The sequence below is a fragment of the Leptidea sinapis genome, chromosome 16, assembly GCF_905404315.1.
Source record: "Leptidea sinapis chromosome 16, ilLepSina1.1, whole genome shotgun sequence".
NCBI lineage: Eukaryota > Metazoa > Arthropoda > Insecta > Lepidoptera > Pieridae > Leptidea > Leptidea sinapis.
This window is the reverse complement of record NC_066280.1, coordinates 5,148,670-5,292,848: the sequence shown is the minus strand read 5'-3', so window position 1 is coordinate 5,292,848 and position 144,179 is coordinate 5,148,670. Positions and strand designations below refer to the sequence as shown.

The 144,179-nt window shown below is 35.6% G+C and overlaps 2 protein-coding genes across 5 annotated transcripts; one reads left to right on the top strand and one right to left on the bottom strand.

The window, feature by feature from the left end:
* Positions 1 to 69,870: 69,870 nt before the first annotated feature.
* LOC126968842 (uncharacterized) lies at positions 69,871 to 77,745 on the bottom strand. The gene is made up of 3 exons (XM_050813993.1): positions 77,498 to 77,745; positions 71,922 to 72,130; positions 69,871 to 70,171 (listed from the first exon to the last, which is right to left on the bottom strand). Exons 1-3 carry the CDS (start codon positions 77,593 to 77,595, stop codon positions 70,086 to 70,088), a joined length of 393 nt encoding a protein of 130 aa, XP_050669950.1. The 5' UTR covers positions 77,596 to 77,745; the 3' UTR covers positions 69,871 to 70,085.
* Positions 77,746 to 82,161: 4,416 nt separating this feature from the next.
* Positions 82,162 to 115,732, top strand: LOC126968791 (uncharacterized). 4 transcript variants are annotated; one of them, XM_050813893.1, is made up of 11 exons: positions 82,163 to 82,480; positions 87,660 to 87,781; positions 92,357 to 92,396; positions 92,531 to 94,619; positions 94,918 to 95,071; positions 95,670 to 95,760; positions 96,971 to 97,108; positions 105,639 to 105,853; positions 106,615 to 106,769; positions 107,530 to 107,749; positions 108,498 to 115,732. In XM_050813893.1, exons 1-11 carry the CDS (start codon positions 82,426 to 82,428, stop codon positions 108,828 to 108,830), a joined length of 3,612 nt encoding a protein of 1,203 aa, XP_050669850.1. In that variant the 5' UTR covers positions 82,163 to 82,425; the 3' UTR covers positions 108,831 to 115,732. The 4 variants fall into 4 exon arrangements, with proteins under 4 accessions (XP_050669851.1, XP_050669852.1, XP_050669850.1 ...); XM_050813892.1 differs by having other exon boundaries at positions 96,944 to 97,108; XM_050813894.1 differs by lacking the exons at positions 106,615 to 106,769; positions 107,530 to 107,749; positions 108,498 to 115,732 and having other exon boundaries at positions 82,162 to 82,480; positions 96,944 to 97,112; positions 105,639 to 105,846.
* The last annotated feature ends 28,447 nt before the right edge of the window (positions 115,733 to 144,179 follow it).

Genomic DNA, 144,179 nt, shown 5'->3' with positions numbered 1-144,179 from the left:
TATGACGAAGTGAACGATATTTTATCTGACATCGTGTACTGGTTTAGCGCTAATAACCTATTGTTAAATAGCAAGAAAACTAAATTCATTAAATTTACCGTACCAAATGTTAAAAATGTAAATGCAAATGTTTTGTTAAACGGAGAGATGATAGAACCGGTGGAATCTGCTATATTTCTTGGCATAACTCTAGATTCCAAATTACAATCGGGCCCCCATATTGAAGGATTGGCGAACAGACTTAGTTCTGCAGCATACGCGGTTAAAAAAATTAGACAATAAACTGACGGCGCGACAAGTATACTTTAGTTATTTCCATAGTATTATGTCCTATGGTATATTGCTATGGGGCAACGCTGCCGATATTAATACAATATTTGTGCTGCAGAAGAGGGCTATTCGCGCTATTTATAACCTAGGTCCTAGAGAATCATTGAGAGCAAAATTCAAAGAAGTTAACATCTTGACTGTTGCTTCTCAATATATTCTTGAGAATGTAATGTATGTTCATAGGCACATAAGTGAATTTGCCAGAAACTGTCATAACCATAATGTTAACACCAGGAACAGACATAAACTGATGATGCTTACTACTCGGCTAAGTCGAGTTAGTAAGTCTTTTGTGGGGCGATGTATATGTTTTTACAAGAAGATCCCAGAAAATGTTCAAAACAAAAGTATTACGTTATTCAAAAGTATTGCTATAAAACGTTTGTGTGGTAAAGGTTACTATAACATAAATGACTTTCTTAATGATACCACAGATTAGGAATGGAGCGACCGCCCTCAGGATATTAAATAATAAGTTTAATTGTACAATGTTACTTTGTAAATGTTACTTTAATTGTAAAACATATTTTTGATGAAAAAAAAAGCCCGCTGAGTTTGTTGCGCCCATTCTTCTCAGGCCTGAGGCATTCACTTTGGAATGGGTGGTAGTTTTTTTTTGACTTTCAATTAGTGATTTCACATCCTATTTTGAATAAAAATATTTGAATTTGAATTTGAATTTGAATTTGAATTTGAATTTGAATTTGAATTTGAATTTGAATTTGAATTTGAATTTGAATTTGAATTTGAATTTGAATTTGAATTTGAATTTGAATTTGAATTTGAATTTGAATTTGAATTTGAATTTGAATTTGAATTTGAATTTGAATTTGAATTTGAATTTGAATTTGAATTTGAATTTGAATTTGAATTTGAATTTGAATTTGAATTTGAATTTGAATTTGAATTTGAATTTGAATTTGAATTTGAATTTGAATTTGAATTTGAATTTGAATTTGAATTTGAATTTGAATTTGAATTTGAATTTGAATTTGAATTTGAATTTGAATTTGAATTTGAATTTGAATTTGAATTTGAATTTGAATTTGAATTTGAATTTGAATTTGAATTTGAATTTGAATTTGAATTTGAATTTGAATTTGAATTTGAATTTGAATTTGAATTTGAATTTGAATTTGAATTTGAATTTGAATTTGAATTTGAATTTGAATTTGAATTTGAATTTGAATTTGAATTTGAATTTGAATTTGAATTTGAATTTACTAACAGAGATCGTAAGAAACGCTACAACTGAGAGCGCCTTACATTACGGAAAGTAGAACAAAATGCATTTTATACAATATCATAAATGCACTCATTTACTTTATAGCTATAATGATCTCTACCCTTCTGTGTGGTAATCATAAATTGAAGACCATCTGGGATTATTTTAAAGTAAGTACAATATGTACTATAAGAAGGTAAGAAAGATATATGCATGAATGTAATATCTCCATGCACTGGACAAGACAGCTACTTAAACGTATTCACTTATGTTAGGTTTCTTAATGCTATTCGACCGACGGGACGATCTGGTCAGTATCGCCGGAGTAGGTTGGATGAAGGCAGCGCAGGAACGATCGTCATAGCCATCTTTGAGGGAGGCCTTTGACCAGTAGTGGACGTCTTCCGGTTGAAATGGAATGGATATTACTTAAATTAAATAACAATAGAATATTTAGCTATGATAGCAAACAACACTTATAGTATATCAGTTTATTAGTAATAATGAGCCTATTGTGTACAACTTTTAAAGATTTTTTTTTTAGATTTTTTTATTTTATATTAGAGGAATAAGCCGTGGGTTGACTTACCTAATGTAAAGCAACATAACAAGGTAGCCATGGACATGAGTAATGCCCAGAGGATTAGAGATGTGCTGCCTGCAATATAAAAATATGGGAGTGTGCTCGAGACTTGAGGGCCCCTTTCCCCAGCCGGTACATCGGTTCGGGAATACAGCCGAAAGGTAACTCTAAAATGTTGTTGTGGCACACAGTGAAATACGTGCTTTTGTCATGCCATACATCGACGTGATTCGAGTGTAAGAAGAAAAACTCCTTAGAGCAACCCCCGTGATGTATGACGTAGAAGATGGAGGCAGACCCCAGATCTGTAGACTACAATCTATACTTATATTACAAAGAGGAAAGATTTTATTGTTTGTTTGTTTACATTGAATAGGCTCCGAAACTACTGAACTGATTTGAAAAATTATTTCACTGATGTGAAGCACTAAGTAGTACACTATCCGCGAGTGACATAGGCTAATGTTATATATTTTGTAAAAAAAATTAAGGATCCAACAACCAAACTCCAATAATGTAACGCAAGGTTTAAAAAAAATCGCGTCCGTTGCGAAAAGTATTTATGAACGAATAAAATAATGTTCCTATTACGACTTTGCAGAACACATCAATGTTTACAAAAAGTGTGACGACAGCATATTATCTTATGTGCATATCAGATAAATAATAAAGATAATCGGACATAACTTGACCATCGATGATTCGAGACGCTCTCTGCTTGATGAGAAGTATATAACGAAATAAACCTGTAAGGGATAACTGTTTCGAGTGTTTTCAATTCATGCGAAAAATTCTTTTGCAATTGATGAACTATATTAGTCAAAAGAAGTAAGTACACGGCTTTACTTCACAACCCAATTCAACTTGTAATATCAAAGCGGTCATGATGTATTTTGAGGTTGACGTTATGTTTGACGATGTCAAGTAACATGAATTAACCGGAAAACTTAAATTAACTTTGATGCCAAAACTCGGTTACGGTGGTTTTAGTCCGTTACTAGTTTCGACATGCGCGTGAAATCTGTTTACATCCTGTACAAGATTTATAGTTGTTTATGCAACGTAAAATGTTATAAACGTGTTTTAGTTGAACGTCTTAATTATATTGAAAATATTTCATAAGATATGCGAGTAGGTTATAAGGTTGATTAAAAGTTTGTTTAAATAAAAGGTAAAAAATATTCAATGAAATAATAAAGTTTATATACAGTCTATATAATGTCTATATAAGATGTCTATAACTTTAAAATGACAGATTTTATAAATGTACATGTTACCCAGGCCCGTAATTTTTTTGTATTGTACCTATCTACTTTAATTTAAAAAAATGATGAAGTTCTCTGAGTTTTTTCCGACTTCAATTAATGATTTAATACTTTATTCCGAATAAAAATAGTTCAATTTAAATATTATTATTTCAATTGTAAAGTGTGATAATAAAGTGATCCATCGAAGTATTAATTTTATTCCTGTGTGTCATGAAAGTATATTGTCTGTTAGTTTCCCAATTCTTATTGTATTTAATCAATTGAGATAGAACCTTCTATATTACCAGTAAGCCTCCAGACATATTGTATGCAATCAGTCACTAATACAGGAGATGTGAAGACGCATCTGAATAGATCTATTGAATTCTATTCAGTACAGAATCGTCATATATTACTGACATGAAATATAATAATATAATACCAGATCTATACATATAAAGTTAATTTAATCAAAACAAATCTTATAACAATATTTACAATACTACGACTACATAAAATTAAAACTATCATTACGTGGAAGCGTACCAAGAATACTGGCAGCATTACCGCGTTGGATAGCAAGGCTGATCCGTTGACGGAAATAGCTGCCAGCGCTTGGGTTTCCAGTAGCCTTATTGAGGCGCGAAGATAGTATTTTGAACATTCTCCGCGCCTCTGGGCCCCACGGGCCAAGTGTCTCGACACCAAACGGCACAAAGATGTATGACTCACTGAGACCAACATATTTGCGACGCTTGCTGTCTTCGGCAGTCGAAGCAGCAGCCCCAGCACCAACTGACGTAACTTGGACATGAGAAGGAGCCAGAGTGTCGACGCAAGTAGCGTCCCACACCAGCGCCCTTCCCCGTGCCCAAGCCACCAGCGTCATTCCATCAGGACGCTTGCCATCGCGGCGGGTAATACCATTTGGCTCTAAAACAGCTGGTATATTAAGAGCGGCAAATGCCCTGCGGATGACTTCATTAATGCTGGCGTGACGACTGATACGGCCTGCCGATTTTAGGCAGGATAACCCGTGGCGTCCAAGAGCATCTACCTGAACGCCACATCTACATTGATGTGGTTCCTTCAGTTTTATACCTAGCCGGAGTGATACGCATATTGACAATGTCATATTGTCAAGTAGCGTTCCAATCGGCGCAGAAGGCAAGGCTTGTAACCAAAATCCCGACTCATTTTCTGTCACGGCCAAAAGACGAGCACGCTCTGTTATGTCAGTAGATGAGATCAAAAGATCATCAAAGGCTGACTTACAAAGAAGTGCGTCCCATGCTTTTTGACACTTTAAATCGTCTGGAAAATTTTGAATTTTTGCAATATTTAGCCAAGCATTGTTAGCTTCGTTCAAATACACAATCTCTGAGTTACCTGGTACATGATTTACAATTCTAGTAACCAAAGGCTGCGCACTATGAAGTGAAGATAGAAATGCTGGTAAGGCAACGCCCGAAACTTTGCGAGTACCCAAACCACCAAACCGTATCGGTAAAGAGGCTTGAGACCATGCACGATCTGTAAACGCGCAATTCAAAACGGTTTCTAAAATATTTTTAAGTGAAATATCAATCACATCAAGCAAATTTGGAAATTTCCATAACGGGCTAGACCTTAAGAGGTACGTAAATTTTGGAACAAATAAACAAGACCGAATAATAGTTAAGGCCATATGAGAATTAATTTTCAATAATCTGTCCGAAACGTTATTAAATTTTTTAATGTGATCGTTTAAGATCGTTGGAATTGAAACAGGAAATAATGGAGCTCCAAGAAGGTGAAGTGAATTCTTATCCAAAACTTTAATATTGGGGGCCAGAATATTAAATTTATTGGTAATATCAACCCGGTCTGAAATTTGGAAATTTTCGCCGATAAAAAGCTCGCATTTTGAAAAATTTAACTCAAGGCCGATTGAGCTAAAACTTTCTATTACAACTTTCAAATCATCTAAAACAGAGTCCACTTCACCACCCAAAGTACCATCATCCAAGTACCAAACATTAAATTTTGATTTTAGTTTCGTTATGGCGAAATGAATGGCAAGGCTAAATATTGCTGGACCAAGAGGGTCGCCTTGCTGACAGCCAACAGAAGACCAAATATTATGAGTTTTGAATAATAATTTTGATGGTTTACTATAACATTGCCAAATATAATGATAGATTAAAGGAATTGAATTTTTAACTTCTCCCAGCAGAGCTCCCCTATCAACAGAGTTAAAAGCATTTTTCACATCTAATTTTAAAAAGACATCATCAGAGTTCCTCTCCAAAAAATTTCGCGCAGCGTGGACTGCAGCTTCGCAACCACTTTTGCAGCCGAAACCCAACTGAGTTGGAATGAATTTAGTTGATAGGAAAGGAGAAATATGTTTACAACAAATTTTAGAAACAAGGCGTCGAAATGTGCAGCCCACGGCTATAGGACGAATACCACCATCTTTTTTCTTAAGAGCACATATATTCGCACCATATAAAATTTCGGTAATTTCGGTATTAACTTTTCCAGAAAGCATGAGATTTACTAAGAGAACAATGTCCTCAAGCAACGCTCTACCCGCATCCCCTGTGGAAGGACATACCAGATCTTTAAGATGCTGGGGTGTCAGTCCATCGGGGCCGCCGGCAGAACCAGTCTTAAAGGACATTATTGCTTTTAGTACATCACCATCATTAGCCCGTAGATGATAATCGGAAAAAGATGGTTCCGGAATATCACAATTAGCATCTGGTGATGGGTGTTTACTTTGTAAAGCCAAAAGTGTTTCATTTGAGTCGGGTGCCAGGATATCATTTGAAAAAAGTATAGATGCAGCACCTTTCACGTCACCGTCATTAACTTTCTGTTCTACTTTTCGAAAAATGTTGAATTTTGAATTTTGTTTACTATTTAAAATATTGCCAAAGATATTTGGGTCAGAACAATTTGATTTTATTTTCTGTGTGAGTGAACTGTGGTCATCTTTTTTTGCATGTAAAGTTGAATATGCGAACATGAACAAATGCTCCCAACTATCTTTTGAATTTTGGTTTACTGTAGATCGAATGACTTTGGAGAGTGCAGTTGCAACAGTAATGCGAGCCCCTTTTGGAATTCGCTTTACTACTGGAACCGAATTCTTTAATTTTCCTAATAATTATAATGGTCTATACATGTATATAAAATTTAAGTTTTAAATTCAAAAATAACATCTCTGACTTCAATAAACTTTATTTATATTTAGACATTATCATCACTCACATTATTTGAAATTACAATTAATAACAATTTTTACACTAAGTGAACATAGTTTTGTAAAGTTAGATGTTAATATAATATTGGTTAAAAAAAACTATTCGTCTATTATATTGTATAATAACGTGAGTGGGTTTCTAGAGTAATTGTAGAATATAATATATTGTTGTAGTATAACATGTCTTTCAAGACTGGCTTTAAAACAAGTAAAAGTAACATAGTATCTGTGTGCGAGTGAAGGTCCGCTGTGTACCTGAACATACATCTGTCATCTGTTATTCTTCTTTTGGCGCGTTAGGGTTTAACTATCAAAGTGAATTTTTGCAATGGGCGTGAACACCGTCACCCAAATTCGACACCCTGACGTTAGCCGGTCATATGATATATTATGGCATATTTCAGTTACCTCTTTTTTCATAGGAAGGACTTTATAATATATTTGAATTTTTATTTAATCGCACAAATAATAACATTTTTTTTTATGGAATAGGAGGACAAACGAGCGTACGGGTCACCTGATGTTAAGTGATCACCGCCGCCCACAATCTCTTGCAACACCAGAGGAATCACAGGAGCGTTGCCGGCCTTTAAGGAAGGTGTACGCGCTTTTTTTGAAGGTACCCATGTCGTATCGTCCCGGAAACACCGCACAAGGAAGCTCATTAAACAGCTCTTTGGAACACTCCCCGTGATAAATGCGGTAGAAGGCACACAATGAAGCGACGTCTCTACGCAACGTCAAGTGATCCAGCCGTTCACAGAGCACTGGGACCCCGACAATTCGAGCTGCTCTGCGTTGCACGCGGTCAAATGGATCGAGCTGATACTGGGGTGCGCCAGACCAGAGATGACAGCAAAACTCTATGTGTGGCCGGACCTGCGCTTTGTAGAGCGCTAATTAATTATTAACTAATAACATTTTTTCTGTTTGAATCCCTTAAGCGCCTGGACTGACTTCGGTGTTATTGTCGATTACGATTATTGTTATTTTTGGAATAGGTGTCCTCACGCCGCGACCCCGCTCTCGCCTTGTCACGTTGCGCGTGCGACACAAGCACATCTCACCTATAAATATGTATGTAGTTACAAACCTACCTTGGCTCAGCCAAGTTGGCTGACACCGACTCCAAAATCAAAAATAACATCGTAACTAGAATTAGATTAAATAATTACATAGTGAATCTGAAGTACACTAACTAATTTGTCTGAATATGTTTACAAATGATTTAGGTTTTCTTTAGTGTTAATTCCGCCAATATTTGTATTTAAAACAATTCGACACGTGTTTCGCCTCTACACGAGGCATCCTCAGGACGTGTTGTCTCGCCAAAATCTTTGAGTCTCGTGCCAGATTTTGGCGAGACAACACGTCCTGAGGATGCCTCGTGTAGAGGCGAAACACGTGTCGAATTGTTTTAAATACAAATATTGGCGGAATTAACACTAAAGAAAACCTAAATCATTTGTATAATTATGGAGTTCCGCAAAGTAACGCCTAATTCAATGAATATGTTTAGTCCTACAAAATTTTGCAATGCAGCAATAAACGTAAGTAAGCACATCGCAATTTGATTACAGACAGTTTGAAATTGCCACAGATCGTACCCTTACTGTAAGTCGTTAAGAAGTTCCATTGATTATCATATTCGACTACTACGACAATTACTTAACCATAACAACGAAACGGTAAAACGGTGACTCACATATCCGGATAGCATATAAAAGATTCGGTTGAGTTTCGTTAATTTACTCCTAAGGATTGAAGAGTTCCATTACTTTGTCATGAATTCCATAATCAAAATCTAACCAAAGTCTCACCAAACTACCCTTGAAGTACATCCTCTCCAATAAAAAAGAATTGAGTTATTCATCTATTATACTTAATGAAAATTTAAGAATTTTATGGTTATCTCATGTATGCCACACGGGAAGCACCAGATTTCAAACAAAAAAAGGAATCATCAAGATCGGTTCACCCAGTCGATAGTTCTGAGGTAACAGACATAAAAAAAGTCAAATTGAGAACCTCTTCCTTTATTGGTTAATAATCACTTAAGGAATCTACAAATACGGTATCTAATACAAATACTTGTATATACAAATTTTTTAATTTATTTTGGTACTTTAAGCTAACCTTAGTTCATTATCGTTGTTAATTACTTTCTACCCGAGCTTTGACAAGTAGGAAATGAGGTGTTAATGAATAAATGTTGCCACAGCAGACACCGGGAACGGTCGCTTAACTTATTACTACAGTAAAGAATCTTTGATGTTACAATAATTAACAGGCTGTTGATTTTACTTTTACTTTGTCGTTATATTTTAATTTTATGTGATCCGCTCTGAAAATAAAATTTGGTCTAATGATTGGGTTTAATTTATACATTACATCAATTATTGGAGGGAAAATTATAAATAGTCAGTACGATGTAATTTTTTGTAGGTTTTACTCTAGAGAGTTGCGTCTCCTCCTCGGGGGTTACAGAGGTCAATCCAAACTGTCAAACTGCCAAAGGTCAGTCTTCTCAGATTTTCAACCATGTTGCCCTCCTTCTACCTGTTATCTGTTTTTCTTGGATGTCTCCTTTTAAGAAGAGTTGCAGCATCTGGCACTTATTGTAACGTTTGATATAGCCGAAGTAATGCAGCTTCATTATCTGAAGCTCTCTAAGGACATTGAGTTTCTTCGACATCGACCGCATATACGCTTTCTTCATTAAAATTTCGATCTTCACTAAAACGGAAGGTCAGTAACATGGTGTGGGAGGTTATTATATATTTGTATACATTTCCCCGTGAATTAGTTGTTGGAATCGAAAGTCAATTGTAACACAAAATACGGTCTATGTGTTTTATTGATTGCGCATCATACGGCGGAGCTGCAATTCCGTGGGCTACTTTGATTGTAAGTAAAAAAGTTTGTCACAAAAGGTAATCTTGTACTCAGCAATGTAATATGAGCTGTAAGATATTGATAACTTTCTCTTCAGTCTGACAATGTTTGTCTGTACTTTTCAGCCAAAGGCTTATAAAACCGACAAAGAATATGATTATAGTAAGATAAATTGAAAAATTAAAAAGAAACATTAACATTTTGAAACTGATCTCTCATAATATCTATTGACTGATTTAAGACTAGGTACATTACTTGATTGATATTTAATATTATATTTATGATGTTTGGTAAACCCATATTATTATTTTTAATCATTTGTAAAAACCATAAAAGTTATCCAAATTTTGGAAATTTATATTGAAAATAGCTTTTTTAATAACCAGAGCAAAAGTTGTGCTTTCTTATATGTATTTTGTGTTTATTATAATATAAACTTTGGAATAGGTTCGATTACAAACTAGTAGCAAAACACATTATTGAGCTTAGCTAATAGTTTTTGGGAATATCAAACGTGACCCAACTGTCGGGACACAACTAGCGCAATATTGAGAGAAGCTGACATTTACGATTACGTCACAACACGATCGCGTCGTGTGAATCTAATTATGGGCAACGTTGCCGGGAAAATATTAGCCAGTTCGTTAAATCCTACACTTATGTTCAGGATTATCATAATTTATTATGATACTAAAAGTGGACAGTATATATACTCATACATGTTGTCAAAGATATTTCGTATGCAACATGCATGCCAATAACATTTTATGGAAGAAAAGTTAATAATATTAGGGTAATTAATAATAGGGTAATATTAAGTTGCCATATTCTTGTCATAAAAATGCTAAACAGTGGCTCTCTGGGAGTGACAACAGAATTGAAAAATGAATAATTATGTGTGATGTATGTAATTATGTTTTTAATTGTCAGAAAATATTTTAATATGGAGGAAATACTTATAAATGAATTATCAAGATCTATGTAGGTACATAAACAATTTATGTAGGTACATTTTTAAGTACAGCGGTGTAGGTAACGCTAATGGTGTTGCCAGTTCAACGGTTTTTTCCATCTCAAGAATGGCCAACAAGCCTAAAGAAGATTTCAATTCAAAACGATAGTCTCGGAAGACAATCTGAAAAGTGAATCACAGTGAAAATTAATCAAATGAAAACGTATCAACCAGTTGTGCATGGATATCCGCAATACCAAAGACATGCGGTGCCGGCGTTTGAGGTGTGGCTATGCTCTAAGCCCTAAAGGTCCTTAACCGTATCTGTTCGGGAATACAACAGCTGCGGATGACTCCACAAAGTGGTTGTGCGAGCCATAAGTTTGTCGTCTAATGCGCGGTGTTGGAATGCCAGATATCAACTTTATGATTATGCGTATTATTAATAATAATTAATTATGATATTAATACACAAATAAAATTTTAAAAACAACAAAATTTTATGAACGATGCGGGACTCGAACCCACGACCTCCGGCGTTCCGTGCCGGTGCTCTAACCAACTGTAATTTTCATAAAATTTTGATGTTTTTCAAATTTTATTTGTGTACTAATTCTAGAAGTGAGGGTTATCACTTTAAAAGCATAACAAATTGTTTATGATATTAATGTTACCAATACACAATGAATAATGTTTTCTATAACATATTAAAGAAGGTGCCAAGTAGCAATTTGAAGCCAATATTTCGTATAAGCATTACATAATATACTGAATGTCTATCTTACTATTTATTTACCTGGTTTGAAATATACATATAATGAAGCCGTTGTTGTTAAGTACTATTATTTTTTTTAAATTAATATCGCCAAGTTTAGCAAAAGAACATTATTCCAGTCTCTAATAAGCTTCAAATAAAATATACTGTTACCTACACAACTGAAAATGGCCAGTTAGAAACATTGCTAACGAAAACTTTTTTATAATTCAATTTTAGAACTCATTGGTAACCATAATGTAGTATATTGCACTCATTTGTCATTTGTTTTTGTGAATTGGCGGCAAATCTTAAACTCTTGTTTGACTCAAATACTGTATTTGACATCGTCACATGTGATGAAAGCTTGATATATTGCTACGAACCTACGAAGCTACGGACCCTCCGTGAGTGTCTCCTTTAGAGGATCGGCCAACTAAGGTAAAGAAAGGAAGAAGTCAAGGAAAAAAGACGATTGCCTCATTCTTTGGTCGGAAAGGTCATTTCGCGACAGTTGTGCTAGAAGATGGAAGGACAGTTACTGCAGACTGGTATGTCAATCGCTGTTTGCCTGTTGTCTTGAAAAAATTCGACATCAGCGCCCTCGAAGCAGGATTCTCCTTCATCCCGACAATGCTTCAGCGCACTCCTCAAAACGGACTGTTGAATATTTGGGCAGGTGTCGAGATAATGAGTCATCCGCCATACAGTCCTGACCTGGCGCCCTGTGACTTTTATTTATTCCCAAGAACTAAAGATAGCATTCGAGGTATTCGCTTTACGAGCCCTGAAGATGCGGTGAAAGCGTACGAAAATGCCATAGAAGAAACCCCTAAGGAAGAATGGGCAGTGCTTTCCTCAGTGGTTTCATCGAATGCGACGATGTGTAAAGAGGAACGGAGAATAACAATAAAAGTATTGGCAACTTTCTACATTAAGCCGTTTTTCATTTTCAAATCTTATTATTTCTGTTTGGAGGGAAAATTAAAATTGTACTGAGGGTTGAAGCAATACTATATAAATATAAAAAGATAAAATTTCTAGGACTAATATCGTACAATGTATTCAAAACTATATAAGCGCAGGCCGATAAAGAATAGAATAGTGGAATAGAATGAATATTATAATCAGGTTAAAACTAAAACTGCCTGGACAGCTAATTAAAAAATTTGGGCGCTTTTCTTAAATTTTATTTAACAATTTTAGGTGTGTAATAGAATCTAGTATATCAAAAACATTCTAACTTATGAAACAACAGAGATAAAAGCATGACGTCATAAAGAGAAACATTTCCTCCCCAATAACAGTATAATATACGTGGCACGTTAGTTAGGTGAGTGGCGTCGTAGAATTCTTGATGTAACTCTGCACCTAACACGAGTAACTACATACATTTAAGAAAGAGACTGTCCAATGCTACACAGACCCATGTATTTACGAACAAGACTTGTATATACTAATTAAATTTGTACCAAAATTTATAGACGATGTCTAATTCGAATTCGCGGCTCTCTTCGCCTCGCGACAACTTTGTATATTTATGCCCAGATGTGCTTAGAAAAATAACAAAATGTTAAATATAGAATTCCCTAAATCAAAACGTAACTTCATTATAATCGGAACTGAACTACAAGAATACGAAATTTAACTTATTGACATAAGTTGGCTTCGATCATATTCTCGTTTTGTTTAGATTTATTTAAATTACGTAACAAAATTATTTAGACAATTTCAAAGTGTTGAGTATTGCTCCATCTATGTATTACTGCTGTTTACGCTAGCTGAAATAAGCATTTGAAAACACACAAATGTAAGCTCTATCACGTTGAAATAACAACACAAATTGATTCAATCTTGTTAAACTAGGTGAATGTGAACGTAAAACTTGGTGTAATGTGACGTTGTGCAGTTGCAACAATATTCTTGTACATTTTTACTATTGGGAGAATATTTCTGGATTTATTCTTGTATTGCGAACCGTAAAAGCTTTCTGTGATTTTGTTTCACTTTGTTCAATAAGTTTAAAAGAAGAATGGTGCCTCATGAGCGCTATAATTATATTTTCACCTCTCCAGCACGAAAAAGGCGCTATTGCTACGTGATAACTTGCAGCAAAAACGCTTTTTGCTTCGAGCGTGAGACAAAGTGATTTAAATTTCGAACCCCACGTGACCATACAAAAAATTAAACAATGCGATCCGGTGCGTTCCGAAACTCATTTTAGCCTAGCGTATTATCTCATTGTCACAAACATACCTTAGTAGTGTACATCAGAATCACTCCCTACGCTCGTGATTCAACTCTAGACTACTTCGCCAATTCGTGATTTAAAGTCAGCACTCGCAGTAAAAATTAAATTTGTTCATTTGTTGAAGGAATAACTATTTTTCCCTTCTAATCAACATACTGTAGGAGGCGTAGTGGCTTGAAAATGAGATAAACAGAAGAGAACAGATGGGTCGGGGGACGCAAGGAAAATTTAAAGGCGCTTGATATTGTGTAGTGATCATCTTTGAGGACCTAGTGCTCTTTAATGAGTTAACTGAGAGATTTAAAAGAAATATATGCTAGGGTTATATTACGTAATCTCCAATCTGAACGAATAAAAATTTTGAACGAAAGATACCATGTAATAAAAACTATTGGAATGAAGCTGTCTTCAACTTTAAATATGCTACTGCTTCTAAACTAATGTTCATATTTTTATCGCTCTAACAAGAGAAAATACCTATTTCATTACTCTCACAAGCGAACGTTTTAGGAGTTAAAAAAACAAATAACATTGACATAAGGGGCCTTTATACTATACTCACTACAAACAGTAGTCCGCCGATCCGTGTGCGGGCGACGCGACGGGACTTTCACACAAATTAATTATATTTGTTTGCGCGTGAATCGAGATTGTTAGCTCCGTCCAAACGCTGAAGGTTGTTGGCGTGATCCTTAACACCTTAACAAAAACAACCAACTAAACCCGGCCACACCTGTAGCTTTTTTTAAGGGACTCTCTTGTAACCGAGAACATCCACCGGGACCCAGTTACTGATACTCTGCTGTCTATCCGTCTCTATGTCAAGGATCTGTAGTTATCTTATACAATACGATGTTTAGGAATTTTGACAACGTGTTTTACCGTTACAAAAACAAATAATGAAGATTTCAAAATGACTAGATATAAAAAAATAACGTAAGTTTATACGACTATAACGATTTTGTACGAGGATATGCGAGTTGAATTCACACACATCTCTTTTCTTACAGTCACCATCATCATCAACATCATTAGCATCAAACAACAAACAAACAATCAAACGACAAAGGCCCAAAGATCTCCACGCACAACCATCTTGCGTCAAGCCATTGGGGGAAAAAAGTGCCACAGTTATTTTGTCTGAGCTTAAATATCTAATTATACCAGTTTTCCTGGTTACTACCAGGAAATGTATGAACGACAATTTCTTGTAGGATAACGGCACCTACTGTCAGGCTACCTAATTATGAGGCGAAGCATTTCTATGAAACACCATAATTACATGCATGATTTATTGTTATACATTATAATTTTGGCTTTACACAAGTGCAATCAATATGTTCATTAAATTTCAGACCAACGGTATGACAGCACAAAAGCAAAATTATTTTTTATGTTTTGTTTACGGCATAATCTTTAATAAAATATGTGTAATACAATATTCGGCGGCTCGGTAATAATGTTACGGTATTGTATTAGAATTACTTTTCCGTTTTCCTCCATTGTCCGCAAACTTCACTTGACATTAATATTGATTTATTCACCCCACTGCTTGAGCTCTGATCCCATACCCTCTCATCAATCGTTATAATATTTTGTTCTGTTTATTTCCCCAGCGTTCTTTGTTATCATACGACATCGACCAAGTTTCAGACTGTTAATACTGCTTATATAATTTATCATGTTTTTCCTTAATGATAAGCGGAATTTGATCATGAATTTTGATCCCAATTTAATCGACAATTTATTCACTGACAAAAGAAAAAACATTTTACATTCTTCACTTCTTCAGTAATGACTCACAATGTCTACTTCTTTCTTTTACAAGTCGACTATAATAAGTCCGAGATAAGTGTTTCAATGGTTGTAAATACAGCCAACTAAGTAACTTACAGCTGGTTACCGTTCAAATGAGGAAGTCTTAGCATTAAAGCATTAAAACTACCACTACTCCTCGAAAAAACACAGAATTTAATAAAAAAATTAGAAACGCAAAATATTCCTTCACTTAATCTTCACTAAGTTAACCCTAAGCGTGACATTATACTTTTAAAAAATCAACTCTCAACTCAGCAGTAGGTAGGGATTCAAAAGTCTCCTAAAACACTTAAGGGCTACCGCAAAAGGGCTGACGCATCGTGAATTTGAACAGTTTTAATGAGGCAGTCGGAAAACTTTGTGTCATTAGTGCTATGTGAATCTACTGGCTTTACGGACTACTTTTAATTATAGGAACGAGTCTTAACTTTAATACTTACACGGTACTTTGAGTCGGCGATTATTTAACTTCGTTTATATTATGGATATTGTGGTTTTACCATGTTATTTAATGCATGGTACGTGATTAGGGCTGTGAGGTGAATACTTTGTTAGAGCTTACTACAAGACTCCTGGAGGCATTCAATCCGTTGACCACCTGTCGACATTGACTGGACATCGAATGACGTGGTGATGCGGGTGAGGTCAAGTGTGTGTAAGTGCACGCTTTACGTATGAAAACATAAAATAACCCTGCGCGCGTGAACCTCGAGGCAGTCATTTAAACTGTTATTAATCGCTCACCCCAAGACATGCTTCTTTTAATCCAGTCATGGCTACCTACCTTATATTGTCTGTTTATTTATTTTAAAATGTAAGTTTCCGGAAAAATAAAAAAGCATGAAAAATTATTAGATAACAAAGCAAAGCCTTGGTACCTAAGAAGGCATAGTAAGTAGGTTATTTTGTTTCTGTCTGTGTGCGATTTGTTCCAAGACGATATCATATAGAAAGCTTTCAAAAGAAACAGTAGCTGCTAACGCTCCGGTGACGGCTCCTGTGACGCTACTCTGGTGTTGCAAAATAACATAGAATGTGGTGACTACGTCATAATATAGTCGGCAGACATATTTGTTATGTTCTAAAAGCTATTTGAAATATATTTATTTTACGAATTTTTAAAGGAAAAAAAAATTAATTTTATTCATCTTCTTTCAAATACAATAAAAAAAGGCCTAAAGTAGCCATAAACCATGTGTGATAAATTTCGCATCAAATAGTGTTAGTTTCATGTCGATACGATTAGTGGTTTAGGCTTGAAAGAGCCTCAAACAAAGACCATTTTCATTACATCATATATCTCTATTATAATAGATTGATAATTATCAAAGATTGTACTTACGATTAAAACAATATTTGAAATTAATTGCGCAAGTATATCTACAAACTTCAACAATAAATCTTTTATACTTCGTAATCAGCGCGCACCAAATCTCAGCGAGCCGAGACAAAGAATCTGCATGTAAATATACAGCAATGTGGTGACAAGTTATAATTTGTTGAGAAACGTTGCAGGGGCTGCGAATGTCTGAGGAAATATCGCGTTTGACGCTTCCCTGTTCCTTTGTTAACATTCAGAAAGACTGACTTTACAGATCTTAAACAAGCTCTTCAGGTAAGGATGAAGTATTTGATACAAATCAAAGAATTTATTAGATAATATTTAAATGAAGATACCTTCAGTATTATAGAAAACAAAAAATGTGAGTAGCACCTTTGTACCTTCGGTTTCCCATGATTTGTAAATATTTATAACAAGTAACGGTTAATAATCAGTTAAGTAAATTACCTATTTTACAATAAAATTCGAATAAATGGTACGCTGAAGGACTTGTACTGCACAAAATATGCTAATCTTACAAGACAAGCAAAAATATGTAAAGAACACGATTACACTATGAACAGCGTTCTGATATTTGAAAACATACAAATATATCTATGTTTATTATAATTTTTGGGCCTTTTAAAAGTGTACTAACAATTTGCTGATTAAATCAGCATTCGAGCGTTGAATCCCGAACGTAGCGATATTTAATTAAAATAATGTTGCTCACCATCTATAGGTATAAGGAAATAAATGATTACAACTTATTTTGAATTGTGAATTTGATTTTGAATTGTTAATTCCATGAGATGAAACTGCCATGTTATGCTAGCATACATAATATATTGATGTTGTAGTTTTAGGCCGACACAATGTTCTCTGGAGTTTTATATTATTCAAACTCCAGAGAACAGTCATTAAGAAGTATAGAGATTGAAAGTATCCTTTATTTTTAAAACTTTTCATTACACATTTTTTTATAAAAGTGGGGGTAATAAACGTTATTCATTTCTGATCTTACACCTTTTTTTATATGTTAACAATGTTCTTTTTTTTTTAATAAATTGACCAGTAGTGCACATTTTGTGCATTATGTCTATTGATTTTACCACATTCAAGATGATTTACTTAAAAAATTTAACACTTATCAAGGACCAATAATGCTTTTGTAACTACGACTTTATACGGTTAACACGATCATCGGACAATACTCCCCCGATAGTGATAGAACTTGAACGCGAGTGGACCCACCAAAAGGTGAGAGACACAGTAGCGAGGTACGTGAAAGAATTCCATGTACAGCATCGGGGTCGAAAAATAATTAGAGTGCAGTGCTATTCGCCTAAAAGTCACCATGAACTCAAAAATGGCTTAGCAAAGGAAAAGGTGGCTTTCCACACATATACAAGGAAGGACGAAAAACTACCCAAAGCTGTAATTAAGGGTTTACCTAAGTACGTCCATACTACCATTCCTGAAGAACTGGCATCCCTCGGATTCTCTGGAGTCACCGTTACAGAAATCAAGACTGTGTTTCCCTCTGAGTGTCCCCCTCTTCTCGCTCAGCTGCAAGGTGGAACCAATGTGACCAAATTCAAGCAGATAAAATATTTATCTAATTGCGTTGTCACAGTTGAGCGCTACAAGCCGACTAAATTGACTGGAACCCAGTGTTTCAGATGTCAAGGTTTTGGTCACGCCTCGCGCAAATGCAATAGGCAACCACGTTGTGTAAAGTCTGCTCAACCACACCCAACTTGGGAATGTTCAAAAAAAGATAAAGAAACCCCTGCACGGTGCTGTAACTGCCAGCAGGATCATCCGGCGAATTATTCCAAATGTGAGAGAAGATTAAAATATGTCGACTGCATTGAGACTAAGCGTGAAACGACACGTAAAGCACTAGTGGGTGCAGCAACACGTGCTAAAATAGGTGCACGCTCATGGGCTCAAGTCACTAATTCTGATCCTCCTGGCATCCAGAAAGTTCCAAAAGTACAAATAGATATAACACCTATCCTGAATGCCACACGATCCGACTGTACGGCGGAATCACATGATGGTCTAAGTCTTAAACAACATGCACAGTCAACTCTAAACACTGGAGAAACACTTGGAAAACTACCTCAAGACAAGAATATCACAGAAATGCTGGAAATTCTAACCACCATACAAACAATTAAGCAAGAGTTTAGCAAATGCAATACTCTAATGGATAAAGTTATACTTATTTTAACTCACCTGGGTCGTTAGGTCTAGTTCCCATGAGCTTCGTGTATTATACTGGAACACGGATGGCGTCTTTAGAAGCAACAAGAACTCGCTGAACTCGCGGTGAGTGACCTTAATATAGATGTTATTGCTCTTTGTGAAACAAGGCTTACCAGCCGACTGACTTTTGGTATTCCTGGTTTTGCATGTTACCGTAGGGACAAGCATCACAATGGTATTGGCCAAGGGGTAGCCATACTAGTGCGTTCGGATCTTATTCACAACTTAATCCCGACTCCACCCACGAAACACTTAGAAGTCATTAGTATATCGCTATCTCTGTGTAATGAGAGTATAGTAATCAACTCAGTATACCAGTCTCCCAACCTACCTTTAATCACCAGTGACTTAGATAATGTATTTGCAGCTAGCCTTAAGGTACTTGCTATGGGTGATCTTAACTCTAAGCATCCCCTCTGGTCTCCTGGTCGCTGCAACTATCATGGCAAAAAAACTATATGAAAACATGCTGAACAGCGAGTACACTATACATGCCCCAGATAATCCTACATTAGTTCATTACTGCCCAAATCTAAGCCCCTCAATTCCCGACATTCTGTTATGTAAAAACTTTCACTCTCCCAGTAATATTAAAACTATCCCTGCATTTCTTCTAACCACTTTCCAGTTTTTATGAATTTCGAGACAAAACTTATGCGAAATCCGATCCAAAAATTCAATTATGCCAAAGCTGATTGGAAAAACTATCGCAGTTTCCTTAATAGTGCTACTCTACTAAATTCGAAAATCTATGACTGTCCTCAAGAAATTGATATTGCAATTACAAACTTTTAACACCTGCTTCTTGAAGCCAGAGATCGTTGCGTGCCTTTATCCATTCTAAAACCCTGGAACTGCTGTTCTCTGCCCAGGCATATTATGAGAAAAATCAAGATCAAAAACCGTTTGCGTAAATATGCCGCAAATGAAACTAATCCACTCGTTAAGAAGGTCTTATTTCACAAGATAAAAGAACTAAAGATCGTTATTGATCAACGCTGTGAAACTCAACAACGATAAAGTGTGGAACAGAATTGATAACCCAGGCAATGATCTCTGGCGTCTAGTCAAAAGCTTGCGCCCAACTTCATTTGAAATTCCCACTCTCAAGCTAGACGATGGATCATTAATAACTAACCAACAGTCTCAGTGTGACTTCTTAGCGAATGCTTTTCTTAACAATTTGCTACTTACTAATGACTGGCAAAGTGACGAACAATCTGCTATAGAACGATCTATAGCTTCTTTAAAAGACTGTGACTGCACAAATGAGTCCATTAGGCTGGTCCGCCCCTCTGAAATTAAGAAAAATATTTTAAAACTCAAACCACGAAAAGCTCCTGGTTGTGATGACATACCCAACATCCTGATCAAAAATATACCCCAAAAATGTATCGTCTTACTAACTAAAATATTTAACGCCTGCATCACCCAAACATATTTTCCACGTGCGTGGAAAGTGGCTAAGGTGATAGCAATTCATAAACCAGGTAAAAATCCAACTGATCCATCTAGCTACCGTCCAATTAGCTTATTACCATGTGTTGGTAAGCTATTTGAAAAAATTATATATCACCGCTTATTGCATGCTTCTGAGAAAAAGTTGATTAATGAACAATTTGGCTTCCAGCAAGGTCATTCTACTGTTCATCAGTTAGCAAGAGTCGCTGAAACCGTATCGCAGAATCTTAAGCTTAAGCAATCCACAGGAATGTTTCTATTGGATCTTGAGAAAGCATTCGATACGGTTTGGCACAAAGCTCTTTTGCATATATTAATCTCAATTGGTCTAGCTATCTCAATAGTTAAAATAATAAATTCGTATCTGGATAACAGGAGATTCAGTGTACACATAAAAAACTATACTTCTTAACCTAAACCTGTGCCTGCTGGTGTACCACAGGGGTCTATTTAAGGGCCATATTTGTTTTTGTTATATCTAAACGATATACCAGTTCAACCTCGACCCAAAATAGCTTGTTATGCCGACGATACGGCATGCTTCACATCCTCTTCTGACCTAGACCTCATTACTGGCCGACTGCAACTTGCACTTGACCGCTTCATGGATTATTTCCAGAAATGGAAGCTAAAAATTAATGCCTCCAAAACTGAGGCTATCATGTTTACAAGAAAACGATCCCCACTTACTAAAACACTAAAAATTGGCAATTTGTGCATCCCGTGGAGCCGCTCTGTTAAATACTTGGGATCAACACAAGACACCAAACTTAACTGGTCTGAAAATTTGACAAAACTTCGCCTCAAAGGTATCAAGGCGCTAACAGCACTATACCCTATTTTGAATAGACGCTCATGTCTTAGTAGCTCTACTACACTACGGTTATACAGCACCCTGGTCCGACCATGTATCACGTATGCCTGTCCAGTTTGGAAAAGAACCTGCAAAACCAACATGCGGAAACTTCAAGTAATTCAAAATAAAGCATTAAAATTTGCGTACAATACTCCCATTCGTACCAATCTTCACAAACTTCACCTTGAAATAGGTTTGCCCAAAATCGACGTTTACATATATAAATTATCAGAGAAATTTTACTCAAATAAAATCCCAAGTATAAATCCACTAATAAAAAATTTAAGGAAAATATAAATTAATTAATAATTATTAATTCATATTAATATTATAATTTAATTTAATATTTTTATTTAATAAATTAATATATAATATAATAATATTAAACTTATCGATACATTTTTAACCTCATCCCTATTTGTTAATTCGTGACAAACTGTTAACACGCAAAGCACATGGTATTCTCGCCCGTATTACTGGCCGTTTCGGGTCTTGGTTGCGTGAGCGCCAAACCATGAACAAACAAACGAGTTTGCTGTCTTGTTGCTATCTAAAGATTGCCTCGGCAATATTTAAAAACTTTGTAAAATATCAATTTTAAACGTGATATTAACTACGCATCACGTTTACGCGTACATAAAATTTATTTATTAATTATATTTCCCTATGTGTAAGTTTATATAATATTCTGAATTAAGTATCTGTATGTTAAAAGTTTTGAGATGGACTTTTGTTCGTAAAACATAATATGATCTTATGATGTTGTACCGCTAGGACTTAATATACACTGGCTTTTGTACATTTTATTTATATTGTTATGAAAATAAAGATATTTTAAAATTGAATTGAATTGAATTGATCATCGGAGGAGTTCCAACAATATTCGACGTAAAAAAAAATCAAATCTTTTAAAAGAGAAGAAAAAATTTCTGCTTAAAAATACTAAAATAACCCGATTTAAAGTTATTGTGAACTAAGTGAGTTTTATTTCGATTTAAAAAACTAACAGTGAACGAAGTCTCCATTGTTTTATATTAATATTTTCTTCTATATTTTTACTATATTATATCATAAAATTCGAATGTGTACCTTAAGACTCAAACTTATAATGTCGGAATTATCAAATACAATAACATTACCGAAATCCTTTACTTTAAACAGACTACATTCGAGCGAAATTGTTTCGTGGCTAGAGTTAACGAACGCGTGGAATTTTGATGAAGCTATACATTTGCAATTATTTTTAACGGTTTGTATAAGCGGCTGGGGTTAACGAGTCTGCATAGAAACCCTTGAAGTTAATTAGCTATTCCTGTGATGTTAGTAATTGCCGCAGTGTTGGGGAAATGCACATTTTTGGCTGTATATAATCTATATATAATATTTTGTTTATTTTTAATTATCACAGTATTTATGGCCAGACTAAGTATAATGTGTCTTGGAAGTTGTCTAAGAATGTTGACAAAATTTACTACAAAGGGGATTTTTGGGGCAAATGTTGATCTTGTCGTCTTTATATCTGGCAAAATGCGTTTTACTAGGTATACATGCCCGTTGGAATCAGGGATGTTTTTCGGGATGCTTCATTATAGTTTATCGTATCTTTATCAGAATAAATACGATGCTTTGTAATGCTTCAAACTTCAAATGAATTCTGTTTGTACATAATCCAATAATTCATAGTATTCATATTCAATACATTTTATTTTAAAACATTCTATAATAGTAAGGTTTTTAAAGTAATTCAACAAATAATAGACATTTATTCATTCTAAACGCAGTCATCTTGGTTCTAAAGCATTTCATTCTAGATCACCAGCAATTACTAGCTCGTGTTGAATGATTGGACGACGCAATTGTTGTATAAATCGAACCGAGCTCTCTCATTAACAATAAATACGGTTTATAGGAATGATGTAATAAGCTTCAATAATTAGAGCTATATTTTTTCTTTAATGGAATAGGAGGACAAACGAGCGTACGGATCACCTGGTGTTAAGTTATCACCGCCGCCCACAATCTCTTGCAACACAAGAGATTTGTCGGCCTTTAAGGATGGCGCTTTTTTTGAAGCTACCCATGTCGTATCGTCCCGGAAACACCGCACAAGGAAGTTCATTCCACAGCTATGCGGTACGAGGAAGAAAGCTCCTTGAAAACTGCACTGTGGAGGGCCGCCAGACAGATGATATCGTAACTTGTGGCGTGTCGTGCGAAGGTGAAATTCGGCGGCAGGAATCAGGTGAAATAGCTCTTCGGAAAAGTCCCCGTGACAAATGCGGTAGAAGGCACACAATGAAGCGACGTCTCTACGCAACGCCAAGTGATCCAGCCGCTCATAGAGCACTGGGTCCCCGACAATTTGAGCTGCTCTGCGTTGCATGCGGTCAAATGGATCGAGCTGATAGGGGGGTGCGCCCGATCAGAAATGACAGTAATATTTCATGTCTGGCCGGACCTGCGCTTTGTAGAGCGCTAGGATGCGGGCCGGCTTGAAGTATTGCCGTGCTCTATTAATAACGCCCAGCTTCTTCGAAGCCAATTTGGCTTTACCCCCCAGATGGCCACGGCACTGGCAATCGCTCGAGATTTCGAGTTGTCGAAGAGCGGTGATACGGCAAATGGGGTTTTTTTAGTGGTAAACGCGCAAACTTGAGTCTTCTGGGGGTTAAATTGGACAAGGTTTAATTAACCCCGCGACCTTCTCAACAGAGGAGTCGATAGAAGACACAAGTTTCTCCCGGCACTGGTCAACGATTTCCCGAGAGAGACCTGCATGGCCCGTGTATCCGGCATCATCAGTGCTGTCATCTGCATAGCAATGTATGTTGGAGGTGTCCAAGATATCATTGATATGCAGAAGAAACAGCGTGGGAGATAGCACACAGCCTTGAGGCACTCCAGCGTTCACGGGCTTCGGGTTCGAGCCATAACCGTCGACAACGACCTGTATGCTGTAACGACGGAAGTTTTGAGAGGAGCGCCTAGTGCCATACACGATCCAAGGCCTTCGCTATATCTAGGCTAACTGCCAGGCCTTCCCCCTTGCTTTCAGATGGTGCTTTAACTGACGCATCGAACCAGGGCTGTGATCTGCCACCAATCGGTACTACAGAGCTTGGTATAAAAATATCAATGCCCTGCAGTATCACATCGGCTACTGCAACGGCGCAGGCACTAGGATCATCCGAAAGGAAACAAACCTTGCCCTAAGGGTAGGATGCAATAAAGGAACGCATCCTATCCCAATCTGCTGACTCAAGTGCAAAACGCGGCGAGTCGCCGGTGGTCTGCGACGTTGGCGTCAGATAAGCACTACACTCCTGACCAGGCAATGGTCGGACGTTCCGAGAGGAGCGTCGGCGTTATTCGGCGTTGTGCCCGTTGAAATCACCCAAGACAGACTACGATTTCAGCGGAGGGGATCTGTGCAAGCACGTCGTCAATTGCCGCTTGAACGCAGCCCGTGAGATGATCGGCTTCTGCGTTACCACTATGGGACCTATAGACACACGCATAGATGCGGACGCGGTCCTCTAAATCTACGCGGAGCCAGAGAGAAGACAGGTCCCTACCATCAAAATTGCCGAGACGGCGACAGCAGATATCCTCCCTTACGTACACACATACCCCTTCATGAGGCAAAAAATTATGCTCAATTTTGTAGCCGGGGTACGTTAAATATGCCGTATCTCTAGGTCGAGATATCTGCGACTCCGTAAGGATACACAAGGCCGGCTGCGCCGTCTCAAGGTGGTGGTGGACGGCGTTTAAATTGGAGTGGATTCCTCTGATATTGCAAAAGTCCACGTTGAGCGTGGAGTGGGGTGCCGTGGTGTTACTGCCTCGTTTGTCCTCGGTCATGCGGGGTTCTGTGCCCTCCCCAGAATACGACGTGCAGCCCGAGCGAGAATGCTCGGGGAGGGATTCTCCGACTCTGGTAGAGCCGGTACCCTCCTGGGGTAAAATGGGGGGGATATGGCCTCCGGTCCTCGGCAATAACCTATGCGAAATGTAGCGGCACTAGGCCGCTACTTCACGCCGGTATTCTGTGCGAGTGTGGTAATTAACCCGGACGAGTCTGGCCCGGTTGTGCTGACGTCATAAGACGGAAGCGTGACTCTCCCACTTCTAAAAAGCCCTTAGTCACCTCTTACGACACCCATGGGCCTGGGACTCCCCAATTCTTTTTACGCCCCGGGGAAAGTACAGGGAAATGATGTCGCTACTGACATTAAATTAACAACAATAAATTCGTGTTTATTTGTTATCATAATATGTAATTTAGAATTTAGTAATTTCTTTGTGTAAAATATGTGGAGACCTTTTCGAGTTAAAGTTGTTACAATAATTAGTGTAAAAATGGAAGTTACATATGTGTCGTTTGTTCAATTTTAAAGATCCGGGTCAATAATGATGTGTCGTCAAAATTACCCGGGTCGCGCGACCCATTCGATCAATTGATTGGTTCAATTCCGGACAATGGTTCACGCCTCAGAACCAAAACCGTTGCCACTTGCCAGTTACCTACGTACAATGGTAGTATGTAATTTCTAAGTACCTACCGACTAAGTAACTAATAGCTACTAAATACTAAGTAGCGGATGACGATCCACGCATGCCTTCTTATGTTAATATTCTATATATTAACTGATACTAATAATAATTACTCTAATATCCAATAAATCTTTTCACGTCACCTATACATACATTTGGTTGTGTGAATTCAATGTTATAAAAGTGGCCGTCCATGAAAAGAAAAAAAACACAAACTGTTTAAGAAATATAATATGTAATAAATAAATTTACAATAGAAATGATGTAATAAAAGTTTTGTGTGCAAGAAAGATGCATGCTTTCGATCTACATCACGGGTACATCGACTGATGAGCCGGGTCGCGCGCCGGCTGCCGCGGCTCCATCGGTCAACTTGTGAGAAGGGGTGCGCAAACAGTGGCGGTTCAGTCGCGATGCTCGATCAAACGTTTGGTGATTGGCGGTTCATACGATCGAACTACTGCGAAAAAACGAATCACCATTGCCACGGCGACCCATTCGATCGCGCAGGTCTTGCGACCCGGGTCTTTTGATTCGATTATTCGCGAACGACGCATATTTAATGGGAATTGAGAAGCCAGTTATTAGTATATTGATCTTGATGCATAGGAAAATTCTGATATAATATCTAACCATCATCATATCTGCCGGAAGACTTCAACTGCTGGACAAAGATCTCCACAACGATCGACTCTGCACTGCCCTCATCCAACGTTTTCCGGCAATCTTGACCAGATATCATCGGTCGATCTTGTGGGCGGCTTACCAACACTACTACGTCTTCCGGTACGTGGTTGCCATTCGAGGACTTTACTGCCTCAACGGCCATCTGTCTATTTTTTTTCCCTCAGAATGCTGAACTAATGTGAGGATGGTAACATGGAATCTTCACTTATAGATTAGATTTTATAGTAAAATAAAGAAATAAAAAAAAATAAAGTAAAATAGAAATCCTTTTATTTCTTGTTCAGTCCTATTACAATTTTGTTTTCCAAATTTAAATGCGTTTTAAAAAAAGAAGGATAAGAATAAATAATATGGTTTAGTAGTAATTTTGTTATGAAGAACTCTCTAAATGAAAGGTTAAGGCCTCCTCCAGAGATGACCAGTATTCTCTATTCTCTGCCGCTCGCGGCAATTGTGTGCATTCGGCCAGCTACTTTTATGATGTCGTTTGCCCAGCGCGCGTGCGTTTGGTCTTCCTCTTTTTCTCTGTCCTAGTGCCCACATTGTTGTCTTTTTAGTCCAGCGATTATCGCTAAGTCTGGCAACATTTCCAGCCCATCTCAATTAAAGCTTGAGTGAACAGCTGAGAGCGTCAATGGCTCATGTATTTTGGCTCTAGCTCGTCATTGGCTCTCGTTTATTTTATTTCTTTATAAGTATCCTGAGCGGCACTGCATTGTAATGGACAGGGCGTATCACGTAATGAACGTCTTACTCCATTTGTCACTTTTTCTCGTCAAAAAAATTTTGGGCATAAGAATCTACACGATTTTGTTTCTTTGGATGAAAATGTTTTTGATATCTGGTTTAACATCAAATATGATAAAATTATGATTAGAAATATTATGAAAAATAATCTCATATTTATACATAAAACGATATGATTTTTACATAATATTGTATATGAACCTCATAAATTCAAATATGAAATATAAATTTAAATACAATCTTTTAGACTTATTTGCATAGCTTTCAAAACATCGCGAATACCGAAATTTGCATCGAAATGAGCGTAAAATGACCGCAACCCTCATTAGATAAAAGTCCTTTATACTTTTCTAAGCTTAAGTCTCCATTCTGTGTTGGTCGGCCATTTTGTGACAAGGAAAATTATATGAACATAATATTATTATATTACGTTGTTCATAAGTCAGAATTTTTATGATACCTTTTGCTTTGTTTACATTCCGTATGAATTTCACATTAAATTATTATAAAATTTAGTTTTCAATTTCGATTCAACCGTTTTTATTTCATTGAGTAACATACATCTAATATATAAAATTCTCGTGTCACGGTGTGCGGGACCGAACTCCTCCGAAACGGCTCGACTTATTCTCATGAAATTTGAGTGCATATTGGGTAGGTCTGAGAATCGGATAACCTCTATTTTTCATACCCCTAAATGTTAAGGGTGGTCACACGATTTTTTTTTTTAATTTTTTTGACATTTTTTTAAATTTGTTTGATTATGAGTCAGCATTAAAAAATACATACAACTTCAAATTTTCACCCATCTACGATCAACAGTTACTTTTGTATCGCGATTTTAATATCGGCAATACAACGTTTGCTGGGTCAGCGAGTAATATATAAAATTTAATATGAATCGTTCAGATTAAATTATTTCGTAGTAACGCTGCATCCAGTTGATTGTATGTTTATTTTAATGGAAAATATGGATGGTGTGCGACAACCTTTATTTTTAATGATTAAAATGTCGATGTACCTTCCCAGTACATAATTAGTTTACTCTTGCACTAATTTCATTATATTGTTTCTCACTTTTACTTTGATCTTCACCAATGATATTCCATAATCGTCAAATATAAGTCTAGGTTGTCTAAAACATAACTAAATAGGAAAAAAGATAAGCCGTCTGCTATTTAACCTAAATAATTTTTGGAACGAGTTTGCATGGACCTGTATGCAAAATATTAATTGCAATAAAAATGGCTTAACTTGGCCTATTTAATATTTATTTAGTTAGAATCAGCTAGCAGCCTTGTAAAAAAATAATGTGAATCGAGAGCAAACGCCAGCGCCGAAGTTTCCTCTTAAAAATTAGAAGCCATGTTTTTAATTTCCAAACGAATGAACACGTGGGCCACGTGGGGGCATCTAAACAATGACTACACACAGTCATTGCCGTCGCCTTGTTAGTTTTTCAAACAACCAATTCTAGTAGCACCTACCAAAAAATCAATTCGTACTATCAAATATGCTATCAAAGCAAGACCAAACTTTCTATATTGTGGTAACCCTTTTAAGATCTTTCCAACACATAAAGAATCTTTACTACGACCAATTCTCAAAACATTTTATAGACACAGTTGCATTACAGAATCAAACAATGACCTTAGGTAGTCTACTACTTTGATTATCTCCCAACCTTTTAGTGTGGAGGTGTCTGAAGAGATGATGGAGCCAGAACCCAACACCTCCGGAGCACAAGGATTGCCAACTTTGAAATCGATCTCCAGAGCTAGTCTACCGTTGACGAGTTAAGGCGTTATTCTCTCCACTTACTCTTTATTAATCATCGTGTCATTATTCAAAAAATATTCTTAGAAGCTTATCAAATTGATTATTTTTGTTTTCTAACATTTTTCTATTAATACTAATATTACAGTTGATTATTTAGATGTTGGTTTGTTTGGTAGGTGCTATGAAAGTTTGTTATAAAGGCAATCCCTTTTGCTCTTATTTCGTAGGATATATTAACGATGAGTAGTCTAAATAGACCTACATTTGCAAACTGGTTGGATACAGAAATATATAAAATTAATCTTTTTCAAGGAATTCGACTTAATTGAAAATGTGATGCAAGAATCCTTTATGAACTACTAGCGTTTACCCGCGACTTCATCTGCGCGGTATGAGTACTAACGTTGTGCAGCTTTTTATTTTTTTGGATACTTTGCAAATAATACACATACACTCAATTTGCGATAAAGCAGATATCCCTTCATTCTTACCAAGCCCTAGTCTATCTCTATTCTGAATTTCATCAAAATCGGTTCAGTGGTTTAGGCGTGAAAGCGTAACAAACAAATTTACATTCACATTTAAAATATTATTAGGGATAGTTACTGGATATACCCATGATCGCATCCATATGCGATCATGGGTATATCCAGTTTATCCAGGTATATCCACACCGCGATTTTTATATTTTATCATACATACGTACATTGGTTAATAAAATTATAACAAATAATTAATGCTGAGTATTAATACTCAGTATTAATTATTTATATATATTTATGAGTATTAAACTCTTAAGAGTTAAATTCGAGCAAGTGCAAAATAATCCAGATCTTTTGAAAATTATTTTAAGTGCTCTTGTAAGTTTGAATATGTTAATTAAATAACAGTGGCATATTTTTTGCTATAACACTAAAATAAAAATATTGTACAACGTTCTCAAAGTCCTTGTGTATCATTCGTGCAGAAGTTCATACCTACTGTTCTATTAGTGTGTCGTATATTAAAACTTCGTAACGTCCATTACATTAAGAACCCTACCCATTAGTGCCGCTTTTTGTAACTAACGCTTCGCTTACGTTGCTACAGCTTTTTTGCAGATGTGGAAATCTTTTGAAGAAAACGTACGATTGAGATTATTTGGAATACTAGAGAATTCGTAAGTATTTAATGTTTTGAGTTGATTTCTTACGATAAATCTCTTAAGTATTCATAATTCTTGCAGTAAACAGTGAATTTTCCATTGCTTTTCTCGGCTTAGTGGTATTAAGTTTTACTGCTTTGATTCAAATTTTAGTAGATTTCAGAGTGTCTTATAATACCATCCGGTTATTTATCCTAATCCGACATTCGGGAGCCGCGTTGGCGACTCAACCAATTGGGACAGACCATACGCCAATGCAAAATTATGCACAGATCGCCCTGCGTAGTCTGTGGTGCGTGATCCAAGCCATTCGGCATTGTGCCCGTTGAAATAACCCAAGACTACGATTTCAGCGGAGGGAATCTGTGCAAGCAAGTCGCCAATTGCCGCTTGAACGCAACCCATGAGATGATCGGTTTCTGCGTTACCACTATGGGACCTGTAGACACACGCATAGATGCGGACGCGGTCCTCTAAATCTACGCGGAGCCAGAGAGTAGAGTGGTCCCTACTCTCAAAATTGCCCAGACGGCGACAGCAGATATTCTCCCTGACGTACACACATACCCCGGCATGAGGCAAAAAATTGTGCGCAATTTTGTACCCGGGGTACGTTAAATATGACGTATCGCTAGGACGAGATATTTGCGTCTCCGTAAGGAAACACAAGGCCGGCTGCGCCGTCTCAAGTTGGTGGTGGTGGACGGCGTTTAACCAGAATACGAAGGGCAGCCCGAGCGAGAGTGCTCGGGGAGGGATTCTCCGGCTCTGGTTAGAGCCGGTAATTTGTAATTTCTTTTTCAAGACCGCTCTCATATTTTTTGGGGGGAGGGGGGGGGGGAAGAGATGTCCTCCGGTCCTCGACACTATATACTCGACCTATGCGAAACATAGCGGCACTAGGCCGCTACTTCACGCCGGTATTCTGTGCGAGTGTGGTAATTAACCCGGACGAGTCTGGCCCGATTATGCTGACATCGTAAGACGGCAGCGTGACTCTCCCACTTCTAAAAAGCCTTTAGTCGCCTCTTACGACACCCATGGGCCTAGGACTCCCCTATTCTTTTTTACGCCCCGGGGAAAGTACAGGGCAGACTTGGAATTATAAGGTGACTCCTAACTCAATTTTATGTGTATATTTTTTTTACTTAAAGGAGTGTATCCATTATATCAAGAAGGTTTCTGTTTATATATGATAAACAGAAACCTTCAACGTATATTTGATATCCTTAGATCACTTTGTGTCTACTGCAGTCTAGGCACATAAATATTGTGTCCAAATGCGCTCCAATGAGGTTGCAGTAAATTCCTTGCGGACACTGTCTTTCTTGCGGCAGTACATTTATTATTTATCAACTCAACCAAAGATATTTCTTGTTGTTTGGAAACAACAGTATTATAACAGTATTCATTCACATACATCAAGAATGAATTAAGAACACAAGGATGTCTCCTTGATCAGTTACCCTATGTATAACGATAATATCAGAATGTACCGTTCAGACGACCTGACAGCTCGATACTCTTGCCCAATTTTGAATTGTCAATGTGTGCGTTACCGAGTGGTAAGCTTTTTTTATGGAATAGGAGGACAAACGAGCGTACGTCTCACCTGGTGTTAAGTGATCCCCGCCGCCTACATACTCTTGCAACACCAGAGGAATCACAAGAGCTTTGTCGGCCCTTAAGGAAAGTGTACGCGCTTTTTTTGCAGGTATCCATGTCGTATCGTCCCGGAAACACTGCACAAGGAAGCTCATTCAGGAATCAGTTGATACAGCTCTTTGGAACACTCTTCGTGATAAGTGCGGTAGCAGGCACACAATGAAGCGACGTCTCTACGCACCGCCAAGTAATCCAGCCGCTCACAGAGCACTGGGTCCCGACAATTCGAGCTGCTCTGTGTTCCACGCGGTCAAATGGATCGAGCTGAAACTGGGGTGCGTCAGACCAGAGATGACAGCAATACTCAATGTGTGGCCGGACCTGCGCTTTGTAGTGCGGTAGAATGTGGGCCGGCTTGAAGTATTGCCGTGCTCTATAAATGACGCCCAGCTTCTTTGAAGCCAATTTGGCTTTGCCCTCCAGATGGCCATGGAATTGGCAATCGCTCGAGATTTCGAGACCCAGTATTCCGATATTAGGCGAGGCTTTTAAGGGAAGTGTTGTCGAAGAGCGGTGATACGACTAATGGGGTTTTTTAGTGGTAAACGCGCAAACTTGAGTCTTCTGGGGGTTAAATTGGACATTGTTCAATTTACCCCATTCCGCGACCTTCTCGAGAGAGGACTCGATAGAAGACACAAGTTTCTCCCGGCACTGGTCGACGATTTCTCGAGAGAGACCTGCATGGTCCATGTATACGGTATCACCAGTGCTGTCGTCTGCATAGCAATGTATGTTGCTGCTTATTTAATATTCAAACTATGGGGCTTATTCCAAGCGTGGCTGACAGTAACACTGAAAATGTTTAGAACTGGCCAGTTAGAAACATTGCTAATGATCCAAATGTATGTAGTTTTCCTTAGTGACACATGCCAGAGTTTCGCGAGTCAACATCTCCTGAGGATGCCTCATGCAGAGGCAAAACACGTGTCGAATTGTTTTAAGACAAATATTGTCGGAATTAACACTAAGGAAATCTCAAAACATTTGGGTAACTATGCATTTCCACAAAGTAACGCCTACTTCAATAAAACATTGCTAATGAAAACTTTTTTTGAATTTCAATTTTAGAACTCTTTGGTAACCTAATGTAGTATATTGCATTAATTTGTCACTTGTTTTTGTGAATCTGTTCGAATCGAGAAAATGTTCGTTCGATGATTACATGTGACTTTCGTTGTGGGCTTACTCAACAGAAAAGCTATGATAGGCTGCGATTTGCATTTCTTTATGAAGTGTAGCAATCTCAATGACGATCCGCGTGAGGGACGTCCTTTAACAGCGACTACTGACGATAACATCAGTGCTGTGCCACGCATGATAGAAGAAGATAAGAGAGTGACCTATCAGCAGATAAGGGCAAGCCTAGGCATTGGTATGAGTCAAGTTCAAAAAGTATTACAAGATCATTCAGGCACCAGGAAGCTTTGTACCAGATTGATTCCCCATCCTTTGACCGACGACCAGAAACACCTTCGCATGGACTGGTGTTGCCAAATGTTAGATAAGTTCAACGGCAGTGACTCAAATGCTGTATTTGACATCGTTACAGGTGATGAAAACTGGACATATTGCTACGAACCCGAAACCAATAGCTCAGTGGGTGTTTCCTTTCGAGGATTGGCCAACTAAGGTAAAGAAAGGAAGAAGTCAAGGAAAAATGATGATTGCCTCATTCTTTGGTCGGAAAGGTCATTTCGCGACAGTTGTGCTAGAAGATGGAAGGACAGTTACTGCAGACTGGTATGTCAATCGCTATTTGCCTGTTGTCTTGAAAAAAATTCGACAGCAGCACCCTCGAAGCAAGATCCTCCTTCACCACGACAATGCTTCAGCCCACTCCGCAAAACGAACTGTTGAATATTTAACTATGGCAGGTGTCGAGATAATGAGTCATCCGCCATACAGCCCTGTCCTAGTGCCCTGCGAATTTTATTTATTCCCAACAACTAAAGATAAAATTTGAGCTATTCGCTTTACAATCCATGAAGATGCGGTGAAAGCGTAGGAAAATGCCATAGAAGAGACCCCTAAGGAAGAATGAGCCCACTGCTTTTCTCAGTGGTTCCATCAAATGCGACGATGTGTAGAGAGGAACGGAGATCACTTCAAAAAACAATAAAAGTATTGGCAACTTCCTACATTAAGCCGTTTTTCATTATCTAAACATTTTTAGTGTTACCTAGGTAACACAGGTACTGTTTAAATTTACATTCCATTTTTAAACTGTTTTTTAAGTTTATATTGATCGATTGATTTTGGAAAATGAATAAATACTGTACTGTATACACCATTATACTACAAGTAGCACAAAGAAACAGTGGTAGTTAAAAGTACTTACAATATAAAGTAAAGGTTTAAATATTATATTTAAAGAGTACGTCTCATGACAATTTTAGACAGTTGTATTAAGGAGATGCTCATCTTTGGGCTTCATCAGAATACGATGGCACTACTTTCATTCCATTTTAATTTGGTTGGTTATAGTTGATTAAGATATCTATAGTCTATAGTCTTAAGTAAGTAAAGTCTGAGCAACGTCTAAATACGCTCTATAGATCTTATCCTAACTGTTGTTTCACCACACATGATATAGGTACTGTGATTTATTTAAAAAAAAATCGGTTACCATTTGTGGTCTGTTTCATAAGTTCAATTTCACCAACTAATACTTTTACTATACGTTTGCTTGTTTTTGTTGATGAAAAAATATGGAACGCTGTATGCAGGCCCATTAATATTGAGGTGTTCCCTCAAATCATCAAAAAATATGATTTCTACCAATACGGGAGTAACAAAATATAGTTGATAAATCAAACAACAACTAGTATATTTTGACAAAACTGTAAACATTTCCTGAGAACGAACGTCATGGAATACGATTTAAAAGTTTCAACGTAATACCCACTCCATGCAACATTAATAAAAAGTCAAAAGCGAATCAAAAAAGGCACTCGTTCTAAAAATGGAGCGAAAAAAGTGTTTCGGATTTAGAATTCCGCTCGTCTGTCAATTTATCCTATAGTTTGTAAATCATTCACGTATCCGAATGACTGCTGCGGCGGTACCAGATTAGATAGTAACCAGAGGATAAACTATTTACCCATTTTATTACATGTATTTAGGTATTAAAAATACATAAATAAATGTTTTATATTTCAATTAAAATACCAATTCTTATAGAAAAGAAAACTTGCTTATTACGCTGAACACTTTTATAACAGAGAATAGTTTTGTGTCGTAATAAAAATGATAATTGTTATAAATAAGTCCTACTTAGCTTGCTTTTAAGTTGATATAGAGAAAAATATATGAAATTTATATTCTATTTATGTCTAATATTAATTTTACGGGAAAGAATTGAGATTATAATATCGTATAATTGTTGAAAACAATTCAGAAAAAAAAAAATCAGAAGTCTATGCCTATGTTTTTAAAATACTTACCTTCCTATTGATGCGCTAAAAAACTAACTCTCTCTAATATAAGCATCGATAATGATATTGTGTGTTATAAAAATATAAACAAGTATGTCGCTGCGAGCTTCCGTTAAGAACTAACATTTAAGTTTAATATTATGTGTTACGATTTAATTTCAAATTATTTATAATCGCTCGTTTGCATTGAAAACCGTTATTTAACTAGGAGGCGATGGTTTTATGTATTGTTATCATAATCAGCGCCACCTATCGGAGGTTTCATGTACGTCAAATTAATTATAAAGCCATCTGTATGTGCAATTGCAGGCGTTGCTCCGTTAATTTTCCATGACTTGGCGTCCGGTGGTTGGGCAAGCGCTTTGGAAAGGTAGGGCTTTGATTCGGGGACTCACTTTGGCTCGAGGTTTTGGAGAGAAAACATTGTATGTAGAAGCTTTGTCGGTTTTAACTAAAAAGTGTAATTAATTTTGTGAACTTGCATTAAATTCACTATTTCAAATGATAATGTGATTATCTTGTTAAACTAGCTGTTCGATACTTTTAGTTTAAGCTTCTAAAATGATAATTTGTTTATCAGGTTAGTTTGCCTTTTATGAGTATTAATTTAAGCTCCTTAATTCAATTTCTATCCTAGATTAATCATTGCTTATTATTATTAGCTGAGTAAAAGTTAGTGCAGTACCCTTAGATCTCCGAAAAGTATATAATGTATTTTTAGCATCGACAACGGCATTTGTTTTACTGTTATTGTTCTTAATATTAACTCTGTATTAGTTTATCATAAAGGGAGTGTAACTCTGATTTTTTTTACTCTATAAAGTTTTCACACAAACTTCTATCTATGATTGTTAATTATCAAGATGAATTTCCACTCCACAACCAAAACCTAGATTAAGTACGTTTTTTATTTTTGTAATATTGTGACCGAATTTTATATTTGTGTGAAGAGTGTGATACGCACTTTATTAATTAGGTAAATAAATATAAAAACACACTTCATTATTTTATTTTATACTATATTTCTGAAGATTAACCAGCGTTGATAGAAATAATATAAAAATAGTTTCCCTGTTCAAAATTGTTATCTAAAACCATGTGTAAAAAGTATCCGCTGCCCTACTTTCCAAAAAAATATACTTTTCAAGATTTCCAATAAAAGCCCTCCTTTAATAAATTTGAAATCTAAAAATTTCCAATAAAGACGAAATATAGGAAGAAAGCTTGCAACCGTAGTTTCTTAAAGCAGATAAACTCCAATCTTTCAAAACTAATGTCGAGTTTAAGCTCGATAAATTACAAGTTTGTTACTTGATGCTTTAGGAAACACCTGGAGTGTTTCGACAGCATCAACGATAAAATGTGATTTTACAAAGTAATGCATCAAAGATAAATAATCATTAATTTTATAGGTTTGGAGAGGGGACTGCTAATGAACGCACCGTGCGATTTTGGTTTATACGCTTTCGTGATGGAAACTTTAATTTGAACAACGACCCACGTGGAAGTCCGCCCACACAAGTGAATAACAATGAATTGAAAGAGATGGTGGAAGCCGATCCGAGCCAAACTACTCAGGAATTAGTTGCATGGTTTAACATTACCTTACTAGAGATATGAAAAAATATAAAATAAAAAATATGAAAAATTACTGATCTGCACAAATAAACGCGTGTTAAAACTTGTGTTGCCTTCTTGAATCAATAAAGAAATGAAGGAATATTTGATCGAATTGTATCATACGATGAAAAGTGGATTCTTTACGATAACCGTAAGCAAAAAATGCAATGGTTGACCCCAAGTCAAATGCCGCAATAAAAAGGTTATTGTAACTGTTTTCGTGGTCGCAGCATGGCGTTATTCACTATAGGTTTTTCCGATCTGGCAAGCAATAACGGCAGATGTCTACTGTGCCGAACTCCGAACAATAATTGCAAAACTAGCAATGAAACAGCCGCGACTCATGAAACTGTGCATATCAGCACTCTCCGCCTCAAAATGTTCGCCTCAGGTCGGCTTGAGATCGGCGCTCGCGCAGCGTTCTCCCCGTGCGTATTATTTTAAGTGTAGTAATAAAATGCTTATAACTAGGGTGATTTGAAAGACTGTCACTGAAAGCTATTCAAACAAGCTATAAGACCATGTATAAATTATTCATATTGTGTTTTTATTTTATTTCACACAGACTTTTCTTTCGACAATAAGTGTAAGAATAGGTATATTTAGAATAAATGATGATTTTCAATGATTATTACTTGTTTTATTTACTAACTTTTATGTTTTTGTAATCAGCATTAAATGTTCTTTATAAAAGAAAACCAAAATATGCATGCCTTTGTAGTAATATTTAGATATATTCATTCAGAAACATACGCACGGAAATGATGATCAACAGAAATTGCTCGCATTACGAGCCGTTCTTCCAAAACGATTTTATGAATAGACATTTAGCTTCTCGACTTTTATTTATATTCCATCCGGTAGGAAATTTAATCTAGATTTTTTTTAATAATAATATAGTAGATCCGATTATTTATTAAATCCTATACTGTTTGAAGCAAAAAGTAGACTGGGGTAGAAAATTCATTATAAAATCCAAAGATTTTTATCCGGCACATTTTGTCATGATAATCTATGTTTTCTGATCATACACGACATCTATCAAAATTTCAATGAAATGATCTTTTCAACAATATATAAAATATGTACACCAAAAAACAAAAACTATTAAACAAAAAAGGTAAATGAAAGTGGCTTGCGTGGACGCAAAACCGTTACACACACATGCTTCCGTGTATTTACTCTAACCTCCCACTACTTGAGAATTCTGAATTTCTTTGCATAACCTACCTTGTGGTATATTGTGAAGCTTGTCTAACTCAGTGTATATTTAACGAAAAAAATATATCCGCGCGCCCCCGCGAGTAGACATTATACGTCTGCTTGCCACTCAACGTTAGTTTTTTATACAGACATAATATGTCTGCTTTCCACTGAATTAAAAAGCGAAATGGTAAGTACAGGTATTTAGTGAGTATTCCTGAGTATATCTATCTACAAATGAATATTATTTTTTTACTTTTTGGTTGAGTTCTCGTGATGGCGTGGGACGGGTCGTTCCCTTATGTAAGATATGGTCGAAGGAGGCGAAGTATGGCCCATGCGTCATACTCGTGATCGGGTGCTACTTGAACTGGCAGAATGATCCTGTTACCAGAATCTCTACTTCATGTTTTTAAAATAAGTTATTTACGGTGTGTGTGGATTTGTGTAGCATTTTTGTTGCATCACACTATTTTTCTAATACATTGTCACTGAATGAATGATATGAAGCTGTAAAATATGATTTAAAGAATAGCAATGAGTTTCTTGCCACTTCTTCTAATTAAAGTTCAACCCTTTCCGAAGTGGCCGTAAATACAAAAGTAAAAGAATTGGCATTCCTGAGTCTCCTTGACCTACATGAATAAAGTGATTTTACAATATTATAACAAGTTGTAACGCACATAATCATCTTCTCAGAAAATGGTCAAGTTACCAATGACGTTCTATACATACGTCATTGCAAGCAATGATAATCATTAAGTTAACACCAGAAACTTTAAATAACTTGTTCTGACTACTGCTCGGTCAAGTAAGTCATTTGTTATACTTTTACAATATGATCCAAGAAAATGTACCAAACAAATATGTTACGAAATTCAAAAGAATAGCTAAAAACCGTTTATGTGGTAAAGGAAACTATAACATATTAATGACTTTCTTGATCACATATAAATGACATCTCTCAGCAAAGTGTTTAACTTGAATTTACCTTATTTATTACTCAAGCATGCAAATGCATCATTAAAATACAAAATGGTAATGAGAAAATTTAATAAAATTTGAAAATACTAATTAACTCAAATACTTGTATAAACTGTATAAATTAATAATTTATATGAAACTTAATTAAACCTCATCGAAATTGCTTCTCTGCAGTTTGATCCATTTTAAAAGAAAACCAATAAAAAAGGTTATCGCTAATTTCCTCCCTTGGATTAAAATTCAAGTTCTTTTAATTAATAATTAATTAACTTGAAGCATTCAATCGTTGTTTTAAATTAATTGGACGATAATTAAAATCGTTTGTTCCATCGACAAAATTTATTCATGACACACTTTGCTGATAGGTAAATATTTTAAAATCATAAATCAGGTTTATATTTGCACGAAAAAGATTGTATGGCAATTGATGGACAGTCAGTGAATATAACAATGTCATAAATAATAACAGTTACTTATTAAATGTATGTTCAAGCTAATTTCGGACCAACTTCTTTATTATAACTGTAGGAAAATAACATTAAGTTGGATGACGTTTTAATTTAATCGATAGTACAACGATGCTTCGATTTATATACAAGCCAAATTTGTTTTTTATTGGAATGGAATGCAAACATACAAACGGGTCACCGTGGTTCCATAAAATATATATATTGCAATTTAAATGAGTGACTGAGTGTTAGCTTAGCATAATCTTTGATTTAATTTTTATAGTCATTTGACAGATGATATAGTACACTGTACAACAAGTGCGACAAGGTAATCGACAACGTCGCACGAGTTGCACATACTATTTTGTATTACAAATGTGACGATTTATGACATCAGTTTTTTTAGTTCACTTATAAACTTCTCTACGATTCTCTAAGGGTTGGACCCTTTATTGTATCGGTAGATATCGATAGTGCTATTATAAGCTTGCAGTTTTTTATATAATCGTTTCATTCTCTGGAGGGGCGAATTTAAACCTAGGTTCTATCTACTGTGTGATAGATAGATGGAGTTATGAATGGGTTGTCTAGGAATAATGTGAGGAACATATAGATTAATATTTGATAAAAGGTTTGGATATTTTAAATTTTCATAAATAATGTTATGACATCTATTATGTTTCATCGACTTTCGAGTGACTGGAGTTTAAAATGTTTGAGCCTTGCATCATAGGCATCACGATATAGACAACTCCGATCCTTAAAAGCCAAAAATCGAGTAAGGCAGCGTTGAATGCGTTCAAGTCTATTTATGTGCACCTTGTATTCGGTACCTTGTTTCATGTAACAGATGTGTATTCTAATTTACTGCGAATGAAAGCATTATAAAGGACAATTATTGACTTTGGATTAACAAAATCTTACAAGTCCGCTTCCACAATCCTAGGAGTTTCCATGACTTGGTAGCAATTTTATCGATATGTTCAACAAAGCTTAAGCTTTTGTCCAGTAGAGCTCCAAAATAATTCCCCAGTTGACAGCTTTCTAGTGGTAGGTATATTCGATATGCTGTATGTGAAGGGAATAATTTTTTTTCTTGTAAATTGTATTGATAATAATTTCTTTGCATTATGGTTCATTTTGTTTATGAGACACCATCTGTTTATAGAATCCAGATCGGACTGAAGAAGTGAAGCATCAGTAGGCGATTTAATTGTTCGATATATTTTTAAGTCGGCAGCAAATGTTAAGTGGTTACTATTCTTTATATAATCTGATAAATTGTTTATAAAAGCAAGAAATAAAATAAGAACTGGATGAGATCCCTGAGGAACGCCGGATTTTGGGGAAAAAGTTTCGGATGTAAACCGTAAAAGATATGAATCATGCTGTATCCAATAATATCAAAATCAATTGGACCTGTATTTCGCCTCTCCACGAGGTATTCTCAGCAGATGTTCTCCTCAACTTCCGCTGCTCAATATCTCCAAGGATTTCCGAAATTTTTTATATAAGAGAGACATCCGGAAAACCAAGGGTTAAGGGATGCGTTGCTGGCCTTTAAGTTGCGCATACACCCACGCCTAATATTGAGAGTCCCTAAGACGTATCGGTTCTGGAAAACTGCAGCCGGGTATTAATTCCATAAAAAAACTGTGCGAGGCAAGAAGTCTTTGGCAAAACGTGCGGGCGTAGGTACAGGTGGTGGTAAAATAACGACTTATGCAATTAATTTTTTACACATTTCAACATTATATCTGTTTCAGGTCTTGGCTGGTTTTTAACGGCAGTACAACACAAGTACTGTTGTATTTAATTACTTAAATATGCTTTAGTTAAATAACATCTCTGACTTTGTATTCGAGACCCATATAAAGGCGTATTGCAACATTTATTGTGAAAGTAAGAATTATATTTCTTTGTGAGCAATAAAAATTGTTTTATTGTGCCAATATCGGCCAGTTTATTTGTCGCCATATTTGCTGTTACGAGAATTTATGATGTTCTTATATAGATGTAATAATTGTTGATTTATTACAGGTTATGATTGAAATTGGTTAGTAACTTGGTAATTAATAACATTAATTTAAGTAATATAACGTTTAATAATATTTAGCGTCATATTTTAATTTACTTTAATGATTTCAATAAAAATTTGTAGTATATCTTAAGTTATCTTCTAATGCTATAAAATATATTGAACGATCAAAAATGACGATAAATAACATGACTGAAATGAGCTTACAATGTGAAATAATGATATCGAGTGTATCCTATAGATACCTACTGAAAATTATATATTTGTCGAGAAGGATTATGTTTACTGTATTGTTTTCGCCAAAAACAATTATTAATTTCAATATATTTTTCAAACCTATTTTCAATAATATACTTAGTCTGGCCATAAATTATAATATAATTAAAAATAAACAAAATATTACATTTGAATTTCAAATCTGTAATTATTTTTGTAATTATTCATTGAATCTTCTCATTTAGGCGCTAATATAATATTGTGCAATATTTTGCGATACTAAAATGTAGAGGGATGATAAAGAGAACCGAATAGCTGTGATTACACAAAGTAGGTGTGGAGCCAAATGCAATTTATAAAACTCTCTATGCGCTTGGTATTAATAAAATGTTTATGTACCGGGCTATTAACAATGGGAGCTCCTCTGTTTGTAACAGATAAAGATCTCGCCGTACACGTAGTGTTCTTACGAAAAAGGTGGTCAAAGCAGTAAGGGAAATAATTCGAAGAAATTCTGTCCGAAAGCAAAAGATTTTATCTCGGGAGATGAAAAAAGCACCTAGAACCATGTCGCGGATTTTAAAAGATGATTTAGGACTTGCAGCCTATAAGAGACGTACTGGTGATAATTTAAAAGAGAATAGGGTGGTAAAATAGAATCAACAACTGAAGCGGTACGCAAAGGGAGGTCACAGAAAAATTTTGTTGACGGCTGAGAAAATATTTACAATCGAGCAATATTTTAACTATCAAACTGACCATATTTATGCTCAACGCTTTAGGAGCAAAAAGGTGACGATTTTTGTGAACGTATATGAAATTTTCAAAAATGTATTGACAATGAATAGATTTTATTTCTTTAAATTTTTCTTTGAAATACTGTATATAACCAAGCTGATACGAGTATATATCACGAACAGCTCTCTTTTGCAGAGAAACACTACATCAATGTCAGCAGCATGACCCCACAGTGGAATACCGTACGGTACCGTATGGTGAAGATCGATTCACCGCTCAGTATCGAACGGTGCCAATAGGCACTTGATTTTACAAACACCCAGAGTTCGGAAGTGCCGTATTTAGCTTATTACGTGTACAAGATGGTCTATTGACCTATGCTATTATGATCGAGTGAATTCCGATACAGATTTCGATTCGTTATGATACAAGGATAAAAAGTAAAAAAACTAATGTATCCAACATTAAAAATTTATTTTCAGATGACACGAAATTTAGTCACGAACAAAATCAATGTGAACCGAAAAGGTTGATGGTATCAAAGGAACGCTTACAAAAGTATTTTTGCCGAATAAATTTGGAAACAGTGGGAATTGCAGTATTGTAGTGCAACGGGCGGGACAATGTTGGCACGTGATCGGCATAATTTATTGCTTCAACTATGAACTATTGTGGCTGCATGATCTGGCTCATACTTTTAAAGGTACATACATCATTGATTAATCCTCACGTCTGAAAGCTATTGAAATTTTACAGTTTTCAGCAATAATTAATTACGGATATTCGAAAATAGCGCCTTATCCAACATATATTATAAAAATCCAATTGTTAGATCCAGACACTTGCACGTGCAAACTAACAAACTCTTATTCTATTTAGTATTATTATTAATACTTAACTGAAATTAACAAAACATAAAGTTCATTTCATGATATAATTGTAATTCAATTGTGAATAAAACGATTCAATTATGGTATATATCAAAGTATTTTGATCTAAACGTTTAGTTTCATGAGTATATCATCTTAAACATAACACAGTCTACGCGAAATTGAAGAAACAATTTCTGGCGTAATATAATTTCTGAAGATTCTGATAATCAAAATCTTTCAGTTTTGCGCAAATTGTTTCATTAAATATCTTGTGGCTACAGAAATTAACAGTTTATTTAATTTGTTGAGCAATGTTCTGTGAGTTACACTTAGCTAAATGTTTCTGGTTTTTAGAGAGCAAAATAATGTGAGGTTATTTTTGTGTACACAAGACGTATTAGTATTTATACTATGTATATATAAACTCTATATTTCGAGCACCAAATTGACCACTGAAACGAATGTTGTTTTTATTTTCGCGGAGCCCTAATGACCTTTCACAAATAAAAATAGATTAACCTCGGTTACTCCTTGTAACATAATAATATATAGTATACCAATGAAAGACCCGTCAAATTCGATTCAGGCGTTTTGTAGATTACGTGGAAAAGACAGACAAAAGTCTGATTCATAGGTATTATGGATTAAGTCCCCAGTGTACATTCATAATAAGTACAAAGTAATAATCTATTATTAAAATATGACTCGTACCGACAAACAATTAAATTTTATTTAGTTGTTATAATTTTTACTTCATGTTTGATGTAAATTAATATTTTATTTTATCATCAACTGGTTATGTTATATGTAACATATAATCTCCAGGCATTGAAAACGGGACATGGTGACGTCATGTAAATAGTTCAAAAATAAACAATAAAAATTACTGACAACTCCCTAGGTGCCAAGTTAAATATAAAAATGGTTTCAGGTTGTCATTAGGAACTACCACCAGCTTCTGAACAAAGAATAGCCTGTATGTGCTGAGGAATTATAGGTCATCTAGGGTGAAGGGCTCCTTCATAGGGCTTGGTATTCAATTAAGAATAAAATACCAGACAGTATACTAGGACTCACTGAGCTCACTGACTCAATAAAAATAAATAATAAAATATTTTAAGCGATAATTGAGCTAAAAAAAACTTAGTACAAAATATAGTAAAACTTAAAATGAAAATGAAACTTAAACATAATAAAATAAAAGTAACTCTAACATCAGCCGCAAATAGGCACAAGCTCGGCATATGCTGACACACATCATGTATGTCCAGCGTCGATCTTCCGCTTGAACCATTCTGTGACCTTGTAGCTGTCCCAATACTTATTATATACACTATGATTTGTATAATTTTTTAAATTTGTTGTAAATACGTTTTGGTTTTGCGCCTTTCTCGGTGTAACCAGTATCTCTGTGACACAACGTCGTATCCGAAGGTAGCTCGCTCTGTGTTACTCAAGCGTCAACCAACTGTCACCTACACACTGTCAACTGTCAAAATAATTAAAGGATTTCTAGGGTCACATTACATCAGCAAACTAATATCTATGTTGCTCATAATAACAATTATTGTCAACTAATATATAAGTTATTCATATTATATAGTCCATTACCTTACATTACATTAAAAATACCTACGACATTATTTTACAGTTACAATCAAAAAGAAATTGATAATAAAAATACCAGCACCATACAAATAATACAAACTAGATAAATATAATATAATTAATATCAACTATGATTAGGAATAGCCGAAAATAGATAATTAGTTCGGTTGCTAATCGATTCACTTATTTATTTAAGAGGGAAGATAGTATAGTACTAAAGAGACAAGACCAATCTGAATCCAACCAATATTACATTCATAACTTGAGCATGTCTTGAGCCAAGTTACCGTGTGCTCTTTGCTCCTGTAAAAGAAATTGTCTTAATTTCGTTTTAAATAAGGATAGACTTTTTAATTTTCTAATAGGCGGCGGGATGTTATTCCAACACTCGGATGCCGAGTAATGAAAGCTCCCTCTAAATGACGCCGATCGGTGGTAATAATGGTAACATAAAGGTATTTTGGCTTGTCGAACATCAACACACCAAATAGGAGACAAGCTAAATGAAGTTTTCGCCGATGTTTCATTTTTAACATTGAATTCTCATTCAAGAAAGGGATTATATGGTCTATGGATTATATTGAAACAAATACGGGCACATGCATTCTGGACTCTCTGAATCAGTTTTTTAGTTACAGAAACTAAACGTGGGCCAAAGACAACATCTTCTTGGGATTCAATTCAGCTTTGAGAGAACTAGACTTTCTTTCTTTTTAAGACAATAGGGGACTCCTCTAGCAGTGTAAAAACACAATGTAATATAACAAGTACTAGAATAAGTAATAATTGTAAAATTGCAAACCTGATGCACCAAAACATGCAAGGATTATTAGGTAAAGAACTTGAACTGGAGTTATTTATAAATCATAAAGATATACATATTTTATGTTTAACAGAGCACTGGCTCAGAAAATATGAGCTCATCTTTAACTTCAGTGGTCATCAGGTGGCAAGTGCGTTTAGCAGAGAAAAAGCTACACGTGGCGGCTCTCTTATTCTTCTAAGTAAATTATTTAAATTCAAAGAACGAGAAGATATTGTGGGCCTCTCTGTTGAACGTACAATTGAAATAGCCTGTGCAGAGCTCGAGCGCGCCATTGTTGTTAGTATATACAGACCCCCAGATGCAGTATATGAATTATTTGAAAGTGTATTGGAGGAGGTTTTATTAAAATGATCTGAGATCTGAGAAGTATATCATGATATGTGGTGATTTTAATATTAATTTATTAGAAAAATCATCAACCAGTATTAGATTCAGATCTTTATTCAAATCATATGATTAGATTTTAGAGCTCCAAAATAATTCCCCAGTTGACAGCTTTCTAGTGGTAGGTATATTCGATATGCTGTATGTGAAGGGAATAATTTTTTTTCTTGTAAATTGTATTGATAATAATTTCTTTGCATTATGGTTCATTTTGTTTATGAGACACCATCTGTTTATAGAATCCAGATCGGACTGAAGAAGTGAAGCATCAGTAGGCGATTTAATTGTTCGATATATTTTTAAGTCGGCAGCAAATGTTAAGTGGTTACTATTCTTTATATAATCTGATAAATTGTTTATAAAAGCAAGAAATAAAATAAGAACTGGATGAGATCCCTGAGGAACGCCGGATTTTGGGGAAAAAGTTTCGGATGTAAACCGTAAAAGATATGAATCATGCTGTATCCAATAATATCAAAATCAATTGGACCTGTATTTCGCCTCTCCACGAGGTATTCTCAGCAAATGTTCTCCTCAACTTCCGCTGCTCAATATCTCCAAGGATTTCCGAAATTTTTTATATAAGAGAGACATCCGGAAAACCAAGGGTTAAGGGATGCGTTGCTGGCCTTTAAGTTGCGCATACACCCACGCCTAATATTGAGAGTCCCTAAGACGTATCGGTTCTGGAAAACTGCAGCCGGGTATTAATTCCATAAAAAAACTGTGCGAGGCAAGAAGTCTTTGGCAAAACGTGCGGGCGTAGGTACAGGTGGTGGTAAAATAACGACTTATGCAATTAATTTTTTACACATTTCAACATTATATCTGTTTCAGGTCTTGGCTGGTTTTTAACGGCAGTACAACACAAGTACTGTTGTATTTAATTACTTAAATATGCTTTAGTTAAATAACATCTCTGACTTTGTATTCGAGACCCATATAAAGGCGTATTGCAACATTTATTGTGAAAGTAAGAATTATATTTCTTTGTGAGCAATAAAAATTGTTTTATTGTGCCAATATCGGCCAGTTTATTTGTCGCCATATTTGCTGTTACGAGAATTTATGATGTTCTTATATAGATGTAATAATTGTTGATTTATTACAGGTTATGATTGAAATTGGTTAGTAACTTGGTAATTAATAACATTAATTTAAGTAATATAACGTTTAATAATATTTAGCGTCATATTTTAATTTACTTTAATGTTTTCAATAAAAATTTGTAGTATATCTTAAGTTATCTTCTAATGCTATAAAATATATTGAACGATCAAAAATGACGATAAATAACATGACTGAAATGAGCTTACAATGTGAAATAATGATATCGAGTGTATCCTATAGATACCTACTGAAAATTATATATTTGTCGAGAAGGATTATGTTTACTGTATTGTTTTCGCCAAAAACAATTATTAATTTCAATATATTTTTCAAACCTATTTTCAATAATATACTTAGTCTGGCCATAAATTATAATATAATTAAAAATAAACAAAATATTACATTTGAATTTCAAATCTGTAATTATTTTTGTAATTATTCATTGAATCTTCTCATTTAGGCGCTAATATAATATTGTGCAATATTTTGCGATACTAAAATGTAGAGGGATGATAAAGAGAACCGAATAGCTGTGATTACACAAAGTAGGTGTGGAGCCAAATGCAATTTATAAAACTCTCTATGCGCTTGGTATTAATAAAATGTTTATGTACCGGGCTATTAACAATGGGAGCTCCTCTGTTTGTAACAGATAAAGATCTCGCCGTACACGTAGTGTTCTTACGAAAAAGGTGGTCAAAGCAGTAAGGGAAATAATTCGAAGAAATTCTGTCCGAAAGCAAAAGATTTTATCTCGGGAGATGAAAAAAGCACCTAGAACCATGTCGCGGATTTTAAAAGATGATTTAGGACTTGCAGCCTATAAGAGACGTACTGGTGATAATTTAAAAGAGAATAGGGTGGTAAAATAGAATCAACAACTGAAGCGGTACGCAAAGGGAGGTCACAGAAAAATTTTGTTGACGGCTGAGAAAATATTTACAATCGAGCAATATTTTAACTATCAAACTGACCATATTTATGCTCAACGCTTTAGGAGCAAAAAGGTGACGATTTTTGTGAACGTATATGAAATTTTCAAAAATGTATTGACAATGAATAGATTTTATTTCTTTAAATTTTTCTTTGAAATACTGTATATAACCAAGCTGATACGAGTATATATCACGAACAGCTCTCTTTTGCAGAGAAACACTACATCAATGTCAGCAGCATGACCCCACAGTGGAATACCGTACGGTACCGTATGGTGAAGATCGATTCACCGCTCAGTATCGAACGGTGCCAATAGGCACTTGATTTTACAAACACCCAGAGTTCGGAAGTGCCGTATTTAGCTTATTACGTGTACAAGATGGTCTATTGACCTATGCTATTATGATCGAGTGAATTCCGATACAGATTTCGATTCGTTATGATACAAGGATAAAAAGTAAAAAAACTAATGTATCCAACATTAAAAATTTATTTTCAGATGACACGAAATTTAGTCACGAACAAAATCAATGTGAACCGAAAAGGTTGATGGTATCAAAGGAACGCTTACAAAAGTATTTTTGCCGAATAAATTTGGAAACAGTGGGAATTGCAGTATTGTAGTGCAACGGGCGGGACAATGTTGGCACGTGATCGGCATAATTTATTGCTTCAACTATGAACTATTGTGGCTGCATGATCTGGCTCATACTTTTAAAGGTACATACATCATTGATTAATCCTCACGTCTGAAAGCTATTGAAATTTTACAGTTTTCAGCAATAATTAATTACGGATATTCGAAAATAGCGCCTTATCCAACATATATTATAAAAATCCAATTGTTAGATCCAGACACTTGCACGTGCAAACTAACAAACTCTTATTCTATTTAGTATTATTATTAATACTTAACTGAAATTAACAAAACATAAAGTTCATTTCATGATATAATTGTAATTCAATTGTGAATAAAACGATTCAATTATGGTATATATCAAAGTATTTTGATCTAAACGTTTAGTTTCATGAGTATATCATCTTAAACATAACACAGTCTACGCGAAATTGAAGAAACAATTTCTGGCGTAATATAATTTCTGAAGATTCTGATAATCAAAATCTTTCAGTTTTGCGCAAATTGTTTCATTAAATATCTTGTGGCTACAGAAATTAACAGTTTATTTAATTTGTTGAGCAATGTTCTGTGAGTTACACTTAGCTAAATGTTTCTGGTTTTTAGAGAGCAAAATAATGTGAGGTTATTTTTGTGTACACAAGACGTATTAGTATTTATACTATGTATATATAAACTCTATATTTCGAGCACCAAATTGACCACTGAAACGAATGTTGTTTTTATTTTCGCGGAGCCCTAATGACCTTTCACAAATAAAAATAGATTAACCTCGGTTACTCCTTGTAACATAATAATATATAGTATACCAATGAAAGACCCGTCAAATTCGATTCAGGCGTTTTGTAGATTACGTGGAAAAGACAGACAAAAGTCTGATTCATAGGTATTATGGATTAAGTCCCCAGTGTACATTCATAATAAGTACAAAGTAATAATCTATTATTAAAATATGACTCGTACCGACAAACAATTAAATTTTATTTAGTTGTTATAATTTTTACTTCATGTTTGATGTAAATTAATATTTTATTTTATCATCAACTGGTTATGTTATATGTAACATATAATCTCCAGGCATTGAAAACGGGACATGGTGACGTCATGTAAATAGTTCAAAAATAAACAATAAAAATTACTGACAACTCCCTAGGTGCCAAGTTAAATATAAAAATGGTTTCAGGTAGTCATTAGGAACTACCACCAGCTTCTGAACAAAGAATAGCCTGTATGTGCTGAGGAATTATAGGTCATCTAGGGTGAAGGGCTCCTTCATAGGGCTTGGTATTCAATTAAGAATAAAATACCAGACAGTATACTAGGACTCACTGAGCTCACTGACTCAATAAAAATAAATAATAAAATATTTTAAGCGATAATTGAGCTAAAAAAAACTTAGTACAAAATATAGTAAAACTTAAAATGAAAATGAAACTTAAACATAATAAAATAAAAGTAACTCTAACATCAGCCGCAAATAGGCACAAGCTCGGCATATGCTGACACACATCATGTATGTCCAGCGTCGATCTTCCGCTTGAACCATTCTGTGACCTTGTAGCTGTCCCAATACTTATTATATACACTATGATTTGTATAATTTTTTAAATTTGTTGTAAATACGTTTTGGTTTTGCGCCTTTCTCGGTGTAACCAGTATCTCTGTGACACAACGTCGTATCCGAAGGTAGCTCGCTCTGTGTTACTCAAGCGTCAACCAACTGTCACCTACACACTGTCAACTGTCAAAATAATTAAAGGATTTCTAGGGTCACATTACATCAGCAAACTAATATCTATGTTGCTCATAATAACAATTATTGTCAACTAATATATAAGTTATTCATATTATATAGTCCATTACCTTACATTACATTAAAAATACCTACGACATTATTTTACAGTTACAATCAAAAAGAAATTGATAATAAAAATACCAGCACCATACAAATAATACAAACTAGATAAATATAATATAATTAATATCAACTATGATTAGGAATAGCCGAAAATAGATAATTAGTTCGGTTGCTAATCGATTCACTTATTTATTTAAGAGGGAAGATAGTATAGTACTAAAGAGACAAGACCAATCTGAATCCAACCAATATTACATTCATAACTTGAGCATGTCTTGAGCCAAGTTACCGTGTGCTCTTTGCTCCTGTAAAAGAAATTGTCTTAATTTCGTTTTAAATAAGGATAGACTTTTTAATTTTCTAATAGGCGGCGGGATGTTATTCCAACACTCGGATGCCGAGTAATGAAAGCTCCCTCTAAATGACGCCGATCGGTGGTAATAATGGTAACATAAAGGTATTTTGGCTTGTCGAACATCAACACACCAAATAGGAGACAAGCTAAATGAAGTTTTCGCCGATGTTTCATTTTTAACATTGAATTCTCATTCAAGAAAGGGATTATATGGTCTATGGATTATATTGAAACAAATACGGGCACATGCATTCTGGACTCTCTGAATCAGTTTTTTAGTTACAGAAACTAAACGTGGGCCAAAGACAACATCTTCTTGGGATTCAATTCAGCTTTGAGAGAACTAGACTTTCTTTCTTTTTAAGACAATAGGGGACTCCTCTAGCAGTGTAAAAACACAATGTAATATAACAAGTACTAGAATAAGTAATAATTGTAAAATTGCAAACCTGATGCACCAAAACATGCAAGGATTATTAGGTAAAGAACTTGAACTGGAGTTATTTATAAATCATAAAGATATACATATTTTATGTTTAACAGAGCACTGGCTCAGAAAATATGAGCTCATCTTTAACTTCAGTGGTCATCAGGTGGCAAGTGCGTTTAGCAGAGAAAAAGCTACACGTGGCGGCTCTCTTATTCTTCTAAGTAAATTATTTAAATTCAAAGAACGAGAAGATATTGTGGGCCTCTCTGTTGAACGTACAATTGAAATAGCCTGTGCAGAGCTCGAGCGCGCCATTGTTGTTAGTATATACAGACCCCCAGATGCAGTATATGAATTATTTGAAAGTGTATTGGAGGAGGTTTTATTAAAATGATCTGAGATCTGAGAAGTATATCATGATATGTGGTGATTTTAATATTAATTTATTAGAAAAATCATCAACCAGTATTAGATTCAGATCTTTATTCAAATCATATGATTTAACCAATATTTTCTTAGAGCCTACTAGAGAAACTAGCACCTCCAAAAGCTGTATTGATAACATATTTACCAATTATAAACCCATTTCTCAAGCAAAAATTAACAAACTGAGTTCAGACCACTTTGGTCAGTTAGCCTCTTTTAATATTGAGGTCAATAAATGTACTAAAATTAAAAAGTTTACGTTTGTTCCTGTGAATAATAGGCGAATGGAGAAATATAGAGGCAATGTGTCAGTTAAACTCTCAAATTTGGATTTATTCAAATATAATATTAATCCAAATGCAATGTATGATATGTTATTTAAAATAATTAAAACAGAGTTTGCTTCTATATTTACTTCTAAGACAGTCAAATCAGGTGGTCTCCTGTCATTTAATGATTGGGCAACAGCTGGCATTCATAGGAGCAGACAAAGGCTATATGAACTGTATAGTGAGAGATCATTGTATAATCATGATGCATCTTTTCTCGAGTATGTTAAAAAATACTCTAAATTATTTAAAAGTGTTTGTTCTATTACAAAGTCTATGCATATCAGACAAATAATTAAAAATGCACCAAATAAAATAAAGATGACTTGGAATGTTATTAACTGGGAATCTGGAAGATTGAAAAACCGCAACATTGAATATAATCTACCAATAAACAATACAATAATTCAATCTCAGCAGGGAGTTGCTACTGCTTTTGAGAATTTTTTTTCTGAGATTCCAGTTTCTATCACAAACACTCTTGTCTCCTCCACCAGTGTTGCTGAGTCACTTCTTCTGGAAAATGTTATAGGATGTCAACAAAGTTTCAATTTTAGTTTTGTTAGCCCTGGAGAAATAATTAAAACTTTTAAATCTCTAGACATGAAAAAAACTGCTGATATATGGGGCATTTCTGTTAAAATGATAAGTTCAATAATTGATGTCATAGCACCATATCTTGCAATAGTATTTAATAATTGTATTAATCGTGGCGTGTTTCCTGACCTTCTGAAACATAGTAAAATTACACCAATATTTAAGTCGGGATGCTCTTCTGACCCGAACAACTATCGTCCTGTGTCGGTTTTGCCGACCCTTACTAAAATTTTTGAAAAAATAATTTTAAGCCAAATGCTTACTTACTTTAACTCTCATAAGTTACTTCATTTGAAACAATTTGGCTTTACTAGGGGACGTTCAACAACGGATGCAAGTGTTGAGCTGATCAAGAACATTTTTGATGCCTGGGAGGAATCGCAGAATGCACTTGGCATCTTCTGTGAATTATCTAAGGCTTTTGATTGTGTTCAACATTCAACGCTGGTCAGGAAGCTATACCACTATGGCATAAAAGGAACTGCGCTCGATCTTCTGACTTCATATCTAAACAATAGAATTCAGAGGGTCGACGTGAATGGCAGGAGATCTCCTGGGACTCCTCTCAGTATGGGGGTACCGCAAGGGTCTATTCTTGGACCGTTCCTCTTCCTTATCTATATAAATGATATTCCTAATCTTATAGAGAAAAAACATAAGGTAGTATTGTTTGCGGACGACAAATTACAATGGGGCCCCCACATTGAAGGATTGGCGAACAGACTTAGTTCTGCAGCATACGCGGTTAAAAAAATTAGACAATTAACTGGCATAGATACGGCACGACTAGTATACTTTAGTTATTTCCATAGTATTATGTACTATGGTATATTGCTATGGGGCAACGCTGCCGATATTAATACAATATTTGTGCTGCAGAAGAGGGCTATTCGCTCTATTTATAACCTAGGTCCTAGGGAATCATTGAGAGCAAAATTCAAAGAAATTAACATCTTGACTGTTGCTTCTCAATATATTTTTGATAATGTAATGTATGTTCATAGGCTCATAAGTGAATTTGCCAGAAACTGTCATAACCATAATGTTAACACCAGGAAGAGACATAAACTGATGATGCCTTTTGTGGGGCTATGTATATGCTTTTACAACAAGATCCCAGAAAATGTTCAAAACAAAGGTGTTACGTTATTCAAAAGAATTGTTAAAAAACGTTTGTGTGGTAAAGGTTACTATAACATAAATGACTTTCTTAATGATACCACAGATTGGGAATCGAGCGACCGCCCTCAGGCTATTAAATAATAAGTTTAATTGTACAATGTTACTTTGTAAATGTTACTTTAATTGTAAAACATATTTTTGATGAAAAAAAAGCCCGCTGAGTTTGTTGCGCCCATTCTTCTCAGGGCTGAGGCATTCACTTTGGAATGGGTGGTAGTTTTTTTGACTTTCAATAAGTGATTTTTATTCAAAATAGGATGTGATCCTATTTTGAATAAAAATATTTGAATTTGAATTTGAACGAGATGGATATGCATCTCCTTCGACAGATAAGGTCTCATCCTGTATAATGTAATAAAATTAAGATTCTTTGACAAAGAAGGCTTACTATAGTAAAGTAGATTATATTGTAGTATATAATAATGCATTATTCTTGTCTGGTTCTGCAAAGACCATCTAAAATTCTAAGGAATTATATTAAGAAGATTAAGCAATTTTGTTAATATGTTTTAAATGATGGGCTGGGAGTTTTCTATCACTTCTTCTCCATGAAGAATGAAGTTAGTTGTATAAAGTTGTAGGGCAGAATTATTTTTAGCTATTTTCTCTTAAAGTATATGGCATACTTGAAGTCGGTTCTTTTTAGCATTTTTTCACTTTTTATTGGCTCATACGGCAATTGATTAAAAGAAAAGTCTAAGTCAAATAAACTAAGCGCTCTTGAAACGTCACTATGAATATTTCTTTTAAATTAAAAAAACAGTGCCATTTTTTATAAAACATTTAAATTTATTTATAGATAATGCCTGAACAGTGGCTGGGACTTTATTATTAGAAGTGTATACAATTACTCTTAAGGCTATTATGTATCTTATGAAGCCTACTTGAATTAGTTACAAGCAATCCCTTATTTATAGTGTTATAATAATCACTATTAAGGAATCCAATTAGTCGACAGACTGAAACGTGGGCACTTTCCGACTTCATTGATGGTTTAGTGGGGCTATAAGCTATGAAGGAGTGACTGAACCATACTTTTGTGTTAAAGGTATTAAATCATCGGCACAAGAATATCAAGATACCATTCTTGAGAAGGTAGTGAAGTCCCTTAACATCCCCATCGTCAATAACCAAGAATTGTCCTTCCAGCAAGACTCGCCGCCGTGTCATAAAGCTCGGTTCTACGCAGTCTTGGTTGGATGCGAACGTTTCGGACTTCGTCAGAACTGAAAACTGGCCGTCGTGTAGTCTCGATCTTAATCCGCTGGATTATGATATTATATGGTCAAGTCGCCTTGATAAGTTGGAGTCCCGTACGATCGGTAGTAAAGAATTTTACCATGGAAAGAGCGCGTGCTTCTATTGATAACTGGCCTCAACGTTTAAAGGACTGTATTGCAGCCAACAGAGACCACTTCGAATAAGCTGTTTTTATTTTAAATTGTTGTATAATATTTATGTATTAAACTAACTCACTGTAAATGTAATAAATGTTATTTGTTACACAATTATTTTTCTTTGTATCAGTATTTATGGCAAGACTAGCAATTAAATTTTTTTTAACAATTTATTTATCGCGTGCGCCAGTCATGAGCATGTCGGTGACGCGAACCCATAAGATTTTTCATTACTTAAATGTGCCAAACGCGGTTAAAGAAGGTTTCACTTCAAAATGGTACAGATAATGTAATAAATAAATATATAATAACAGAGTTTTGAAACTCTTGCACTAAATTCGTAGAGGCTTTTCCATCAAGAAACAATCGGGGGTAAAGTTTGAGTTATCTCGAATTAGCAGACGCTGTAAAGCGTGCCAAAGTTAATCCAATCCGCCAAGTTGACAACAAATAGAAAGATTAGAGAAGTCTTCAGTCGCGACAAATACATAGACAAACTTTGCAATACTCTAAATTAATATGATTCTTACCCAAAGTTATAATTGATTCTCACGTTTCCAAAATTACGACAAGTTCTCGTGTTAAAATATTTTTGGGGTTTCTCACCTTGATGCCTCAGTAACAGAACTAACAGATATTAATAAACCAAAAATGGCAAGGTTATGATATAATTTACTGAAGAAATATTGCTGAGGATAAAGTGTGATAGTGTATTTTTAGAGATACTTTACATAACATTTTAAAAAGTGTGTCATCACATACTATCACTTTTTGAAGTGATAACTTCTCATCGGAGGGTAAACTGCTTCGTAACGTAACGCGTTACGGCGCCAGTCTATCTGGCTTCCCTTTCCCTCACGCATACGACAGCGGTAGGCAGGCTCCTCCTCTCTCACTCTAACCTGAATTGATACTTTTATAGGATTAAATAATGATACTAATAATATACACACACACAATTCTAATGGACATATTCAAGAATTGTAACTGAGAATAAAATTATTTTTTATAATCAATAAAATATTTTATTTATAAATATCCTTTCCATACATTATCATCATAAAATTTAAGTAATAACCGAAGCTTTTCTCAAGTTAAACAATTTCAATATTAGTTTAAGTCATAACTTCTGTTGGGCGTTCCGAAACACACACGTTTTTGTTTTATAATCAGATTGATAAATAAAGCACTTAAAACAAGTATACAAGGACATAAAGTCACTCGCATGTTACAACTGCTTGGCACGCCTCTAAGAACATTACAATTTATGCTCCGCCTAACGATCTTCTTCTGATCTTATAGTACTAATTGTTTTCTTAATGTTTCTAAGATGTCTGCTCCGACGCCATAAAATTTTAATATTTTATGTTTTTTGCAACCTTCAGTAATAACATTCGTTTTAATAGGATTAAGACACATGTAATTGTAACTGTATTTTTTCATTAGGCTTTCGCGTATGTGAAGGTTATATTTTCCCCCTTCACGCAGTCCACCTGAAATGTGATCCTGTATAGGTGGCATGAAATGGCGGGTTAAATAAATAATAATACAAATTAAACTTTTGCACGAAAACCTCATTTTTAAAATTACATGCGTTTTAATTCTTTTTTCTTTATTGGTTTGAAGAAATTTCTAACGCTTGTTTCAACCAAAGAAAATTCTATACTTATTATACATTTAACTTTACTGGCTTTATTTTATTATTGTAATATCAGAGCTGTAAAGAAAATCTGACGCTGAAAATAAAACACTAAAAATTTCTAGAATAAAACAGAAATAATACTATGAACTAGTTATTAGTATGCAAAACGTTTTAGACATTCCCTAATTAGTATTGTCAGTAATGTAAAGAATACCGGATTATACACATTACTGGTTATATAATTATGAACTTAAAATATTACGTTTTTAAACTTCATAATAAGTATATCCCCTTTGTAATGCATCCATTACCCGAATAAATAATTTAAGTACGATGTAAAATATTATTTAATCTCTGGACGGTATAGCTGTCTTATCGAGGAGCGCACTCGCCGGGAAACATAACAGTAAAAACGTAATGGAGCGACGGAAACTTTCTCTAATTTTTAATGTAATTAAAACTGTTATTGCAACGGAGACCTTACTCATTCTATTACGGGTTATTGCATTAGCGGAGCAAATGGGGCCTTTGGGATTAATGTTCTGTGGCTTACGTGCTATGGATTGAACATTAAAGTATTTTAATTACTTCAAGGGTCATATACGCTGTGAGCACATCGTACCAATATGGGCCCAACTCTTGTCCAACTACATACCCAGCAATGTCATGTCTGACATGTAACTTGCCTGCCTTAAAAAATTTCGCTATTAAATAACTTTTTGCAGTTTGTCAACCATTGGTTGCTTTCCCAAGATTTACTGGTAGACCATGAAAATATAGGTGGATAATCACCATAAAAGATATAAGTATAGTATTATTGTTCTTTAATAGAAAAGTGGACATGCACCTTATTATTAATGAATACTGCTGTCCATACTCTCCAGAGGGATCACAGGAATGTTGCGGGTCTTTTAGGTACCCATGTCGATCACACTGGAAATAACGCCACCAATACACACATCATTAGCTGGTGGTGCTTATAATTTAGAGGGTTCCCTCAATTACTAGTACTAATTCCATCATCAGAAAAAGAATGTATAAGCCCAAATTCACGAGATTTTATTCCAAAATCTCACCGTGTTTTACCTAAATTCACTAAAAGAGGCACCTTGTGTGACTATCACACAGAAGGGTTAAGACTAGATTTATTAACAAAGCCCACAAAAATTTGAAGAGTTTCCTCATTCACTAGAACCGATACCATCATCAGAACAGAAAAAGAATTAACGAAATCAGTTCATTACTTATTTTATTCTGTGGTACCAAACATAAAACCACACAAATTGAGAAGCTTCTATTTTTTGTGTGAAGTTTTATATTATCTCAGGATCAACGAGAAGGGAATATTTTCCCAGCAACACATATAATTAGATTCAAGTGACGTGATGGTGTTGTGAAGATATATTATAAATATGTTTCACTGCACTTAATATTACGCTTGTTAGTTGCAAGTGTACGGTTTCAATTATGTATCGGTTTATATATTATATTATGGTTAAAAGTATATGTGACAAGAAAAAATGTTTGAGATGATATCATTCGCAAACATAATTTAAATCTAAGATTTGTAATTCAAACAAAACATATATAAAAAAAAATCGAGATTTACCCGTCATCAAATACTGATAAAACAGTTTTACAAACTTACAAAGTTTAATGAACGCAGATTCTCAGCGATTATACAAATTTAATTCACATGATCGATCTCATTAATTTATTCTTGACGCATTTGTGTCTGCTTTCACTTGTTTTGGGGAAAAAGAGATTTTCACGCGGCTAACCCATGACTATGACATTTATATATTCTCAAAGGGTAAACACATTCAATAAATCAAATCAAATTATTGACACATTTTTGGTAGTCTGTTTCATAGCTTTCCGACATGATTTTGTGTTGTAATTTTTGCCATTACAGATTTCAATGAGGATGTGAACCACTCCAAACGTCTGCGTCGCCCAGTCTTGAAGAAGCGGCATACTTGCCCTGTATATCAGGAGATGCTGTGGCCGAGGATGTTTCTTTTGTAAATACTTACGCTATGAGTCATCCCCAATCGATTTATGACTTTGTCAAACTGACGTTATGCTCCGTCAGTTTAAGTATTAAACAGAACTAGCGAAATATTATAAATCGACAATATTTAAGGTGTTAAGTGAATGTATTTTCATTATATAGTGAATTTTGCAACTAAATTGTCACCCTGTTTGTTTGTCGTCATATATTTTCAACAATCTATCCTTAAAGACTTCTTAAAATATTTTAACACATCAAATTTTGTTTTTACACGTCCAGCTTTAATCGTAAAAAGGCATAAAGGGCATTTATTTTCTCAAATTTGATTTCTTTAGAATTCTTTTTGATGTCACTTCTAAGCTTCTAGCACTACCACCGCTTCTGAAACAAATGACGTTCTGAGAGAGAAGAAGCGGCTGGGCAAAAGAAACTCTCCAAGCATTCTTTTTTGGCGTTCTTTTTATAAAATACACAATATTATACTTTCATTATTGTTATTGCTACAAAATAATCATAATCTAGTCCCAGACTGTCCGATCACTTAGATTTTCGGTTTGTGGAGTAGTAGGATTTACGACAGAGCCATTTTTTAGTAAAACGACTAAAATTAAAAATCTTGAAGAAGTTCCTATTTTGTTTGATTAACGCGAGTGCTCCCGAAATAGAATAAAAAACCCGTGTAACTGTATTTTAACAATTACACGCTCATTTTAATCCTTTAAAAAGTATATTATCTTGAAATATTTAATGATATTTTTTTGGAATGGTGACTAATGGAATTAACAATCATAAGAAGGCCAATAATCTACACGTAATATTACAACACATTGGCTAAACTACAAACAATCAACTTGTAAATATAGCCAACTAGTGCAACCAAATAGTTCATAGCTGATACAATAAATGTTGCGGATCACGTACCAACATTGTCCCGCCCGTTTCACTACAATACAATTGCCACTGTTTCTAAGTTTATTCGGCAGTACTACTGTCGTAAGCGTTCTTTGAATGTTAGCTTTTTCTGTGCTCATTATATGAAATCACGTTCGTTATATATTTCATATTGTGCTCTCAAAGCAGATTTATATACTCCATTGTTGAACATAGGCCTCTCTAAATAAAATAAAACTTAATATTTTTAAAGCTTATATATGTTATAACTATATACTTATACAAGGTTAAGAAGAAAATATTTATTATTTTCTTCTTTACAAATTTAAAGGGTACTTTATCCAGAAATTTTAACTTTTCCGGGGAAGCATTTTAATACAAAATTTTATGTGGTCGAAGCTGCAGACATAAACTATTATTTTATTAATTAAATATTTCACATACAATTAGTACTTAAGCCGCAACAAACATGTTAAAGCTCTGAATAAGCATTTTATAACTGCGTTCAGTTTGTGTTGAGGAAATGCGGATAATCTGCTAGGTGGGCACGAAGTGTTATAAACTAAATAGTTTTTTCTTTAGACTTTAATAACGTATATTAAAGGAGGAAATCGCAATATTCTTAGATTTAGATTTTTAGATTAGGGTCAAGTGTCTAAGAAAGAATAACTCAAAGTATCTTAGAAGGCTTAATTGAAATCTATCCGGTAGTTTTTATGTATGAAAACTTTGCTTTGTTTTCAATAAATATTTATAAAATATTAGAAATGAAATGTTTGAATTATATTTTTATATTCATATATTTTACATTTCTATCTGTACTGTACTCAGTACAAATACGAAACCGTGGGCTATTTAATATTATAATAATGTTTACTTTTAGATCAGATAAACACCGTATTGCAACATTTTCTATGGAAATAGGAATTATATTGTTTAATGAGAAATGAATAATGTTTTTAGAATTTCTTTTCTTCTTATATAGCTGTAACTTAAATAATTTATTAAATATCTACATAGAACCTCTTGCTGTTAGGCAACGCACGATAAGAGGCCAGGTTTATTGCATTAGTGTGCATGACAGCTACTTGCCACACTGGCAATTTGTGTGAGTAACTAACAATTTGTTTTAGTGCGCGTAACCCACGCAAATAGAGGTTTACAATTCGCTGCTATTTCTTCGACATGTTCACAACAGTAGCTATCACAGTCTATCCGCTGTAATTTTTGTACATATTTTATTTAAAGTTTGTGAGTTGCGTCCTGCTTTAGAACAACTACAAAGCTACGTAAGAAGTATGAGAAGTAAAAATCTAAATCTATCATTAATAAGTTAATACGTTTTTTTAAATTATGTATAAGTACTTCATTTGATTATACCATTTAAATATTTTTTGGCTTCATAATAATTGCATGCTGTATCTGCCTTAAAAAATAATACATTTAGAATTAACTTTAGATTAAATATTGTGTTGTTGCTTGAATTAATGTAATTATCAGTAGCGGATTGAATAAATTAAAAAAAAATAGCCCGTTAGTTCGGAGGTAGCATATTATCACACAGCCATGTCGTAAACTATCTAGGAATACTTGGCAATTGACCCAAAAGAGATGCGCTATTAGATATGACGGAATACAAAAAATATTAAATACTATGCATTTTCCTTTTTACAAATTCAATTTAATCGAAATGCGATCATTTTGAATATAATAGAAATGAACTAGGGAATATTGAAGTAAGTTTACCGAATAAAAACATAATATTGAGTGTCTAGAGTCTAGACACAATAACTTTATGAATAGATACTTACAACTTTCACAATGATTCACATTTCATGAAACACTTGTGATTATTTCGACTTTTTGTTATCACATTGTTACTGGAAGAGTAGAATATGAACCGCAGACACAAAAACATACGTCGTTCTGTATTGTGTTATGTAATAATTCACTCACAAATTATATTTTTAATTTGACATTTTAGATATAGTAATTATAAATGATCTTTCTACTATGTAGATTAAGATTTTTTTTTGTTGTTTTGTTCAGTTCTCGTAACAGACTTCGTCATGCTCGCTTAAAGGTCACTTATCGCTTGTGGTGGCGACATGGGACGGGTCGTCCCCTTCCCTAAAATATGGTCGAGGGAGGCGATGGCTGGCCCATGCGTCATGCTTGTGAACGGGCGCTACTTGCGGTGGCAGGGTGATCATGTTACGGGAAGCTCTGCTTCAGATTCTTAAAAGTTATTATACATTTTTTTTTATTATAATCATTTATAAAATGCTCACGAAATGCCTCTATTTGTTTTTGATGTGTGTGGATGAAGCAGCTACTGTACTCAATAAGTTTTGTGTTGTATTAATTAACATTTATTTTTTTGACTTACTCGTGTAAGGCATTGACTATTTGACGTTTAAGTATGTTTGTTGCATCACTTTACATATTATATTCTAATTGAAATGATTTGTAAAAAGATGAAAATGTAAATTTTTATATTAAAGAGTGGCAATGAGCTTCTTGCTACTTCTTCTCATTAGCTCAACCCTCTACGAAGTAACGGTAGATTTAATTTTTTTTTAACATTGATAAGTGTCATTTTCGTGACCTATATGAATAAAGTGATTTTGATTTGATTTACTATACAATAATTCAGTAATTCTATCAAAGTTACTGAATTGATTTGATTTAAATTTTGTATTAACAAGGGGGCACAACATATTATCGTCGTGGACAGCAGCTAGCTTTTAAATGTTTTCCGTATATTGGAACAACGGAACGTAAATTCATTTGTTGTAGTACAGACTCGTTTAAAATGAAACTCAATAATAGAAAATTATAGATAAATGAATATTAAGAATAATTTACCTGATACAAAAAAATTGGAGCATAAACGTTATATTCCATTGAAGATTTCATAAAAATTTTAGTAACATAATACTATTGCATGGTATTATTGATGATTATTTAACTTAAAACATATTATATGCAATTTAATGTATTACAATATGTCTGGGAGACACGATATATATAAGGAGACCAGTTGTTAGCGTAGGCGCGAGCGGCGACAGGTCCGTGTCCGCTTTCCCCTTCCTACTTCGTACGCCGTGATTAGCGTATTATCCTTTTGCGCATCCGCAGTGACCATATTTTGCGTAATTAAATACTGAACTTTTTGTTAATCTTGCTAAGTAGTCAGTTAATATTTATTTATTTGTTCATAATATAATATATTATGATCGTCAAATATCAGGTTTATGAGTATCGTTAGTATCTCATCAGTCATGTGCAAACCAAAGAAAATGATTGATTATTAAAAAAATCTAAATTTAGGAAATAATTTTAACTTTGAAACAAAACAAAAGTGAGTTTTTACATGATTTCTCATCAAGAAATAATCAAGGGCTAAGTTTGACTTATCATGAATCAACACGCTGCAAGGCATGCTAAACTCATTTTAATTCGATAAGTTGCCAACACAGTAGAAAGATTAAGAAATTCTTCAGTTTCAAGTATATGTTGGTCAACTTCACAATATTCAAAGTTACTATGTTTCGAGTCCAAAATTTCAATCGAGAAAAAGAAAATCAAAGTTCGAATCCAGTCTACAAATTTGGATATAGGTAGACGATGATAATAAAGAAACAATGGAAATATTAGCACTGCGTTATATCTAACTCTGTAATGAAGGAAGACTTAATATTTGTTTGTATATTTCTCACGGTACACGTGAACTGTGAACTTATTTCCAAATACTCCCAGACAGGCAGCAGTGTGCCGCTGGCTACATACAGAACGTTAAAAACGCCCAAATTCACAAAATCTAATCCAAAATGCCCCGCGGTGTGCTGTGAGCACGCCATTTTACTTTATCTGACTATCACACAGAAGCGTAAGGGCAAAGCATTAACTATAACGTTAATGAGTTTTGAAACTCTTTTTAATTTTTTGATTTATATCATCGAAGACATAAGAGTGTTTATATATTAGAGATGACTTGCAGAATTTCTTGTCAATTTAACCATTATAAACAATGTCCGCAAAAGTTATGAGAATATAAAGTTGTTTGACGACACAAAAGTGTATTAGAAATTTTCAATAAAGACATGTTCGGAGAGAAAAATAATACAGGAAAAAGAGTAAGAGAATTATCGGTCTTTAAGGACACGCTATCTTGAAGGTGCTATGTCATACTAACCTAACCGAAACACCATGGAAGCAAGTTCATTTCAAAGATTGATTGTAAGTGAATGATAGTTCCTTGACAATCAGATGATGAGGACCTGTGGTGAGAACGGTATAAAGTGTTTTCAATAAATTCACTAGTTCCATATTAGAGTTAAGCAAATGAATAAAAACAATAACCTGAATCTAAATAGAATAGAGCTTAGATCAGTGAATCCTTTAATTCATTCTATATTCTCAAACTTTTAGAATGTTATATTAATTAATATTATTATTAAATTTTTAGGCTTGTTAATAGGGGTTCGGCTTTTGTTTATTAGCTGGATTACTGTCTTTAAAGGCCTTTCAAGGCCTTTTACGTGAGATATTCCTAAACCACCGAGTCCTTTTCCTTTTGGTATTAGGACTTTAACGCACCACATATACATACCATTCAATTTGCATAAGTGAGAAAGCAAATGCTTCATTTGCTTCGTCAATCTTATAATGCATTAATTATAAATATATATTTTCACAATTATCTGAATAAAACATATAATTTCATGCACTGCTGTTAATTTAATAAAACAATCAATGATGACTTTGTAATTCTTTTGTAATAAGCTATGATCCATAAATGTATAATAATATGTATATTTAATGGCATTTAATCCGTGATGCAGGACCATAAGAAAGTAGATATAATTTCAATACCTTGGCTCTGTTATCACCAACAAAGGCAGCTGAAATTAGAAGACGCATTGGCATGGCTACGCAGCGGGCTGGCAAGGAATTAACACCTTCAAATTATGGTGTTGGCGCCGCCTGTTCAGCATTGCTTGGACTGCTCACCGCACAAATGTCTCTGTCTTAAAAGTGCTCAGCACAGTGCAGGCACATTGCTCGCAGAAGCGAAGATAGTCTGGAAAGACTGATTGTGACGAGAAAGATAGAGGGAAAAAGACCAAGAGGCCGAAGTCCGAAAAAATGGTCGGATATCCGATCATCTGGATATCCCTGTCAACATAGCACTGCACCAGATAACCGACCGTAACCGATGGAGGCGTGGTTTGACGGTCTACGGAGTCACGATCCTCAGCAGTGAGGGGACGACGAAGAAGAAGAATCCATGACAATAAAACATAAAAATGAGGGAAAAATTCAATTGTGATCGCAAACCTGAAAAATATTTCTACAAAGAAATACTTTTCTGTTTTTATTCCGCTTCGGTGTCATGACACTGAATTATCGATCTATTCCACTACCGTCTGCCAAGGATTTACATTTTTATTCCTAACTAGGAAAATAAGTATTTTACTTTAGGCACAACAACGTGTTTGATTCACAGAATTCAGAATGACCCAGATTCGATTTCGATTAAGCGGAAACAAGTACATTTTAAATATAGCGAATTGAAGGACACAAAATAAGAATTTTGAAAATTATTTCAAAAAGCAACTGATGTTGAAACTCTTATGTTTCTATTTAGTTGTAATTTTTGTACAATGTGAATTTAAGAATTCAGTTTTTGATCATTGAGCACATACATAATAATATTTTGTAATATGAAATCGTGGACATATTAAAATAAAATGATGTATAGAAATAAAGTCGTTCTTGGTGAAATTATATAATAAGTTATATGCCGCAATAACTCAACTGTATAACATATGATCTATAAATAATATTTGATTGAATTTTATTTGGAAAATTGTCCCCAATTTCTCACATTGTAATAAACAGGGTTTGGAATCCTATTTCACTTGAACGTGCCTGACGAATCGGACCCAATTCATATGAAAAAATATTCCCGAAACGCAAATAGGTACACATTTTTGAAAAATATCGTTTCGCATCTTGCAATGAATACCAAAGGTTTTGGTAAACGAAAAATGAACAATTTTAGCTTGAGACGTGACGAGAAATAACAATATCACGCCATATTTCGTAACAAAAAAGCTTTTGAATTTTTCAAAGTGAATCTTCAACATTGGCGCGTAAATGTAAGGTATTTGGAGTAAGCGATTTATAATATTTTAAATTCAGTCAACCGGAGGTTACGTTACGTTATACACGTAATAATACATACAGGTTACGTAATACGTGATGTTAGAAGTTGAAAAAAATCGATGAAGTTTGAGTGGCGAATTGAATTTATGGAAATCCTTCTTTACAATTTTTTTTGTAAATACTTGTCAGCATTTAAGAGTGAAAAATTAAAAAATCTTACAAAATAAATAATAATATTAAGCCAGTGGCCATTGAAACGAAAAGTATTAAAATAAAATGATGGGAAAAAACGGTTCCTACTTATATAAAATATTCTGTGGAAGACATACGGGTTAAAAAAATTGTTTTTTTTTATTGTAGCACTGGGCAGGACATACAATGAGGAACAACCAGGAAGCAACATACGGTGCAAGTGATACTCAAGACTGACCATAATCTGGAGAAGAAAAAAAAAATAAAGTTAGGTTAGGTTATACGAGACTTGTTGTTTGCAATAAATGCTTTGGTTATTCATTTATTAATTAAACGGCAATTACAATTCGAAGAAGCGAGAAATGTTAATAACACATTAATCACTTCCTTCGACCTTACACGCATTGTGGGTATCGAATATCCACAACAATTATTTTCCAATTCACTGTGTCTCTCTCACTGACTCCCTCCTCCTTAGATCTCCCCCTAGGCATACTCTTCAAAAATTCTGGATCTGACTCGGTATCTTTTCCGTTGCAGGATTAACCTTAAAAATGGTTACGTGGTATCAATAAAATTTATTCATTTAGATCAAAAATTACACCTATGAATATTGCATAGACTTAAGCATGACCACTTCAGAGAAGTTGAAACTTTAATAAGAAGAAGTGGCAAGAAACTCATTGCCATTCTCTTAAATCACTCAATCTGCTAGGTGGTTCAACACAACGAACTCTTTGACCTTTTTGAGTAAGTGTAAAATAGCAGTTAAATGATGAAACTCCTCAAAAGAGTTACGAGTTACCAACCATCAAACCAACAAGCGCAGATTTTGCGATGACAGGATTGTCCAGAGACCCCAAGCAACGCTCGTTCACAAGCATGATACGTAGATCAGCTATTGGTCTACGGCACTAAAACTACAACTATAAGCGAGCATGGTTAAGATAACCTTTATACAGATTTAGAAAAACTGATGTATAATATAAGCGAAAATAGAAAAATGTGTCGGCACAATGTATTCATTGTGTATTCACTTGTACATGAGATTTGTAAAGCAGAGCTACACGAATATTGATTTTGTTAATTGCAGGAAGTTATTGATGGCACCGGATGCTGTAAGTGCCTCAGGGGTGCGGATGTCACAATTTGCCGCTATTTTGTCTGGAGACACTTCACACAACATCAATGTAACTTAACCTCGATCGAGGAAGTGGCGAATAACACACTCCAAGCTATTTTATTTTTTCGTTTTATTTTGTTTGTTTTTTGAAGTAATATTGAGCTGGTCGCTGCCGTTGGATCTTTCAAGACATAACATTATTCTCGAAATTTTGTAATTAGAAGTCGGCTTTGAATCCATATTTATATTACGAGGAGTTATCAGATAAGGAAATTGTCGGCAACATGTTGATGTGTGGCATTAATCAGCACGTTTGCCAACAAACTATTTGCTCCACACAGACACTTTGTGGAATCAACTGGCGGCTACAGTATCACTATATGACTTAGAGTTCTTCAAGCTTCAATCATACCACCTTCCACCTTGGCCGATAACGCATCTGGTGTCCTCTGGTACATACCACAAGTATGGCATGCGGTTGATTTTTTAATACGTGAACCTCCTACCCGTTTATACAAAAACTAGCTGAATTCGTAGACGTTTTCCTGTTTAAAATAAAAAAACTTTTGCGGGTGGAATTTCGTAAAAAAAGGAATATTTCAAGTCTCTAGTCTAGTCGTGATGAGATATGTCACCTTAACTGTACTAACCACAGACTTGCAATATATTAGCGTATAGACAAACAAAGTGTGCGAGACAGAATAACATCTCTAACGGAGATACAGCAAGATAGAAAACGTAACCGAATCTATAGTAACTGTAACCGATTCTGACAATTCGTAAGCAGTCAGCCACGCTTCAAATCAGGTCGTTAGTATTTTGAATATTAAACTAGCTAACGCATACATTGACAAATCAAAATTGGTCACGCATTGTCGGGCTGTCAGGTGGTCTATACGATAGTTTAATTTTTTTTATGGTATTAATGAAAGAAATGGCAACAGAAACTTAAACAGTATGAGTTTAATTATTAGAGAAGTTTTATGAAACGTCTCACTCATTGAGTCTTCTGCAGGACACAGAGCTGTTGTCGAAATTCAGAGATTTGACATTAAAATTTTAATCTTAAATTTTTCCTTAACTAAGCTTTTATCATATAACTCTTTCTTTTTGCGTTTTTTAATTTTTAGAGAGATATCAATAATTTTAATTTCTACCAAAATTTATGGATGATGATGGTGCGATGGTTGGTTCAGTTGGTATAGGGTGCTGGGACTGGGTGGGTAACCCGAGACGTGCGGGTTGGAATCCTGCATCATCCATAAATTTTGGTAAAAATTAAACTTCTATCTCTTCCCGTTTTCAGTGACAAACAAACTTGCCCTACAGAATCTTAACAAGGGCAGCTAATGTTCTATGAGTCTTAGGACTCGTAGATAAACGACAAATAAGCAAAGATTAAGATAAAAAAAATACAAAAAAAACAACCGACTTCAAAAAAAGTATTCCAAAACAAAATAATACGAAGAATAAATTAAAAAAATTAATTGCTTCAATTCAATAATCATTATAATGTAGTTACAATTATTATTATTATTTTTGGTGTCCTCCCGCCGCAGCCCCGCTCTCGCCTCTCGCCTCCTCACGCCACGCGTGCGACTCAAGCACATCTCACCGATAACTATGTATGTAGTTACAAACCTACTTAGGCTGACACACAGTCGAAAGTTCTGAGGCAACAAACATAAAGATACACCGACGAATCGAGAACCTCCTCCTTTTCTTAAGTCGGTCAAAAATACAGTCAAATAGAGAACCTTTTTTGAAGTCAGTTAAAAATGTACAACCTCTACCGGACATACTTATTGTGAGTTATTTATGGTCAAAACTGTCGGTGGTGCATTAAGTAGAACTTTTGACTTGTGAGTCGACGACCCGTGGTGTGCCACGGGTCGCCTTCATATTATACATATTTGTGTTCTATTAGGTCGGCTATTAAGACTGTAGTATTGTGCATTCTCTGGTGTATCTACAAAGTATAGACCGCGGTGATATCATACCGTCAGGTGACCCGGGGTATACCCGTTGGTCCTCCTCTACCATAAAAATTTTCGGTAAAATAATTACAACACATGATTGTTTGATGATATTTTATTTTATTATTAGTAAAATCAACACATTAATAAGCAATTACGAATAGCAGAATCATTTAAAATAATAGAATAAAACAAGTATAATACAACAATCAATACAGACTATTTCCTATAGGAACTGGCAACATAATATTATAATGTTACGCCACGTATCGTTTACAATTTTACATAACATAGTTCGCATTAATATTTTCATGGCTACTTTAATACTTAATTATTATTATTAGTATAAAATTATTATTTTTTTAAAAATTCAGTATCACTACATTCTAAAACATTTTCAATAAAATATTTATAAAATTTTGCGGGTACATTAAAAAGCTTGATGAATTCAGTCGTAGCAGATTAGATTGACATTATCTGTGTAATACAAGAATATAATTGCTAGTAGATAATACTATTGCTATTATGAAGTAGTGGCAACATTTACCTACATAAATACTGCTACAAGCATGTAGTTGATATGTATCTAGTCTACAGCCTGTCTAGCCGAACAGTAACCTAGTATATTTAAAAAAAAAATTGAATTTAAAATAGTTTGAACCGCTTCGTGTACACAGTTATCGCGTCGCCGCCTCGTTTGCGCCTTGTATCTGTGCGTTCTTGGGATTTCTCTGAAACCACATTCACGATAAATGACAAAGAACGGGTTGTTTAAAGAAAAGCGAGTGCTGCCTTATTTGCACGTCCTCAGTATGTTCATACTTAATAATCAGTTAGTACAAGTAGATCGTAATGTAAGCTGATTTATTAATGTGTGTGTGTAATCCTACGCAGCTACAAACTGACTACGATTTAATATGACTTTATGGACTAAAGTAGCTATTTCTTTAAATGGTGTCAAACTTCTGTACTATTTACACTTTATACTGTGGTAGCAGGGCTATTGATTAAACTGTATCATGTCATATTACCAGTGGGAGGCACCTTTGGACAGGATGCCGGCTAGATTATGGATACCACAACGGCGCCTATTTCTGGCGGGAAGAAGAAATGTGTAAGCATTATTGTGTTACGGTCTAATGGGCGCCGTAGCTAGTGAAGTTACTGGGCAAATGAGACTTGACAACTTATGTCTCAAGGTGACGAGCGCAGTTGTAGTACCGCTCAGAATTTTTGGGAATTTCAATAATCCTGTGCGGCACTGCATTGTAATGGGCGTATTAATTACCAATAGCTGAACGTCCTGCTCGTCTCGTCCCTTATTTTCATTAAAAAAAATATTATCCTTCGCTATATTTTATTTTATCGAAGCCTTCAAGCTTAGAAAATACCTAAATTCATAGATCTTCTTGATAATTGTCTTGACAAAACATTGTTTACGGCTTTGTAAGAAATATTTACATGTTTTTTGTGTCGGTAAGTATGATTTAATTGGGCATGTTGTACACTGGATTCTATAATGCTCTTTGTGCGTGAAGCTGCAACCAATGCTAGTGTATGTCTCTAATTAAACTTCTGCGTAGATTACAATAGAATATCGATTTTCCAGTAATTTGTACATTGGAGTTACCTGCGTAATGTATTTGTACAGGACGTAAACTCACACTCAAATTTTGAGCGGGATTGGAATGTCCTGTGCTCTTTAAGGTTACTGCATAAGGCAATTTCAAAAACAATACACGTTTTAAATTAATGAGAAATAATAATTAATTAGATAAATTCAAAGTTTAAAAATGTTATGTGCTGCAATATGTTAAAATCTCTGTTCAAGATATTATTATGTTATCAAAACCATGCATAAACTTAAGTTTTTCGACTTTCGTAAAAGAGCATGATTTTTGCAATGTGGTACCTACATTAATAAAATCTACCATTAACGCAATCGTGTGTTCATACTACACAGCTTCAATTTATTTTTCTGATTATCCAACTAGCTGGAATTTATTTGTTATGATTACGATACATAGCACGCACAGCTAGCTTGCTATACACGTACAAAGGATTGCAGTGCGAAACAGAACACAAAATATTTATTATTACATAAGTTTGTTTGCTATGCCTTCCATGAAATTTTACAAGCATTTTTGGTAGGAAAGCACAAAGGCTATAATTATATCCCGAAATTTTTAAGATATTTCAAACAAAAGAAAATGTCAAGAATGGGAGAATTAGTGTCAGTGACCCTTAAAACGTTTATCTTAAAATAACACGGTGGCGCAACCAGTGTCGCCATCGTGGTGTCCGTAAACTACCAAACTAGACACACCAGAGTCATGACTCATGACGCATCCGAGCTGAACCAGGTGAGTAACTCTCTATTTGAGCTGTACCTATACATTTTGTTGGTAGCGGCGATTGGTTGCGCCACCGTAGTGTCCTGGTCAAAAATAGTAAATTATTAATAGGAGATTTAAATATTACCTAAACATTCATTCGCCGGCATATAATTTTGCATTTTATTAAAGATTCTTCTTTGTTTTTTATAATATCTGGCAATCCTTTTTGACCCATACACAATCGAAACTTCAAACATATTGAGTCGGCTCCTCAACGATTTCTTGGATAGTATAACGCCTTTCCATAGCCTAGAAACTTTACTCGCTTTGCGAAGAGAGGGCTCGTCTAAGTACCTGCAGATAAATTATTTTAGTTACATTTCATATTGGTAACTGTTGGTAATGATATTGGTGGTTGCATATTCCACATGAATTAATACCTACTCGCTAAATGGTTGAATATAAAATGTTTATTTATGTTTAAAATACGTATATTATATAGTCCTTTAAAACGACATCTTTAGACCAACATTATTGGTTATAATATTATAAGAATTCACGTTGTATACAGCATCTATCTATCTAAAAAAACAACGTTTAAAAAAACCTATAAAAGGTATAAAATAACTTTACTTATACAAAAAATTATATAATTAATACACCTCTTATGCAAACCTAAAACCTTCAATATTAATAAAATACTATTATTTGTATATGCTGCCTATTGATAGGGTTTAAGTCGGTGCCCAGCCCTAAACAAAGTAAACCATTATATTGTGTTAAACAGATTACTTACTGTACGTGGGTAAGACTGAAAATGTTTATTACTGGCCAGTTAGAACTATTGCTAATGAAAACTTTTTTTGAATTTCAATTTTAAGAACTCTTTGGTAAAGTAGTATATTGCATTAATTTGTCATTTGTTTTTGTGTATTGGCCGCAAATCTAAAACTCTTAGTTTAAAAAAAAATTGTAAAAATTTTCGGTCAATGATTTATTATCACTTTCGTGGTGGGCTTACTCAACCATTAAGCTATGATTAAGCTATTAAGCTATGAAGGCTGCGATTAGCATTTCTTAATGAAGCCCCATCTCGTGCCACTATTTACAATTGGTTTAACGAGTTTAAGCGTGGACATAGCAATCTCAATGATGATCCGCGTGAGGGACGTCCTTTAACAGCGATTCAGTAGTCGCTGTATAACATCAGTGCTGTGCGACGCATGATAGAGGAAGATAAGAGAGTGACCTATCAGCAGATACAGGCAAGCCAGGCATTGGTATGAAATAAGTTCAAAAAATATTACACTAACATTAAGCCGTCAGGAAGCTTTGTATGAGATGGATGCCTCATACTTTAACCGACGTCCAGAAACAACTTCGCATGGACTGGTGTCGCCAAATGTTAGATAGTTCAACGTTGGCGACTCGAATGCTGTATTTAAGATCGTCACAGGTGATGAAAAAGCTGAATATATTGCAACGAACCCGAAACCAAAAGACAATCAGCTCAGTGGGTGTTTCCTTTCGAGGATCGGCTAACTAAGGTAAAGAAAGGAAGAAGTCAAGGAAAAAGATGATCGCCTCATTCTTTGGTCGAAAAGGTCATTTCGCGACAGTTGTGCTAGAAGATGGAAGGACAGTTACTGCAGACTGGTATGTCAATCGCTGTTTGCCTGTTATCTTGGAAAAAATTCGACAGCTGCGCCCTCGAGGCAGGGTCCTCCTTCACCACGACAATGCTTCAGCGCACTCCGCAAAACGGACTGTTGAATATTTGACTATGGCAGTTGTCGAGATAATGAGTCATCCACCATACAGTCCTGACCTGGTGCCCTGCGACTTTTATTTATTCGCAAGGAACCGAGACTACTTCGAAAATCAATAAGAGTATTGGCAGCGTTCTGTATTAAGCCATTTTTCATTTTCTAAACATCAATGAGACCTGTCTTGGGTTGTCGTGTTTTTAGACGCAGCTGTCCCGCTCTAAGTCACGCGTGGCGAGTGTACGTACCTACAATTACATTTGGTTTGGCACCGACTTCAAACCTAACAATAGGTAGCGCATTCAAATAATAGTATTTTATTAATATGGCACCAAATTTTCTGCAACCATTCTGCATCAAACGAATATATCGGATTCGGAGTCGACGGAATTTTAAAAACAGATGGAACAAGGATTTAAAGTACATTTATGTGTTATAAAGTGGTGCAGTATCATATTATGGATCCTCGACCCAAGGATATTGGAGTATCGCTTTTCAAGTGTAAGTAAACCAATTACTTATATACTTAGAATAAGCGTTATTATTCTAGGCTATTATAAAAATACAATAAAATATTATTTATTTTACGGATGGCATTATACGCATACTGTAGTAGCACATTATACTAACTTTTTATTACAGAATGAAGAAAGTTACAGACAAAATATGTGCTTTTTAATTTTGCCTTTTGTGGGTTGGTAACTTGCGATGGTTTTTTTGAATTTACGATAATATTCACTTTTTTCACATTGGCATAACAGATAACTCAAGTCAAGTGATGGAGATTCTATTACTGAGTCTGTAAATAATTGAATTGGTAGTTGTTCGTATATTTCTGTGAACACGTGCACTAAAGTTTGTTTGATAAAATGTTTACATGCTGTACAATAATGTAAAAACTCAAAAATTAATTATTTATTTTATTTTACTGATTTATTTATTTAACAAATTACATATAAATATCATAATTATTCTTGTACATACATAGACTCATTCTAGTTATATTGTGTACAAAAGGGCGTCGAAATACATATTATTAAGGGAGAACAACCAAATTGGCCAGTACCAATTTGGTTGTTCTCCCATTGTTCATTTATGAATTTTATATAGATTATTATAGGATTTATTACAAATATAATGAAATAAAATGTCGAGGGAGTCTTAGCTAGTGGAGAAAGCCAAAGATATTATTTAACGTTATTGAATACTTTGGGAGAGAATCGAGTTACTATTAATCGATTTTGTCATTACAAATATAAATAAAATGGGAAAAATGTTTAATATAACCTCATGAACGTTAACCTAGTAGTTTTTTAGTATTCAGTTAACTAAAGTATCAGTTAATGTATTTAAAAATATATTTATTTTATTCTGATTATCGATTCGACGTCGCTGATAATTTAATCTCAATTCGATATCATCTGCCAACTGTCAATGTAACTTCTAACATAGTTTTTGGCTTTGACATAAGATTTTATTCACTTTTGACTTGCGAACGCTTGTTAAATGCATTGGTGTTTCTGATTTTTCTGCGATTAATAATGATAAGAGGAAATGTAGAACATAAGGGAATTAATTAATATTATAGTTAAAAAAATAATTACTGTTTCCTTTACATTATTTTTGTGATTTCTATTGATAAAAGATTCTGGCGAACTAAGAGCCTCCTCCTTTTTTTGAAGCTAGTTAAAAAAGGGTTTTGTTGATATTATTTCGGAAAACTTTCATAAGTATTTATGATTGCACTTAACCCTTCTCTTTCATTCCGTGGTCACCTTTCACTGGAAAGAACTGATGATACATACTGTGGAATACTACTCTTGGGTAGACTGTTCCAACATGCTTATTCAAAGAATATTGTGAATTCATCGCTTTAGACATCTATTTGATCTTAATTTTACAAATTCAATCAAATCAATTACAGAATAAAACTTATTTTGTAATTATTCATGAAATATAAAAAGCATTATATCTCATGAACCCCGCTGTCATCATCCACGTATCTGACAAACATTGACAATACATCAAGCACGTGTACCAATTACCGTAATCATGTCATTCTGAGAACCAATCACGTTATACACGTTGGACGCTCATGAGTCAAATGCGACACAGTAATTAACAAAGGACATCCAAATATCGACCTAGATTCAATACCAGAACATTCTTTTTTTATGCATTGATAATAATTGTATTGTGATTTAATTGTGTGAATTTTTAGCGCTAATACATATTACCAGTGGGAGGCTCCTTTGCACCGGATGCCGGCTAGATTATGGGTACCACAACGCGAATATTTCTGCCGTGAAGCAGTAATGTGTAAGCTAATGCTTATTGTAATGATATTTTATTTTATTATTAGTAAAATCAACACATTAATAAGCAAATAGCAGAAGCAGAACACAGTAATCTGTGTTTCGGTCTGAAGGGCGCCGTACCTAGTGAAATTACTCGGCAAATGAGACACTTAACATCTTATGTCTCAAGGTGACGAGCGCAGATGTAGTGCCGCTCAAAATTTTTGGGTTATTTTCAATAATCTTGAGCGGCGCTGCATTGTAAAGGGCAGGGTGTATCAATTACCATCAGCTGAACGGCATGCCCGTCTCGTCCCTTATTTTCATAAAAAAAAGTGTGTGCATGTAATCTTTACGCGCGATTGAAATAAAACTTATAATAAATAATCATCTTTAGGAATAATTAACAGACGCATTAATGTATTACATTAAATTTACTTTAAATAAAACTGTGTTACCAACTAAGCACTCACGTATTACTGAAGAGCTAAGAGCATTGTTAGATTTTTTGGTATTTTTTTTCTCGGAAAAGCTGACGATATAACTTCAACTTTTGAGTAAAGTTGGCATTTTCTCTGCTTAAAATAAAAAAATACCTTTATTAATATATACTTAATATAATTAAGTGTAATTTCATCAAGTGAGATTTTATATATATTACAAAGAATGATATAATGTTATATTTTGATTATTATTCAACAGAATATTAACACACTTTTTACGTCATTATCAGGTTCTTGATTTTCTCTTTTATTCTTATTTATTGATGAAATAGTAAAATGTTCCTGGGATTCAGCCATTTTATTTGACTGATTATTATTTTCATTACCTATATATTCTATTTATAATTCAGTTCATTGTCCATTCGCACATTTTAAAACTTTCACTCATTTATAAAATAATTGATAATAAGAAATTGAAGGTTATATTATTATTAGCACATATAAATATGATGATGTTATTGAATATTAACAAATATGGCTGTATGGGCCCGAACCCTTTGCCTATCCTAATAATGGAAACGAAAAACAAAAACCAAGAACAGATTAACGAATGTCAGAAAATTTCTTAAAAGTTATATATTATTTATTGCAATAGTAGTAATAAATAAACAATAAAAACACTTAAAGATTTAAAAAAAATATTAGGTACTGAGCAATTTGAAATATTTTTTAAAGCCGTTAAATTTATTTCAATTGACTTTTGTACTGAGCGTTACTTCCTTCAGAAAAACAATATGGGTTACCCCCAAGTCGCGCCTAAAGAAGTTTTACTTCAAAAAAGTATGAGCAGCCTGCTTCCATGTTTTATATGTTTTCACTGGCAAAAATAGATAAAAATATTTTATTTTGTTTTACCTTTTCCGTGGAAGTAATCGAAATTATTGTTAGTAGTATTTGTAGTAGGTACTTGGAAACACAATATTTGTATTGTGTACATAACGTCAACGTCCTAAGATATTCAAAGTTTCGTCAATTCTATGGTGTGCTAGGTACTCCAAACAAAAATTTCAAAATCGAATAGAAAGCATGCTTTTTATCAAGAGGTAGCAAAAACTTTAAATGTCGAAAAAACTTCTTATAAACCTCGCTTTAATAATAATACTTTTTTGCTTCCATTCTGTGGAGTAAGTATGTATTTAACAAATTTGTACTTACGAAAATATCTTCCAAGCCATCTCTAACGGTAATAACAAAATCGGATCGAATTTCCTCTGTGCAAATAATTTATTACCAAAAATAAAAATTTCACTCATTACATTATCATTTGACCTCAAATACTAATTCTGTAATGAGGGTATTGTTAAAAATTTAGAAAAACAAACGGTAAGTTTGACGACACACTGCACTCTGTGAGAAATATTTGGAACAAAAATAGTGCGAACTGACAATTCCGAGCTTCTGATGATAAAATCGTTCCTGTTAATCGCTAGGTGGCGCTTGAATGCAATATATGTTAACATTAACTTACTTTTAATACATTTTATATAAGCCTTTATATTTTCTGAATGATATTTATTTTATATTTTGTAATACATTTCCCAAATTCGATAAACATTATTTTGATATTAGTGACGCAGAGTACAGAATAAATACCAGTTATAGTCTAGTGGTGTTGTCACGGTAAATGTCACTAAAATTGCCAACACCAAAAATGTTACATCCATTTTTGGGACTATTTATATGGCCACAGAAAAGGTTAATCATTTTACACTTCCACCACACTTGGCGGGCCTAAATGTTCCGGTAGTTTTCGAAGTCCCTTAGCAACCTCCCATGCACCTTCTACACTAATCCGTACTTCATTCGGCAAACAGCAGTCAGCACTCACGCGGGGATGGCATTGATATTGACACATACGCGAGTGGGACTTACGTCATCAATTGGGACTCTTGTAAATGAAAATCTATTTTTTTTTATGGAATAGGAGGACAAACGAGCGTACTGGTCACCTGTTGTTAAGTGATCACCGCCGCCCACAGTCTCTTGCAACACCAGAGGAATCACAGGAGCGTTGCCGGGCTTTAAGGAAGGTGTACGCGCTTTTTTTTGAAGGTACCCATGTCGTATCGTCCCGGAAACACCGCAAAAGGAAGTTCATTCCACAGCTTTGTAGTACGTGGAAGAAAGCTCCTTATAAACAGCACTGTGGAGGACCGCCACACATCCAGATGGTGAGGATGATATCCTAACTTGTGGCGTGTCGTGCGAAGGTGGAATTCTGCGGCAGGAATTAGGTTAAACAGCTCTTCAGAACACTCCCCGTGATAAATGCGGTAGACAAGATAAGACACACAATGAAGCGACGTCTCTACGCAACGCCAAGTGATCCAGCCGTTCACAGAGCACTGGGTCCCCGACAATTCGAGCTGCTCTGCTTTGCACGCGGTCAAATGGATCGAGCTGATACTGGGGTGCGCCAGACCAGAGATGACAGTAATACTCCATGTGAGGCCGGACCTGCGCTTTGTACAGCGCTAGAATGTGGGTCGGCTTGAAGTATTGCAATGCTCTATTAATGACGCCCAGTTTCTTTGAAGCCAATTTGGCTTTGCCCTACAGATGGCTACGGAATTGGCAATAGCTCGAGATTTCGAGACCCAGTATTCCGATACTAGGCGAGGCTTTTAGGGACGTGTTGTCGAAGAGCGGTGATAATTTGGGGGTGGGGATTTTTTTGTGGTAAACGCGCAAACTTGAGTTTTCTGGGGGTTAAATTGGACAAGGTTCAATTTACCCCATTCCGCGACCTTCTCAAGAGAGGACTCGATAGAAGACACAAGTTTCTCCCGGCACTGGTCGACGATTTCCCGAGAGAGACCTGCATGGCCCGTGTATACGGCATCACCAGTGCTGTCGTCTGCATAGCAATGAATGTCGGAGGTGTCCAACATATCATTGATATGCAGAAGAAACAGCGTAGGAGATAGCACACAGCCTTGGGGCACTCCAGCATTCACGGGCTTCGGGTTCGAGCAACGTCGGTCGACAACGACCTGTATGCTGCGCCCAGTGAGGAAGCTGGAGGTCCACTTGCACAAGCTCTCGGGAAGCCCAAATGATGGAACTTTTGAGAGGAGCGCCTTGTGCCATACACGATCAAAGGCCTTCGCCATATCCAGGCTAACTGCCAGGCCTTCCCATTTGTTTTCAATAGCCGCAGCCCATCTATGTTTTAGGTATACCAGAAGATCACCTGCCGACCGACCATGGCGAAGGCCGTATTGTCGGTCGTTGATCAACTGGTGACCCTCTAGGTATACCAAGAGCCGACGGCTAATTATGCTCTAAATGATTTTGGAGAACAGGGAGATAATAGCAATAGGCCTGTTATTTGCCGGATCCGAATTGTCTCCTTTTTTCGGATCTGATGGACAAGGGCTCACTTCCATGAGTCAGGGACTACGCCTTTTGAATAAGAGTGCCGGAATAAACACGTTAGCACCGGCGTCAACTCACGGGCACACGTTCTAAGCACGATTGGAGAAATGCCATCCGGCACGCTTGACTTCCTAACGTCCAACGTTTTCTGTCTGAACTGCACTTCAGTTATAGAGCTCTGACACCGCGGTATGGTCGGCGGTATTTTTCCGTTATCGTCAAGAGTCGAGTTGGAGGTGAAAAGAGCGCACAGGAGATTTGCTTTCTCTTTTGCCGTATGGGCCAGGGTGTCATTCCTCATGTGCAACGGCGGCATGGACGGCTGGGTGAAGTTACCAAGAGCAGCTTTCGACAACGACCAGAACTTGCGTGTACCGGTCAGGTAACTGGAAAGCTGCTCGCCGGTTTTGACGACGTGTTTTAAAAAATCTGGAAGCACGGTTGTATATGCTCTTAAGAACTATGCAGTTCGGATCCTTTGTGCCCAGCGCCGCAACCCAAGTTCGAGACGCCTGGTTTTTGCTGTGATCTGCCACCGATCGGTACTACAGAGCTTGGTATAAAAATATCCTTGCCCTGCAGTATCACATCGGCTACTGCAACGGCGCAGGCAGGATCATCCGAAGGGAAACAAACCGTGCCCCAAGGGTAGGATGCAAAAAAGGAACGCAACCTATCCCAATCTGCTGACTTGTAGTGCCAAATGCGGCGGGTCGCTGGTGGTCTGCAACGTGGGCTTCGGATAGGCACTACACTCCTGACCAGGCAATTGTTGGACGTTCCGAGAGGGGCGTCGACAAAGACCTGGTAACCATCGGGATGTGTAGTCAGCAGTAGATCTAATAAGGACGGCATGTGGCTATCCACATCAGGGAGCCGCGTTGGTGAATTGGGACAGACCATACGCTAATGCAAAATTATGCACAGATCGCCCTGCGTAGTCTGTGGTACGTGATCCAAGCCATTCGGTATTGTGCCCGTTGAAATCACCCAAGACTACGATTTCAGTGGAGGGGATCTGTGCAAGCACGTCGTCAATTGCCGCTTGAACGCAGCCCATGAGATGAGAGCCATGAGAAACACAAGGCCGGCTACGGCACGAAGCCGGACGGAGACGGCGACGTCTCAAGGTGGTGGTTGACGGCGTTTAAGTTGGAGTGAATTCCCCTGATATTGCAAAAGTCCACGTTGAGTGTGGAGCGGGGTGCCGTGGTGTTACTGCCTCGTTTGTCCTTGGTCATGCGCGGTACTGTGCCCTCCCCAGAATACGAAGGGCAGCCCGAGCTAGAGTACTCGGGGAGGGATTCTCCGACTCTGGTAGAGCTGGTACTCTTCTGGGGTACTATCTCTTTAGGGACCGCTTTCATAATCTTTGTTGGGGAAGGGGGGGGATGGCCTCCAGTCCTCGTCACTTAACCTATACGAAACATAGCGGCACTAGGCCGCTACTTCACGCCGGTATTATGTGCCAGTGTGGTAATTAACCCGGACGAGTCTGGCCCGATTGTGCTGACGTCAAAAGACGGCAGCGTGACTCCTACTTCTAAAAAGCCCTTAGTCGCCTCTTACGACACCCATGGGCCTGGGAGTCCCCTATTCTTTTTATGCCCCGGGGAAAGTACCTATTAAAAGAAAATCGTTCTTGATGATATCAAATCATAAAACGTTGATATTAAATTATGTTAATTGAAATCTATAAGCAAATTAAATTTGATGAAGAATATAATATTGGAATATTATTAGCTAATAATATTGCAATAATTAATTATATAAGCTCATCAATTGAATCACGATAACAATTTCTCTTCTTGCTCTACAAAAACATATAAAAGCAATTATAGCAGAAATATTTTTTTTTAGTCCATAATATATCCTAATAATATTACTCCAAATGGCGTTTCAAGCCGGCTTACTGTCACAAAACATATTCAAGACAGGGTTACAATATTATTATGACAAAAATATTACTAATGCACTAATGCAGGTGTGGATAGGTCGTGGGCGATTCACAATGACTCATAAAGATCAATTTCAGTCGTCATCGAAGATTTCCGTATATTCTGGATGCGGTTTTAGTGTTGCAAATCCAAACGTTAGTCATAAGTCAATGGCAATCCCGTAACGATGCCTCTGCTGTCAATTTTCTGTAATATTTATTAGTAATTTTGCCAGAGAAAATAGTGACAGATAAATTCTTATTTTAGAAGCAGTTTTAAATTCAAGCAATTTAACTTTTGTGACGTTATTATTTTTTCTCGAAGATTACAATATTTTATATCTTCAGTTATTCATTCACACTCTCGACATTATTTTATTATAATTGCAATTCAACAATACGGCTAACAAACTGGTACTATATTACTGATAGCTCTATCGTTAAAACTCAAATACGGGGAAATAATCTCGCCCATCTGACAAGTGGCAACATTAAACACCGACGTCCGACCACCGTATCGTACCGTACGGCGTACAATTTGCAAATCAACAAGCGGTGAAACATATTTTGTGTATTTGTACAATTACTTTTTCTACAACACTCTTTCCAGGCTTCTACTACTATTCTTAACTAATTAGAACCTAGAACTTTATATTAATATAAACATTACGTATATGATAGCTAATACTAAAGAAAAGTGCTGTGCAATAGAAATGTTCCAGTGTTAAACCGCGCCAGTTCTGTTTTTTCTCACATTTTTTAGCACAAAATGGAGGAATCGTTTGATAAATCAAATGTAGAGACCACCTCAGTTTGTGTGAAAGGTAATTATATCATATTTATTACTATATTCCGCTATTAAAGAGATGTGCTTGAAAAAGCCTTAAGAATACAATGCGGCCAAATTAAGATGTTTTTTTAGATTATCGCGAAAGTAGCTAATCGAAACGTTATTTCAACTGCAACTTATTCGATATTTTAATCATTTTTATAATTTCTTTACCATTATGTGCTATTATGATTGGCGTACATCATTCATTATAAATGCATCATAATTAGATAAAACACATATTGGTCAATCTATGTTTCAACTTGGCCGTGTAACCAGGATTATTTAGAAACCGAATCTTTGCAGCTATCAGTTTCTCTCGTAACATAAAAGCTACTTCAGCATCAAATGTAGTCTTGCGCAAAATAAGTAGGAGCTTTAGTTTCAGCTTAGTTACAATGTTATTATACAGTTAACATTTTGGAGGTTATACTAAGATTATGACAGTGGTGGCCTGTTGCTATCTTCATGTAACACAAAAATCAATAACATGTAAAATGCATCAGCTCTGTAGGTACAATATTTCAATATCATGTAAAATACATCAGCTATGTAGGTACATAATTCCCATGAAAACAATTGCTTTGCATAATATGACATTCTGCTGTATATCTTAAGTGTCTGTGTAAACATCTTTTGCGTCTTATTTGTGAACTTTTGCCTCATACTTTTCTGGAAAAAAGTAATTATACTTCCTATACAGTAGCACCTTGATAAGTCCCAAACTCGAATAAATTTGTGTTCCCTTACCTTCAGACCAAAATAAACCTCTTCATCTCGAACACTGCAATGTTTGATTAAACAAGCTATACAACTCGGTTAATTAAAATCTTTTAATTGTCTATGTAGCTCGTAGAAAAAATACCATGAAGAGCAACAATATATTGACAATGTACATCATTCATTCTTAGAAATCAATGTTAAAATAGGACACAATAAACCAAATCTGTGAAATTATCACTGACATAAAGACATGATTTATATTTTGTTCCCCTCTCCAACTCAAAATTATTGGAATAAATTTTTACCTCTACAAGTCCATCATTTACAGACAAAATTTGATGAAGTGGGAAAACCTTATAACTCAAATTTGTTGGTCTCCCTTCTATTTTAAATTTAAGAGGCTCTTCTGTAATTATCTATTAACTGTTGCATATTTTTGTAGTAATTGAATATGATCTCTATTTTTATAAAACATTTTGTTTATCTATTAAAATTTATACATGTAGCAGAATAGTGTTTTAAAAAATAATAATACAATCTCATTCAGACCAGTTTCCCTGTTATTTATTACTTGATAAGAATATAGTGCAGGTTCATTGAATTATTATAATCATGACAAATAAATATATTAATAGCAATACTAATGTTATTATTAGCAATATATATAAAACAGTTGTTAACTTGATTCAGTGTATGTTTAGTGGACAATATTTTCAAAAGTATCACAAACTTAAGTAAAGTACTGAAATAATTTTTTTTTGTACATCAATAAAACATAATATGCCATTACAACAAACATTACTGTTATACTATACTGCAGGACCTCTATCCTCGGAACATCTCTGTAATTTGAACACCCTATTCACTAAATACATGCCTTGAATGGGCAGATTAAGTAGACATTCTTGTGCCAGAAATAAAGCTTTTATGGATTTGGATTTGTGGATTGCAAGACAACAATTTTTATTTATCAATAACATCAAACAAAATACCTGACTAAAATATTGGATTTCTCTAAAAAAGTTTCATAAATGTTACATTTATATTTCCTACTGCTTGTTTTATTTCATAACAATGCCCTGTAGCTTCTCTGTACTATTATACGAACACTAGGAATTCAGGGGGGATTAATAAATTTTCAGTTTGGATTAGAGGTCCAGGTCTTACATTTTTTATTTGACTTATGAGATATCATGATTTTTATATTTCATGAAGGCCACTTTCTTTACACTGTTTTGTGGATGTCCATGGGCTGTTGCCTCACCACTCCCCATCCTGCCAGCCTCTTGCCTGTTTGCCCCCACTTAAATAGAAAACATTCTCTGACTGATACTAAACTCAAACAATACAGAACTCTTTTAATACCAATACATTCTCCCTATAATATTGTGCTTAAGTTATCTAGTGCTTGTGATATTTTAGTCATTTGATTTCTATCTTGTGCACCAAAATACATAGGGTCAATGATAATCTTTTTTGAAAGAAAGGTAAATTATTAAATGGTACATACAAGGAATTGGGATATATATACTGGTAGCATGGAATATCCTAAAAATTCCTAAAATTAAATAAACATCTTAAAAATGTCATGAGGATAGATAGTGGCAAAAACCCCTTGTTGAACTCGCGATAAGGTGGTGCTGTTTGTATATTGGGATTGGAAGCGCATTTTTCAGTATCAGCTTTTACCGACTGACAGCTGAACTCGATTTGCATCTCTACTGCGAACAGCTGATGAGATTTAAACAAGAAGTTGATAGAAAGTGAAAATTAATACATAGAAAGGGTTTGGTCTATCGTGAATTCAAATTATTTGGCAGGGTCAGGTGAACATAGAAAGAGGACAAAGTTTAATACCAATTATGATTTCTTCATGTAAAGGTTGACTCTTAAGGCCATCCCTGCAACTTCTCGCTAATTCCATACCTAAGCACTCTTCTAGCTCAAAGAGTTATGTGATAAAAGTTAATTAAATAAATTTTTAAACCGGAATTACTTTTGAACTAATAGACCGAATTTCCACGCAGTTTTTCGTCGATCGGTAAAGCTGTTCAAAAACTATTCCAATAAAACCACATTTGGAAAAAAATTTTTTGGTAGTTGTTTTGAGTTTTTTCAAATGGCAACACACACAATAAAAGAACTCAGACCTTGCATTTCATCAGATATTAAATTTCGGAGTAATTTGCAAAAATCATTCTGAAAATCATGTCTGATAAAAGTTTAATAAAATATTATTTTATATGGCTATTTTTATTTTCTTTCGTCAACGATAACTCACGAACGAATCAACCGATTTTGACCAGCATGGTGGCGAGCCGTTCGATACATACGCACTTACAGACGTACGGATACCATCGCGGGAATAGTCAGGGAAGCTTCTTAGGACCTTAAAACGTCGAGAGATCTGATCAAAACTCAATTTTCGAAAAACGGGGTAAAATCAATAACTTCGCGATTTTTTTGAAAATTTTCAATTTTATTCTTAGTTGGACATTTAATATTTTTAGTGGAATGCTAATGGTATATATAGGTAATACATAAATGAAGAGGCTAAACAGATACTTTGTTGTGTATGTTTAGCCTCCATAACCATTTGTAACACCTATTTGTTTACAATATTTGATGCAAATAAAGAATATATATGCATGAATTTAAAAAATACTTAAATTTGATTTTTTACATCCTAATAATTATCAAACACATCAAATAATAGATAAAACATTCTTATTCAATTAAAAAATAAAATATTCTTTCGCGGCAATATCTTTCGGCTATTCAAACGCGCCATTTTGCGCGGGGTTTCTGTGACCTCGGAGTCTATCCCAACAATCTATATTGTACTGTTCAGGGAGACTGCAGACCCCCTGAAAACGCTTACTTTTACGCAAACATCTAATTTCAAACCGTTACAATTACACGCGTTGTAATCCTTCAAGTGTTTTATTTAAATGTGTAACACTCGCGTTAATCAAAGAAAGTACTAAGCGATTGACATACCAGTCTGCAGTAACTGTCCTTCCATCTTCAAGCACAAATGTCGCGAAATGACCTTTCCGACCAAAGAATGAGGCAATCCTCTTTTTTTCCTTGACTTCTTCCTTTCTTTACCTTAGTTGACCGATCCTCGAAAGGAAACACCCACTGACCTGATTGTCTTTTGGTTTCGGGTTCGGGTTTATATCCAGCTTTCATCACCTGTGACGATGTCAAATACAGCATTTGAGTCACCGCCGCTGAACTTATCTAACATATGGCGACACCAGTCCATGCGAAGATGTTTCTGGTCGTCGGTTAAAGTGTGGGGAATCCATCTGGTACAAAGCTGACGCCTAAATGTTCGTGTAATATTTTTTAACTTGACTCATAATAATAATAATAATATTGACGCACTTTTTACACAAATTATCTTGCCCCAAGTTAAGCATATATAAGAAAATTTATTGAATTAGGCGTTACTTTGCGGAAATCCATAATTATCATTTGTATAAGCATATATAGCCTGTGTTATGGGTTACAAGACAATGATATCTTTAATACAATATACTTACTTTAACATACATAAATACATTTAAACATCCATGACTCTGAAACAAACATCCATATTCATCATATAATTGCTTGCACCTACCGGGATTCGAACCCGGGACCTCTAGCTTAGTAGGTAGGATCGCTAACCACTCGGCTATACAGGTCGTCATACTCATAGTCATACCAATGCCTAGGCTTGCCCATATCTGCTGATAGGTCACTCTCTTATCTTCCTGTATCAGGCGTCGCACAGCACTGATGTTATACAGCGACTACTGAATCGCTGTTAAAGGACGTCCCTCACGCGGATCATTATTGAGATTGCCACCTCCACGCTTAAACTCGTTACTTAAACCAATTGTAAATAGTGGCACGAGATGGGGCTTCATTAATTAAGAAATGCTAATCGCAGCCTATCATAGCTTTGTTGTTGCGTAAGCCCACAACGAAAGTCATAATAAATCATTGACCGAAAATTTTCACGTGTAACACGAGTTGATTTGCCGCCAATTCACAAAAACAAATGACAAATTAATGCAATATATACCTATTACATTAGGTTACCAAAGAGTTCTAAAATTTAAATTCAAAAAAGTTTTCATTAGCAATGTTTCTAACTGGCCAGTTCGAAACATTTTCAGTATTACCCACGTAACAGAGAAAAACAATTGATATGATAATTCCAATTAAATTATATTTACAATTGTGTTTCGATGTTTTATATTTCGCGCGTATTAATTGCACTTTTGTATATTTAAAATTTATTATTCAGCACAAATTTAATAAAAAAACTATTTAAGATAAAATAAATAATAATTTAAGATTAGAAAAAATAATATTTAAACTTAATATAAGTTACATGTATATACCCTATTATGTTATCTAATACCCTATTTTAATGTTGCTAATATTATTTTCAGATGACACGGCTCATACACTGATTACACCAGTTGAACTGGTTGATACATCTCAAAATTTATTTTCGGAGAGTCCTGTTTATGATCCTGATGAAGATTTAGAAACTATCAAAAATGATTTCGAGGTATATTGTTGGCCACTATATATTTACTTACATAATTTCGAACATTGTATTGCTGTCATTTCTGCCCTGTTGCACCCCAGTATCAGCTGAAACCATTTGAACTTGTGCAACACAGAGCTGCTTGAATTGTCGGGAACCCAGTGGTCAGTGAATGGTTAGATCACTTGTCATTGCATAGAGATTTTGCTTCATTTTTTGTCATGTACCACATTCATCACAGGGAGAATTCCACCTTCGGCACAAATAATTATATCATCCCCACCATCTGGATGAGTAGCGATACTTGTGCGGTGTTACGACGCGACATGGGTAAATTCAGAAAAGCGCGTAAACCTTTCTAAAACTCCGGCAACGCTCCTGTGATTCCTCGTGTTGCAAGAGAATACGAGCGGCAGTGATCACTTAACATCAGGTGACCTGTACGCTCATTTGTGCTCATCCTCCATAAAAGAAGAACATTATTTACCCATCTAACATTATATTCATAGATATATTTCAGAAGATGTAGCCTTCACTTGATTGTATATCATATATTCACTTGATTGTATGTCATACACCTTGCCCATTATAATGTAGTGATTCCACTATGATTCCTGATGGAACGCAAAATACTGCTCTGAGACATGATGTGTTGAATCTCATTAGTCCTGTATTTCACTAGCTACAGCACCCGTCAAACTGAAAAACAATATCTACTTCTTTTTATATCTTGAAAGTGGGAGAGTCACGCTACCGTCTTTTGACGTCAGCACAATCGGGCCAGACTCGTCCGGGTTACTTACCACACTCGCACAGAATACCGGCGCGAAGTAGCGGCCTAGTGCCGCTTTTCGCATAGGTTAGTGTCGAGGACCGGAGGCCATTTATATAAGTTTTGTTTATTTTTTTTATCCTATCCAGTACTACGAGCTGTTGCTTAATAGCAACAGCTTTGCTTGTTGCTTTAATAAGCAAAGAATTACGTTTTAGACTTCGCTGTTTTATACAAAATGGCATATTTTACAGAAATCACAATAAAGCTTAATGCCTTGTGTGCTTAACAAATAACAGAGTACTAAACGGTGGTCTCATGCGGCAGCAAGCAGGAGGTTAATCCAGCCATATGACTTGGCTGTGTTTTGAGTGATTTTTAAACAACAAAATAAATAAAAAACATACGAGCAAAAATCTTTTGCTGTTTTCATATTTTTAGGTTTCCGTACCTCAAAAATAAAAAACGGAACCCTCTGTTGTCATATAGGATCTCTCTGTTCTCCCTACACCTTTCTGTTTGTCAAGGCTTTATCTCGAGAACGTGTGGAGGTATCGAGTTTAAATTAAAACAATTTACTCAAGTGTAAAACAATAACTCAACTGAGCAAGGTGTAGCGCGAGACAGAAACATTAGCAATCGAACTAAAATACTCCTGGTTTGCACACATGTTTTCCCAAAAGCTCTATACGGCGCAGGATATGGACATGGACTTTCAAGGCCGCAGATAAACAGAATCAACGCCTGTCAACACGGTCTGCTTACAGCGCATAAAGCAATACTTTGGCCATGTTGCACACAGAGAAGCCACCTTGAGCATTTGATGGTGACGGGGAAAATAGAGGGTAAAAGGCCGAAACCGATGGCGACAGCTCGGAGACCAAATGAATTTGTATCACGATCCTCAGCAGTGAGGGGGTGACTACGAAGAAGAGACTCAAGTCTACAGACTCATGAAGCTGTAAAAAACTCAAACTTTTAGGTTAACTTAAAAAAAGGTACGGCCGTTTATGCCGCAAAAACGTATATTTCGGCACTCCTAAGGGAATCAAAATTTATAGCTTATTTTCTGTTGACCAACAATAGAAACAGCTCGCAATATCAATGTTGCGTTTGGAGAGGGGACTGCTAATGAACGCACCGTGCGATTTTGGTTCAAACGCTTTCGTGATGGAAACTTTAATTTGAAGAACGAACCACGTGGAAGACCGGTAAATAACAATGAATTGAAAGAGATGGTGGAAGCCGATCCGAGACAAACTACCCAGGAATTAGCTGCATGGTTTAACATTACCTTACCAAAGATAGTTACTCATTTGCGTCAAATCAATAAAATAAAAAAATTTTAAAAATTGTTGCCTCTTGATTTGACTGATCTGCAGAAAGAAACGCGTGTTAAAACTTGTGTTGCCTTCTTGAATCGATAAAGAAATGAAGGAGTAATTGATCGAATTGTGACATGCGATGAAAAGTGGATTCTTTACGATAACAGTAAGCGAAGATGCAATGGCTGAACCCCAGGTCAAACGCCGCAACAGTATCCTAAAGCAAAGCTTACCAATACAAAGGTAATGGTAACTGTTTGGTGGTCTCAGCATGGTGTCATTCACTATAGATGTGGTCAAGCAATAATAGCAGATGTCTACTGATAGAAAAAATAGCATTGAAACAGCCCTGACTCCATAAATCGATTGTCACCATTATTGCTCCATAATAACGCGAGACCTCCTATAGCACGAGAAACCGTTTTAACTTTACAGGAGCTGCAATTAGAAACCATTCGTTTATTTATTTTCATAACGGAGTACCGTATGCGCCAGAACTTGCCCTAACGGACTACAATGTTTTTCGTGATTAGGACAATTTTCTACGTGATAAAAAGATTTCTTCTCAGGAGGCAGTACAAAATGCTTTCACAGTTTGCCTAATATAGATCACCATAGTTCCATCGCAAAGTCATAAATGACCTTCCTATTAGATGGCAGGAATGTATAGATAATAATGGTAATTATTTTGATAAAAAAAATATGTTAAATTAAAAAATAAAACAATTTCAATTTTTCAGTACAAATAGGCAATTTAATACTTTAGCCCCTAATATATATTTGAAATGCGTCAAAGAAAACTTGAGTCTTCTGGGGCTTAAATTGGACAAGGTTCTTTTCACCCCATTCCGCGATCTCTCAAGAGAGGACTCGATAGAAGATACAAGTTTCTTCCGGCACTGGTCGAAAATTACCCCAGAGAGACCTGCATGGCCCGTATGGCATAGAGGCGTCCAACATACCATTGATATGCTGAAGAAACAGGAGACAGAGGTTATGCAGGACATAGCGTACTGCAAGCAATAACCATCGACGAATTGTATGCTCCTGCTATGCTAACCGAGTGAGGAAGCTTGTGGTCCATTTGCATAAACTCTCTGGAATTTCAAATGATGGAAATTTTGAGAGAAACGCCTTGGGCAATGCACGTTCAAACGCCTTCGCTATATCCAGGCTAACTGCCAGGCCTTCCCCCTTGCTTTCGATAGCCGAGCCCATCTATTTGTTAGTTATACCAGAAGATCGATCACAGGATTACATCTTTTACAATCCATGTGTTTCAGAAGAGTCGATCCAACCTCTTGTGCACCACGTCCAGCCTGACCCATGTATAACAGTAGCTTTGGTTATATTTATATATAGCACTGTGCACACTCAAGTTATAAAGCCAGATTAGTTTTCTTTTGAAACAAATGTCATATTTTACAAAAGACATTCGATGTTTAGTTAGGTTCATATCTATTTTTAATTGAAGCCTTGCTCTTTCAGCCTGATGAAGAAGTTTGATGGGTTTTTCTCTTATGGAGTTAATGTCCCCACTGCTTCTTACTGCATTTATTATATCGATTCGAAATGTATGGCAGACGTAAGCATGTATCTTTTCTTAGTGTTTTAACTTTGATGTTTCTGTAAATCAAATTCTTGAAACAACTGCAGCTTACAGAGTTCGAAGTAGTTTTACTTTATATTGATCATGTAAGAATAATAATAGTAAGTAATTTAGAACTACTAAACATTCATAAAGATCGTGTTATAAAATAAATAATATTTCACAAAACAGCCAAGATGGTATGATTAATAATAAATGGATCACCATTTTCATTTCATCAGAAAAAAGCCAACTACAATTAATAATAAATATCAATTTGACAGAAAACAGCCATCACAGACTGGCTGCTTCTTGCGTAACTTGAATACGGCTCCCCCCTAATATTTTGGAATTTGTATAACACAGCCAGACAGGCTGTCTTCTGTAATACAAATGTTTTAACAAGTGTCAAAATTGGCTGCATTTTACACCAAGCTGACTGTTTTTTACAAAATGCATTTTTGTAAATGGTTGGATTTGACGTCTTATTATCTCTGACATTAACAAAGATAACGACAGGGCAGTTTAATGTGTAAATGGCTTTTATAAGTCATTTTTAAAAAAAAAATGTGTAATGGCTATTTTCTGCATAACTAGGTCCAATTTAATATTAAATTGTAAACGCTTTTATAAATGATATAGGAATATGATATTATTGTTATAACTGTTTACTCTTTGAGTGCGTAAAGTCAATTATTAATGTGTATAATATTTTAATTACATATATTTTGATATTATTATATCCACACTTAATATGTCCCAACATTATCTTTTCTTTTATGTGCATACCTATAAATGCTGCTGTTGTCCCATTAGGTTCTACACACCCTCGTCTGTCCCCAAGCTGGCTTTATGATAAAAAGTTAATGAATAAGTATAAAATAAGAAATAACTTTTCATTTTTTTTACAGATAAGAGATGCTAGTGTACAGCCAAACACCGAAGCAAAACGTAAGTACAAGAATTACAATTATATTAATATATTATGAGTGACTATAATATTATATTAACCAAATAACCCAAAGAGCATTAATGCTATTTTTGTTTCGCTATTTATTTACTGATTTTAAATGCCTTCCTTATAGCTGAACATGGCACAGTCCATTCGAAGAGGAAGCTAACCGAAGAAATTTCAGATGACGGCGCCAAAGTCTTGAAACTAGATATAACTGAAGAGAAATCGGGAGGAACCCTAGGATGGAATGATTCGCAAAGCCTAGATGATGAAGTTTCTAGTATAACCAGTGTAGCTAAGCGAAAACTCGAAGATGAGTTGCCGTCTACATCTCGAGTACGCACACCCGTTAGATCAAGTCCACGTAAAATTACAAAACGCAGCAACAGTGTTGAAACAACAATTACTCCTAAGAGACCTCGAACACCAAAACCGCGTTCAGCTAGTGTAGACATTAGTAAAAATCGAAAGACACCAAAAAAGAGTCAGTTAAAGGCTTTAAAGGAAATCAGTGAGGTAGAAACCATTAATTCGTGCAATTTAAGTCAGGTTATTCCAGAAACTATAACAGAAGAAACTCAATTGGAGGAGCTCAATGATTCGCAAAATATGCGCTTAGTTCTGTCGCCCAGCCCGGATAAATTAAGTAAAGTCACTGACTGTAATAGTGAGCCTGTAGTGGAGAACGAAAAAAACGTAATCCTTGAAACTGATGTAAATGAAAAACCTAACAATGAAACTCAATACAATTCTGATCTTCATATCCTTTCAAAGTCCTTAACAAGAGATTTCGAAGGTCAGACTACAGATCAAGACAGTACACGCAGTGTTAGTTCAATGGGCTTAGATAGTCCTGAACAAGCGCCGATAAGTATGGCTTCGAAATTAATCTCAAAGCTGTCAAACGGCAACTCTTCAACACCTACTGAAATATCGACCCATCAGAATGTTTCAGCAGAAAATATTACCCCAGATATTGCTAAAATGAATGGTCATAAAGGCCAGCGAGGTAAAAATGAATCATATAGAGTAAGCAATAATACAACCCCGTCTACAATATCACCATTGCAGAATGGCCATAGCTTACCTATAAACACTCCTCAAATTCCAGTTTTTGACATCCACATAACTCACAACGAGGAAAATGAATTTCTCTCATTGTACGTAGTTAGAACCGACAACGACATAGGCATGGATATGTGCAAAGAATATCAAAGAATATCTAAACGATTCACTACAGATCCATACTTAGGTGACGTTTCTCTAGGTAACTCTCCTTCGAGTGTAACAAGTGGGGGCTTGATCAACCTTCCCAATAGGACGTCATTTGCATCAACTGTCAGCTCTAGTTCTTCGTCAAGTAATAGGACCAGTGATGGTGCATTTGTCGTACCTCAACCTCCACGTAAATCAATATCTAATCCATCAACATCTGTCAAGGGATATGAGACTTTAATGAAAAAGCTGCAAGAAATATTTTCTCATATAAGAGATGTGTCGGCTGAGGATATCAATCGTTCGATGAATGAGGATAAGATATCTATCGGCATTCAGACTTCAGAAATGAGCAACGGGAGCGCTAGTCCTGCAGAAGTAAGCAAATGTGATAAAGCAACCCCCAAGAGTTCATTGAAAAAATCGAGGGTGCGAGGGCGCCGACCAATGGCCGGCAAAACAAAAAGAGCACTTTTGCCCACGCAACACGAAGAAGCGGAGTTTGCTCAAAATTCGCCCAATGTGGTTTCTACTAATGGTGACAGTGAGAAGATTTCTCCTGTAAAATCACCCAAAGATTCTAAAGACGACAAACCTTTATCGTCTTTAGTGGGTACACCTAAATCTATCAGTAAATTGAAGCAAAAGCGGCGACCTACATCGCCCCGACCTGCAACTCCTGTTGAAAAAGTTACTGTAAAACAAGAATATTCAGGATTTCCTCCAGATACCGTTGTGTTGGCTAAATGGGTAGACAAGCGATATTATTCTGGCAAAGTTTTGGAAATGAGTGAACCTAATAAATATCTAATAAAGTTCGACGATGGGCAAAGTAAAGTTTTGCTGGATGATTTCATTATATTTGGTGATATGAAAAAATTGCCACTACAAGGGCAGTCGGTGTATGCTCTGGTTGATGAGGAACAGAATTACGAGCCTGGGCTAGTTCTCGGTGTAGAAGAAAATAATAGTGGAACAGTTACTTATAGATGCACAACCGATGGGTAAGTGTTGCATTCGTTATTTTAATTTAATTGACTTGTCTGCGCTGGACTAACTTTTAATCATCTTTTTGTCCTTCTTAATGATACGAGAACAACTGAAATAATAAATCTGTGGAGTCAACTGTTTAACCTGATGCAGCAGATTCTAATAATGTTAAGACTAAATAGGAATATAGGAATATTGAATTTTTTGATTAATTTTAATATATGGATAAAAATAACTGTCTCAAATTATCTAGTGCGGCTAAAACATTAAACTAACTCAATGTTTTTGTAAGAGGTATAATTATTATTAAAGCGATACAATAGTAATGGTGACAGCGAGCGAGTTGTATCAGACGGAAGACCAAGCTCGCTCTATGAAGGAGTCTGCCAGACCGGGATCGCCGTCGACGCCCTCCACTCCTCGACGAAGACACAACCGTGAGCTGGATCTTGATAACATAATACAGGTAAATATTATACAGTGTCACTGTCATTGCTTGTGGTGGTGTCATGGGGCGGGTTCTTCCCCTTTATTGGAACCTGTAATTGGGAACTCTGCTTTTGTTATTAAATCTAAAGTTATTGTTAATATACATTTAACGTTTCTAAAATGTTTGTATTAATTTACCTTAATTTATGTGTATGTAAATTGATGCACCTACTGTACTCGATCACTTTTATTGCTCCTTCTTATTATACTCAAGTTAAAACGTTTGAGTATTTGAAATACTTTTCAAAATAATTTGCAAAAAAAAATAATGCTCGGAGAGTTTCTTGCGCCGTTTTTTCTTTCTCAGAGCGCCATTTGTTTCCGAAGCGGTGGTAGTGTCTAGTATAATAGAAATGCCATCAAAAAGAATACTAAACGAAACAATTTTGAGAAAATAAATGCCTTTTATGCCTAATGTAATTAATTAATTACACAATAAAATTAGGAGTTAATAAGATTTTAGAGAGATTTACTAGGAGATAGTAATAAGTAACAAAGATGCAAAATTAAAAATTCGTATATTTATAATATAATATCAGAATAGTCTGTGTTTTTATCGGCAACTAACTTTGCAGGGCCCGCGCAGTGCTCGAACTCGAGACAAAGGCAACTCCAGTGCAAGGAAACGCGTTGCATCTCCAAAGAGTCCGAAAGCTTCCACATCAGGTATGTTCAACTAACAATTAAAAAAATAACGCTCCAATATAACAAAACTCCAATGTAAGAAAAAAACAAAGTATTTACGGTTCATTACACCAAACACACCGGAGGTACAAACCAACGTACTTATAACTGACCCGAAATTGGAACTTGTGGACACTACGGTCTTCTTGGGTATCACGTTAGATAAATAGATAAGCTTCAGTGGGGTCCACATATTGCCCATCTACCAGATAGACTCAGCTCTGCGGCATATGCAGTTAGAAAGATTAGAGAGTACACGAATGTTGTGACCGCTAGATTAGTGTAGGTACTTCAGTTATTTTCACAGCATCATGACGTACGGTATTTGACTATGGGGTCATGCTGCTAACATTGATATAGTGTTTGCTCTGCAAAAGAGAGCTGTTCGTGCTATATATCAGCTTGGTTACAGCGTGTACTTTTACCTTAAATTTTTACCGCCAACTTTCCTGTTTATTTATCTGGTGTGAGATAGTACGGGCAGCAGATCACTTACCATCAGGCGACCCGTAAGGCTCGTTTGTCTTTCCATCCAAAAAACTTGAATTATTTAGCAAGCATAACATTTAAAGCGTTTTATATATTTTTATAATGGCTAATAAAGGCTCTCATAATACGTTTTTTTTTATTTACGGTATGTGTTGATTGATGCATCTACTGTACTCAATAACTCTTGTGTTATTATTTTTTGTTTTTAATTTTTTTTTGATCGATTCACTTGTTAAATGCATTGCGTATTTAACGTTTGAGTGTTTTGTTGTATCACTTTATATACTTGTATATATTGTATTTAAAATGATTTGTGAAACATGAAACTGTGGCAATGACTTTTTTGACATTTCTTCTTATTAAAGCTCAACCTTTTCCGAAGTGGTGGTAGTTACCACTAAAAAAAAAGTAAAAAATGTTTTGACATTCATAAGTTTATTCATCTCGGCAATGACCCTTGACCTAGGTGAATAAAATGATTTTGAATTGATTTTCCGCAATCAGCCCTTGTCCAGTAGTTCCTGGCATAGGTTCAATTAATAAGATTAAAATCATATTGTTGTCCCGTCATTAAATAATTGTACCTTTTGTTTTGACCATAAATTATACTTTGATTTTCAATTGAAATTAATTATATAAAGTGTACATTAGGTGCTTAATCTTACAAAATTCACAGGTGTTAAATCTAAAAATACCTCAATAGTTGCCCGCAAGCGCTTAGGCAGTGAAAGTAGCGAAATGAGCGAAAGCAGCAACTCTGCGCCTCCCGTGCGTCTCGAGGAAGTGGCCGGTGTTGAGCCTGAAGTGCAGAAAACACCGCGGAAGATTGATGGCGTCAAAGGTAGGTAAGAGGTCTAGGGTCTTAATAAAGATGGTGGTGGGCTATATTTCACCGGGACAACACGGGTGACGCAACCAAACTAGACACCATACAGACACCAGAGTCGCCACACCACACTGAGACCGGTATCAAAATGTACATCGAAGAGATAGCACATCTGCTGTATGTAAGTGGGAAAAAACTAAATAAAAAGCAATGGTGGGCTTATCATTAGCCTTAGCATTTCATTTTTAAATCTCTATTGGAATAATCTGACGAGGAATTATGGTAAATTGATAGCCTACTTTGAATTTCGATAATAAACCTTTCTGTATCGAAATTATCCATCGTATGCAATTAACAAACAAAACATAACAGTGCACACGTGTTGCATGATATGAGGTAGGAGCTGCGAGTGACCAATAGCGGGCGAGTGAGAGAGACACTATTCGGCTTTATAGTAATTAGTGGTAGCGCTACCAGCGTGGCGGCGACACCAGAAACATTCTGTGCACGCTTCCCATTCTAATACTTTCTATTCAAACGGACGGAGTATCCGCAAAAGGTACATTGTGGTATGTATAAGTTATCGTGAAATGAAATGATTTATTTGTATGAATCGTGGTAACATAGTTGTTAACAATTAATTGGTGTACAGCACAATTCGCCAATATATCGGCATACAAATATTTGATTGTCAATATTGTAATTATATAAAAATATAAAAATAAATATAAAATAAACATTAGTTTGTAGGTACCTCTCAAAAAATTACATTTAAATACTATTATTTTTGGCTAAAGAATTATTTTAAACTATAAAAGCATTTATCTATAAGCCATAATTTTAATTTTTATACATTAATGTTTTAGGCATCTCTCTAATATTCTTTGGAAGCTGGTTAAAGACCCTAATACACATAACATTTGCGTTATTTTGATGAAGCGCTGTTTTACAGTATGGCATCAGAAGGCGAGTTGGATCTCTTAATCCTAATATGGAATAGTCCTTTGCTGGTTTAAAAAGTTCACCATGTTTTTAATGAACATACAAATTTCTAATATATATAGATCAGTAAGCGTTAACAGACGGTGCTTTTTGAATAATGGTATACACGATTCTAGAGGACTGAGATTGCATAAAGCTCTTATACATTTTTTTTGTGCCAGAAAAACATTTGAAATATTAGTGGAGTTTCCCCATAGTATTAACCCGTACCGTAAAACTGACGCAATATAACCGTGGTATGCAGTAAGTGCAGCATTAAAGGATACAGTTTGTCTAAGCCTTCTTAAAGCGAAATCGAACTTATTTATTTTGCCTGCCACTGTATCACATTGAGCTTTCCAGTTACAATTGCAATCTAATATAAGGCCTAAAAATTTTATTGTGTTTGTTTCTTTAATCGTTTGTTCACTGTGTGTTATATTTAGAGATTTATGTATTGTTTTATAATTAGACAAGAGGCTAACGAGCTTAGATATACACATACAGTTTGAACACATTTTAAGACATTTTGTTTAAATCACTCTCATTGGATATTATGATTATTGGTGATGTATCGTTTTTACGTATATGGATTTTTCCATACTTCACCCACACATAGCTGTAGTTTTTATCTTAAGCACTTGTCTTAGCTTTAGTAGCAACTTCTTTGAGTCTGCAGTCAAGTGGTCATTTACAAATATACGCTTCTGTGAATCAGAAAAACCAATGTCAGCTGCAGTCAAAGACTTGTATCCTCTTGCTGCCGCAACAAAGTCTTCCTTTACATATCTATTCAAGAAACTCACTATTATTATGGATATGTCATCTGCAAATAATACACAGTTATAGTCAACCAGATCGGGTAAATCATTCAAATAAATTAAAAACAGTAAGGGTCCCATCAGACTTCCTTGAGGAACTCCAAATTTACTAATTAAATAGGGTGACTTGTATGTAGACATCTCCAGTTTCTCATTTATTTTATTTATTTCTACAATTTGTTGTCTATTGACTAAATAACTTTCAATCCATTTTAGAGCAGGGCCTCTTATTTTATTTATTTTATTTTATTGTAATTGGAAAACTTACAGCTAAATACAATAATAGTTAGGAAAATATTTACATAAAAGGCTATTTACAAGTTTTCGCAGATATTTACTAGCTAATTACATAATAAATAGTTACTAGATTAATATTAATAAATCGAGGATAAGAAAATCTGATCTAGCGACATGGTAAGAAAGATTCTTTAGTTTTTTTAAGAATGCTATCTATTATACATAAAAAAATAATACATAAACGGACGTGCATCTACATGCACGTGTTGAATAAAGGCTGACATTTATTGAATACTATTTTGCTTACTCTTCAGTCTACACTATATTATACTTAATAGTAAATTTATATAAATTCTAATTTAACTTATTATGTTATATAAATTTAGGCGTTATTGTAGATATTATTCGAAAAACTTTTTGCTGAGCTGGTGTTTTAATTTCGTTACCGTTGTATTAAATAAATCTATATGTATGCTACAGTCTCTAACAATGTCATTCGATTCGGAACATGGAGAGAGAAATATACTATTATTGATTGAATTTATTTTGTATTTATATTGATTATTCCAATTATGATTACAATTTTTAGTCAAATCAATAAAGGAATTATTAAATGTTTTTGTAATGTCTAATAGATTTGTTATATCAACGTCGTTATAATGAATTAGGTCAATACAATATTTAGCTATCATATCATTGTGACTACCTTTTTTCTTTATTATATCCCATGTAAGCTTTAACTTTATTTTTTGAGTTTTGTATATATTGATTATTTAGGTGTCTCTTAGAGCAGTCAATACAAGACCGTAATATATTGCTATATTTTTTAACTTTATCTTACTTTCACGAGACTTTGATTTGTGGTGATTAAATCTCAACTGTCTTTTCTTAATACAAGCTACCTTAATACCTTTTGATATCCATTTATTATTGCCAACATAATTGAACATTTTCTTATTATATATGGGAAAGCAAAGATCGTATAACAGGCAGAAGAAATCATGAAAATTTTTGAAGGCTGTATTGGCATTTGACTCATTTATTACATCGATCCAATTTAGAGATTGTAAGTACATATTAAATTTATGTATATTCTCTTGACAATAATCCCTAATTTTTAAAGACAAATTTTTTGGTTTATTTATAAATATTTTCGGTAAATTTACTAGATGGCACGATTCATGATCCAATAGAAAAAGTTTAATTACTTTGCCTTCTGCTGTAGGAATATTTGTCGCTATTATAGGCATGCTTGTTGTCGAGTTGGTTCTGTTATATTTATATTAATATTGAAATTACTTAATAGATTTTGAAATAATTTTGATATCTGATTTTCTTTTAATATATCAATGTTAAAGTCTCCGGCTAATATAGTAAAATTTTTGAAAAACTTGATTGAACAGCTACAAATGCATTTTTGTAAATTAATGAACAAAAATCAGTTTGGTTTCACTAGGGGCTTATCAACAATTAATGCGGGTACTAGACTCATTGAGCACATCTTTGACGCCTGGGAAGAGTCACAGGATGCATTGGGCATATTTTGTGATTTGTCAAAAGCATTTGACTGCGTCCACCATGAAACTTTACTCCTAAAACTAAAGCATTATGGAGTGAAAAATAGAGCCCTAAATCTGTTAAAATCATATTTAAGCGAAAGAGTTCAGATAGTCGATGTAAATGGCAAACGGTCTTCGGGTAAACCTGTGGGAATAGGTGTTCCACAGGGTTCTATTCTCGGTCCTTTCTTGTTTCTTATATATATTAACGATCTACCGTTTGTGGTAGATGATAGCCATGAGATTGTATTGTTTGCTGATGATACTTCACTTATTTTTAAAGTGAAGCGACGTGCGGTAATTGATGACGAGGTAAGCAATGCACTCTCAAAGATAGTGCGTTGGTTTGAGACGAATAATCTGCACTTAAACACTAAAAAAACAAAGTGTTTACGGTTCATTACACCAAACACAGCGGAGGTACAAACCAACGTACTTATAAATGACCAGAGATTGGAACTTGTGGACACTACGGTCTTCTTGGGTATCACGTTAGATAAAAAGCTTCAGTGGGGTCCACATATTACCCATCTAGCAGATAGACTCACCTCTGCGGCATATGCAGTTAGAAAGATTAGAGAGTACACGAATGTTGCGACCGCTAGATTAGTGTACTTTAGTTATTTTCACAGCATCATGACGTACGGTATATTACTATGGGGTCATGCTGCTGACATTGATATAGTGTTTGCACTGCAAAAGAGAGCTGTTCGTGCTATATATCAGCTTGGTTATAGACAGTGTCTCAAAGAAAAATTTAAAGAAATAAATATTATGACTGTTTATTGTCAGTACATTTATGAAAATTTAATATATGTTCACAAAAATCGTCACCTTTTTGCTCTTAATAGTGATTTTCATTATTATAACACTAGAAATAAGGGATTGCTTGTAACTAATTCTAGTAGGCTTCATAAGATACATAATAGCTTTAAGGGTAAATGTATACACTTCTACAATAAAGTCCCAGCCACTGTTCAGGCATTATCTATAAATAAATTTAAATGTTTTATAAAAAAATGGCTCTGTCGTAAATCCTATTACTCCACTGCTGAATATCTAAATGATCGGACAGCCTGGGACTAGATTGTGATTACTTTATAGCGACTGTACAATATTGCATATTTTTATTGAAAAGAGCGCAAAAAAAAAAGAATGCTGGGAGAGTTTCTTGCGCCGCTTCTTCTCTCTCAGAGCGCCATTTGTTTCCGAAGCGGTAGTAGTATCTAGTAGTATAAGAAATGACATCAAAAAGAATTCTAAAGGAATCAATTTTGAGAAAATAAATGCCTTTTATGCCTTTTAATATAATATTTTTATTATTTATGGTTAATTTATGGAGAAGTAGTTCTAATTTTTCAAAAAATAATGTAATATTTGAGTTTGGTGTCCTATATACAAACAATGTAGCAATTTATCTTTCTTACTTCAACAGCACAACATTCAAATATTTTTTCGGTTGAATATTCAGTACACTGATCGAGAATCTTATAATCTACGTCTTTCGTTCAATCTACAAAACGTCGAAACGACATCATAATTTTGCAGTATGAGATTAGATTCTTCTCCCGTTTGTATAAAAGTTTCAATAAGACAAATGATACTTATATCTACTTCTATTTCAGACAACGCTAGCTCAATCCATTCTAGCTTATTTAAAACACCAGCAATGTTTTGGTGCAAGAGATACTTTTCCTTACATGGTTTATGGTCGAAAAAAATTAGCTTGTGTATTATTTTCTAGATTAATTATTTGAGTCGCTTTATTACAATAGTTTTTAACTGACAGTATCGTTTTATCAACTTGTGTAGACATTTCTTACAAAACAACAAAATAATGATTTGTTAATTGTTATGATTCATTTTTAAATGCAAATTTATTTATGATTATGTTTATCTAAGATGATAATTAATGTCGGACTGCTAGCAGCGCCCCAATTTAAACGCCAAATACTTGACGCGGTGTAGCAGTTAAAATTTGTGAGCATAGATGGCGTTTAAGTATATTGGTGACTTCTAGGGTGTTAGTATAGCTGGCGTTAAAACTATTGACCGATTTCTAAGTTGTTCACTTAAATTACGATTGAAAGTGACGTTCTGGGGCTGTAACCTTTAGTCTTCTAGAGCAAAATATTGATCTTTGTTCTTGTTGATCCAGTTCTTTAAATATCCACATTGATCATATATTTCTGATCATCAAGCTATTGAGATCACCATATTGTTAGTTTTTCATTGTCATCCAATCATCCTTCACTTTTCGCCCACATTTAACCATATAGTGTTTGAAAATAATTAAAGTAATGTTGCTATCAATTGAGAAACTTATTAATCATTATTATAATATAATCATTATATAATCATAATAATTATTAATCATTGGCATCGAGAACCCTGCTTTGTTGCTATATTTAAGTTTCTTTAAGAGTAATTTACTTAATTAATACTTTAAGGCGAGGTTTTCCCAACTCTTTAGGTAAAAATTGCGCGAACGTTAGATTCGATAGGTACGCATGGACACGGGCGTCGGGCATGGCTGAGAACGAACCGAGCGATGCGAGTCAACGACCGCCGACCCAGAAGGACCGCGTAATATTTTTTAAAACTTACAGTTGTGCTAGAGTACGAAATTACTGTGATAATATTTTTTATGCATTTTTGAAGTAAATCTTTATTATCGACGTATGAGAGAAATGTTATATTCCGCTCATAATTATGATTTCAGCAATATAGATATCGTGTCCGAGGTTCTCGAGGGTGCAGAGAACGATTTTGGGATCATTTTTGAAATCCAAGATGGCCGCCGCGCAAAATTATGATTTCAACAAAATGGGTATCGGATCCGAGGTTATCGAGGGTGCAGAGAACGATTTTGGGATCATTTTTGAAATCCAAGATGGCCGCCGCGAAAAATTATGATTTCAGCAATATGGGTATCGTATCCGAGGTTATCGAGGGTGCAGAGAACGATTGTGTGATCATTTTTGAAATCCAAGATGGCCGCCGCACTTAATTATGATTTCAGCAATATGGATATCGTGTCCGAGGTTCTCGAGGGTGCAGAGAACGATTCTGTGATCATTTTTGAATTTCAAGATGGCCGCCGCTCATAATTATGATTTCAGCAATATGGATATCGTGTCCAAGGTTCTCGAGAGTGCAGAGAACGATTTTGTGATCATTTTTGAAATCCAACATGGCTGCCGCACAAAATTATGATTTCAGCAATATGGATATCGTGTCCGAGGTTCTCGAGGGTGCAGATAACGATTTTGTGATTATTTTTGAAATCCAAGATGGCCGCCGCACAAAATTATGATTTCAGCTATATGGATATCGCGTCCGAGGTTCTCGAGGGTGCAGAGAACGATTGTGTGATCATTTTTGAAATCCAAGATGGCCGCCGCACTTAATTATGATTTCAGCGATATGGATATCGTGTCCGAGGTTCTCGAGGGTGCAGAGAACGATTCTGTGATCATTTTTGAATTCAAAGATGGCCGCCGCTCATAATTATGATTTCAGCAATTTGGATATCGTGTCCGAGGTTCTCGAGGGTGCAGAGAACGATTTTGGGATCATTTTTGAAATCCAAGATGGCCGCCGCACAAAATTATGATTTCAGCAATATGGATATCGTGTCCGAGGTTCTCGAGGGTGCAGGTAACGATTTTGTGATTATTTTTGAAATCCAAGATGGCTGCCGCACAAAATTATGATTTCAGCAATATGGATATCGTGTCCGAGGTTCTCGAGGGTGCAGAGAACGATTTTGGGATCATTTTTGAAATCCAGTAGTACCTTCCTTGACAGTGGTCACGGCCTACGGCTGGCATGAGTGAGCATGCAACCAAGGCGTCGCGTTTGGTTTATTACGAAAAAAATTAATATAAAATAATTCACAAAGCGTATTGATAAATCCCACGATGAAAACTTATAAATACTTATAAACTATCGAATAAAATAAGTTTTGTGTTTATAGCTATCATTGTTTTATGTTAATATAAACAATTCAAATAAAAAAGACTAATTTTATAGAAATGAAGATAAACATGTCAAAAAATTGGAACCGTAGTATTTGTAGAAGTATTTTAAGTAGATTTTTAAAAATGTTACTTTTTAGGACTATAGCGCTTTAATAGTTTATTCGATTGTTTAAAATGTTCGCACACGAATTTTGTTTATGTACAGTGTCCGTGTGTGTGTGTGGATTGATGTATCTACTGTACTCAATAATTATTCTTGTGGGTTTTTTCATAATATATTTACATCATTATTTTTTTTTACTCGAGTAAATCGAGACATTGTGTATTTTTGTTGGTTTGCATAGATTCAAATTAAAATAATTGTGGGTGGATGAAGGTGCATTTTTTTTACCTACAAATTAATGTAATTCAAAAGTTATATATTAAGTAAGCTATGCTACTGCCTACTCTAATGTCTACTCGTCACTAGGGTGGATAAGCCACGCTCACGTTTACCTTTGTAATTCTTATCTTGTTTCGAACTTGTGTTGTTGTATGATCAGAAATACTTCAGAGTGTGTGGCAATCCAGTTGTATTTGATCTGCTGTTCAATTAGTGCCTTATTAGAGTGTTGTTATTTTCTGGTATCTTGTTGTAAAACCATATTCATCGCCGCCACAAAAGACTTACTAACTCGACTTAGCCGATTAGTAGGCATTATAAGTTTATGTCTGCTCCTGGTGTTAACATTTTCTTTGAATATGACAGTTTCTAGCACATTCACTTATGTGCCTATGAACATACATTACATTATCAAGATTATTTTGAGAAGACAGTCAGTAATATGTAGGTACGACGAAGACAGTGGTTTCAAAATACTTGGAATTATGTTTAGATAACTGACAGATATTACTGATATTTTATCTTATGGCTTAAAAATAATTCTGATTATAGTAGTTTAAAAGTACGCTATTTTCTTCACAGCCGGACCACTTCAACTCAAAGGTGCAGCCAAACAGAACATTGGCAAGAAAAACTCTAAGCTTACGAAATTCGAGAACGATGAACACACTGTATCTATGCTGGGACCAATACCATCACCTGGCAGTACTCTGTTCGCTGGACTTCACTTCCTCCTGACATGCACGGATCAACCACGGCCTAAACGAGCTGGTGGTCCCGAAAAGGAATCAGATAAGGTAGGACTAGATCAATCCCCATAGTATATGATTAATTATTAAAAGAAATTCTTCCCCCTAATTGTGCCATACCTTCACTCTGTGAATGATTCAGAAACGGCTGGTAACGTGACTACTGTGCCACTAGAATCATAAAAAACATGGAAGTCGGCCATGTCAACTGAATTAAATAGTGACGTTATGCCTTAAATATTATTACGGTATCGCTTGAAGATTTGTTTGTTATATATGTTGTAGGTATATTGGTCTAAGCCGTGATATTCTAATTTCACTAGTGATATTATTGTAAACTTGGAACAAGGCTCATATTAGCACTAGGTGCAAGTTGTTTTATAACGTAAATTTAAGGACTAGCGATAGGAACTAACATAGATTTAAGTGAATATTGTAACTAACAAATTATTATAAGTTTTTTTTGTCAAATATTGTATTAACGTGTTTTTATTTTATATGGGTGGTATGAAATAAATGATTTTATTTTTTATTATTATTATTATAATTAAAAGGTAGATTGTTAATCGACTTCATTCATTCTTATGATTAAATGACCTGGTTTTAGTGTTTATTGTAATTTCTCTAGTGTAGAATAGAATAGTAGAATAATAGATCAAACTGAACACAGTCTGTAAAAATATATTAAAATCAGAAAAAAATTGAGTTCTGTTATGTGACACGAATTTGTTATATATAAAGAATTAACTTTCAATATTAATTGATATAGATTAAACCATTTTAAAAGTTAGTTGTTTTATGATGGTCAGGGTCATGACACGCGGCATTACTCGTCGGAAGAGGATGGGGAGACCACGTCGTCAATGATCGGAACCGACACTGAAGATCTGGAGTTCTGCAACCGGCCGTTCAATAAGGAACGCCTGAGGGAGCAACTGGAAGCGGGGGGAGCTACCGTTTATAGGTAAATTTTACTTCAAATATTTTTATTCAAAATAGGATTTAAAATTACCCATTGAACCTCAAAAACTACCAGCCAATCGAAAATGAATGTCTCAGGTCGGAGAAGAACGGATGCAACAAACTTAGTGGGCTTCTTTTTCATACTTCGCCACAATATAATCAAATTATTATGACATAATCCTGTAGAATGTAGATGGAGCCATAACCTGAGGGTTGAACAACACATCGCTCGAACGGTTGGCTCAGTTAGTAAGAGTGCTCGGATGGTACCCGAGAGGCGTGGGTTCGAGTGCCGCCTCGTTTGCACAATTTTGGTATAAATTAAGTTGTATTATTAATCCCAGACGTGAGGGATATCACTTAAAAATAAACTGATTATTCAAATCTGTGCAACTTGTATTCTAATGCGATTTACAATACTAACAACATAACTCGAATGCCGAATTCCACCACCGGACATTACGTCAAAATACCAAGTACCAATCGCATCACGTTGATGTCTGGCATTACACAACCGCGCGTTTTGTAAGATTTTTCTTGCCTGGAACGGTCTCTTTCTAGAATCAATTACCGGCTCCTGTCTTCCCGAACAGATACGACTTAGGGACCTTCAAGAAAAAAACATACATTCACCTTTAAGGCCGGCAACGCATCTCTTGACACCTGATGTTGCGATGTCCATGGGCGGTTGTCTCACCTCTCCCCATCCCGTGAGTCTCTTGCCCGTTGCCCCCTCTTGTATATTGCTGTGTACATTGCAGCTACTTCGACGACGTGCCCAAGAACAAGTACTCGGTGTGCAAGCTGATAGCCCCGCGGCCATGTCTCACCATGAAGTACATCCTGTGCCTGGCCGCCGACATTCGCGCCGTGTCGCACGCCTGGCCCATCGTGAGCTGCATCCGAGCTGAGCTGCAGGACCTGGACGCCTTCGTGCTGCCGACCGGATTCTCCATACAGAAGAATGCCTATGTCAACTGGGTGAGACAACTGAAAGAAATATTTATTCATGATTGGTATCAAGTTTTTTTTATGAAAAGAAGGGACGAGACGAGCGGGACGTTCAGCTGATGGTAATTAATACACCCTGCCCATTACAATGTAGTGCCGCTCAGGATTCTTAAAAAATCCACATAAATTGTGAGCGGCACAACAATTGCGCTCGTCACCTTGAGGCATAAGATGTTAAGTCTAATTTGCCCAGTAATTTCATTAGCTACGGCGCCCTTCAGACCGAAACACAGTAATGTTTACACATTACTGCTTCACGGCAGAAATAGGCGCCATTGTGGTACCCATAAACTAGCCGGCATCCTGTGCAAAAGAGCCACCAACTGGTAAGTTTCACATTATGAGTATTGCTCTCACGTCTGGTCTTAGGACTCCAGTATTAGTCAGCTCGGACCATTTGACCGCGTTTAAATCAGAGCTGCTTGAATTGTCGGGAATCTAGTGCTCTGTGCGAAAAACTGGATTGCTTGGTGTAATGTAGAGATGTCGCTTCATACTGTACCGCAATTAACAACTTGGTTATTCCAAAATTATATTTATTTAATAGTTATTTTTTTATTTACATTCCACCATAAAAAATATTATTTCTATTTATACTGGATGACTCCATCATCTGTCAGGTCAACTATCTAATAATTGCAAGCTCTCATACTTCTTAACTGACAAGCCTATGTTGAATTCGTATTTCACTTCAAAATTTAATTTATAAAAATTACAGGTTCCACCATTTGGTAAAAGAAACACAACATTTTTCAAAGACAAAGTGATCCTAATCTGTGGGGATCAGGACACATTTGTCAAATTTTGGGATAGAGTGTGCACTTTGGCTGGGGCAACAACCCGAGTTGTAAATGAAGAGGATCTCAACATGTCCGGGGCATATGCTCTGGTGACTGACTGGGATTGCCCCCATGAGGTCCAGAACAAAGCGAACCAGGATAATATACCACTGGTGTCTACTACATGGGTTAAACAGTGTCTCATCGAAGGCAAGGTCCTTCCTCCAACCAGCCATGACCGATTCTCGTTTTTGTATACAGAGACGGAATGATCGTGGGACTTTAAGAAAGTGCTCATTATGCGTGACAAGTGACACTTGAGCACAGTGCAGTGACGCGATTAGTAGTGAGTGGTTTCTAAAATCAAATAAGTGACTAGTTACATGAAAAGTGACTTCAAATAAGTGTATAGTTATTAGGAGACCTACTTCAAATAAGTATAGCTACTAGAATTATTTCTAATAAGTACTTAGTTACTACTATATTGACTGCAACAAAGTGGTTAGTAACTAGGTAAATGACTTCAATCTAATGTTTAGTAAAGAAGTTAAAATAAATAAGTGTGTAGTCACATAAAATCTGACTTCATGTATAAGTGTTTAGAAACTATTAATGAAATTTTAACAGTTTTTAATGAAGTTTTGTAAAAAGTTATATAATACTTTCTTATTTATTTCCAATTTACTAATAAGCTGGGTAAATAGAAGATAGGAGATATAAATTTATCTGATATTTAGTTATAATGGCCCGATTTAGAATTATGTATCCATTGTTTAAAATATAGGTATGTGTTGGTTCTTCGAAGCAAAAATAAATAAAAAATCTTAACATAACCGATCAATATTAAGTCGTTTCTCTTGACTGTTTAATTAAAGTTAAAATATAATAAATTAAGTATAATGTTTGTGGATTACTTATAAATTGTGGTGTCTATTAAAATGTTAATGTAATTTATAAGTGATTCTTATTGTGTTTTATGACTGTTTTCTATTTGTCGTAGATGAACCTTTTAAATATCTTTAATGTCTAATGATACAGTAAAAAATACATGATCAATGTGTGAATGTTGAGTGGCATTACAGAGTTAACATTTAGATTATAATGAATAGATAAAATATCAGTCACACAAAATACATTTGAATAGTGTATTATTTTTTAAATTAAATCTTTTATTTTTCTAATTCATTTCGGGCTTAAGCAGATATGAGGTCATTTTTATATTCTTTTTATCTTGTATTTATATTAATACAATAAAATATATGATGGCTGTTAATGGCCTAGATTTCAGCTTTCCACAATTATCGCTTTGGATTTTGCATTTAATCTGACCACTCTCAAAATATATAACAAACATGCAAAAATACAACACAATAAGACCAAATAAGTAACTATGACTTTTAAAAAATGCACTTTTAGTTAGCAATACCGAACAGCTCCCTAACCCATACCCACTGTCAGTTAAAATTTATAATAAGTTATCAGAACACTTAAAATCCGAAACAAATATTAAAAAAGTCATATGGTCTATGAAAAAGGTACTTTTGGAAAAAGTTAGTATTTTATAAAAATATTTGAATGCCTTAGGTTCATGTGATAATTATTTAGTACTACTTAGTCGCATGTAAAGCAATTTAAATAAATAAAAATACGTGCTGCCGTGTTATCTTTGGACGACCATGTAGCGCTTTTCGACTTCAATGCAGCTTTCGTTATACCTTCTTATATTTATATTTTTGTTGTTATTTAAATAACTCATACCAAAGAGTATATTTGTAGTTTGCAGTACATACCCAAGTGAATTTCATATAATAGTAGTATGACCTAACTGATAAGCTTAGGATTTAAAAGAATAAGAATGCTTGAATATATTTACTGCATAGTTCGAGAATGTCGAACAATTCGAGTATATGATCCACTTTCAAAGGCCTTATATATTAGTCTTTGATCATTTATGCGCCTAGATCATAAACTGAGTATATTATAGCGTAATAGACAAACACTCTCCTCATTACGGCGAAACTAAATTTAAAATGTTCAAGTTTTACAGATTTGTTAGTGAAGTGTGTAATATTTTGCTTTTAGACAATCCCTATGACAAATATTGATGAGTGTTTACTGTGTATGTAAAATGTGAAACAAAATATTACGAAAATAAGTAACACGAAAGCATTTAAGAAGAATCAGTATTTACCTGTGAAATGTTTATTTATTTGGATTTTTGCTGTATTATCAACACTCACACAGTCTAACACGGAACTGACACCATTATATTTTATAATTATTATCCTTTAAAACACAGAATAATTACGATAAAAACACTAAAATTAAAATGCGGTCCAATTTGACAGGAGACTAATGGACTCTAAATTGTTTCAGAACGGTTTCACGGTCCATCTATTCCGTATCTTTCTCACACCTAGGTTAAGTCAGGTTAGTTAGCTGTAAGGAAAGTTATCTCACTCTCACACAGGGTTCGTCTATTTCGCTAGTATGCTATTATGGTCTAGATAGACTGCGACAGCTGTGAAAACATAAAAAAAAATCTCTATTTTTTATACCTACCATTAATCTTTTTGCTTATAATCTCTTTTTGACCCAAGTGGGAAATTAAAGCCTTCTTTAATATTTTTCAGAGCGCTTGGTGTGTTGTAAGTCTAAAACTTGTTTGTCTGTTGTTTACTATGACGTCACGTATCATGGGTTATTTAAATATTATTATAAATATTTAGGGTGTGTTCCGATATGCACTGCGACCACTGCACAGTGCTATCACTGTAGAAAAATTCGTTCCGTTATGGACTGCCAGTATACTACCGCAGTACATTAGGGAAATATATGACATCATAAATCGCCGCCATATTGTACTGTGAGCCCTGGCGTTTTCGAGGTAAGGTACTCGCAGTACTTTGATCACGTGATCAGTTAAAACCACTCGAGTGCCTAAAGTTTTATAAATAATACCTACAGTTTAATTCCAAATATTTTTAATTTGACACAACTCCAACAACAGTTTTTTTTAAATAGTAATCAGTATAACTGGCTATAAAGGAACGGCTTCACAGTATACTAAATTGACGTCACACTGTACAGTGGTCGGAGTGCATATCGGAACATACCCTTAAACTGCAAAGCTATTTTATGGCGTTTTATCTGTATTTTCATAGTGATGTAAATTGTCAAAAATGTTAGTATAGGTTTGCATAATGTTCCTTAATGGTGGTGTATAGTCTGGTCTGATCTATTTGTTAAGTATTTCTACTTATATTATTATATCGGGATAAACACATACACATAGTCATGGAAAAGTATTCAGTACTTCCAAGTTGAAACCTGAAGTGTCACTTAACAAACAGGCTCGTTTATATAGTACTGGCAACATAGACTGTGACGCATTTTTTTCGAATCCCGCTTGTATTCAGTGTTAACCGGCTGATTAGAGATTTCGTTTTTTTCCTAATATTTTGTACTTGGCTTGTTTTGTTAAAGATATAGTATCGTACCATGATTAAAATTAATTCATAAAAGGGAAGAAACCTTGACATATTGACGTCTTGACAAATCACATTTGCATGATGATTTGATCGGTGATTTTTAAGTGTATACTTGATCACTATGATCTCAGTAAGATGGCCGCCCATCCCTCACACATCTTGCGGTGATTAAAGTTATTCTATCATTGTGCATTATTTTCATACTACATTTTTTTTATTTGAGAACGAATTTTGAGGATGTTTTAATTGCTACGAATTTAATGTGATTTATAAGGAACGATTGTATAAGTATTATGATGTATGTATGATTGTATAAGGCAATTAGGCATTGGCTACCTTAATAAGAAGCTAAATTAATATATACAACTATTGTTAAAGTTAACTTAGTTCCGTAATTCTATAACTTAATTTCTGTTGAACACCCACCTTGTACCCAGTACCTTGCACGTCCCTGGCTACACCAATGTTCTCGAGGCGACGTACGCGGCTGTAGTCAGGGCATTATGATGGTGCTTCATATGAAATTTTCAATTTCATGCTGTTTTCCAACACAAAACTAAACAACATCACCATATAGCGACAACAGTTACATATTTATAACCACCTAAAACCAGGCGACGGTGTTGCTGGATAGGGTACCAAAATATAATGAATGATGAATATAAATATATTTATTCTTATTAAGAAGGTACAATTATTGTTACATCCGCATAAAAACTCTTTGTTAGTATTAAAAAAATAACATTCATTTTACTTTTTTTTAAATGACAATAAGGCACGAGACGAGCAGGACGTTCAGCTGATGGTAATTGATACGCCCTGCCCATTTCAATACCCCGCCGCTCAGAATCCTTAGAAAATCCAAAAGTTCTAAGCGGCACTACAAGTGCGCTCGTCTTGAGACATACGATGTTAAGTCCCACTTGCCCAGTTGGTCAATTTCACTAGCTACGGCGTTCTTCAGACCGAAATACAGTAAGTAATGCTTACACATTACTGCTTCACGGCAAGCAAGGCCCATAATCTAGCCGGCATCCTGCGCAGAGGAAATTCCCACTGGTCAAAAAAGCGCGTACCTTCCTTAAAAGCCGGCAACGCTCTTGTGATTCCTCTGGTGTTGCAAGAGAATGTGGGCGGCGGTGATCACTTAACACCAGGTGACCCGTACGCTCGTTTGTCCTGCTATTCCATAAAAAAACTTGTGTTGATGTTTCAAACTAAACTTGATATCATTTACCTACCACTTATTAAACCCGTTACCTATTGATGTTTATCTATTTTTACATTCAAATTTAAATATTCTTTTATATAATTTACAGCATTTTTACTGTCTTTTTTTTTACTTTTAAATTTATTATAAATTTGCGGTTTATTCATTACAATCAATAATTAGTATATATAAATATAGTTTTCTCTTATTAGCACGCGTGTTTGTCTTGGATTTTGTTGTAAAAAGCGATTCCTCATATGAGCGAGTGTTATGTAATTAATGCTATATAATTCCAGTGAGCATGCCATAGTTATGTAATTTCATTAAATAATACATTCCAAACTGGAAACTGAATACATGTTTATGTTTTTGAACTGATTGTATACTTCATATATAAGGAACAACATACATTCATAAGGATAAGAAATAACTACTTAATTATTGCAATAAACTTATCTCAACGACTATTTCTACATATTATACATGATTCAAATAACATATGATAATTATCTTACATAATAATTACGTCTCTGTGACTGTGACAGCTGTGAAAACGATGAAAAAAATTAAGTTTAGAATTAACCTCTATTTTGAGAAATGCACTAACAGTAACACAAAGTGTCATACAAATCAGGAGTGTAAGACGTAGCTTGTCACGCACACTAAAGTATTAAACCTGACCGGTTTTTATTTGTTTTCTAACAGGAAGAGACTATGATGTATAGATTATCTAAGATAGTTATCATTTACAGATGTATTTCACACCGATTATTTCACAGAACTGTAATATAATAGAATTTCATAATTAAACACACCTTCTCATTGTATGTATGTTTATTATAAACAACAGTAATTAATAATTGTTATCCTTGTATTATCCATCATAGGTTTCTATAAAATGTATACATACATACTTAAAATGAGATCATTATTGAATTACTTAACTGTAACTTCTGTATGTCTTTAATATACCTAATTCCCGAAGAAGTTGAATATATATAATTTTTGTGGCATAGTTGCAAACATTTCGCAGCAGATGATAGATTTCACTACCTATTTATGTTAACGGCGCTCTGTGAACGGCTAGATCACTTGGCGTTGCGTAGAGACGTCGCTTCATTGTGTCTTCTACCGCATTTATCACGGGGAGTGTTCCGAAGAGCTGTTCAACCTGATTCCTGCCGCCGAATTTCACCTTCGCACGACACGCCTCAAGTTAGGATATCATCCTCACCATCTGGATGTGTGGCGGTCCTTCACAGTGCGGTTTTCAAGGAGCTTTCTTCCTCGCACTACAAAGCTGTGGAATGAGTTTCCTTGTGCGGTGTTTCAGGGACGATACGACATGGGTACCTTCAAGAAAAGCGCGTACACCTTTCTTAAAGGCCGGCAACGCTCCTGTGATTCCTCTGGTGTTGCAAGAGAGTGTGGGCGGCGGTGATCACTTAACACCAGGTGACCCGTACGCTCGTTTGTCCTCCTATTCCATAAAAAAAAATGTTATGGTAATTTTATTTAATTTCGATTTTTGTATAAAGTTTTGGAGACCTTTTTTAAATTGTGATTATCTAATATAAGTAATAGGTACATTTTCAGTATTTATTCTAAATACATTTAGATTTAGTTATTATAAATAAATATGGTAATTAATAAATATAGTGATCTGAATTTATATTAAATAATGAGTGTGGTTTAAATTAAGAAGCTTTTTATGTCCTATTAGGAATAAGTTTCTGTCATTGTAAATTCGTCACTTGATCTTTGTGGCGGTTGTACACTGGTGGCTCTACATTGTGATTGAACTGTCATGCAATGTAAGGAGTTAAGTGGCAGCTAAATACCGCAATAAATTCTTGGAATTATGTTTCCTCAATACTTTAGTATAAAGAAATTTGTTTCCTACTTTAATTCGATGCAGTAGACAGAGCTGTCAATGATATCAGTAATCAGAACTCAAGTACTAATAATTCAGTCTATATTGACCTGATTGTTTTAGAGCTTCACAATTCTGGTTAAAATTCATCAAATTATCAAACAGTTATAAAATATCACTTCAGTTATGGTGTGGTACAATTATTTATCTATTTAAGATAGGATTGTACCACATACCAAGGAATATTAAATGTTTGTTAAGTTGGCAATGTATAAAATATACTATGGAATAATTATTATAGAAACCAAAAACTTCAGCAGTAATTATAAGGAAAGTAATTTAAATAATTTTGTGGTGAAAAAATTTAGATTAATCATTGTAACAAAATTATGATATTAATTTTCTACTCTATTGTAAATATGTATGTGTGATGTATCAGTGTGCGCCGAGCTTTAGTATGTTCGTGTTTTGATGGAATTTACAATTTTTGTTGCATTTCGAGTTAATTTGTGGGATAGTTTGTTGTACTTGGTGTGTTTGTTGTGACGATAACTGGTAGACATTGTATGTAATATATAAAATATAATAAAACTTATGATATGTTGTGGGTTTTACTTCAAATTTATTTTTATGAATATAATATTACTAGGTATTATATAAGATGGTTTCAGTGTGTCCATGAAAATAATGAAGCTGTAATTATTCATTTAAAAGAGTGCCAATGAGTTTCTAGCCAGTAGTATTGGTAAATGGTAAATGTGTAACTTTGACTTTAATAATGTAATTTTTTGATTAACGACCGTTACGGATCACCTGATGTTTATTAAGTGATCACCGCCGTCCACATACTCCTGCAACACCAGAGGATAGAGGAGCGTTGCCGGCCTTTTATAATAATAATAATAATTCCTTTATTTCAGGCTACATGGCCCATAAAATAAATACCTTATAGTCTAACATAGATATGATATATAACTTAAATCTATGTCACATTTTCGCGGCGATGTGAGGCGCGGGTTCGGTAGCTTCCGGCGGTCGGAGACGTCCGCGATACTTGCGGAACACGAACCCCCTTCGGAAGGTTGATATAAGTTCTGTCGGGACGCGAACAACAAAAGAGTTGAAGTCTACTGCGTGACGCGTCACCAACTTTTCGGCCCCCAACCGGAACCTTGTCTTCTCCACTAAGTACTGAACAATGTCGGAGGCCTTGGTTGTGTGGTGAAAGCGAGAGACGTAGATATACGTCGCTGGGATTACGGGACGCAGGAGCTGGTTCTGTCCTATTGGTGCTGTGCCACATTGGTTATGACTAGGAGGTCTCCTCGTCTTCCGCTCCACCTTAATGAAGCCATCCTTGTCGGTCAGACCCTTCGACACAGCTCTACAAGCGGGTTCGTTGCGGGCGTGCCCGCTTCCACTTTCTGGATTGCTGGCGGATGGCAGCAGCATAGTCACGTTGAGGTGTTGACGTAACGACAGCAGGCGACACCTCCGAGAGGGGAGGAGGTGAGGGACGGGCGGCAAGTACATTACCGCTTACACGTACGGGCGCAGCGGCCGGTGTCGAATTTCGCTGATTCAATACTCGCTGGCGAAGCAATGCAAGCCCCACGTCATGTGTTGATGTTATTGGCCTCTATTGACCTACTTATAATAGTATTGTTGCGCAAAGTCGCAACTTCAGCTTGCAGATCCCTGATGGTGTTCTGAGATGCCTCTAATTTCAACACTACTTCTGCCAGGCCCCTTTTGGGATGTCCTTCAGCAACCTGGTGACGTCGACATGGTCGAAGGTGATGGGCGGTAACTTGTTCAAGTTCCTTGCCACGAAAGTTGTCAGGATCAGTCACCTTCAGGAGATTTATCATGTCTTGAAGACCTCTCTCCCCTTTCATCCCTCCTGCGGGACGGCATCTGGTCGGTTTTCATCAGTTCATCATTCGTACAGGAGCGTCTTGGCGTTGATGATCTCCTCACTCTTGAAATTTGATGCACAGATCTGGATGATGCTGATCTCGTCCATAGTATCAATTGCGTGCTGAAGGAATGCCAGCAATTCATTGGCTATGAATTTTTCGGAACTCATAGTCAAAATAGCGTGCAGCGGCGGTTGCCGCGCAGATCGCGAATATAAATTATATTCGTAAGTTCAGTGAGCATGTACGTTACCGAGCGCGCTCGGAACTGATTTAGAAAACAAGCGCTATTTATGAAGTTACCCTTGTTGTATCGTCCTTGAAAAAATTTCTTTGGGAACCGCATTGTAGAGGAACGCCAGACATTCAAATGGTGAGGATGATATCGTTGTGTGTGGCGTGTCGTGCGAACATGGCAAGGTACGAATCTGATCTATCGAACTTTTGCGGCGCTTGGCACAAAGGATCCGCACTGCAAAGTTGTAAAGAGGAAATACCATGTCTCTAGATTCTTTAAGCGGCAAATCTACCGTGCGAGATCTAAGTACGTCGACAAAGTTGGCGATCAGCTTTCAAGCGACTTAGCCGACTTCAATCAACCGTCAGGTACAGCAAAAGAGAAAGCCTGTTTTCTGAGCACTCTTTTAGCATCTAACTTGACTTAACGACGATGAAAAGACCGCCAGCCATCCCGCGGTGTCTGAGCTTTATGTCGGAAGTACGACATACATAATGCCTATTAGGTAACTAAATCGTTATGAATTAATTAGGTACTTAGAAATTAATGAGTAACAACTAACCCCAAATGAATTTAAAATAAAGGCATATTAATATTATTATAAAATTTGTTGCTCAAGAATATTTTTGGAAGTCGTTTCGCCCTGTACTTTCCCCGGGGCGAAAGACCATAGATCCCCTCCGCTGAAATCGTAGTTTTGGGTGATTTCAACGGGCACAATGCCGAATGGCTTGGATCACGTACCGTACAGGGCGATCTGTGCATAATTTTGCATTGGCGTATGGTCTGTCCCAATTGGTTGAGTCGCCAACGTGGCTCCCAGATGTGGATAGCCACATGCCGTCCTTATTAGATCTTCTGCTGACTACACATCCCGATGGTTACCAGGTCTTTGTCGACGCCCCTCTGGGAACGTCCGACCATTGCCTGGTCAGGAGTGTAGTGCCTATCTGACGCCAACGTCGCAGACCACCAGCGACCCGCCGCGTTTGGCACTACAAGTCAGCAGATTGGGATAGGATGCGTTCCTTTTTTGCATCCTACCCTTGGGTCAAGGTTTGGTTCCCTTCGGATGATCCTAGTGCCTGCGCCGTTGCAGTAGCCGATGTGATACTGCAGGGCATGGATATTTTTATACCGAGCTCCGTAGTACCGATCGGTGGCAGATCACAGCCCTGGTTCGATGCGTCAGTTAAAGCAGCATCTGACTGCAAAAAACAGGCGTATCGAACTTGGGTTGTGGCGCTGGGCACAAAGGATCCGAACTGCAAAGTTCTTAAGAGGAAATATAACCGTGCCTCCAGATTTTTTAAGCGGCAAATCGTGCGAAGTTTAAGCACGTCGTCAAAATCGGCAAGCAACTTTCCAGTTACCCGACCGGAACACGCAAGTTCTGGTCGTTGTCGAAAGCTGCTCTTGGTAACTTCAACCAGCCGTCTATGCCGCCGTTGCACATGAGGAATGACACCCTGGCCCATATGGCAAAAGAGAAAGCCGAGCTCCTGTGCGCTCTTTTCGCCTCCAACTCGACTCTTGACGACAACGGAAAAACACCGCCGACCATCCCGCAGTGTGAGAGCTCTATGCCTGAAGTACAGTTCAGACAGAAAACTGTTAGGCGAGCTCTGTTTTCGTTGGACGTCAGGAAGTCGAGCGGGCCGGATGGCATTTCTACAATTGTGCTTAGAACGTGTGCCCCTAAGTTGACGCCGGTGCTAACGTGTTTATTCCAAAGGCGTAGTCCCTGACTCATGGAAGTCAGCCCTTGTCCATCCGATCCAAAATAAAAGGAGACAGTTCGGATCCGGCGAACTACAGGCCTATTGCTATCACCTCCCTGCTCTCCAAAATCGTGGAGAGCATAATTAGCCGCCAGCTCTTAGTATACCTAGAGGGTCACCAGTTGATCAACGACCGACAGTACGGCTTCCGCCATGGACGGTCGGCAGGTGATGTTCTGGTATACCTAACACATAGATGGGCGGCGGCTATTGAAAGCAAGGGGGAAGGCCTGGCAGTTAGCCTGGATATAGCGAAGGCCTTTGATCGTGTATGGCACAAGGCGCTCCTCTCAAAACTTCCATCATTTGGGCTTCCCGAGAGCTTGTGCAAGTGGACCTCCAGCTTCCTCACTGGGCGTAGCATACAGGTCGTTGTCGACGGATATTGCTCGAACCCGAAGCCCGTGAATGCTGGAGTGCCCCAAGGCTGTGTGCTATCTCCTACGCTGTTTCTTCTGCATATCAATGATATGTTGGACACCTCCAACATACATTGCTATGCAGACGACAGCAATGGTGATGCCACGGGCCATGCAGGTCTCTCTCGGAAAATCGTCTACCAGTGCCGGGAGAAACTAGTGTCTTCTATAGAGTCCTCTCTCGAGAAGGTCGCGGAGTGGGGTAAATTGAACCTTGTCCAATTTAACCCCCAGAAGACTCAAGTTTGCGCGTTTACCACTAAAAAAACCCCATTTGTCGTATCACCGCTCTTCGAGAACACTTCTCTTAAAGCCGCGCCTAGTATCGGAATACTGGGTCTCGAAATCTCGAGCGATTGCCAATTCCATGGCCATCTAGAGGGCAAAGGCAAATTGGCTTCGAGGAAGCTGGACGTCATCAATAGAGCACGGCAATACTTCAAGCCGGCCCACATTCTAGCGCTCTACAAAGCGCAGGTCCGGCCACACATGGAGTATTGCTGTCATCTCTGGTCTGGCGCACCCCAGTATCTGCTCGATCCATTTGACTGTGTGCAACGTAGAGCAGCTCGAATTGTCGGGGACTCAGTGCTCTGTGAACGGCAGGATCTCTTGGTGTTGCGTAGAGACGTCGCTTCATTGTGAGTCTTGTACCGCATTTATCACGGGGAGTGTTCCGAAGAGCTATTAAACCTGATTCCTGCCGCCAAATTCCACCTTCGCACGACACGCCACAAGTTAGGATATCATCCCCACCATCTGGATGTGTGGCGGTCCTCCACAGTGCGGATTTCAAGGAGCTGTCTTCCTCGTACTACAAAGCTGTGGAATTAGCTTCCTTGTGCGGTGTTTCCGGGACGATACGACATGGGTACCTTCAAAAAACCTTCCTTAAAGGCCGGCAACGCTCTTGTCATTCCTCTGGTGTTGCAAGAGAATGTGGGCGGCGGTGATCACTTAACACCAGGTGACCCGTACGCTCGTTTGTCCTCCTATTCCATAAAAAAAAAGTCCATACTGTTAGTCGAAATTGAACCGGCAATCGGCTAAGTGTATCAAGGAGCTGACGATTTCGAACGCTGTTCGGTCTTTTTTGGGAACATGGAGGCTGTTGGCGTATATCCCATGCCTTCTAGAGGAATTGCAGTAACCTTGCTGAACCTAAAAGAAGAGTTCGCGGCCTCTGATCGCGTTCGTACCATGTGACCTGGAAGTAGCTTTGATTGTATTTTATCTGTTTTCAAGCAAACATTACAAAAGCTAGAACGTTATTTGATATAAATGACATTAAAAAGATAGCATGATAGAAACCAACACTCAGTTGACTACCATTAAAAGTGTTCGTGTCAACTACTTTACGTAAATGTGAAATTCAAATTTATCTACATAACAACGTTATTCCCGCACACCGCATTTACATACAATCGTGTTGGTGTATATAAAACATAAATATAGAATTTATCGTGAAAACAATACACTGTCGTGACCCCGGGGCCAGGGGTGAGAATATGATGAGTTCAACCACCAAAGTGTATCGTTTAACCCTAGGCTCATAGGGCCGCGTTAAAAGGTTATTTATATAAAAGCGAGAACAGAACAAATGTTCAAACAGTTTCGTTCTGTCTGGCTGCAGTCATCTGAACTTGGCTGCCAAGGACGTAGTTATTCTACTTTTATACTTGGATGCGACTAAAATTGGTGAACACATGATAATTTTCTGGTCATGTTATGGCTTAGTACCTACAGATAATCTGAAGGTTTGCGTTCGAGTAGGGCAGTGTGTGGATCATTAGCGGGTCATTAATATGGAAGTGTTTTTGTGTTGTATGATTGTGGAGACAAAGTTTTATTTTGAGTGTAACGAGAAGTACCTATACCTATTTGTGAATTAACATGGATGCAGTGGTTTTATGAAATGGGCTAAACGAGGTACCAGTTAGTATCTAACTAATCATAATTCAAGCTCTCTTGCAACCAGACGTAGCCTATTTTACTGTTGTGCTTTTAAATAGTGCATGATTTGGAGATAGGATTTTTATATTGATTCGAAACCAACGCTGAATTAAGGTTTTATGCAAAATTTGGTTTTGGAAGCTCCTTGAACTCGATAGACTCAGTTACTATAGCTAATAACTACATTTAGACTTCGAATAATTAATTGAAATTCAATTCAAATTCGCCGGCAGGAAATATTGTATCTTTGAGTACCTAGAATATAATAACAAAAAAATTGATAGCAAACCACTACCACACAATTAAATGGTAGCCATGGTAACCCACATGTAGGTGGGGTTGACCATTAGCCCGGATAAGATGGTAATTTTTTTTATGGCAATAAGGTGCGAGACGAGCAGGACGTTCAGCTGATGGTAATTGATACGCCCTGCCCATTACAATACAGTGCCGCTCAGGATTTTTGGATAAACCCAAAAATTCTGAAAGGCACTACAATTGCACTCCTCACCTTGAGACATAAGATGTTAAGTCTCACTTGCCCAGAAATTTCACTAGCTACGGCGCCCTTCAGAGCGAAATACAATAATGCTTAGGTACACATTACTGGTTCACGGCCGAAAAAGGCGCCGTATCCATAATGTAGCCGGGCGCAATGGAGCCTCCCACTGGTTCTAAATTCCGTTCTCCCATACTCCCGTACTAATTTATAGTTATTTTAAGCAGAACTGAATAATAAATGTTCAGCGAATAGTTACCATGGAGTATTATGAAAAATCGGACACGATATATTTTTTATATTAAATATGATGTAAATTACTTTCATCTATTAAACAGAAGTTGAAGTTATTAATAATAAGTTAAAGAGTTCGCTTACTATTTGGATCCCTAGCTATATTGCTATCTCTTTTGTATTGTATTTTCTCCTGTATTGTGTCTAAAATGCTCGTCTGTCATTGACATTTAAAATAAAAAAAAAGTCACCGGCTGTTTTTTGCGTGCCTCAGTAGAACTAGGTCAGGGGTGCTCAAGCTTGAATTGCTGGCGATCTACCTCAAAATTGTTCCAGATCCATTGACTCTCAGAGCCTGCAAGTATGTATGATGAAGGATTGTCGTCTAGGTAGGTGCATCGTGATATGCATGTTAGTTTTGCGCACAATATGCATTTTATTTGTTGACTTATAAAATCCATATTGTGCGCAAAACTACCTTGAGGTAAGTGTAGGTCTGTTCTAAAATGTCAATGAAAACTCATAATTATTCAAAATTGTGAGTTTATTGGTTTTTCGGCTTTTCTTTGGCAAATACCGCGCGTTCGCCGCCTTTGCCGCTAGCAGGGGATTATTTCGATAAAAGAAAGTGATGAGGGGGTTATTTTGGCCTAGTTGTAGATTGAATAAATGTTAGTAGTTTATTCATTACATTTTGTTTTAGTTACCTAAATCAATAAATAAAACAGATCTGTGAATATATCGGATTTTTTTCTCGAGATCGACTCAAAACGCACTCGCGATCGACAGGTCGATCCTAGATGGTACGTAAACTTATTTTCAATGTATCTTAAATACAGCTGTGAGCTGAGTACATTCTAAAATGAATCTAAATAGCGCTTGATGAAGATGTTATTGAGTGAATCTGACTTACTGCTACCTCTCTTTATTCTGTGATGACAAATTGTGATGATATCCAATGAACAGAGTTATAGCTAAGATTATCTAGTATTTATTGTATCTACATTCTGTAACTAAAATTTGCAGATTTTATATATTCAGAATTTCCATCTGTGTACCTGTAGGTACAAACTGTGGGGGCAGACAACACGTTTTAACTTCAGTTTGTGATTGCAGTGCTCGAGGTATTAAAAGTAATATAAGACATTAGAGTATTTATATTATTAATAATATTTTAAGCAAGGATTGTGTCGTATTGCAGCTATCTTATCTTCTTGTGACTGATACTCGGGTCGAAGTTTATCTCATTCGTATGAAACACGTATTATAACGATAAGGCATAACATTTAAATTTTAAAAAACATAACAAATTCTCAATTATTTTGAAATTATTTACCTACTTTACTTATATAGGTACCTCCACAAGACCGACCGATGGACCGACGATCTGGTCAAGATCGCCGGAATACGATGGATGAGGGCAGCGCAGGACCGATCGTCATGGAAATGTTTGGGGGAGGCCTTTGTCCAGCAGTGGACATCTTCCGGCTTACATTAAGTGTTAATTCTGCTGTTTCGATAAATTAGACCAACACCTTTTTCGCGTCTACTCGAGGCATCTTCCGGTGATACTGACTTGCAATTCGCTGGAAATAGAGTTGATACAGTGTGGAGTTCATTCCTTTAAGTAGTAAAGAGTTTTCTGATATCGATGTTTTTACGATAACTAACAAAGTATTAAGTGTTGTTTCTTAAACTTAAAAAGGTACCTATGTAGATATTTAGTTACGGTGAATAAAATATTTGTATGTTAAGATTTCATATATTTTATGTATGTCATCTAACTTTGTAATTTTGTTTGACAGTTTGATGCCAAAATAATACAAAAAGTATAAGCACTTATTACAATAATCATTAAAATCACTGTAATAAGCCAAATTACAATAATTTGAAGTACCTACATAAGTAATGTAAGATCGGCTTATATTAATGTGTGTGCCTGGAGCTACGTATTTACACGTTAACTGGCTTGTTTTGATGCTTCACTGTTAAGTAGGTGACACGGAGTCCTTATTTTTTACTCGTCCGTGCCTAGCCTTATATTTTTTATTTTATTTTACTTAGGAGAACTCTAAAAATAAGTTTATTGAATATTTTTTGAAGTCAAATAATAAAAACCATCTTAATATTCATGCCATCTATGAGACTGCTAAAATTAATTAATAGTACCTATAATATAACTTGTACAGGTAACATTACAGGCATTTTTAACATACAATAACTTTGAAACGTATTTATTTACATTATTAATGCAGCAGTGCTTCCTGGAAAGATTAACAAACTATGGCCTTAATGTAGAATATACACTTTATGGCACTTATGTTGTTTGCCCTGTTGGAATTTATTTTTTACGGAAGAGGAGGACATGATTATTAAGTGATCACTACCACCCACATTCTCTGGCAACACCAGAGGAATCATGGGAGCGTTGAAAGGTTTACGCGCTTTTTTTTAAGGTACCCATGTATCTTACTAGAAATACTGGAAGCTCAATCCATAGTTTGCTTGTACGTGAAAGAGTGTAAGAAGTGTATCCTAATTAGTGGCGTGTCGAGCGAAGACGGGATTCAGCGACAGGAATCAGGTCGAGTAACAGGTCTGGACTCTCCCCGTGATAAACGCTGTAGAAGACACACTTTTCTCCGAAGCCAATTTGGCCTTGCCTTCCAGACGACTACGGAATTTGTAATTGTTCGAGATTTCAAGACCCAGTATTCCGATACTAGACGAGGCTTTAAAGTAAGACTTCCCTTGCAAAAGTTTTTGAGTTGGGTAAGAATGTATAATGTGTTAAATATATCGTTATCTAACACTCTTAGTTATAGGCTTTGTAATTTGTCTAATTTAGGGCTAGACAATATGGTTTTTACTAATTTTTTTTTTACGGTACTAATGGAAATATTCTTTACACGGAATTCTGGCTAGTGGGGTACGACTGAGGTGGGTGAAGCAGTAATGTGTAAACACGATTGTGTTTCGGTCTGAAGGTTGCCGTAGCTAATGACATTACTGGGCAAATGATACTTAACATCTTGTCATAAGGTGACGAGCGCAATAAATGCCGCACAGAATGAGTTCAATCAAGATTCCTGCTCAGCACTGGGACACTTTATATTTGGGGATTCAAATACACTAAAATCCTAGGATCTATTGTGCCCCCTGCTTTTGCTTGCGCGCCTGCCCTTAACTTCCTATACCTAAAAATGAGATGTGGAAGTCTAGACTACTAGCTAGGGAACATGTACAACTACTATGGCGAAATTTAATTTATATCCTCAAGACCACTTTATACAGACGTGGGATCCTCACTCCTCAGAGCGTCCTTTGCTTTGAGCTAAGTAAAGAGTAAAGATACTTTAAGACAACCCAGCCTGATGCTGACATTGGCCTCGCATCCAAGGACTACTTATCGCTACTTTTTCAAAAAAAAAACGAACAATATTATACAAGTACTAGCAGAAGAAAATAATGAATATAAAATAAGCAAAGTGAAATACTTATTATTTATTGTTTCCAATAATAAGATAAGAACTAACAAGGAAGCTGAACCGAGTCTATCCACATTGATTGATAAATGGTTCCGTCTGGACGATGAAGGCATTAAGGCTACCTTTGTAAGTACACGCTGTGGATGAAAATCAATAGATTCCGCCCGCCCTGCCTCGCCCCGAACCTTACAAAACTAACCGCAGATTCATCTTACGTTACATTACGGATGCCTTTTTACCAAATAGAAAGTTTTTAATAACAAAATTCACAGATGACTAGAAGTTTACTTGAATTTAAGACAATATATTGGAGTTTGTTATTTTTTATAAAGTACTATTTCCGCACTGCGGTTTTTTTTAATGGATGAGGTGCAACACCGCTACGTCACATCTCACTATATAATATCACTATAATATAATCTTTGTAACACCAGAGGAATCACATGAGTTTTGCTGACCTCTTAAAATGTGGAATAAATGTTTATAATATTATGATTTCGAAAACCAAAAACACATGGCGATTGATTATCAAACCTGGAGCACCATCAACAGATTGAACGAAATTAATTTTACCTCATTCCGCATCTTAGGTTGGTATCTTCCAACCTAAGATGATTTCTCCCGGCACATTCACTTGAATGTACAAAAGTATAAACTGTACAATATTCACTGACCAACTCATTGTCTTCGGTCATTCTATGTATGTTAGATAATGTGAAAATCCAACAAATACTTTTTTATTTGTAGCAAATTGGATATTTCGATTTATTATAAAATGAAGGACTATTGTCGCTATATTTTCTTCCTTAAATGAGACCAATATTGTTCATCATCATTAAATACATAATGCGAGTAATAAAACTCCCACTTATTCAATGTCTCGATAATTCAACTTTTATAAATGACACTCTCTCAATCTCTTAAAACAACTTCATTTGTAATTCTCAATATGAAAACCGACAAATGCAATCCCTTAAGGATTGAGATATTTCCATCCTTGAATGATTATTAAATCACCTTCTTACAGTGTATTGAATTGCTAAACATTTAAAATAATATATTTATTAAGGTGGCTTTGCTCACGTTTTACCGACTAGTGTCGGATCATTCGAATGTCCTTCATCAGGGTGAGTAGAATAGGTTCGCGATAACATCCCGTCTCATACTGTGTGTTAATAAATATAGTTATAATGTCTCACGAAAGATTTAATAATTAAATTGAAAATACTATTTGGAATTCTTACAAATGAATATTTTAAGTACGTATATCTATATAAACCTTAATTAAGTTTCTCTTGACTTATAAGCGATCTGAGTGATAAAAATCGGTAGCTAAGTGATATATTTATTTAAGTTACACAGAAGCTTTCAAGTTAGAGTTATGTAAGGGCGTAACGTAGTGTGATTGGCGAGGTCGTGACCCCGCAACTCAATGCCATTGGCTCGGGTCACACCCCACGAAGCCTTCGAGGCTTCTAAGGGTGGATATAAGCGTTAATATATGAATGACATCGTTGAAACTAACGATTACTTAAGGATTTAAATTGTAACACACTATCAATAACCTTTATTTGCACTAATGTAAGTCGATTATTATTATATTACTTTGTAATAAATTTATTAAAATTATTTCTTAAAGTGTTTATATGAACAAACACATCAAATTATTGATGAAAACCGTCCTATTGAATTAAAAAATAAATATTCTTTTCTGGCAATATGTTTCGGCTATTCAAACGTGCCATTATGCGCGGGGTTTCTCTGACGTCAGAGTCTATAAAATCATAAATCTAAATTATACTAATAAATGTATGGCCTGTATTTTCCTTCGGTTATATTGCGAAAACTGCAAGACCGATCGGAATAATACTTGTACCATTAGATGCAGCGTGTTTCGGAGAAGGTTTTAGTATATCGTATGTTGGTGATTACTTATCCGGAAACTATATTTTTTGACTTAAAGATATCTATAAACTTGCAATACAACTAATTCAGTCAATGGTTTTTCATTACAATATGATAATTCATACAATGAGCGGGCGCGTGGTATTGCCGGGTCAGCACTTGTCTTGTATAAACAAATTTGTAACAACTCTGGTGAAACGAATTAAATTTAGTTACATTTTGTGATTTATTAAATAATTAACCAAAGCAAAAACTTGCTTTTAAGTATTTTCTGGTGCCTTTATGCAAAAATACTTCGAAAAGTGCACTAGATAAAGTAATTTTTCTAGTTCCAAGAGACTCAACTATCCGAGCAAGTGGTATAAACAGTAACCATTTGACCGCGTGCAACTGCTGGAATTATCGGGGACCCAGTGCTCTGTAAACGGCTTGATCACCTGGCGTTGCGTAGAGACGTCGTCATTTCATTGTGTGTCTTTTACCGCATTTATCGCGGAGAGTGTTCCGAAGAACTGTATGACCTGATTACTGTTGCCGAATTCCACATTCGCACGACACGCCACAAGTTAGGATATCATCCCCACCATCTAGACGTGTGGCGGTCCTCCACAGTGCGGTTTTAGAGAAAACTTTCTTCCACGTACTACAAAGCTGTGGAATGAACTTCCTTGTGCGGTGTTTCCGGGACGATACGACATGGGTACCTTCAAAAAAGGCGCGTACACCTTCCTTAAAGGCCGGAAACGCTCTTGTGAATTCCTTTGGTGTTGCAAGATAATGTGGGCGGCGGTGATCACTTAATGCCAGGTAAGCCGTACGCTCGTTTGTCCCCCTTTCCATAAAAAAACACTCGCGCGGTGTTCCTCCACCGTTTTAGTGAACTTTATTCCACGTACGACCAAGCCTTGGAAAGAGCTTCCTTGTGATCTGTGATACAACATGGACGATACGACGTGGGTACCTTCAAAAAAAGCGCGTACACTTTTTCAATGGACTGGCAATGCTCTTGTGATTCCTAGCTGATATAGCAGAATAATGTGGCGGCGGTAATCACTTAACATCAGATGACCCGTACGTACCGAGTGTAATAAATGTATTACTTTATATTTAATTTATAATTTTATTGTTTTTACTTTAAAATTTAACCTTAAAACAAAACCTTGAACTTAAAATTGATATGATTATCCTATGATTCTCATTGAGATCTTTAATAACAGAAAAAACCTTGGATATGGTAATTCCAAATAAATTCTATTTTCTGAATTTATTTATGTTTAAACAATTTGTTATGTTTTTTAAAGTGATAATCCTCACTTCTGGGATTAATACACAAATAAAATTTGAAAACAAAACTTTATGAACGATGCGGGACTCGAACCCACTACCTGTCGCGTTCCGTGCGAGTGCTCTCCCAACTGAGTTAACCGTTCGAGTGACGTATCGTCATAAAATCTTGTATGTTTTGTTCAACTCTCAGGTTGTGGCTTCATCTACCGGATCTACTTTACAGTTGATAACCTGCTCAACCCCAATATTTGCATATTACGAAATTGACTTGAGATGTCGCTCTTTCAAGTGTTTAGTTTTGAAAGAGTAACACTCCTTCTTATACTATAAATGCAAGTGTATTTGTTACGCTTTCACGCCTAAACCGATTTGATAATATTTGGCACCGAGATATACTACATCTTGAAAAAGGACATAGGCTACCTTTTATTGCAAAAACATAAATGGACGGGTTGAAATAGGGGATGGCAGATAATATGGAAATTGGTCATTATCGAAGATAGAACCACGAAACTTAGCATTTAAGCACTTGATAAGAAATAATTTACAAACATTTGTTCGAGCATTTTTTAAACTTTGGCTTACATAATGATCTTAAAAGGAAGTATCTTAAAAGATAAGAAATCTGTCCAAAGACACTATTCAAGAGTCGCGGGTAAAAGCTACTTATTTTATAATATTTCTGCACAAGTCCCTCAATATCCGCAGCGTTGTAAGCGTACGTAACAATGTTATGTATATAAAATATCCCGCTACGTCCCGCAAGTAATTATCCCGCTCTTATAACATTTCTTGACTGGGGCGTCGAATAATCGTAAATAAATAATGAAAAACATATTAGTGGGTGTACCAAGAGAGGATTGGCGTCGGTGAACATTAACACCAAAATTAAGCTCATGACAATATCTTGGCAAAGAACTTGGAGCGTGCGGACCAGAGCAAGTAGAACATTACTCCTACTAGCGACGATTCACGCATTTTCAACAATCGTCGATCCAACATTTTACTTACTCTGGTATCGATATAAAACATGTAATAAACATTATTTATCTATAACGTTGTTCCACATATAGCAATGATCTCATATTTATCAGTCGAGATAAGAAGACATAAACAACGAAGGACTTATGGATGGACATAAACTATAATATCTTTGTGAAGATACTCTTATATGAGAACTATATTGGCATATATAAAGTTAGTGATCGCGCAGTAGAAGAGTATCATTTTATAACTTGAAATTATGATATCGTTAGTCACTATATTATCACTTCAAGCTTATGAACTGAGAAATAAATTGAAAAATGGCGGCTCCTACATGTAGTTGTATAGTAGTACAGTTAGCAAAAAAGTTAAACTAGTTTTTGTTTACGATTCCGCTGCTCAATTGACCCAAAGGTTTTGTGTCGTTAATTTAGTACTTAATTATTTTATGTAAATAATATCTATGCTGTTTGAATAATATGAACATGAATCAAATTCAAATTCAAATATTTTTATTCAAAATAGGATGTGAAATCACTTATTGAAAGTCAAAAAATCTACCACCCATTCCAAAATGAATGCCTCAGGCCTGAGAAGAATGGGCGCAACAAACTCAGCGGGCTTTTTTTTTCCATCAAAAATATGTTTTACAAATAAAGTTACATTTACAAAGTAACATTGTACAATTAAACTTATTATTTAATAGCCTGAGGGCGGTCGCTCCATTCCCAACCTGTGGTATCATTAAGAAAGTCATTTATGTTATAGTAACCTTTACCACACAAACATTTTTTAACAATTATTTTGAATAACGTAATACTTTTGTTTTGAACATTTTCTGGGATCTTGTTGTAAAAGCATATATATCGCCCCACAAAGACTTACTTATTCGACTTAGCCGAGTAGTAGGCATCATCAGTTTATGTCTGTTCCTGGTGTTAACATTATGGTTATGACAGTTTCTGGCAAATTCACTTATGTGCCTACGAACATACATTACATTATCAAGAATATATTGAGAAGCAACAGTCAAGATGTTAATTTCTTTGAATTTTGCTCTCAATGATTCTTTAGGACCTACGTTATAAATAGCGCAAATAGCCCTCTTCTGCAGCACAAATATTGTATTAATATCGGCAGCGTTGCCCCATAGCAATATACCATAGGACATAATACTATGGAAATAACTAAAGTATACTAGTCGCGCAGTCAATCCGTATTTATAGCTCATTATATAACATCGTTTATTATTATTTATAAGAACCGCTCAGATAATAATACGTCACAAATTTAACTGACTATCAAACATATAAACATGGGTTATTGACCAGGATGGTATAAGGTATAGTAACAGGAAAGAAGAATATAGAAGAATATATATAGAACTTTATATATATATATCCAGGTATCAAGGAACTTTATTCCCGGGAAATGAATTTTCTTGCAGAACGTTTCGACACGACAGGCGATACTAACTTCAAAAAAGCACATAGACTCGGTGAAATGATGAACGCATGAAGTTGTAGGTTAATTTTGTAAAAAGTAAATACAAACATATATATTATAATATATATTTTCATAATTTAATGCATTCAATATATTTGCAACTTATGTAATATATTATATACATAAATTGCCAATGTAAATAGAAATATATTTATTTACCATAGGGACTGACAATAACATAACATATTGCACAAACACTTGGTAAATGTCTTGAAGCTACATCTATTCGTAAAGGGGCTTGGAAATGGAGAGATGAACTGAAAGAAGAAATTCCCAACCAAAGTATTAATTAGGTCTTATACCTAGGTGACACTGAAAATGTTTAGAAAACGAAAAACGGCTTAATGAAGAACGTTGCCAATACTTTTATTGTTTTTCGAAGTAATCTCCGTTCCTCTCTTCACATCGTCGCATTCGATGGAACCACTGAGAAAAGCTGTGGTCCAAGGGGTCTCTTTAGGGCTCGTAAAGCGAATACTTCGAATTTTATCTTTAGTTCTTGGTAATAAATAAAAGTCGCAGGGTGCCAGGTCAGGACTGCATGGCGGATGACTCATTATCTCGACACCTGCCATAGTCAAATATTTAACAGTCCGTTTTACGGAGTGCGCTGAAGCATTATCGTGGTGAAGGAGAATCCTGTTTCGAGGGCGCTGATGTCGAATTTCCAAGACAACAGGCAAACAGCGATTGACATACCAGTCTGCAGTAACTGTCCTTCAATCTTCTAACACAATTGTCGCGAGATGACCTTTCCGACTAAAGAATGAGGCAATCATATTGTTTCCTTGACTTCTTCCTTTCTTTACCTTAGTTGACCGATCCTCGAAAGGAAACACCCACTGAGCTGATTGTCTTTTGGTTTCGGGTTTGTAGCAATATATCCAGCTTTAATAGTCTGTGACGATGTCAAATACAGCAGTAGAGTCACCGCCGTTGAACTTATGAAAGATTTGGCGACACCAGTCCAAGCGAAGGTATTTCTCTTCGTCGGTTAAAGTATGGGGAATCCATCTGGTACAAAGCTTCCTGACGCCTAAATGTTCGTGAAACATTTTTTGAACGTGACTCATACCAATGCCTAGGCTTGCCCGTATCTGCTACTGGCACTGGGCACTCTCTTATCTTCCTCTATCATGCGTTGCACAGCACTGATGTAATGTTCAGTAGTCGCTGTTAAAGGACGTCCCTCACGCGGATCATCATTGTGATTGATACATCCACGCTTAAACTCGTTAAACCAATTGTAAATAGTGGCACGAGATGGGGCTTCATTAAGAAATGCTAATCGCAGCCTATCATAGCTTTGTTGTTGAGTAAGCCTACAACGAATGTCAAAATAAATCATTGACCAAAAATTTTATCGCGTTTATTTTTACGTGTAACAAGAGTTTTAGATTTGCCGCCAATTCACAAAAAAATGACAAATGAATGCAATATACTTCATTAGATTACCAAAGAATTCTAAAATTGAAATTCAAAAAAAGTTTTCATTAGCAATGGTTCTAACTGGCCAGTTCTAAACATTTTCAGTGTGACCCACGTATGATATCAGAACTTATTAATATTATACAATTTTTGATGGCCTGCGCAGAACCAGACTAAAATCATGCAATAACCTCTAAATTATAATCTACTATATTGTAGTAAGCCTATTTGTCGAAGAAGCTTTAATATATTTCTTGTATTTGTGCTCAGCGAGTCGTAGTATGGTAGATATGATAGTTGGATGACCGATCGTCGTGGAAATGTTTGGGGGAGGCCTGTATGCAGCAGTGAGGTCTTCCGGCTGATGATGATGATGAGTCATAGTATACTCTTTGGTATTTTATTGTACACTTGAATACCAAGACCTGTGAAGGAGACTTTAACTCTAGCTAACTTATTAAATGTCACATAAAAATATGATTACTATTTAATTTAAATTAATATTTGATTCATTATCCAAATGGAGTGAGCTTTCTTGAGTGTTAATTCCGCTACGCTTTGTCTTTATACAATTCGACACGTGTTTCGTCTCTACACGAGCTCTACATATTTATGGAGTTCCGCAAAATAAGGCCTAATACAATAAATGCACTATTTGGCTATTTACAATAAATAATCGATTTGCTTTTTGACCATAAGCATTCAATATTACTTACTACATAACGCTTAATCTTAACACGGTCGTGGACGTTCAAACCATATGAACATGAGTGTATTCTCCAAGGAACACTTGTTACGTTATCACCGCAGATAACAGCTCTACGACTTGAGAAAAAATATAGACGTTATTATAATGGCCCTTTATTACTGATATGAGCTTCGGTTTTATGTGGGACTCTCTTATCTATGAGTTGTTTTAACGTTACGAGCCGTAAAAAGTGACGTATTTGGACAATAGTGTGGTAATGTGTAAAAAGAGATATATTTTGAGTACGAAAATATTAAAGAATATAAATTTCTGTAAAAATGTGGTTCAAGGGAAATTGAGTTAAAGATCATTCGGGGTATTATTACAAAATGAATTCGAAACGTGTTCGCCTCACTTCACAATTGGTTTATTTGTAAGTTGTCCGAAGTGTTGTTGAAATTTATTTACTGCGTAAATAATACTGGGGGGTAAGGGGAAGAAACATCATTTGGCCCCAATCGTCATCCTCACATGCCCGCGTCACATCACCCTGGCTGTGATGGTAGCTGCAGTACTCTCCCCCTGCTAGATAACGAACAAGACTCTGGCAACCGATTGGGCTTCAACATCCCCATAACATTCTGGTGCAGAAGGCAACGGGGATCCACTGCAGCAATCTATCCTAAGAGAATCGTCATACAAGTTATCACACAAGAATTCGTACGTGGGTTGCGATGTGAGCCTCAGGCGAACTCGCGTTTTCGATCCTTCTTATACAACTGCACTAGCTAGCACACTAGCACAAGAAACTGTTTTAACGATAGATGTTGGCTCCAATATAAATTTAATTATTAGATCGGCGAACTCAACAACGACGCATATGGACGATATATACCAGTGGGAGGCTCCTTTGCAGAGGATGACGGCTAGATTATAGGTACCACAACGGCGCCTATTTCTATTTTGAAGCAGTAATGTGCGGTGTTTCCGGGACGATACGACATGGGTACCTTCAAAAAAGCGTGTACACCTTCCTTAAAGGCCGGCAACGCTCCTTAGATTTCTCTGGTGTTGCAAGAGATTGTGGGCAGCGGTGATCACTTAACAACAGGTGACCCGTACGCTCGTTTGTCCTCCTATTCCATAAAAAAAAAGTAATTTGTAAACATTATTGTGTTTCGGTTTGAAGGGCACCGTAGAAAGTGAAATAACTGGGAAAATGAGACTGTCTCAAGGCGCAATTCTAGTGCCGATCAGAATTTTTTGGGTTCATAAAAAATTATATTGTGTCTCGATCTGTCATAGATACCTATATAACTAATAAACATTTCTGGTGTTCTTAAATATCTATCTTGCATGCGTTCCAAATAGAGAGTGGTATGAGTTCATTACAACTATGTCGTAAAAGCCTCTCATTGTACATAATATTCATAACACTCATTACTCTAAAATAACTGCGCTTTGCGGCTTAGATCAAACGTACTGAAACACAACGAGCTGAACAAAAAGCAACCCTCATTAGGGCCTGAAAGACCTTTGTGTGTTCGCTTTGATCTCTCAAACCGGGGCTCGGTAGTATGTAGACGCCCAGTTACCGTGTTATACTTCGCTTTGGATAGCGATTCTGTTTGTGTTCGTATTTGGGGTCGGTATGTATTACATTATGGTATTAATACGTGATATTGTATAATAATATTAATAGAAAAAAAGACATTAGTGATAAAAACAGAGACAGATTGAATATCGTTGCCAATGATATTAAAGTATTAAAAGTGGTAGATATGTCACTAGCGCGCCGAAAATCAATCGCCTAAATGGAGTCAACTGGTTCCTTTAGTCGTAATCGATCTCTCGATTCGAAAACGGTACGAACGCGTTTGTTGTTGACAGAATTGCTTACAATTTGTTAAAGGTATACCATTAAAATGCCGTCTTGTGTTATAGGAAGATGCAGTGATTACGAAAGTAAAAAGAAATCATATATTTACATACCACAGTTAAGAAATCAAGTTATAACATTTTATTTGATTTCATTAATTCTCTAACAATATATATATGACGCCATGACATTGCCGATCGCCGCCAAGCCGAGTCAAGCCGAATGCCGCAACGTGACTCGAGTCTCGAGTGCGGACATAGATTAACATACAGAAATGGCGAAATTTTGATGCTGTCTGTCTCGGGATGATCGAGGTAGTATATTTTTGCAAATGATGTAAAAAAAGCATTGTTCCAGTGAATGTAATACGAAATTAAATAATAAACAAGTGCGTATATAGGTAGCTGAACTGTCAAACTACAAAAACAAGTTTTAGGGTAGGTAGCGGACGTAGACAGTGAGTGCTATTTGCTTACGTAGGAGTTTTTTTTTTCAGTAACACTGTCCTTTCGGTATATTCCTTGCTAACTGCAGAAGAATCAATGGATCATTTTAGTCTTCTCCTATTATCTTATTGTAATAAACCCTCAACAAAAAGAAATTCATCAATAATATAAGATACAAAAAATAATAATTGTAAACTTAAAACTTTTTGGGAGCCGACGTCGTTAGTAAAATTATAAAAATTTCTGTAAATAAATTTCGGTTTTGTTTTGTTATGTCTGTATGTTTTTCATTATTTTATGTACAAATAAGTGATATCATCAATGTGGCTATATACTATAATTAATATTAAATTATTTTTTTTATAAAATCAATGACACTCTATTTACCTAATTTCAATGCAGTTTTACTACTTTAAAACTTTTAAAATCTATTTTTTACTTTAAACTTTTAAAATCGTATTTTAGGCATAAATCACGGTGTACGATAAAAATCATTTTTGATGGATGATTCTGTATTTATCTATTCAAATACGAAGCAATTAGCAAATTAGATTTATCCCTTTTTCGCTTGCGATATTTGAATTTACTATCCTTCTTTGACGTGTAATAGTAATGTAGTGTGCTATTGCAATGTTAAATTATTTATGTGTGCGTTAGTGTATCATTTATAAACACCGAATGTTGTCTAGGTAACCTATCTATACTTTTAAATATCGTTTTAGATCGTTGATCGTTTCCAAATAGTTTTTATTTTCTGCTGTCAAAAATCTAGTAATCTCAGAAATGTGGAAATGGAGCACAGTACAGATGTAACAGGGCAGGGCAGCGAGGCAGACATAGGCTACGAGCGACGCAGCAAGAACGCTTTTGTATAATAAACGTATTCTAGTTGAGGAGTAAAATGAGTGCAAAGAATAAGGATGAGGTGAGCGGGATGTGCTTCTTCAGTACGGGACACCTTTAAAAAATAGTTAAGTACACTAGGGGCAGTTTCTTTGTAAGCTGAGGCAGTTGCAAGAAGACACCTGTAGGTTTTTTTATTTAACATACAAATATAAAAACATTTAATTTTTCGGCAATAATTAGTTACCCATTATAGCTCCTTAAATATTTTTTTAATAGTTTGTATGGTTAGAATCATACAAATAAGGCTCACAAAGCACTAATTAATTAAAATGATCTGTAATTGCAAAAAAATTAAGAATTAGCCGTAAAAGTATGCACGCATCGGGCAGAAATCTGTGCCGGCGCTACAACAAGACGCCGAGCAGGACAGACGCATGTCTGCGCCGTACGTTGCTGTGCCGCAGCGTACGTAGCTCTTAGTACGTACATGCTATGTTACAAAATCTGCTCTGCCCTGTCACAGTAGACATATTATGTGTCTACTGTGGACCTGTGGTGCGTGGACCTGCGTGACGGGTAGTTGTACCAATGCACAAATCCGAGACATTCGAATCTAAAATGGTGGAGATAAGTACTTTACTATATTAATATGACAATTTAAGGAAAGGTTATTTATGAATAATTTTTTTATTGATTATAAAATATATTAAATTATTCGTTACAATTCTTGTTTATGTAGGGAGTTACATTACAATTTTGTGTATTTTTATTATTAGAATCCTATATTTAATCCTATAAAAGTAACAATTGGTTAGAGTGAGAGAGGAGGAGCCTGTCTACCGCTGCCGTAAGCGTGAGAGAAAGGGAAGCCAGACAGACTGGCGCCGTAACGCGTTACGTTACGAAGCGGTTTACCCTCCCATGAGAAGTTATAAATCTTATAAAATAATTTTCATATTTGGTTGTTTTAAAAATCGACTAAAAGTGTAATCTGTAGAAACTATACGACATACTTTAGACGATAGGAACATTCATTAGTCTGGTACGTTTCTTGGTACAGTTTATTAGGAAGGTACAGTCTGTAACTGTTGCAACACCAGAAGTGAGACTCACGCCACGTAAAGCGCATTTTTTACCAGGGAAACATGATTATGTTTTCAAAAAATGCTCAAGCGCACCCGCGCTTATAAACTAGAAATATTATTATTCAGTACAACTCTTATTATTATTAGAGTGTTTATATTTCACTCACACCACGTACAAGTCTGGCTCAGTAAAATCGCACGATTCTCAGGAACGGCTAAGCCGATTCGGTAATCTACCGGCTGGACTATTCCTGAACCGGTATTACTTAGAAATCTCAACATTTTGATTCAATACTAACTTTTTAACCGACCTTAAAAAAAGAGGAGGTTCTCAATTCTGTTTGTTACCTCAAAACTTTCGACTGGGTGAACCGATTTTGATAATATTTTTTTTATTTGTAAGCTGTTGCTTCCAAAGAAGGTGCTTAAGAGTTTGGTTAGGTTAGATTACGAAATCCATGACAAAGTAACGGAACTCTTCAATTCTTAGGAGCAAATAAACGATATTCGGCCGAATCTTTTTTATGGTATCCGAATATGTATGTCATCTACCATAACATAGTTATGGTCAAGTAATTGTCGTAGTTGAATATGATGATCAATGGGAGTCATTAACGACTTACAGTAAGTTGCAGACTTGCGATGTGTGGCAGAATTTCTAACTGTCTGTAATCAAATTGCAAAGCGCTTACGATCATTGCTGCATTAAAAAATTAGTATATCTACACATATTTAGACAAATTGTTAATAAGTGTACTTCAAATTCAATAAACATCAAAAAATAAAAAATAAATTATGTTGAGAAATATCTTTATAAATCATATTAATATAATAATAAGTATAGTCGGTACCGAAATTTTAGCGCCTACCATAGACAAATAAACGAATAATATATAGACTTTATAACTGAATTGGACGCAGGCCGATGTTTCGAATTTTGAATTAAAAGAAAACTTCGTGCATGTACTCCAATTAATTTATGTGTTAGTAGATAATTTTATGTCGGTGATCAGCCCAAATGTGTGCCAATATGAGCTGAGTCGTAACGCAATACAAAACGACCTTAGGCGTAGCGTAGAGAGAGAGAAACCACAGAGTAAGTACAGATGCTTGCTGAGACTAAAGATGTGTCATCGGAAACCGCAATACAACGGGCAAACTAGCACGAAAACACATGTATGACTGTCTAAACCAAAACTCTGTTATGTCACTATGCAAATGTTGAATACATGAGAGTTAATTAACAGGACTGAACCCCGTACCACGCCTGAATAGACTGATTTGTCGCTCAAACAGTGGATCTATTACTGCGACCAATAAGACTAGCGTCTTAAGCAAATTTATTTAAATTTTGTTTTAGTATTTCTGTTCAAGTATATATAAACATAACACTCGAAATTATAAAAAAGGGTTGAAAATTTGATTTTTAAATAATTATAGTATTTTATCTAGAACAAACGAGCAGATGGGCACCCTGATTATCAGTAATTCATCACCAATTCTCTCTTATAATACCAATTAAATACAGAATCATTGTCGCCTTGTATAGTATATTGTCATTTATATTGTTTTTATATTGATTGCTGGGATAGTTTTTTGCGCGATATAGAAATATCTCGCTCTTAATTGCGAGTATTTGGTAGCATACCTAATATAAATGACGCTCCTGTGATTCCTCTGGTAGTACAGGTCGCGGTGATCAAATTCAAATGCTTTAATTGAATATAGGGTTCAAAATCACTTATTGAACGTCAAAAACCCATTCGAAATAGACTGCCTCAGACCTGAGAAGAACGGGCGCAAGAAACTCAGCGGACTTTTTTTTAATAAAAATATGAATTACAATGTAATATCGTACAATGAAAAGTTATAATAAAAGAGCCTGAGGGTGTTCGCTTCACAGCAAATGAAAGTTGATTAATATAAAATAATTAAAAAAAAAATGTTATAAATATATTTAACTGAGTTTATGTTCTAGGCTTAAGTTTTAAAAATAGAAATCAATTTGAGTGAACCCACAATTTGTCCCAAGTTCGAAGTGGTTGCAGTAATTAGCGTGCACAATTTAGGGTTCGTATTTGATAGCAATATGTGTACTGTTAACGTTAATTAGAGGTGGCCCGCCCGAACCACGTTCAGAAATGCTCATCAAATACGTTTATGTACTTCGTCTATGTTATTATTGTACATGGGTATCTACTCTTTGTTTTCGATGCCCTTCCATTTTCTTTGTTGCGTAAAATAGACGGCAAAGTCTGTGACAGCTGTGAAAACGTCGATAAAAATTGAGGTTGATAGTTAACCTCTGCACGCACACTAACACAAAGTGACATACAAATTGCGAGTGTAAGACGTAGCTTGTCACGCACACTAAACTAATACACAGGGCTTGTTTTCGTCGGTTGTCCAGCAGAAAGAGGCTCTATCTAAATTATTTAACGCTGAGTTGTAGACACGACACCCCATATATTATATGTTAACTAGAATTATTTGATACGATTTTTTTATACAAGAGGAGGCAAACAAACAAGAAGTCCGCATGATGGGAGTGGTGCGGCAACCATCAATGGACATCCGCAACACCAGGGATCAAGAGATGCGTTGCTGGCTCTTAAGTTATAAGTACTCTCTGGGCTTGAAATTCCTTAAGTCGGTTATATAACCGATACGTATTTTAATATAATGCATATTATTATAACTTAACTTAACTTAACATACTATAAATAAGGGATTGCTTGTAACTAATTCTAGTAGGCTTCATAAGATACATAATAGCTTTAAGAGTAAATGTATACACTTTGATAATAAAGACCCAGCCACTGTTCAGGCATTATCTATAAATAAATTTAAAGGTTTTATTAAAAATAGCTCTGTCGTAAATCCTATTACTCCACAGCTGAATATATAAGTGATCGGACAGACTAGGACTAGATTATGATTATTTCATAGCGATAGAAATGACTGTACAATATTGTATATTTTTATTAAATAGAGCGCAAAAAAGAATGCTGGGAGAGTTTCTTGCGCCGCTTCTTCTCTCTCAGAGCGAAATTTGTTTTCGAAGCGGTAGTAGTGTCTAGTATATAAAAAAAGACATAAAATGGAATTCGAAAGGAATCAATTTTGAGAAAATAAATGCCTTTTATGCCGTTTAATACGATTGATTCCACAAAGTGGCTGTGCGAGGCGAGAGTTCCTGGCAAAACGTACGGTTCTGAAATGCCAGACGACACATAGATTTTCATTCAGATTGGTATTTATATTCGTATTAATTATCAGTCGTAAGTGTTTCCCTTGGTGTAATCAAAGAGCGCAGAAAACTAATAATATCTCGTCTAGTCGCACACAATATAGTGACGCAGTCAATCTCGCTTTAGGGTTCCGCCATTTGCTCTTGGATCTGCTGCACTCCATCATGTAGTGTTTTATAAGTATATCTAGATTGCTTTTAAGAAGCTCTTTCCAACTCTATACAACCCCTACCTTTTGATTTGGATATTTAACGAGTTAGTGAGGCCCACACTAGAACAAAGCTAAAATTAGTAGAAGTAAAGACCGAGAAAGTATTATTTATATTTTTTCAATGAAAAAATTATTTTATCAATAACTTTAACACAATAATATGTTATAAACCTGACCACTGAAACATAAATTAGCAATATCTATAGTTTCATCAAGTATATAAATAATATACCAGACTTGGACATTGGCGCAGATGGGGTTACAACATTTATAAATAAATGTACTAAAATTCATTAGAAGTAACTACTGTTGTTTTGTATTGGACTTAATTTTAATTTTAACATATTTTGATAAATTGTAATTTCACTAACATTATTAACTATTGTAATCCAAGTTTGTATACCAGTAGGAGGCTCCTTTGCACAGGAAGCCGGCTAGATTATGGGTACCACAACGGCGCCTATTTCTGCCGTGAAGCAGTAATGTGTAAGCATTACTGTGTTTCGGTCTGAAGGGCGCCGTAGCTAGTGAAATTACTGGGCAAATGAGGCTTAATATCTTATGTCTCAAGGTGACGAGCGCAATTGTAATGCCGCTCAGAATTTTTGGGTTTTTTGATAATCCTCAGCGGCACTGAATTGTAATGGGCATGGCGTATCAATAACCATCAGCTGAACGTCCTGCTCGTCTCGTCCCTTATTATCATAAAAAAAAATTGTAAAATTTGGTAAGGAAGGTAACAGCTAATGAATGATATGTACCCCTGTAAGATATCTGTACACTTAGATATATATTTTTTAATTTTTTGTATACAATTTATGTAATAGTGTACGATTGTTGGGTTTCCAAATAAATAAATAAAGTCAACAGATATTCTAGACATTTACAATTACCTCAATAAAGGACATGCTTCTCCCTCTACCGGATACAATATTAGTGCTCACTGAAATTAAGAGTAGCTTGATTCTTAGTTATCGAGTGGTATTATGAAATTGTATAGATATAATACCAAACTTTATACCAATAATTTGCTTTTTCTAGATCGCGAATTTAAAGTAAATTATTATTATTTAAAATTAAAATTATTATTATTATTATTTATTCAAAAAATGTGGAAATTGTGTCTGCAGAAACAGAATTCAAGGATTCGTTCTTTCCTCAAACACTATAAGTACAGATAGCTTAACCACTCTTACAAAATCACAATTCAATCTATTCAAATCCATTCAATTTGTATTCAAACATATTGTAATTCTATAATCTTTATAACACGACAGACAAACAATCTCTATTCAACAAAACAAATCGATTCTCACAAATCCTATCAACTAACGCTCTTAAATCCTTCGAGCAAACATTTTAAAAACCGTATCGAAAACGAACGGGGTGCTGTAAGTATTGCGGTACGCAATGGATCGAACCGTCCGGTTTATGATGACACCTGAGAACATACGCGATGCGTTGTTATCGTGTGATTTATGAGAGGTAAGAGGGGTGGGGGAGGTCTTTGGTAGCGGTTTGTGAATAGGACGCGGCTTTCGACTCCTCAAGTGACGGAAAATCGTATCAGATCGCATCAGTGACTTAGAGTTGCGAATTCGTGTTTTGGTTTTAATATAAATGCTATTATTTATTTAATGGATCAACAACATAAGAAACAGTAGTCACAGTGTTAATAATTACATTGCATTAATTATAAAATCTAACTTTTCCTACAATTAAAGGTAATCACAACATCTTTGTGTTACAGAAAATATTGTAAGGATAAATCAAGAAAAATATTGTTTTAATCAGTAAATTACGAGTTATTTATATTAATTACAGTTCAGTGAATGCAATATTCCGATCAATTTTATATTTAAGACTACCAAAGATAGATCACACTTTATGGGCTTTAATTTAAAGGCAGTTTAGTTTTTTTTTGTTAATTTTATATGAAATAACTTACTTACTAATTTTATATATTTGTTTGAGATTTTCTCGGGTCTGTACGAGTAATACGGTAAAGGTAAGGTTTGTTCTCTTATCTCACAAGAAATAATAATAAAGATATTAAATTTGTAGTGTTAGAACCTATAATACTAAACTAACTACTTTTAACTAATATTATACTAAATATCAACAGTTTTTTAGGTGGTAGGCGGTCTATCTCTGGATTATTTCGACTAATTATTTTTCCAACAGAAAGTCACACAGTGTCATGTTGTATATGAATATTAACCAGAAAAGTTAAAATAATTTTTCGTATATTTGTAAAGTTAGAGATAAGTTGAACGAAAACATATTATCTTACAAACGCTGGCTTTACGATAAGAGATATATTATTATTATTATTATTGATGTGTATGTATGTATGTGTCACCATTGAATCACCAACTAATATGGTTACACTGAAACCAGGACGAAGCCACAGGCAACAGCTAGTCATTAGTACTGTATGTGTACGTAAGCCCAGTCAACCAGATGTGAATTAGGAAATGATCGGGTACAACAAAAACTGCGGAATCCCGAGGGGCGGAACCACCTGTGAATTCCGCATATTTCCAATCACGACACATTTGACGGATATATAGGGTGTTTTTGTTTTGGACCACATTTCAGATTTATTCAATTAGATAAAAATGAAACATATGAATATCCACTGTTTTTTCTACATTTTACTATTTATACTAATTTGGAGACGATTCAACATTAAGATGAAAACACATTGCCACTTTTGTTAAATCAAATCAAATCAAATCGGTATTGTTAAGACGTATACCATATAATTGTTAAGACAAGTAATATATTGATATAATATTACTTGTCTTAACAATTTGTTATGTTTCAAAGTGATAACCCTCACTTCTGGGATAAAATTTATTCATCATCATCATCAGCCGGAAAACGTCCACTGCTGGACAAAGGCGTCCCCCAAAAATTTCCACGACGATCGGTACTGCGCTGCCCTCATCCAACGTATTCCGGCGATCTTGACCAGATCGTCGGTCCATCTTGTGG

Bases quoted from the DNA above. Each gene is read 5' to 3' on its own strand.
- LOC126968842 (XM_050813993.1), bottom strand. From the start codon at position 77,595: ATGAGTGAAATTTTTATTTTTGGTAATAAATTATTTGCACAGAGGAAA. The intron at 72,131-77,497 runs GTAAGTACAAAT...ATTTATCTGCAG, and splicing joins ATGGCTTGGAAGATATTTTC to GTACTTAGACGAGCCCTCTC. The intron at 70,172-71,921 runs GTAATATTTAAA...ATGTGGTTTCAG, and splicing joins GCCGGCGAATGAATGTTTAG to AGAAATCCCAAGAACGCACA.
- LOC126968791 (XM_050813892.1), top strand. From the start codon at position 82,426: ATGGAGGAATCGTTTGATAAATCAAATGTAGAGACCACCTCAGTTTGT. The intron at 95,761-96,943 runs GTATGTTCAACT...CAAAATTCACAG, and splicing joins TCCGAAAGCTTCCACATCAG to GTGTTAAATCTAAAAATACC. The intron at 105,854-106,614 runs GTAGGACTAGAT...TATGATGGTCAG, and splicing joins CCGAAAAGGAATCAGATAAG to GGTCATGACACGCGGCATTA.